At 47.8% G+C, this 132,132-nt stretch overlaps 1 protein-coding gene across 7 annotated transcripts; it reads left to right on the top strand.

Moving 5' to 3' along the window:
* The first annotated feature begins 13,431 nt into the window (after positions 1-13,431).
* Positions 13,432-114,469, top strand: LOC140385743 (xin actin-binding repeat-containing protein 1-like). 7 transcript variants are annotated; one of them, XR_011933436.1, is made up of 4 exons: positions 13,432-13,615; positions 35,064-35,196; positions 109,369-109,563; positions 113,909-114,469. XR_011933436.1 is itself a non-coding variant. In XM_072468202.1 (4 exons), exon 4 carries the CDS (start codon positions 45,166-45,168, stop codon positions 52,993-52,995), a length of 7,830 nt encoding a protein of 2,609 aa, XP_072324303.1. In that variant the 5' UTR covers positions 13,440-13,615; positions 35,064-35,196; positions 40,679-40,735; the 3' UTR covers positions 52,996-53,869. The 7 variants fall into 7 exon arrangements, 4 of the variants coding, with proteins under 4 accessions (XP_072324303.1, XP_072324305.1, XP_072324306.1 ...); XR_011933434.1 differs by lacking the exon at positions 109,369-109,563 and adding an exon at positions 40,679-40,735 and having other exon boundaries at positions 13,438-13,615; XM_072468202.1 differs by lacking the exons at positions 109,369-109,563; positions 113,909-114,469 and adding exons at positions 40,679-40,735; positions 45,166-53,869 and having other exon boundaries at positions 13,440-13,615.
* The last annotated feature ends 17,663 nt before the right edge of the window (positions 114,470-132,132 follow it).

Below are 132,132 nucleotides of genomic sequence, written 5' to 3' on the forward strand. Positions count from 1 at the left end.
GTGATGTTTCTGGTGCTCCCTCTAGTGTCTAGCTAGCCTACATGCATTTACATTGATGCACATCACCACACTCCTAACTTTTGATTACTAGTCCTGATAGCTCTTTACCGGCTTGACGTCTGAGTAGATATCTGTGGAGTGCCATATATTTATCAACATTAATGGTGTGCTATAAACACAAGATGTTCTATCACTGTTGTTGCATCTCAGAGCACCAATTTAATGAACAAAATTGAAGAATGGCTGCTCTCCGCATCAAGCCAGAGTGTCTAAGAATCACCCCCATGCTGCAAATGCAGCAGCAACTTTTAAACATTGGCTGGCATGTTTCAACGGGTACATCAGGATGGCCCCGACTACCCCCATGGAGGAACAGAAAATGCAAGTCCTCCACTCAAGGGTGAACCCAGAAATCTACACGCTTATCGAAGATTCGGACTGTTTCGAGGACACAATGACTTTGTTAAAAGAGCACTACGTCCGCACTGTGAATCAGGAATACGCTCGACATCTTTTAGCTACCAGACGGCAGATCCCAGGGGAATCACTGGATGATTTTTACCGCGCATTGTTAGTGTTAGGTAGAAACTGTAGCTGTCCACAAGTCTCAGCCAATGACCACACCGAACTCTTAATACGGGATGCTTTTGTTGCGGGCATGCTGTCCTCTAAAATCCGCCAGCGACTGCTGGACTATGACACGCTAGGGCTTAAAGAGGCACGGAAACCTGCGCACTCCCTAGATGTAGCCTCTCGCAAAGTTTAACGTTCAAATTCGGCGGCCCCATACCCTCCCTCACTGTCTGCGGCCTCGCGACCCTCAAGGTCGACCCATCTTCCCTGTTTGCAAACCTTACCCCCGATTGCAAACCCGTCGCCACCGGTAAAGTGCCCAGGACCGGACATTCATTAGGTCAGAAGTCCAACGGTTATTAAAGGAAGGCATTATCGAGGCCAGCAACAGCCCCTGGAGAGCTCAGGTGGGGGTTGTAAAGACCGGGGAGAAACATAGGATGGTCATAGACTACAGTCAGACCATCAACAGGTATACGCAGCTCGACGCGTACCCTCTCCCCCGCATATTTGAAATGGTCAACCAGACCAGCTCCCCATTCGCCCGTACGACCGCAAGTACACTACATTCGAAGCAGATGGGCAGCTCTACCACTTTCTAAGGGTTCCCTTTGGTGTCACAAATGGGGTCCCGGTCTTCCAACGGAAGATGGACCGAATGGTTGACCAGTACGGTCTGCGGGCCACGTTCCCGTACCTCGACAATGTCACCATCTGCGGCCACGACGGACAGGGCCATGACACCAACCTCCGCAAATTCCTCCATACTGCAAAAATCCTTAACTTAACCTATAACAAGGACAAATGCGGGTTTAGCACCGATCCCCTAGCCATCCTCGGCTATGTAGTGCATGATGGAGTCATAAACCCAGATCCAGAACGCATGCGCCCCCTAATGGAGTTTCTCCTGCCCCACTGCCCCAATGCCCTGAAACGTTGCCTGGGCTTTTCTTATTATGCCCAGTGAGTCCCCAATTATGCGGACAAGGCCCGCTTACTAATCCAGTCCACGGTTTTTCCCCTATCGGCAGAGGCCCACCAGGCTTTCAGTCGCATCAAAGCAGACATCGCAAGGGCGACGATCCACGCAATCGATGAGACCCTCCCCTTTCAAGTCGAGAGCGACGCATCAGACGTAGCTCTGGCTGTCTCCCTCAATCAGGCGGGCAGACCCGTGGCCTTCTTTTCACGCACCCTCCACGCCTCAGAAATCCACCATTCCTCCGTCGAGAAGGAGGCCCAAGCCATTGTCGAAGCTGTGCGGCATTGGAGGCATTACCTGGCCTGCAGGAGATTCACTCTCCTCACTGACCAACGGTCGGTAGCCTTCACGTTTGACAATGCACAGCGGGACAAAATTAAGAATGATAAGATCTTACGGTGGAGGATCGAGCTCTCCACCTATAATTACGAGATCTTGTATCATCCCGGGAAGCTCAACAATCCTCCTGATGCCCTGTCCCACAGCACTTGTGCCAGTGTACAAGTAGACCGGCTCCGGACCCTCCACGACAACCTGCCACCCGGGGGTCACCCGGTTCTTCCACTTTGTTAAAACCCGCAATCTGCCCTACTCCATCGACGAGATCAGGGCCGTAACCAGAAACTGCCAAATCTGCGCGGAGTGCAAGCCGCACTTCTACGCGCACCTGGTGAAGGCTTCCCGCCCCTTTGAACGCCTCAGCGTGGATTTCACAGGGCTCCTTCACTATACAGACCGCAATACGTATTTCTTAAACGTGATTGATGATTACTCCCGGTTCCCTTTCGCCATCCCCTGCCCCGACATGACGGCTGCCACCGTCATTAAAGCCCTCCACAGCATCTTTACCCTGTTTGGTTTCCCCGCCTACATCCATAGCGAAAGGGGGTCGTCCTTCATGAGTGATGAGCTGCTTCAATTCCTGCTCAGCAAGGGCATTGCCTCCAACAAGACGACCAGTTACAACCCCCGGGGTAACAGGCAGGTAGAGAGGGAGAACAGGACGGTCTGGAAGGCCGTCCTACTGGCCCTACGGTCCAAGAATCTCCCAGTGTCCCGATGGCAGGAGGTCGTCCCCGATGCACTTCACTCCATCCGATCACAATTGTGCACTACTACCAACGAAACATCTCATGAGCATCTCCTTGCCTTCCCTAGGAAGTCCTCCTCGGGGACCTCGCTCCCAACATGGCTGGCAGCCCCCAGACCCGTCGTACTCCGCAAACACATACGGGCCCACAGTCGGACGCACTGGTCGAGAGGGTACATCTCCTCCATGCTAACCCCCAGTACGCCTATGTGGCGCACTCCGACGGCTGATAAGACACAGTCTCCCTCCGGGACCTGGACCCCGCTGGATCCCCCCCCTCACCCCCCCCCCCCACCAACGCCAACCATTTTTTCACTGGCGCACACGACCGCAGCCCCCTTCCCAGGAGGATCCGTCCTCCCACTGGCCCCATCCAGATGCAATGAAGCTGAAGACTACACGTCCCAGAGGCACGGATGCCCGAGCCGACGCCAGCATCACCGCCGAGACTGCGACGATCGCAGAGGACGACCAGGGCTCCCGACCAGCTGATAGTTTCATTGTAAAATGAACTTGTAAATAATTGTCTGTAAATATGTGTATTGCATGTAAAGGCACCGAAGGATACCGCTATAACCTCTACCACTGTAAAAGCAAGGCCACCACCCCCGCCGGACTCTTTTTTTAAACAGGGGGTGAATGTGGTAGGCTATATTAGGGGTATCGCGGTACCTAGGTGGGATGTACCTTATACTGTAGTATGAGTGGTGGAACCTGCCTGATTGTTCCACCCAGCAGGCGGAGCATAAGAGTCTGTGTTTCACCCACATCACAGAGCACCATATTGTTATGTTAAGGGCAGGATAGAATGCAAGAAAATGGTGACATATGAATGGGGAAATCGGAGTAGCAGAACTGATGGGAATAGATTTGATGGGCCTGCTGTGCATTTCTAGAATTATCTGTTATAATTTAGATTGACTGGTTCTAGTTAAGTGAGCTCTGTGTACCACTATTAGCTGCATTTGGCTCAGCCTTGCGCATGGAGAGGTGGAGTTGACACTGTGCAGTGCTTTGCTCCAGAGTCCCCACCCTATTTCAAACCCCAAATCTCCTCTCACTTTTCTCTTGCCTTGTCCAGTTGGGTGTTAGCCCTCCTTAGTAGTCGCCTGCACATGTCGTCGCAATTCCCTTTCCCTAGGATGTCTGTGTCCAGTAGGTCCTCTAACAGCGATTGTTGTGGTGGCCATGGGTATGTCCTCGTTTCCCTACGTAAGAGGTTTCTGACCTGTATTTATCTTAGTTTGTTCCCCCCTCAGCTGGAACTTCTCTGTTAGTTCCTCTAGCGTTGTCAATTTGTTGTCAGTGTAACTGTTAGCGTCCCCCCCCCCCGTCCTGCCTCCACTATTTGAAGGAGGCGTCCATTATCGTGAGGTCAGGGGGTGAACAATGAGGCATGGAACCTAACAATGCCCAGCAAATAGCAAAATATACGGCACCACGCCAACACAACTGGAGCAGGACACAAGAGCAGATGAGGGAAGAAGGCACGTTAGATGGCCAGAGGGGGAGGGGGAGTCAGGAAGAAAAGGGGGAGGGGGTGCAGGGGACCCAGCCAGATCCAAACTGGAAAACGATAAAGAAGAAGTTGTAACCATTGTACATAATGTAAGATGACTGATGTGTATATATTTCTCTTTGTTTTTCTTTTGTTTTCAAATGTATCTCCACGCTTACTCTTGTTCTGTATATTACAAAAACCTCAATAAAAACATTTTATATCAAAAATATAATAATTTAGATTTTCAGCATTCGTATTTTCAATGCTGATTGTCTGCATGAAGTCAGTCTGATCTATTAGTGATGACACAGCCATTTGCTTGATTTTCTTGCCACCAAGTAGGTGATGAGGCTATATTCGGTCAATTAAGCCATTCAATCAGTGCACCAAATTAGACGGGACTCGCTGCATCCAAACATTGCTGCTTCACTCACTCACTGCCGTTCCTTTAGGCTCATTGCTGTTTGATCTTAAGTTCTTCCATAACAAAATGTTCCAGGATTATGTTCTGTGACTATGCAGTCAGATGTCTTAATATTTTGTTTTGTCATCAGTATTCCTGTAATCTTATGTGGGCCTAAAATGTGAGTAAATGGTTGTACGTTCCTACAACATATGTCTGGTCTACTGATTGGTGCAGTTATTTCATAGACTTTAACCTTCTCCACTAACTGACAGCTCTATGGAATATGTGGAAATACAATTTTATCCCTTTCTCACCGTGTTCGTCTCCTCTTTTTTTGAACAGGGTTACAGGGTCATTTGAGACCTCTGGGTGTTTTGCTCTGCCCTTTTGCCAGGTAAGGGTCTCATGTACAAGGTTCTTCTTGAATAATAATAATAACAACATTACTACTAGTGGAACTAACACATTTTCAGTGGTGATATCGAAAGAGCTAGAACTTTAAGGGACAGCAACTGCTTACGGTGGAGGATCCTTCGGGAAAAGGGATTGTGACTCCTTTAAAAACACAAGAGGAAACCATAGAACCATAGAATTCCTGGATTGCAGAAGGAGGCCATTCAGCCCATCGAGTCTGTACAGGCCCACTGAAAGAGCGCCACACTAGGCCCCCCCCCCCCCCCCGCCCTAGCCACGCAACCCCACAACCCGCCTACCCTGCACATCTTTGGACACTAAGGGGCAATTTAGCATGGCCAATCCACCTAGCCTGCACTTCTTTGGACTGTGGGAGGAAACTGGAGCACCCGGAGGAAACCCACACAGACATAAGGAGTAGCAACATACACTCTTGTGTAATTTTTTCCCTAGTCATACTGCCCATTGAAATTGAAAATGAGAAGCAACTGAAGAGGAAATCATGAGACTGTGAGACATGAAGAAATGAGCGGTCAACCTGCCCTTAGTCAGGCCACCACTACTACTTATTCTGATTCTGAAGCCGATTATAAATCTAGCCCCAAATATAGACTACACACAGACACATCGTTCACGTCTGATAAAATGAACCACACCTCGCCCAAGGAAAGCAACAATTAAGAGACATTACCCAGTACCCTTCTACAATATTCCTAATTTTCTGAAAGGAAACTGGAAAAGTTATACGTTTCTAAACCAGATTGCCTAATTCTTTAGCAACAATGGGTGTTACCTCTTTGATTAATTCTTCACCTCAATCATGTTCCTTATTATTCTCTATTATTTAATTGTTAACATGGTTTTATTATCCATTCTGTGGGCCTGTATATGGCCAACATGTTCTAAAATAGGCCCTTAATATCTTTCCTGTTTACCTCAAATTGTTTCAATTTCTATAGAAGTGATTTAAAACTTTTTATAGAATAGATTTTTAAAGTCTGTTTTTTTAATTTGCTGAGGAAAGACTTTCGAATGACTCCTGAATAAATAAGTAGAGACAATACTGTCACAAAAACTTTTAAAGTTCCGTTGAAAATGACTGGAAATCTTTTTCTTTGTGTGAAGAGAACTCGAAAGGCCCTGGTGCTATTTTATGTGCGGCACAGATAAGGGGCTGATTTCTTCGCCGTCGGGATTCTCCATTTTTCCGGCAGCCCCGACGGCGTGGGGCTCTTCCACAATTGGAAACCCCATTGACGAGCAGGAGAAACAGAGAACCCCGATGGCGTGCCGCTCCAGAAATCTGGTGGGGCGCGAGGGAGAAACCCGCCCCACAGCTGTTTTGCGGCCTTTGACACCAAAGCTACCAGCTCGTGTTGCCCATATATATACTTTAAGACATCTGGCTATACTTGAATATGTGTCCATTTTCTCAATCTAAAGTATAATATCCTAAATATGTACAAATTTATTCATATATGACTGATATAAGTCCTTTACAATGCTACCCACCCAAGTTGGCGTACCATTGGTGTTATTGACTCATCCAAGTGGTCATTCTTCATGTGAGTCTCCTGGCCTGTTTAACATTGGGAGAGTATTACCATTGAGCCTAATAAAGTTTTTGCAGCAGTAATCGCTGATGATCAGAAACAAGAATTCACTTCCGGTTGCGGCTATGCCTAGGTAGGTCGCACGTTCGGCAGCTCCCGCCGGGAACGGACTTTTGGGCTCTCTAGAGGGGCCCCAGCGGCAATTGTTCGACGGCTTCCAGTGTGGGAAGGTGACAGCAAGGTCCCCGCGACATTATATGGATTGGACCAGGAGTGGAGCGGTGAAAAAAGTGATCTTGGAGCAGCGAAAAGTGAGAGGGAGAAAAAACAAGATGGCGGCGGGTGGAGACCAAGCAGCATGGGCGCAGTGATCGCAGGAGCAGCAGGGGTTTCTTAGACGCTGCTTCGAGGAGCTGAAAACCGAAATGCTGGCGCCAATGAAGGCAGCGATTGAGAAGCTAGTGGAGACCCAGAAGGCCCAAGGGGCGACGATCCGGGAGGTGTGGCAAAAAGCCTCGGAGAACGAGGACGAGATCTTGGGCCTGGCGGTGAAGGTGGAGGTGCACGAGGCGCTGCACAAGAGCTGGGCGGAAAGATTTGTGGACCTGGAGAATAGGTCGAGCAGGAAGAATCTTTGGATTCTGGGTCTCCCCGAAGGAGTGGAGGGGCCCGATGCTGGGGCATATGTGAGCACGATGCTCAATTCGCTGATGGGCGCGGGAGCCTTCCCGAGGCCGCGGGAGCTAGATGGGAATCACCGGGTCCTAGCAAGGAGACCCAAGGCCAACGAGCCGCCAAGGGCGGTAGTGGTGAGGTTTCACCGCTTTATGGGCAGAGAGTATGTCTTGAGATGGGCCAAGAAAGAGCGGAGCAGCAGGTGGGAGAACACGGAGATCCGAATCTACCAGGACTGGAGTGCAGAGGTGGCTAAGAAGAGAGCTGGTTTCAATCGGGCTAAGGCGGTGCTCCATCGAAAGGGGGTGAAGTTCGGTATGCTGCAGCCAGCGCGATTGTGGGTCACGTTCCAGGATCGGCACCACTACTTTGAAACGCCTGATGAGGCATGGAACTTTATACAAACTGAAAAGCTGGACTCAAACTGAGGGTCTGTTGTGGGGGGATGTTTACTGTGTATATGGTGTTTATTACGTTTAGGGAATGTTCCTCTGGTTTGGGTGCTGGATGGGGATGGGTGAAGGGATTTGATGGGGAGACTGTGGGAGAGTGTGGGCGTCGGTGTTGGAGGGGCAGACCCCCACGAAGGAAGAGGGGGAGTGGAGGCCCGGGGATGGGGAATTGGGGTAAGGCCGCAAAAGGAGCTGCGCCAGAGGGGGCGGGGCCAGCTCAGGAAAGCGCAGGCCTTTTGTCGCGCTGGGGAAGGACAGGGGTGGGGGCCGGGGGGGGGGGGGGGGTTGGGCGGTGCTGGAGAGGAGCGCACACTGACTGCCAGGGAAGGGGAGGGGGGATTCTCACAGTGGAGGGGGTCGATGGAATGGTGGGAGAGGCCGGTGTCAGCAGGAGTCAGCTGACTTACGGGAGTGTTATGGGGGGAGCAAAAGGGCGAGATGTGGATCTAGCGGGGGGAGGGGGGGTGGGAGAGGGGGGGGGTATTGGGTTGCTGCTGCATTGACCAAAGGGGAGCTGGAAGTCGGAGAGATGGTCGGGGCGAGGGTCCGCCGCCTGGGGGACTGGAGGGCGCGGGAGGCGCGGGCACGTGGCTGGCCTAGAAAAGGAGACGGCTAGTCGGGGGGGGCGGCGGGGTTGAGCAGCCCCCCAATCCGGCTGATAACCTGGAATGTGAGGGGCCTGAATGGGCCAGTCAAGAGGGCCCGGGTGTTCGCGCACTTAAAGGGACTGAAGGCGGACGTGGTTATGCTCCAGGAGACACATCTGAAGGTGGCAGATCAGGTTAGGCTGAGAAAGGGATGGGTAGGGCAGGTCTTTCATTCAGGGCTGGATGTGAAGAACAGAGGGGCTGCAATACTGGTGGGGAAGCGGGTGTCGTTTGAGGCAATGAATATTGTAGTGGATAATGGAGGTCGCTATGTGATGGTGAGCGGTAGGTTGCAGGGGGTGCGGGTGGTACTGGTGAACGTATATGCCCCGAACTGGGATGATGCCGGATTTATGAAACGCATTCTGGGTCGGATTCCGGATCTGGAGGTAGGAAGCTTGATAATGGGAGGGGATTTCAACACGGTGCTGGACCCAGCACTGGATCGCTCTAGGTCCAGGACGGGTAAGAGGCCGGCTGCGGCCAAGGTGCTTAGAGGGTTTATGGACCAGATGGGGGTGAGTGGATCCATGGAGGTTTGTCAGGCCCAGGCCAGGGAATTTTCATTCCTTTCCCACGTCCATAGAGCCTACTCCCGGATAGATTTTTAAATTTTGAGTAGGGCGCTAATCCCGAAAGTGGAGGGAACGGAGTATTCGGCCATAGCCATCTCAGACCACACCCCGCACTGGGTGGAGCTGGAGTTAGGAGAGGAAAGGGACCAGCACCCGCTGTGGCATCTAGATGTGGGATTATTGGCGGATGAGGAGATGTGTGGGCGGTTGCGGGGGTGTATCGAAAGATATTTGGAGGCCAATGACAACGGGGAGGTGCAGGTGGGGGTAGCCTGGGAGGCGGTGGTCAGGGGAGAGCTAATCTCCATCAGGGCCCACAGGGAGAAGAGAGAGAGCAGGGAGAGGGAGAGGTTGGTGGGGGAGATCTTAAGGGTGGACAGGAAATATGCAGAGGCCCCCGAGGAGCGACTACTCAGGGAGCGGCGGAACCTCCAGACGGAATTCGACCTGTTGACCACAGGGAAAGCAGAGGCACAGTGGAGGAAAGCGCAGGGGGCGATGTATGAGTATGGGGAGAAGGCGAGTCGGATGCTGGCTCACTAGCTTCGTAAGAGGGAGGCAGCGAGGGAGATTGGTGGAGTTAAGGATAGCGGGGGGGATACGGTGCGGAATGTGGTGAGAATAAACAAGGTATTTAGGGACTTCTATGGGGATCTGTATAGATCTGAGCCCCCAGCGGGGGACGAGGGGATGCGACGATTTTTGGATCAGCTCAGGTTCCCGAGGGTGGAGAAGCAGGAGGTGGCTGGTTTAGGGGCGCCAATTGGGCTGGAGGAGCTGGTTAAAGGATTGGGGAGCATGCAGGCGGGGAAGGCCCCGGGGCCGGATGGGTTCCCTTTCGAGTTTTACAGGAAATACGTGGACCTGCTGGCCCGTTGCTAGTGAGGACTTTAAATAAGGCGAGGGAGGGGGGATCTTGCCCCCGACAATGTCCGGGGCGCTGATCTCTCTGATCCTGAAGCGGGACAAGGACCCACTGCAATGTGGGTCGTATAGACCGATCGCGCTCCTCAATGTGGATGCTAAGTTGCTGGCAAAAGTACTGGCCTCGAGAATTGAGGATTGTGTCCCGGGGGTGATTCATGAGGACCAGACGGGATTTGTAAAGGGCAGGCAACTAAACACTAATGTGCGGAGGCTCCTCAATGTGATTATGATGTCCTTGGTGGAGGGAGAAGCGGAGGTAGTGGTAGCTATGGACGCGGAGAAGGCCTTCGACCGGGTGGAGTGGGAGTATCTTTGGGAAGTGCTGCGGAGGTTCGGGGAGGGGTTCATCAGCTGGGTCAGATTGCTACATAGAGCCCCGGTGGCGAGTGTGGCTACGAATCGGCGGAGGTCGGAGTACTTTCGGCTGTACCGAGGGACGAGGCAGGGGTGCCCCCTGTCCCCCTTGCTGTTTGCATTGGCAATTGAGCCTCTGGCCATGGCACTAAGGGAGTCCAGGAAATGGGGGGAACTGGTCCGAGGGGGAAAGGAACACCGGGTGTCGCTGTATGCGGACGACCTGTTGCTATATGTGGCAGACCCAGTGGAGGGGATGGCGGAGGTCATGCGGATCTTAAGGGAGTTTGGGGACTTCTCGGGGTATAAGCTTAATGTAGGGAAAAGTGAGCTTCCAGGGGACCAGGGAAGGGGGATAGACAACCTGCCGTTGAAGAGGGCGGAAAGGAGCTTTCGGTACTTTGGGATCCAGGTGGCTGGGAGTTGGGGGGCCCTGCATAAACTCAATTTGACGCGGTTGGTGGAGTAGATGGAGGAGGATTTCAAAAGATGGGATGTGCTGCCACTCTCGCGAGCGGACAGGGTGCAGTCGGTTAAAATGATGGTCCTCCCGAGGTTTCTCTTTGTGTTCCAGTGCCTTCCCATTATGATTCCCAAGGCCTTTTTTAAACGGGTAGGTAGGAGTATCATGTATTTTGTGTGGACAAATAAGACCCCGAGGGTAAAGAGGGTGTTTCTGGAGCATATTAGGGACAGGGGAGGGCTGGCTCTGCCGAATTTGTGCGACTATTATTGGGCAGCCAACGTGGCGATGATTCGTAAGTGGGTAATGGAGGGAGAGGGGGTGGCGTGGAAGAGATTGGAGACAGGCACGAGCCTGAGGGCGCTGGCGCCGGCACCACTGCCGCTCTCGTCGACAAGGTACACCACGAGTCCGGAGGTGGCGGCGATGCTGAAGATCTAAGGGGGCAGTGGAGATGACACAGGGGCGAGGTGGGAGCCTCGGTTTGGTCCCCGATTCGGGAGAACCATCGGTTCGTCCCGGGAAGGATAGATGGGGGATTTCAGATCTGGCATCGGGCAGGGATTAGAAGAATGGGGGACCTGTTTATATATGGGACGTTTGCGAGCCTAGTGGCGCTGGAGGAGAGGTTTGGGTTACCCCCGGGAAATGCTTTCAGGTATATGCAAGTGAGAGTGTTTGTGAGGCGGCAGGCGAGGGAATTCCCGCTACTCCCGGCACAGAGGATTCAGGACAGGGTGATTTCGGGTGTATGGGTCGGAGAAGGCAAGGTTTCGGCGATTTACCAGGAGCTGATGGAAGAGGAGGAGGCCTCGATAGAGGAGTTAAAGGGCAAGTGGGAGGAGGAGCTTGGGGAGGAGATAGATGAGGGTCTGTGGGCTGATGCCCTGAGTAGGGTTAATTCTTCCTCCTCTTGCGCCAGGCTCAGCCTAATACAATTCAAGGTTATTCACAGAGCGCATATGACAGGGGCGAGGATGAGTAGGTTCTTTGGGGTGGAGGACAGATGTGGAAGGTGCTCGGGAAGCCCGGCGAATCACGTCCACATGTTCTGGTCGTGCCCGGCACTGGATGGGTTTTGGAGGGGTTCGCGAGGACTATGTCCAAGGTGGTGAAAGTCCAGGTCAAGGCGAGTTGGGGGTTGGCATTATTTGGGGTAACGGACGAGCCATGAGTGCAGGAGGCGAAAGAGGCCGGTATCCTGGCCTTTGCGTCCCTGGTAGCCCGGCGGAGGTTCTTGCTGTTATGGAAGGACGCGAAGCCCCCCAGTGTGGAAGCCTGGATAAATGACATGGCAGGGTTCATCAAGCTGGAGAGGATAAAGTTTGCCTTGCGAGGGTCTGTGCAGGGGTTCTTCAGGCGGTGGCTACCGTTCCTAGACTATCTCGCGGAGCGTTAGGAGGAGGTCAGCAGCAGCAGCAACCCAAGGGTGGGGGAGGAGGGGGGGGTTCTTTCGGGGGGGGAATTCGGGTGGGGGTGGGGGGGGGGGCTTCCCTATGGGTACCTTTGAATGCCATATGGGGGGGTTACTGTATATGGGGAAAACCAATGTAAAAGTTTTGTATAATTCTTGACTGTTGTGTTTGTGTTTCTTTCTTTTTGTACTTGGGGGGGGGGGTTTGAATAATTTGAATAAACATATTTTTAAAAAAAAAGAAACAAGAATTCAAGCTATTGTTTATTCACCCAGCCATTCAGGTGTGTTGGAGAATTTTGTGGGGCTTTTTGGTCAAGAATACAATACAAAATAGCAGACTTCACATCCTTAGTGTGTTCTAGAGCCAATGAATTGGTGTTTAAAGTGACTGTTGTTATGCAGGCAGGTTACAGGCAAAGATGGTAACCAATTTACACAGAGCAAGGGCTCACAGGCTGCAAAGAGATGAATACCAATTAATCTGTTTTATGATGTTCACATGCTGGCATCCTGCAGGGTCTGGTGAAGACAGGTGGGCTGGAGAGAGTTCCATGAGTGTCCTGAGCTGGTATTTAAATATGGCGCCAGGACCTTCGAACCCACCGGCAGAGGACAGGTGGACAAATCAGCTGGCAGCCTGCCAGGAGGGTCAGAGAGGAACCTATCTGTGCACAATCAATGAGGTTCTAAGTGTTGAATCTGGTGCGAAGTCACCAGAGACACCCGCCACTGCACTTAGTTTCAAAATGGAGAATTCCACCCAAAGTTTCTCTCTTAAAATAATGAACAGCTGGAAATAATTACAGGCTGAAATTGGGGCCTCTGATAATTTAGATGTAGGCTAATAGACATCTAGGTTGTACAACTGTAGCTTTAAAATCACCTTAAGGTGTTGAATATGTTGGTTGATGTACCATTAAGTCTTTGAGGTTGGTCTTAGTGGATTTGGACTCCGTTTTCTTGCTGGCACCTTGGCACCATCTGAAAACCAATGCGCTCTCATCTTCAGCATGGTATCATATCCATACTGACAGTTTATAGACTGTGATGTCATTAGCACTTATTTACCAAGTCACTATTAGCATCTGAGGGAAGAGAAGGAAATGGTACAAAATCACGCAATTGAAGTGAAAATGAAAATCGCTTATTGTCACAAGTAGGCTTCAATCAAGTTACTGTGAAAAGCCCCTAGTCGCCACATTCCGGCGCCTGTTCGGGGAGGCTGGTACGGGAATTGATTTGGTCGAACACCTAGGGCTCACCCAGTGAGTAGGTGCCATTGGCATGCACAGCCCGCAGGGATGTCAATGGTGTGAGTCCCCCGATGATTTCTGGAAGCAGTGATTGACTCAGCCCGATGGAGCAGCCTGTCTCCTAATGCCCTATAAATAGAGTCGGCTTACTCTCCCAAACATAGAGCAGCGATAGAATCAGCTGTCGGCATTTTACCTCAGCCTGAAAGAGACACAGACACAGCTGGGAGCAGGACTCCTTCCACCATTAAAACCATTCGGACTCAAGCTTTTCAACTGGGTATCTGGAAAAAAAAGGTAAAGAAGACGACGTTGTAAGGAGACCATTTTTTGGTAAGCAGTGTATCTCTTGCAAGTTATATAGAATTGTTTAAGCCCTATTTGAATTGGATTACATCACTTAGAAAATGAATGGGGGATGAAAGTGGTGCTCGGCGGAATTCTGAAATGTACAATTGCAGATTGATTGTTCGCTTCACACCACACCCAATTGTCGGTAGCATTGCCTTCAATACCAATTTCACCATGAGCCTGATTTGTGCTAAAGACTGACTTCATCCTCCTTATAAGCTTAACCATTAACAGTAAGTGTAGCATTCGATGGGATGCTGCTTGCAGTACACTTCATTTTCCAATCTGAGACTAGCGATTGAAGGAGCAGGAGACTTTTGTTCTTCTGCAGAGCGAGATTAAGCGCAGTCTGAGTAGACTCGATGTATACGCCACCTTCCATTCTTTTTCTGGGAAACTTTTCAGTGTTAACTGGGAAGCAATCGATTTCAGAATTCAAAAGATTCTATACAAATATTTTGAAAGTCCCCTGGAGGTCAAAATGCTAATTGAAAACTGGGATTTGCTTCAGACAGAAGCGATAGTGCAGCTGGTGTTGATGTGAACAGGTATGAGAACCCTTCAGATCCTACCCTGGTATTTTCAAATGATGCTGTCCATTTTTTAATGTACTTATACATGCCCAAAACACCTGATTGCATCTTACAACACAACCACAGATACACATAATTGCCGGTATACGTACTGTACTGGATGTTCGATAATGGGTGGGGCATGAAGATATACTATAAGAAAGGCTGAAGCTCAGGGCATGTAGTCACAAGTCATCTCAGCTACGTGTTGGTCTTCTCACAATAGGGAGGAACTATTATCATGAATGGAGCAACTGATTCCTTCTTTGTACGATGCTGTTAAGATTTATAGTTGGGGAGTCCATGTGGGTTCAGCAAATTTGTTGAAGCCACAATGAAGCAAAACCGCCGGAAGTCAACTGTGATCGTTTAAAAAGAAATTATATCTATGTTGCGGTAACTCAATCTTCAATGCAGGAAGTTAGCTGACAGTTTTCTCTGACCTACAACGGTGTGTATGGAAATGCTGATGAATACAAACCATGTCTAGTTGAGGTCCTGCAGACATCTAGCTTTCTACCAAATTAATTTAGTAAGTGGCAGAGAACACCAAGAATTTGTACTAATGTAGTGCCTTTGCCTATGTAATAGCGACTGCATTTTAAAAAGTAATTCAATAGTTTGCAAAGAATTTGAGGACATCCTGGGGCTGTGATAGATGTTTCATGAATTGTAGGCTTTTCCTGCTTGTAAAAGAATCATAGGAAAGCAGAAAATCTGATAATGAGGAAAACTAGGAGTTCAGGGAGAAGGCCAAAGGTCACAAAGATGGGTTTAGAGGAGCTGAGAAGGTGGGAAATGTGGTAGCAACCGGTTTGTTAAGAGCTTGACAGAGAGCATAGAGTATTGTTGGAGGTCTGGATCAAGGAGGGAAGTCGAACCAAACATAATGGAACAGTGTGTGTTATCTGGGACCTAAGGTTCCAGGAATGTCCAGAGTAACTTCATTGAGGGATTTTGAAAGCACTGCACTGGCAGATATCGAGAGACTTAACAACAACAAAAGCAGGTCTGTTAGGTGAAATGGGCTGCGCACGAGAAGTGTGTGTGCGCGTGTGTGTGTGCAATGGAGTCCGCCTTATAGAATGTGGCTGGTTCTGAACGTACAGGATTGTCAAAAAGCTGCAAGTGAATTGTTTGGACCAGATTACTTCACAGTCCTGGCATTAGCATTCAGAAGTTACTTGCTGATTAAAATAGAAATTACCTCAAAAATCCTTCCAAATCAGCAGCATAACTTGAAGCTTTCTCACTCGCCAAATTTCTCCATTCTCCCCCGATGGCCTAAGCTGAGGCACAGACCCAAAAATACTGATGATTCTCCAGTACCTCACTTGAGTGGTCAATTGTCTGGTGTGAGTGTTGAAGTGAGGCTATGCAGGCCATTTGACTGAATGAGCACCAGAACCAAGCACAGTCCTACATACATACATAGAAGATAGGAGCAGGAGGAGGCCTTTTGGCCCTTCGAGCTGCTCCGCCATTCGTCACAATCATAGCTGATCATACAACTCAATAGCCTAATCCTGCTTTCTCCCCTTAGCCTTTGATCCCATCCTCCCCAAGTGCTATATCTAGCCACCTCCTGAATATATTCAATGTTTTAGCATTAACTACTTCCTGTGGTAATGAATCACAGGCTCACCACTCTTTGGGTGAAGAAATGTCTCCTCATCTCTGTCCGAAATGGTTTAGCCAGAATCCTCAGACTGTGACCCCTGGGTCTGGACACATTCACCATCAGGAACATCCTCTCTGCATTTACACTGACTAGTCCGGTTAGAATTTTATAAGTCTCTATGAGATCCCCCTTCATTCTTCTGAACTCCAGTGAGAACAATCCTAACCTAGTCAATCTCTCCTCATATGACAGTCCTGCCTATCAAGCTAAAGCCATTAGATGGCAATCTGGAATGGAAGCTCAGGCTGATATTTCTGTTCCTAGCACACTTGATGCAAACAGCATCGTTCTGGATAAGAACAGATAACTTGGTGCAAACCAGGGATTGACCCTGGAACAATGCCAACCTGCAGACTACTCCCAGAGCCATTGGGTATTAATATTGGAACACATCATTTACCCATCCTCTTTCCCAGGCCTCCCTCCCACAGTTGTGCCTTCCCACATTCACTCACTCAACTTGCCTGTTCACCATGTTCCCAACCTCCCAGTCGCTGCGAGAGCTCAGACCTACCTGAAGATCTGTGTCCATCATTGAATGCCATCTTTTTGCCCTACCTGTAGAACCAGGAGTGGCCATTGTCCCTGCTGGCACAGGCAATATGCGAAGCTGGCAGCCTCTGATTGGATGGCAGCTCTGTGAGTCTCAGCAGGTCTGACAGCATCTTTGGTGAGAAAAGGGAGCTAACCTTTCGAGTCTGGATGATTTGACAAAGAATCATCCAGACTCAAAGAACAAAGAACAGTACAGCACAGGAACAAGCCCTTTGGCCCTCCAAGCCGACACCGACCATGGTACCTGCTTAAACTAAAACCGTGTGCACTTATGGAGTCCGTATCCTTCCACTCCCACCTTATTCATACATTTGTCTAGATGCCCCTTAAATGATGCTATTGTACCTGCTCCCACCACCTCCCCAGTCAGCGCATTCCATATACTTGAAAAGTTAGCTCCCTTTTCTCTCCACAGATGCTGTCAGGCCTGCTGATATTGTCCAATATTTTCTGTTTGTGATTCAGATTCCAGCATCTGCAGTAATTTGCTTTTAGCTCTAGGAGTCTTCCTGGGAAGAGCCAGAAGTCCCAATTCTTTCTAATTAAAGGGCCTTTGCTCAAAAAATTAACGTGGGGTGAACCAGCTATGCGGAGGTGGGTTCACCTCCAAAATTTTCATTGGGATGGTAGAGAAACTGCCTTAAGGTGTAATCCAGTCTGACATCACCCTCAATGGCTATCTTCAGGCCAAAGTTTAAGAATTGCAAATGAGAGAAAGGCTGGAGTTTTATGCACTGTTACACAGCAATATTGGATTTGGTACTTGGTAATGAACGGGGGCAAGTGATAGATTTGTTAGTGGGGGAGCATTTTGGAGATAGTGACCACAATTCTGTGACTTTCACTTAGTAATGGAGAGGGATAGGTGCGTGCAACAGGGCAAGGTTTACAATTGGGGTAAGGGAAAATACGATGTTGTCAGACAAGAATTGAAGTGCATAAGTTGGGAACATAGGCTGTCAGGGAAGGACACAAGTGAAATGTGGAACTTGTTCAAGGAGCAGGTACTACGTGTCCTTGATATGTATGTCCCTGTCAGGCAGGAAAGAGATGGTCGAGTGAGGGAACCATGATTGACAAGAGAGGTTGACTGTCTTGTTAAGAGGAAAAAGGAGACTTATGTAAGGCTGAGGAAACAAGGTTCAGACAGGGTGTTGAAGGGATACAAGATAGCCAGGAGGGAACTGAAGAAAGGGATTAGGCGAGCTAAGAGAGGGCATGAACAATCTTTGGCGGGTCGGATCAAGGAAAACCCCAAGGCCTTTTACACATACGTGAGAAATATGAGAATGACTAGAGCGAGGGTAGGTCCGATCAAGGACAGTAGCGGGAGATTGTGTATTGAGTCTGAAGAGATAGGAGAGGTCTTGAACGAGTACTTTTCTTCTGTATTTACAAATGAGAGGGGCCATATTGTTGGAGAGGACAGTGTGAAACAGACTGGTAAGCTCGAGGAAATACTTGTTAGGAAGGAAGATGTGTTGGGCATTTTGAAAAACTTGAGGATAGACAAGTCCCCCGGGCCTGACGGGATATATCCAAGGATTCTATGGGAAGCAAGAGATGAAATTGCAGAGCCGTTGGCAATGATCTTTTCGTCCTCACTGTCAACAGGGGTGGTACCAGGGGATTGGAGAGTGGCGAATGTCGTGCCCCTGTTCAAAAAGGGACTAGGGATAACCCTGGGAATTACAAGCCAGTTAGTCTTACTTCGATGGTAGGCCAGGTAATGGAAAGGGTACTGAAGGATAGGATTTCTGAGCATCTGGAAAGACACTGCTTGATTAGGGATAGTCAGCACGGATTTGTGAGGGGTAGGTCTTGCCTTACAAGTCTTATTGAATTCTTTGAGGAGGTGACCAAGCATGTGGATGAAGGTAAAGCAGTGGATGTAGTATACATGGATTTTAGTAAGGCATTTGATAAGGTTCCCATGATAGGCTTCTGCAGAAAGTAAGGAGGCATGGGATAGTGGGAAATTTGGCCAGTTGGATAATGAACTGGCTAACCGATAGAAGTCAGAGAGTGGTGGTGGATGGCAAATATTCAGCCTGGATCCCAATTACCAGTGGCGTACCGCAGGGATCAGTTCTGGGTCCTCTGCTGTTTGTGATTTTCATTAATGACTTGGATGAGGGAGTTGAAGGGTGGGTCAGTAAATTTGCAGACGATACGAATATTGGTAGAGTTGTGGATAGTGAGGAGGGCTGTTGTCGGCTGCAAAGAGACATAGATAGGATGCAGAGCTGCGCTGAGAAGTGGCAGATGGAGTTTAACCCTGAAAAGTGTGAGGTTGTCCATTTGGAAGGACAAATATGAATGCGGAATACAGGGTTAACGGTAGAGTTCTTGGCAATGTGGAGGAGCAGAGAGACCTTGGGGTCTATGTTCATACATCTTTGAAAGTTGCCACTCAAGTGGATAGAGCTGTGAAGAAGGTCTATGGTGTGCTAGCGTTCATTAACAGAGGGATTGAATTTAAGAGCCGTGAGGTGATGATGCAGCTGTACAAAACTTTGGTGAGGCCACATTTGGAGTACTGTGTACAGTTCTGGTCGCCTCATTTTAGGAAGGATGTGGAAGCTTTGGAAAAGGTGCAAAGGAGATTTACCAGGATGTTGCCTGGAATGGAGAGTAGGTCTTACGAGGAAAGGTTGAGGGTGCTAGGCCTTTTCTCATTAGAACGGAGAAGGATGAGGGGGCGACTTGATAGAGGTTTATAAGATGATCAGGGGAATAGATAGAGTAGACAGTCACAAACTTTTTCCCTGGGTGGAACAAACCATTACAAGGGGACATAAATTTAAGGTGAATGGTGGAAGATTTAGAGGGATGTCAGAGGTAGGTTCTTTACCCAGAGAGTAGTGGGGGCATGGAATGCACTGCCTGTGGAAGTAGTTGTGGCCGAAACATTAGGGACCTTCAAGCAGCTATTGGATAGGTACATGGATTCCGGTAAAATGATATAGTGTAGATTTATTTGTTCTTAAGGGCAGCACGGTAGCATTGTGGATAGCACAATCGCTTCACAGCTCCAGGGTCCCAGGTTCGATTCCGGCTTGGGTCACTGTCTGTGCGGAGTCTGCACATCCTCCCCGTGTCTGCGTGGGTTTCCTCCGGGTGCTCCGGTTTCCTCCCACAGTCCAAAGATGAGCAGGTTAGGTGGATTGGCCATGATAAATTGCCCTTAGTGTCCAAGATTGCCCTTAGTGTTGGGTGGAGGTGTTGACTTTCGGTAGGGTGCTCTTTCCAAGAGCCGGTGCGGACTCAGTGGGCCAAATGGCCTCCTTCTGCACTGTAAATTCAATGATTAATCTATGATTAATCTAGGACAAAGGTTCGGCACAACATCGTGGACCGAAGGGCCTGTTCTGTGCTGTATTTTTCTATGTTCTATGTTCTAAAAGGAAATTCTTGGGAATTTGTATCGTGTGAGTGAGTTGATGGGTTACGGAGGCTGGAGCTGTGAGCCTGAAATACTTGGAAGCCAAGTAATTGTTTCATGGGCTGAATCAGTCCAAATTCACCAACTGGCCTCTGTTACTCTTCAGCAGCTGTCACCTCAGGAAATCCTCTTTCAGGTTCCCTTCCAAGAATAGTGACTTCACATTCTTGCAAACCGAGACAATTGTCGGGAGCTTTGATGGACTTTCTGATATGTGGGCTATGATAGCAATTGCCTATCAATGCAATTGTCATGAGCACGATAATTGAGTTTATTATTTTAAAACTGGCAATTTATATGGAGCATCAAGCGTGCAGTCACCGGCCAGAAATGCACTTTGCTGATCTCAGAACTTTGTCTGATTTTCAGCCACAATTATGACGCCCTGCCAAGATCCATAATGTAAGGCCTGGATCTACGATGCAGATGACACAGGGCCAAGATTCATGATACAGGCCCAGGCCTATGAAAGAATGTCAAAGTTCATGGTGCAAAACCTATGATGTTGAATCAAGGCCAAACTAATAGTGCCCAGGGTGCCGGAACAAGGCTAATGTTGCAGGAACAAAGCTCACGGGCATCACCAGATTTTGAAAGAGTAGGTGGTAGGTTGAGATACATCAAAGATTAATTTAGGCACAAGTTTGAGTTATAAAAGCACAGAGATTGTAAGATATTTCACAGTTTTAGGATCTGGGAAAGAAAATCAAATCTGAGGCCTAGATCTTCGTCCCTAGATCGGGAGCGTAGAGTTGGGAGATTTTCCGGTTCCACAATCCCGAATTTTAAAAATGTCCATCTGCAGGTCGGATTTCAGGTCAGTGGAGCAGACTGAAATAGGAGCCAGGGCATGTGACATGTGACTTTGGAATGAATGTGGAGGCTGCCAGGTGCAGAGGCCTGCCTCTATCCGCCGGCAAAGTGTTTAAATAAATAAAATAAAAGGTTAAAGCAAAAAGCAGCCCTCCATTCCTCACCCTGAACCCCCACTACATACCCTCTTATGCCTCTTCCATGCCGACCCATGTACCCTACCTACCTCATGAACCCCCATGTCAACTCATGCACCCCACCCACCAGCATTTGCCTTTGCCACCACCAAGCCAACTCACCTATTATCCTTAGACACTTTCTTGACTGCTTTGCTGACTTTGACAGCTTCTAGATATTACTTTGACTGCTAGGAAGTCCTTTGGTAGTTCCTTGACAGCTGGACAGTTCCTTGACAGCTTAATGGTTCCAAAAAGCATGTGGAGAAAAAGTGAAAAATAATGTTTGATTTTAACAGTCTTAAAGGGTGCTTAACCTCTCCGAAAGAGTGTCTTACCTCTTACAAAGTGTGCCTTACCTCTCCCAAAAGTGTCCCAGGACAAGATCCTAAGGGGTACATTACCTCTCCAAAGGAGTCCCCTGGCTATCAGAATGAATCCTCCAAGTTCAGATCTCCTCTTACCTTTTCTAATCTGTACACTCTGGGACTTGCATTCCTAGACTATCATAAATCCCACTTCAGTGGAGGGAGCTGATGATTTAAATGGCCACAAATGCCTCCACGAATAGTACATGTGTGAACTCAAACCTGACTCCAATATCATCCTTGCAAGGATGGGAAATGTCAAGTTTGGGGCAGGACTTAGACTCTTTGACCTATTGAATATAAATACATAAATGTTCAGGTTTCTTTCGTTTTGTTTCTTTGTCACTTTATCTTCCTATCCGTTACTTTATGTTTCTCTTCACCAATACTCTATCAGCAGTCAGTAAAGTCTTGACAAAGTCTTCAATAATTCTCCCACTGTGTTATGAAAATTCCCCTTGAATTTCTCGCGGCAATTAAACAGCAAAAGGTGATACCTTTAACAGAGCTCAAAATTCTCAGCAGGGACTTGTTTCCCTCTGCTCAGCTGGTCATTGTTGGGAGAAATCGTGAAACAAAGGATTATCCACCAAAACGATAAATTGCCTCTGTAATGAGCACAAAGCAGGTTGTCAAACAGCCCCTTCCCTGGGTGGCCATTTCTAGTGCTGGCTTCAACTCCTTTACCAAGATGCAGTCTTTGCAGCTTAATATTCCACCTTGGTCAAACCTCTTACCCCTTTAGTGCCTAAAATATTCAGTGAAAATTGCCGCTGGGTTTTTTAATGATTAAGTCCAGTGAGATTGGAGATACCTCACATTATGACATAGCAAAACAGTTCTGGCACCTCACCAAGCATTTAGGCCCACAGAGACCACATCAAGTCCTCTTGCTTACTGACAGAGACTGTAATATTACCGCTAAACATTCAATAGCATGTGTGTGCCAAGTTAAATATAAATATTTTATTCCATATCTGGTGGACACAGAGTGGAACCTTACCAAAAAATGGAGAAGTATCAGTTCCAGTGAGAAAAGCTGTGTGCACACATATACACATCACCCCATGGGTTCTCATTAGTGTCTGCCATTGGCACTGCCCTGGCACAGGTCAGCACAGCTAGATTGGCACTGCTGGGTTAGCACTGCCAGGTTGGAACTGCCAACCTGTCAGTGCCAAACTGGCAGGGCCGACCAGGCATGGCCAACCTGGCAATAGCAAAATGGCAGTACCAATCTGGCAGTGCCAATTTGTCAGTGCCAACCTGGCAGTGCCAACAAAGCAGTGCTGACCTGTGCCAGGGTGAAATGCCAGGGGACTTTCTGGGCAGTCCCTCAACTGCCCAGGGGCTATACTTACCTCTGCGCCCCAGACGGTTCCCCTTAACTGCCTCACGCCTGGCCAAACCTGTTGGAAACTACGCTGGCATGACGTCATCTAGGAGCCAGTGAAAATTCTGTGAGTGAGGAAGATCTGGAAAGAGTTGCTTGCTAATGACATGCTAGTGTATGAAAATAAGGTTCCCTGGCTCCTGTGATGCAATTCACACCACTCCACCGGAGAAGAGGGGGGTGAAAATTACAAAACCCAATCACGCGAAGAGAATTGCATTTTTCGATTCTCTCCGAATTTTGAGCTCAGCCCGAGTTTCTCATGGGCAAAGACTTTGGGCTGGAAATTGCCCCCAAAGAGTTATACTGTTAAATAAATGGGCCCGATTGACCAGCCTCATTCCACCCGACCCGGCACGTGACTAGGCCGTTAAATCTCGCAAGAGGCCTCTCATGAGATTTGCGACGCAGGATCTAACGAGATCTCGTGAGGCCTCACAATGGGGATCTCGCCCTCACTGGGTAGGACCCAGATTTGCATGTCAAAATGAGCAGTTGGGCTCACTTAAATAGGTCTGCGCCAAATTCTCCCAACGCCTCCGGACGGCACGGTGGCACAGTGGTTAGAACTGCTGCCTCACAGCTCCAGGATCCCGGGTTCAATTCTGGCCTCAGGTGACTGTCTGTCTGGACTGTTCACCCCGTGACTGTGTGGGTTGCCTCCGGGTGCTCCAAAGATGTGCAGGTTAGGTGGATTGGCCATGCTAAAATTGCCCCTCAGTGTCCAAAAGGTTAAGTGGGGTTACTGGGTTATGGGGATAGGGTGTAGGTGTGGTATAATTAGGGTGCTCAGTGCAGAGTCGATGGACCGAATGGCCTCCTTCAGCACTGTAAATTCTATGAAAGCCTGGGATCGAATGTCCACACCGTGACTTTAAACATGGCGCTGCTTAGCACTGGTCTACACAAACGTGGACCAGGCATAACTGCACGTGGGAGGGGTCTCCCAGGCCATTGGAGGCCCCTGGGTTTTTGCACTCTGGGCAAGGAGGTATCCTGGCACCCCCGCTGGAACCTTGGCACTGCCAGCCTGGCACCTTGACAGGCCTAAAAGAACAGGCTCTGTTCGTCTGCGCAGGAAATGAAGGAAGTGTTGCCTCGGCGGGATATACCTCACCGAGGTCAAAGAAAGACAGAGTCCCGTTTGATAGTGGGGGCGTTCTTGGCACTGCAGGCGCCGAGAAACACCCCATTGAATGTGCCCAAATGGGACTTTGTTTTTTCCAGTAAAATCATGCCCAATGTTTTCTAACCCAGTAGACAAATTAAAAGGATTGTCCATGATTGGTGATGAGATCATAAAAAAGGTTGCTGAGCTACGTCTGATTTAGGCCAAGCCAAATTAATTTTTGAGTACACTTTGAAAATTTCCGAAGAAATTAGCTGGATATGTGTCTTCTTTAAATTAATCATATTTTCCTTCCTTATTTCTGAGGCTCGTGATGTGAAAGTATTAAATAATAAGTGCAGCCTGCAGCATTTAGTAGCGCTGTCACTACTTGGCTGGAAGACTATGGGTTCAAGTACCAACCCTAGAGTTTATAGTCTCAGTATTAGATAATGTATTACTAAGGGAAACCATGCCTGAGTTCCCGATGAGATATTAACAGTAAGGCCTTAATTTTCTGTCAGGAAAATGTCAAAGAATCCCTGGCACCATATGAAGAAAATTAGGGATTTCTTTGTCCAAGCCATCATTCCCCCTCAATCAGTAAGAGACAAAGACAAGTCTAACTAGACAGTTGTCACATTGTCTGGAATCCACTGCCTGGGTTGGTGGTGGAGGTAGAGATCCTGAACTCTTTTAAAAAGTACCTAGATCTGCACCTTAAGTGCTGTAAACCTCAGAGCTATGGGCCGTGTGCAGAAAGATGGGATTAGAAAGGGCACATGGGTGTCTTTGGATCAGCATGGAGAAGGTGGGCTGAATGGCCCCCTTCTATGCTGTATCTTTTCTATGGTTCTGTTATGGGACACCTTATGATTATGATTATGGTGTGTGCTAAATAGCTGCTGTAATTGCCAATAAGAAAATTATAATCACTGCATTTCAATGTTTTTCTTTTGTCCGAATCCAACATTGCACTGCTTCCTATTGGTATCTCATCTTTCTTCCATCGTCTGTCCATTTCTACTGCATCCCTCCACCATTTCTATCCCATGCCCAATTTCACTCTTAACCCCCAGTTCCCACGGCTGAGTGTGATGATCAATCTGGCATTGCAACAGGGAAAGAGTGCATCTATGAAGAGTTTTTGTCTGCAGAAATGAAAAAGCTGCATACAGTGCTTTTCATACCTTCAAGACATCCAAAAGAAATGTTTCTGAAGTATCAGGTAAACGGGCATCAGTCTGGGCTCAGTGAGAGCAGAAGCCACACTCCGGGACAAGCACTTAATTGCCATATAGAAGGATTGTGCTTTGTTTAATATGTCATTCTTGGGATGAGATGTTAAATTAAAGGCCTGCCTGACCTGTCAGATCGCGAACATGGCAAATGTGGTGAAGAGCAAGAAGGGAGGCACCTTGGCTAATAGTCTTTCATCATCAAAGCTGTTGTGGCCGTTCATCCCCTTGTTAGCGTGATCCAGCTCTGTGCAAATTAGCTGCTGTGGTTACACTGCAATATTTATTTTTTTGACATCTGAAGACTTGAAAGAGGCTATATGAATCCAGCTTCTTTCTTTTCTATTAAAGAACCTCTTAGTTGCTTTCTCAGTATTTGGGATTTGGAGACTCTTTGGGAGTGCACCGTTAGTCTGCACACATGTCAGACAGCCAGCAGACTGGACAATAAAAGGTTGGAACTAGCCTCACTCCGTACTGTGACATTTATTAAACAGAGGAGCCTGGTGTGATTGTACAGCAGATCCTGTGATTGTCTATTGTAAGTAACCTAAGGCCCTAAAGCCAGCTGACAGTGATTCCTGCAGGGACGGATCACAATCTCTTCCTGTCCTTGTTCCACACAATGGGTGGGCTGGCATTCCCTTTGCTTGAGGTCGTTGTTTATTCAGCGTTGATAACCCCAGCGACTGACACATTGTTGGCTGACAATTCAGAGCTGTGCCGTGCTGAGTCTGCAGCTCCTTCTGTGCATGCATGCGTGTGCATGTATTATATGGTCAGTAATTAGCTCACTAATGACTGCAACAACCTCTCTCAAAAAGCTCCTAAAGATTGAGAGACACTTGCAGGTGCGTAGTTTGAGTTTAATATTATAGGCCTTTTGTGAATGATTTATTTGGACTGGGTAGAGACATAATAATCAATGATCAATCATCTTTATTATTGTCACATGTATGCTTACATTAACACTGCAATGAAGTTACTGTGAATAAGGCAGCACGGTAGCTTTGTGGATAGCACAATTGCTTCACAGCTCCAGGGTCCCAGGTTCGATTCTGGCTTGGGTCACTGTCTGTGTGGAGTCTGCACATCCTCCCAGTGTGTGCGTGGGTTTCCTCCGGGTGCTCCGGTTTCCTCCCACAGTCCAAAGACGTGCAGGTTAGGTGGATTGGCCATGATAAATTGCCCTTAGTGTCCAAAATTGCCCTTAGTGTTGGGTGGGGTTACTGGGTTATGGGGATAGGGTGGAGGTGTTGACCTTGGGTAGGGTGCTCTTTCCAAGAGCCGGTGCAGACTCGATGGGCCGAATAGCCTCCTTCTGCACTGTAAATTCTATGATAATCTATGATGAAGTACTGAGAAAGAGGGGTGATGAGATTGTTTTTGAGAGAAAATGAATGATCTTTTTTAAGATGCACACATTATATTTATATATATTTTTAAAAAATATATTTATTCACATTTTTCAACAAACCCCCCCCCCCAACAAAAAGAAAGAAACAAGAACACAACAATCAGAAATTATACATTGGATTTCCCCCATATACAATAACCCCCCATATAACATTTAAAAACACAAATCGGGAAACCCCCCCACCTTCACCCAAACGCCACCCCAAAAGAAACCCCCCCTCCCTCCCCGTGGGCTGCTGCTGCTGACCTCCTCCTAACGCTCCGCGAGATAGTCTAGGAACGGTTGCCACCGCCTGAGGAACCCTTGCACATGAACCCTGCCATGTCATTGATCCAAGCTTCCACACTAGGGGGCTTCGCATCCTTCCATAGTAGCAAAGGCCAGAATACCGGCCTCTTTCGCCTCCTGCACTCCTGGCTCTTCCGATACCCCAAATAATGCCAATCCCCAGCTCGGCTTGACCCGGGCGTTCACCACCTTGGACATAGTCCTCGCAAAACACCTCCAAAACCCATCCAGCGCCGGGCACGACCAGAACATATGGACGTGATTTGCTGGGCTCACCGAGCACCTACCACATCTGTCCTCCACCCCAAAGAACCTACTCAACCGCGCCCTTGTCATATGCGCTCTGTGAGTAACTTTGAACTGTATTAGGCTGAGCCTGGCGCAAGAGGAGGAAGAATTAATCCTACTCAGGGCATCAGCCCACAGACCCTCATCTATCTCCTCCCCAAGCTCCTCCTCCCACTTGCCCTTTAACTCCTCCACCGAGGCCTCCTCCTCTTCCTTCAGCTCCTGGTAAATCGCCAAAACCATGCCTTCTCCAACCCATGCACCCGAAATTACCCTGTCCTGAATCCCACGTGCCGGAAGCAGCGGGAATTCCCTCACATGCCGCCTCACAAATGCCCTCACTTGTATGTACCTGAAAGCGTTTCCCGGGGGTAGCCCAAACTTCTCCTCCAGCGCCCTTAGGCTCGCAAACGTCCCATCGATGAACAGGTCCCCCATTCTTCTAATCCCTGCCCGATGCCAGCTCCGAAACCCCCCATCCATCCTTCCCGGGACGAACCAATGGATCTCCTGAATCAGAGACCAAACTGAGGCTCCCACCTCGCCCCTGTGTCGCATCCACTGCCCCCAGATCTTCAGTGTCGCCGCCACCACAGTACTCATGGTGTACCTTGTCGGCGAGAGTGGCAGCGGTGCCGTCACCAGCGCCCTCAGGCTCGTGCCCACACAGGACACCATCTCTAGCCTCTTCCACGGCACCCCGTCTCTCTCCATTACCCACTTACGGATCATCGCCACATTGGCTGCCCAATAATAGCCACACAAATTCGGCAGCGCCAGCCCCCCCTGTCCCTGCTACGCTCCAGAAACACACTCTTCACCCTCGGGGTCTTATTCACCCACACAAATCCCATGATGCTCCTGCTTACCCGTTTGAAAAAGGCCTTGGGGATCATAATGGGAAGGCACTGGAACACAAAGAGAAACCTCGGGAGGACCGTCATTTTGACCGACTGCACCCTACCCGCTAGTGAGAGGGCAGCATATCCCATCTTTTAAAATCCTCCTCCATCTGCTCCACCAACCGCGTCAAATTGAGCTTGTGCAGGGCCCCCCAACTCCTAGCTACTTGGATCCCCAGGTACCGAAAGCTCCTTTCCGCCCTCTTCAGCGGTAGCTCGTCTACCCCTCTTCCCTGGTCCCCTGAATGCACCACAAAGAGCTCACTCTTCCCTACGTTGGGTTTATACCCCGAAAAGTCCCCAAACTCCCTAAGGATCCGCATGACCTCCGCCATCCCCTCCACTGGATCCGCCACATACAACAACAGGTCGTCGGCATACAACGACACCCGGTGTTCCTCTCCCCCCCGGACCAGCCCCTCCATTTCCTGGACTCCCTCAATGCCATGGCCAGCGGCTCAATTGCCAGTGCAAACAGCAAGGGGAATAACGGGGACCCCTGCCTCGTCCCCTGGTACAGCCGAAAGTACTCCGACCTCCGCCGGTTCGTAGCCACACTCGCCACTGGGGCTCTATTTAGCAGCCTGACCCAGCTGATGAACCCCTCCCCGAACCCAAACCTCCGCAACACTTCCCAAAGATACTCCCACTCCACCCGGTCAAAGGCCTTCTCCGCGTCCATAGCTGCCACTACCTCCGCTTCACCCCTCCACCAAGGGTAGCATAATCACATTGAGGAGCCTCCACACATTTGTATTTAGCTGCCTACCCTTCACAAATCCCGTCTGATCCCCATGAATCACCACCGGGACACAGTCCTCAATTCTCGTAGCCAGCACCTTCGCCAGCAACTTAGCGTCAACATTGAGGAGCGAGATCGGTCTATATGACCCACATTGCAATGGATCCTTGTCCCACTTCAAGATCAAAGAAATCAGCGCCCTGGACATTGTCGGGGGCAAGGTCCCCCCCTCCCTCGCCTTATTAAAAGTTCTCACTAGCAACGGGCCCAGCAGGTCCACGTATTTCCTGTAGAATTCAACCAGGAACCCATCCGGCCCCGGGGCCTTCCCCGCCTGCATGCTCCCCAATCCTTTAACCAGCTCCTCCAGCCCAATCGGCGCCCCCAAACAAGCCACCTCCTCCTCCTCCACCCTTGGGAACCTCAGCTGATCTAGGAATCGTCGCATCCCCTCCTCCCCCGCTGGGGGCTCAGACTTGCGCAGATCCCCATACCGGGGCTCAGACCTGTACAAATCCCCATAGAAGTCCCTAAATACCTTGTTTATTCTCACCGCACTCCGCACCGTATTCCCCCCTCTTAGCTCCACCAATCTCCCTCGCTGCCTCCCTCTTACGAAGCTGATGTGCCAGCATCCGACTCGCCTTCTCCCCATACTCATACATCGCCCCCTGCGCTTTCCTCCACTGTGCCTCTGCCTTCCCCGTGGTCAACAGGTCGATTTCCGTCTGGAGGTTCCGTCGCTCCCGAAGTAGCCCCTCCTCGGGGGCCTCTGCATACCTCCTGCCACCCTTAAAATCTCCCCCACCAACCTCTCCCTCTCCCTCCCCTCTCTCTTCTCCCTGTGGGCCCTAATGGAGATTAGCTCTCCCCTGACCACCACCTCTCAGACTACCCCCACCTGCAACTCCCTGTTGTCATTGGCCTCCAAATATCTTTCAATACACCCCTGCACCCGCCCGCACACCCCCTCATCCGCCAACAGTCCCACATCAAGGCACCACAGCGGGTGCTGGTCCCTCTCCTCCCCCAACTCCAGCTCCACCCAATGCGGGGCGTGGTCCGAGGTGGCTATGGCCGAATATTCCGTTCCCTCCACTTTCGGGATTAGCGCCCTACTCAAAATGAAAAAAATCTATCCGGGAGTAGGCTCTACGGACGTGGGAAAAGGAGGAAATTTCCCTGGCCAATGGCCTGGCAAACCTCCATGGATCCACTCCCCCCATCTGGTCCATAAACCCCCTGAGCACCTTGGCCGCAGCCGGCCTCTTACCCGTCCTGGACCTAGACCGGTCCAGTGCTGGGTCCAGCACCGTGTTGAAGACCCCCCCCCATTATCAAGCTTCCTACCTCCAGATCCGGAATCCGACCCAGCATGCGTTTCATAAATCCGGCATCATCCCAATTCGGGGCATATACGTTCACCAGTACTACCTGCACCCCCTGCAACCTACCACTCACCATCACATATCGACCTCCATTATCCACTACAATATTCAGTGCCTCGAACGACACCCGCTTCCCCACCAGTATTGCAACCCCTCTGTTCTTCACATCTAGCCCTCAATGAAGGACCTGCCCTACCCATCCCTTTCTCAGCCTAACCTGTTCTGCCACCTTCAGATGTGTCTCCTGGAGCATAACCACGTCTGCCTTCAGTCCTTTTAAGTGCGCGAACATCCGGGCCCTCTTGACCGGCCCGTTCAGGCCCCTCACATTCCAAGTTATCAGCCGGATCGGAGGGCTACTCGCACCCCCCCCCTGACGACTAGCCATCTCATTTTCTAGGCCAGCCACGTGCCCGCGCCTCCCACACCCTCCAGTCCCCCAGGCGGCGGACCCCCACCCCGACTACCTCTCCTACTTCCAGCTCCCTTTTGGCCAATGCAGCAGCAACCCAGTTCCCCCCTCCCCCCCCCCCTGCTAGATCCTCATTGAGTCCTTTTGCTCCCCCCATGAAACTCTCGTCAGTCAGCTGACTCCTGCTGACCCCGGCCTCTCCCACCATTCCATCGACCCCCCAGTGTGAGAATCCCCCCACCCCTTGGCAGTCAGTGTGCACTTCTCTCTAGCACCGCCCTTCCCCCTGGCCCCGCCCCCATCCTTCACTAACGCGGGGAAAAGCCCGCGCTTTCCTGAGCCGGCCCCGCCCCCTCAGGCACAGCTCCTTTTTGCGGCCTTACCCCAACTCCCCATCCCCGGGCCTCCGCTCCCCCTCTTCCTCCATGGGGGCCTGCCCCTCTAACACCGATGCCCACATTCTCCCACAGCCCCCACATCAAATCCATTCACCCAACCCCACCCAGCAACAAAACAAAAAGAACATTTCCCAAACGCAGTAAACACAGTAAACACCCCCCCACGACAAACCCTCAATTTGAGTCCAACTTTTCAGTCTGTATAAAGCTCCATGCCTCATCAGGCGTTTCAAAATAGTGGTGCCGATCTTGCAACGTAACCCACAATCGCGCTGGCTGCAGCATCCCGAACTTCACCCCCTTCCGATGGAGCACCGCCTTAGCCCGATTGAAACTAGCCCTCTTCTTAGCCACCTCCACTCTCCAGTCCTGATAAATCCGGATCTCCGTGTTCTCCCACCTGCTGCTCCGCTCTTTTTTGGCCCATCTCAGGACACACTCTCTGTCCATAAAGTGGTGGAACCTCACCACTACAGCCCTTGGTGGCTTGTTGGCTTTGGGTCTCCTTGCCAGGACCCGATGAGTCCCATCCAGCTCCAGGGGCCTCGGGAAAGCTCCCGCACCCATCAGCGAATTGAGCATTGTGCTCATATATGCCCTGGCATCGGGCCCCTCCACTCCTTCAGGGAGACCCAGAATCCGAAGATTCTTCCTCCTCGACCTATTCTCCAGGTCCTTGAATTTTTCCGCCCACCTCTTGTGCAGTGCCTCGTGCGCCTCCACCTTCACTGCCAGGCCCAAGATCTCGTCCTCGTTCTCCGAAGCTTTTTGCCGCACCTCCCGGATCGCTGCCCCTTGGGCCTTCTGGGTCTCCACAAGTTTCTCAATCGCCGCCTTCATTGGCGCCAGCATTTCTGTCCTCAGCTCCTCAAAGCAGCGTTTAAGAAACTCCTGCTGCTCCTGCGACCACTGCGCCCAAGCTGCTTGGTCTCCCCCCGCCGCCATCTTGCTTTTCCTCCCTCGCACTTTTCGCTGCACCAGGATCACTTTTTTAACCGCTCCACTCCTGGTCCAATCCATATAAGGTCGGGGAGACCTTGCTGTCACCTTCTCACATTGGAAGCCGTCGAACAATTGCCGTTGGGGCCCCTCTGAAGAGCCCAAAAGTCTGTTCCCGGCGGGAGCTGCCGAACATGCGACCTACCTAGGCATAGCCGCAACCGGAAGTGTCAGATGCATACAATCAGACCCCTTGGTGCGGGGCTGGAGTTCATAGGGCAGGATACCACCAATAATATTTCAAGAGTAAGAGGGAATGCAAGGCAAATGAGGAATTAATGGTTTGGACAGGGATTGCTTGAAATTGTGGAATAAGTTCAGGTCTTCTTAGGATTTCAGCTGATAACAAGCCTGCAATTCACGTTGTCTGCTGGATTCTTAGACATTGTTGACTCAAAATTTGTAAGAAAAAGGGGGCCAAACACAGAGCGGGGTGCCAATAGCATCATGGCATAAATACAGCAAATTGCATTTCTGTACAGTTGCTCACGTGGATTAAAGGGTCAGATTTTTGGTACCAAGACAGGGCGCTTATGCCTGGAAATATCCTGACTTACGAAACCTGCTGTGGTTTAAAGTGCCCAGTCAAACACAATTTTAGCTCCTAGCTAGAGCGGCTTGGAGGGGGAGTGCAGGATGGAGTCAGGTCTGTTGACCCCGGAAGCAGATCCCACGTAGCCAGAGGTACAGGTTGGTTAGAAGGACTGTCTTGGATCTCCACGACTTTATTCCCAGGTGTAATAAAAGCAGTTAGGCCATTTAGACTTCACCCTTCACATCACCTCAGCTTCCCCCTACCCCACTCCATTCCACATGGCCCCTCGTACTCTCAATGCCAACTCATACATAATCTCATTATACATGCTTGGCTGAGAGCCAGAGCATTAAAAGCATTAGTTCATCGGCGAATCTGTGTTGACAAGTGAAGTGAATTGGTGACTTTATGTGATATCTTTAACTGGTTATAATAAGTTGTTATTTCTACGATTTCTTTTGCCAATGTCTCAATGTTTCTTTGAACATGATTAAAAGGTGTGAAGTGTTTGAAGTCTCTGTTATTGATACTTCAAGAGTCTGTCTGGTTTTATAGTGTTGCCTGAATGGCAGCTTTTTCTAAAGGAAAATTTCTGAATGGGTGATTTTTTTTCCCGCAACACATCTACACTTACTACTGTTATTATACTGTTCATTGCTTATGTACACAGTGCACGGGCATGGAAGGGGCATGAGTTGGCTTGGAGGGTATGAGGGAGATGTTGTGGCGTGGATGGGGGCATGGGTAAGACGTTAGGTAAGAAGGGAAGGGCATGGGTAAGAAGGGATTCTATGATTTTGAACATCACTTTCGAAAGGTTCTCATATCCAGCCCATGGTTCCCGACTCTGCTGAGGGGCCAGCAGTCACCAGTCGCGGCTGAACTCCACAAAAATTGCAGGGATCTAGAAGATGCTGAATCGGGTCAGGATACCTTCGTTGCACTCCGGTAAAAGTTTCCAGCACTGGAAATGAGGATGGGAACCCCAGAATTGGGTCCCGTCCATGAAAATTAAGCCCAAAATGTCTCAAAGTGTTGAAAAAGAAAAAGTAACAACGCTAATAAGAGGAGGAATGGGGAAGACAGGAGGGCTATTGAGGGAGGAACATTAGTCAGAAGGGTGGGCTGTATCAGTTGCACGATTGGTGTGAAGGAGAGTTTTGGAAGCAGGAGTAAGATAACAAGGCAGTGTATCCATATAGGTTCAACATGACTAAGGAGAGTAGATTGGCTGAGCAAATTAAACTGGGAGGGAGCACTTCATGACTGAAACTCAATTCTCACCTGCAGTAATGGGAATGTGTCTGGGGGAAGGGAGTTAATCTACAGTTTTAAAGGGTGTTTTCTGAAAGAGAGTGTGTGGCCATGTTGTCGTCCTGCCACCTTCCCCCGAATTCTCTTCCTGAACCCATCTGCCTCGCTCTCATTCCCCTTCTTAAATTCTTCAAAATCTGCATCTTCAAACAGTTTGAACCATTTTAATATTGTTCACATCTATTTTTTTGCTCCATGAAGCGCCTTTGGATGTGATGACACTAAATTAGGAGGCACAGTAGGTTCTGTACTTGGAATCTGTGGGCTGCATAGGTTCATAGCTGGACTAAGCGCAAGAGCAAAGCTGTAGCAGATGCCATTCAATGCGGGAGAGGATGAGGTTTTAGTCCGAGAAGGAATTGAGCCAGCACAGTGGCACAGTGGTTATCACTGCTGCCTCACAGCTCCAGGGACCTGGGTTCAATTCCGGTCTCGGGTGACTGTGTGGAGTTTGCTCTTAATAATAATAATAATAATAATCTGTATTGTCACAAGTAGGCTTACATTAACATTGCAATGAAGTTACTGTGAAAAGTCCCTTGTCGTCACATTCCGTTCGGGTACATGGAGAGAGAATTCAGAATGTTCAAATTACCTAACAGCCCATCTTTCGGGAATTGTGGGAGGAAACCGGAGCACCCGTAGGAAACCCACGCAGACACAGGGAGAATGTGCAGACTCCGCACAGGCAGTGGCCCAAGCCGGGAATCGAACCTGGGACCCTGGTGCTGTGAAGCAGCAGTGCTTACCACTGTGCTACCGTGCCGCCCACTCTCCCCATGTCTGCGTGGGTTTCCTGCCCGTGCTCCGGTTTCCTCCCACACTCCAAAGATGTGCAGGTTAGGTGGATTGGCCATGCTAAATTGTCCCTTAGTGTCCAAAAGGTTAGGTGGGGTGACTGGGTTACGGAGATAGGGTGGATGTGTGGGCTTAAGTATGATGCTCTTTGCAAGGGCCTGTGCAGACTTGATGGGCCGAATGGCCTCCTTCTGCACACTAAATTCTATGATTCTATGATAAATCAGAATATTTCCTTACTGGTGGGAGATTGTGCATTGTGGAGCAATGTAGGTTACCGTGTGGGCAGTCATTAAAAGCTGTTGCACAGGTGCAAAAATGCTAATGGAATGTTGGCCTTTATCTCAAGGGGTTGGAATGTAACCGGGAGGAAGTTATGCCTTAGATTAATCTCCTAATTCCTGGGGACTCCTGGACAATCCACATGGGTTGGCAACCAGTGTCTCAGGCCTCCCTACAGCAACTCGAAACTGGACAGATCAGGATTGTGGCAGCTGGTAATCGGAAACAATTTTTTAAAAAAATGGCATGTGACTTTTTGTGGAGCAATTAAATAAAATCTCCTGAAATTTGACTTAATGAAAACCTTTCCTCTTGCAGACGGGAGGAGATTATTGCATGTGAGGGCATCCAACAACCAGCCACTGGAAGGACAGGAGGTCTCCTCTGTCAGAGAGAGGTCAGCCACATCTATCCGTCTAAAATATCTGCAGCAGACTCCTGAGTGAAGCCTGTGAGTATTCGGCATTCCGTTCATTCTCTCTCATTCTCTTTCAAACCATAGAGGTCAAGAGGACATCATACATAGCAGACCCTGACATTCCTGGACTGCTTACAGAGGCAGAACTGTTCTTAAAGGGGCACCTACATTTAAAAAAAATGCTTGGCAAATCATTCAATTTACTTGTCAGTCACTAACCTGTGACAGTTCTATTATTGGGAAGGTAAATTAGAAAAGTTAAAGATTTGGGGCTGGTTCTCTTTGGAAAAGATACCTGCTGACTATTTCCAGCGTTTTCTATTAATATTTCATGGTTTCTAGTATCTGCAGTATTTTGCTTTTGTAGTAAGTGTCGTGTTGGGTGTTCTGGTCTACAAACAGTCAACACGGCTGGAGATGGTGTAACTCTATTTTATTAACAACTCAACTGTAATAACATACTGTAAGCTTGGGTACGTGCATTACCAGCTTATCTGTGGACCCTGTCCTATCACTATCCAGGTGAGGCACTCAGCACATGGTGAATGTCTGAGAGGCAGGCTGTGAGCTCTGTGCTCTGAGCTGGCTGCTGCTAGAATGAGCGGGAACTCTGGTGTCCCCTGTCTTTATAGTGCGTGTGCTCTCACTGGTGATTGGCTGCGATGTTGTGTATGCTGGTTGGTCCTACTGTATGCCCGTGTGTGTGTCAGTGTGTGTATGATTGCACCATGATATGTTGATGTATATCATGACATCCCCCCTTTTCGCAAAGAATATGTGCCTACATGAGAATAAATAAAGTGTAGTGAGTGTGTCTGATCATGTGATTGGCTGCGATGTTGTGTATGCTGGTTGGTCCTACTGTATGTCCATCAGTATGTCAGTGTGTGTGTGATTGCACCATGATATGCTGATGTATATCATGACATTAAGGTAGTGGTTATGTGAGTTCTCCATGTCATCCAGAGGCCTAGACTAGTAATCCATAACTTCAAATCCAACCACAGTAGGTTAACGACGTAAATTCAGTTTAAAAGTCCTGGAAATATAAACAAATGATGAGCGAATGGGTTGCATTTCACCAGTTGTGGGACAGAATAGGAACAGGATGAGGTCATTCAGCCCCTTGAGCTTTTCCTGTCATCCGATGAGATCATAGCTGATCTGCATACTGACTCTATACGCCCACCTTGGTTTCATATTCCTTAATACCTTTTTCGAGGAATAATCTGTCTCAGATTTAAAATGAATAATCAGAAAATCTACTATTTCCTTTGTGGTAGAGATCGTGTTGTGTGAAAAACTATTTCTGAACTTTCCTCCTGAATGGCCTGGCATTAATTTTAGGGTTATGTCCCTTGCTCTAGTGCTGCCCCACTAGTGGAAACAGCTGCTCTCTTCCACATCAATTGCAAAGACCAAAAAATCTCTCCCAAATCACATGTGAACTTCCGATACTCCAGGGAACACATGGCAAGGTTGTGTAATCACTACTCCTAATTTGCCCCTGAAGCCCTGGTAACATTAAGGTGGATCTGTGCTGATATATCCTTTTTTAAGATTGAGTGCCCAGAACAGTGCACAACACTCCAAAAGCAGCCCTCAAATCTTCCCCATTATAATCTAGCCCTCTAGATATAGAGGCTAATATTCAATTAGCTTTTTTGGTTGTTTTTTTTTAGTATTTGACAACTAGATTTTATTGATCACATGGAACCATAAAATCTCTTTGGACCGCCACAATTCCTAGCTTTTCATCATTAAGAAATATCTGAATCTATCCTTTTCTCCATTACAATAGAAGAGCTCAGGCTTACCTGCGTCGAAATCCATCTGCCACAATTTTGCCCATTCATTTAATCTATCTATATAGAATCATAGAATTTACAGTGCAGAAGGAGGCCATCCAGCCCATTGAGTCTGCACCAGCACTTGGAAAGAGCACCCTATCCAAGCCCCACGCTTCCACCCTATCCCCCTTTATCCACATAACCCAGTAACCCCACCTAACCTTTTTGGAGACTAAGGGCAATTTAGAATGGCCAGTCCACCGAACCTGCACATCTTTGGACTGTGGGAGGAAACCGGAGCACCCGGATGAAATCCACGCACACATGGGGAGAACATGCAGACTCCGCACAGACAGTGACCCAAGCCGGGAATCAAACCTGGGATCCTGGAACTATAAAGCAACTGTGCTACCCACCATGCTGCCCATATCTCTTTGTAATTTTATTCCCTCAACTACATGACTAACAAAACCACTTCTATTTGTGTCATCAGGAAAATGGAATTCAACCAATGACTGCACTTCAAAAATGTTTATCTGGCTGCAAAGTACAAGGTCATGCTTAGGCAGTCAAAGGCATTATATAAATGAAAGTCTTTCTTTGTTACACCATGTATGAGACAACATTGCTTGCACTGCACTGCATATGGAGCAGAATGGTTTATATTCCACCAGACACGGGGTAACACATATTTTTAATGGGACAAATCAACACCTCTGAACGTTGAATTTTTAAAAGTGTCTTGTTTGCCAATCAAGCTAATGGTTAACATGAAAAGTTCCGTCAAGGGGAGATTATAGTCCTTGTAAAGATCTGATTCAGTGGAATTTTTTAAACACAGTGACTGATGCATGTACGTTCATTACATTTGTGCTGAGCTATTTTTATTCCGTTCTGCCTGGTTATTTTTATGGATCTGAAGTGTTTTCCCTGTCTTCCACATGAACCTGCCCAATGTTTCCCCTGCTTGTGGCAGCTCTTTGGCAGCTCATTGAAGAATTAGGCAGTCAAGCAGGCTGCTTCCCACAGCAGTGACCAGCTGCTGCTCGGTTTCATAAATGTGCCCCCTTGACTGAAGGTGCACGATGCTCACATGACACCTTTTGGAAGGAAATTGCTACTGCAGGGCACAGGAAAAAAAGAACAGGTTGGAAAGTCGCCTGGGCCCCCTGCGTACACAGAATTAGCACAGTACGCACCCTCGTCGAAAGGTCTGAGGCGCGAGCCTGAAATTGAGCCTCGGGACTCATCTCAGTAATTTTGGCAAGCTGCTGTCACCTCCCATGCTTCCACAGGCAGCTTGCCCATTTTAGAGAACAAAGGCAGCTTGGTTGATGTTGTGCATAAAGGCGTTCAGAAGACATTTTAATGAGCCATCAAATAGCCTTGTTAGCAAAACTGAACCCCATAGCACTAAAGGGATAGTGGGAGCGTGGACACAAAATTGCTAAAAGACAGAAACCATAGAGTAGTCGGAAACTGTTGTTTCCCACACTGGAGGGATGTATATGGTGCCTCTCAGGGGTGAGCATTAGGACTACAACACTTTGTTATATATAACCTGGACTTAGATACACAGGGCATAATTTCAAAATTTGACAGTGGCATTGCCAGCTTGCTGAAATAAGAGAACACATGAAAGGCGTACTTCTGTAGAAAGGAAGAGGAGAGGTGATATAAACTAAAAGGGGTAGCAAACGTACAGCATTTTTGGAGGTGACAGGGCGAGTTGAGAAGGCTGTTAGAAAAATATATGGGACCCTTGGCTTCATAAGCAGAGGCAAAGAATAGAAAAGCAAGAAAGTCATATTAAACCTTTCTAAAACGTGACCTTAGAAATGATGCAGAGAAGATTTACTGGAATGGTACCAAGAACCTCAGTTAAATAACTGGTCATTGTCCCGCTTAGATCAGGGAAGAGAAGATTTGATCGAGGTGTTCAAAACTGTGAAGGATTTTGATAGAGTAACTAAGGAGGAACTGTTTTAGTGGCAACGGGATCAGTAACTGGAGGACACAGACTAAACGTATTGAGATTGTAATGTTTTTGGTAAAAGAAAATCAGGGAGGTGAGGAGTTTTTTATGCACGGAGTTGTTAGGATTTAGATTGCGCTGCCTTAAAGGGTAGCAGGAACAGATTCAATGCTAACTTTCAGGGCTATGGGAAAGGGCAGAGAAATGTGACAAATTGGATAGTCAAAATGGGCCAAATGGTTTATTTCTATTCGGTAGAAATTCTATGATTTTAGACCACTTTGTTCGACAGCAGCAACCCTCAGCTAAGTGCTAAAGAAGGGAAGGGAGAGCCGGAGGATCCGGATCACAGGCAGCAGCGGCTGTCAGGAGGGTTCTCAAATTGGGATGCATATTCCTGCTCCTCCTGGCTCCACATGAATTAAAGGGAGCTTACCTTTTTTGTGGCAACCACTTGTTAGGCCATATTCACACCGAGCAAACCGCCAAGGAGCAGAACTCATGCCCATGCACAGAAAAGACCCTTCAGCCCATCGCGTCTACAGTGGTCAATTTAAGGAGGTTTTTGATCGTAGGGAATGAGGTAGCAAGCCAAAAGGTTGAGGAAGACAGAACACCAGAATTAGCAAAGCTGTTTTTGTGTGCCCGGCTTCAGCGGTAGAATGAGGCTGCCAAGGGATTTGATAGTAAGGATGATGGTGTTGCAGGCACTACGTCGGAGAACACAAAGTCAGTAATCTGTAATGGCGATAGGTGTGCCTAAGTCATGGCAGAGTACTGTTCCATGGGCATTACCTGCCCTACATTAATTTTGGAGATGGTTATTAAATTGTGGAATATACCAGGACTTCTTTCACCTTGGCCAGCTAGTAGCACATTTAACTCCTAATTTGAAAGGCATGAACACTATTCTATCAGCCTGAAGGTATTATCTTGGCTGACACTAGTTCATAGTACAGGAAGTGTTGAGTAGTCAGAGGTGCTCTCCTGATTTAGGTGCACATTAAAAACAAGCTTTAATTGAAGGATGATAGGTTTGATATTTGAAAGGACAAGATCAAAGGCACAAATGGCCTTCTTTGAACAGCTCATTATCGAACATTGTTTGTACAGAGTCATCATCCAGTTGTTGTTGCCAGACAAGGACAGCAGATACATGGAAACACTACCACCTGCAGGTTCCCCTCCAAACTGCACACTATCCTGATGAGTAAATATATCACCTTTCCTTCACTGTCACTGGTTTAAAATCCTAGAGTTCCTTCCCTAACAGCACAGTCAGTGTACCTACACCACATGGACTGCAGCTTGTTAAAGAAGGCAGCTCACCACCGCCTTCTGAAGGGATGGGCAATACATGCTAGCCGAGTCAGCGAAGCTTGCATCCCTTAAGTGAATTTTTAAAAACATTGGGTCGGGAGAAGTCCAGTCTGATTTCCCTTCTCTCGCCATTCCAGATGGTCTTTTTGCTGCCCCCAGCAGAGGTAACCTGGCAATAAAGAGCGAGGCTGAAACCTAGAAATAGCAGGGCTTTCTAATCTGTATGACTCAGATCAATGTCATTACCAACTGAGGCATCCTGAGGAGGGTTCGATGACAGGCAGGCACATACTGGTTGCAGCAGAGAAGCGATGCTACTCCCATTTAGGTTTGAGTCAACTTCTATTTACATTCCTCTCGTCACTGGGTTTGCAAACAGGTTGGTGCCTGCTGAGGCCTACAGTTATGAATTGATTCCATTTATTTTTAGGTTATTTCTTCTCAAGAAAGTATTCCTCAGTCAGTGAACAACCTTCACCAGTTCAAGGTAGGAGAAATGGGTGTGTTTAATGGCACATGAATCAATTGGTTTTTTTGCAGTGGTCTCAATAGCTGTCATAACATTGGTTCTGTTTTCTACTTCACATTCACACCCTCCCAAGTCCACATTGCATATTTTCACACTGTCATAGTCATAGAGGTTGTGGCAGCACGATGGTGCAGTGGTTAGCACTGCTGCCTCACGGGGCTGAGGACCCGGGTTCGATTCCAGCCCTGAGTCACTGTCCGTGTGCAGTTTTCACATTCTCCCCATGTTTACGTGGGTCTCACCCCCACAACCCAAAGATGTGCTGACGAGGTGGATTGGCCACGCTACATTAATTTGAAAGAATAATCTTCATTGTCACAAGTAGGTGTACATTAACACTGCAATGAGGTTATTGTGAAAAGCCCCTAGTCGCTACATTCCGGCACCTGTACGTGTACACGGTGGGAGAATTCAGAATGTCCAATTCACCTAACAGCACGCCTTTTCGGGACTTGTGGGAGGAAACTGGAGCACCCGGAGGAAACCCACGCAGACACAGGGAGAACGTGCAGACTCCGCACAGACTGTGCCGGGAATCGATCCTGGGACCCCTGGCCTGTGAAGCAACAGTGCTACCCACTGTGCTACCATGCCGACCAAAAGAAAGACCAAAATGAATTGGGTAATAGTCATAGAGGTCTATAGCACTGGAAAGGCCCTTCAGCCCATCGCGTCTACAGCGGTCAAAAACAACTACCTAAGTATTCTAATCCCATTTTCCAGCACTTGGCCATGGCCTTGCATTCCTTGGCCCCACAAGTGCACATCTAAATACTTCTGAAATGTTATGAGGGTCTCTGCCTCCACCACCTTCTCAGGCAGTGAATTCCAGATTCCCACCATGCTCTGGGTGAAAAAACTTTACCTCACATCCCCTCTAAACCTCCTGCCACTTACCTCAAATCTATGCCCTCTCGTCACTGATGATTCCACCAAGCCTTCATAATTTCAATATTTATGCCCCTCATAATTTCACTGATCTCAATCATGTCCCCCCCCCTCAGTCTCCTCTGCTTCAAGGAAAACAGCCCTACTCTATCCAATCTCTCTTCATAGCTAAAACTCTCCAGCCCAGGCAACATCCTGGTAAATCTCCTCTGCACCCTTTCCAGTGATATCACACCCCTCCAATATGTGGATTTCAGAACTATTCAAAGCCAACCATCTGTTAATGATGTTCCAAAGAGGGTCATTAACAGGGTTATATGAGAGCTTCCAAGAGATGACCTTATTGCCTCCTCTCTTAAAGCCTCTCTTCTACATTTTCATTCCCTCTCGTTAGGGATTGCAACACACCTGATTTTGGCTACTTGCCTAATGACAGGAGAGATTTCTGCTGAATTACTTTGTTCCCTTTTCATTTTTAACTTTCAGTCTGGAATTAGAGATTAAGCGACCATGGCCATATATTTAAAGATAAACATTTTGGGATTTGAATGTTTTCAAGTTCCCTCAAAGGTTTGAATTATGAATTGGAATTAGTCCACTCGACTACTTGCCAGTGATTTTGAAGTCACATTTTCACCTCTGGACCTGTGTTTAAAGCTAGCCCACATTAATGGCCTGAAGTTTCCTTTCTCTGCCAGTAGTATGGGCACTTTTGTGAGTACCACGAAGAATCCAGCACGAGTTTCAAGGATATGAAGTGTATTTATTTATACAGGGAGTCTGCTAATGATTTCTCTCTCTCTCTCTCTCTCTCTCTCTCTCTCTCTCTCTCTCTCTCTCTCTCTCTCTCTCTCTCTCTCTCTCTCTCTCTCTCTCTCCATCTTAGCACTAAATTTATATTCATTGCCCATCACAACTCCAACAAAGGATATGTTGGGTGGGATTCTTCATCCTGCCGCACCCGGTTTTTGGTGCGGCGCTCGAGAAAGATCTCTCATAAGGCATTAAATTTGAATAGATTACTTGTGTGATTGCCTTAATTTATCACATCAAATTGGTCTCTCCAAAATGTTAAACTTGTTTCTACCAGTTCTTCACTCTAGTGATGCTCAGTTCAACATTTTTTTCTCCAGACACAATCCAAGTTGAGAAGGACAAAGTCTATGATCTATTTATTCACCATTCAAAATATCACACACCCACTGATATGTTCTTAGTAGCAAAAGTAATCTGTGGTATTTTAATATTGTATAAAATCTGGTACACTTTGACCTGGAAGTACCATCACCATGTGTTTGTTTGTGTGTGAAATTTGCAGTGATTTTGATTAACAAAAATGTCTTAAAGGGGGACCTTGTCATTAAAAGACCAATGTCACTGGCTTTATAATAGCATTCATCAACACTATTGACAAAAACACTATAATAGCACAAAAACATTGCCATCTGCACCTGGCAGCAGTGGGAAGGTGTTGGTATAGTGGTACTGTCACTGAACTAGTAATCCAGAGATGCAGGGTCCTGGGCTCTGCAGTCCTGGGTTCGAATCATAACAGCAAATGGTGAAATTTCAATTCCATAAAAGCTTGGAATTGAAACCATTGCTTTTTGTTGTAAAAAAATAAATATCTGATTCACTGGTGTCCTTCAGGGAAGGAAACCTGCTGTCCTTACCCAGTCTGTCCTACATGTGACTCCAGATCCACATAGCAATGTGGTTCACTCTTAACTGCTCCTCACTGAAATGGCCTAGCAAGCCATTCACTTCAAGGGCAATTAGGGATGGGCAACAAATGTTTGCCCAGCCAGTGACGCTCAGATCCCAAAAACAATTTTTAAAAATGTACGTTTGAGCTCTTTGGGTCTTCCTTCTTCCTAAAATGATGATGGTTTTCCTTTAAGACATCTTTTTTTGCTGTCACTAATATGCAAGCACTCTGGACTAGGAAGGCGTGGGACCTCTGCTGCTTCTCTGATACGGTATTCACCCAATTTACATCAAAGGCACCAAGATCATTCCATAGAAACACAGAAAGGTTATGATGCAGAAAGAGGCTATTCAGCCCAGCGTGTCTGCACCAGATTCGAGCCCAATATCATGTAAGCTTCGGAGGTGGCAGGGGGCGAGTTAGTCATGGGATTCCATAGTTGCAAAAGCAACCATTGTTTTTGTGTTTTAATAACTAATTTACTGAGAAGATATTGTATCCCCTGGTTCCTGTTAACATGAACTGCTATTTATTGCATACTCCGCTGATGTCATCATTTCTGGATTTTATTGTCAAGATACGTAACATAAATATCTACAGTCATTCCATTGACATGCCAGTCCATTTTCAGAGTGGTTTGAGTGTGTGCATCTAACATTTAAGATCAGTTAGGCAACTGGTTAGTTCCAGACTGGACAAGCAGATTCTAATCACACACTTAAGCTCCTTCCAACATACCCTTTTCTGGATTCTAGCTCACTCACTTACTCTCGTTAGGAGAAGTTCTGCATTAATAGTCTCCGATTCCCCTAAATCAGTTAAGCAAACTCCATGCTACTTACCCACACTTACATGTTCCTTCTTCAGACCTAGCCAGTTGACCTCTGTCAATGCCAGGTCCATTATTTTTCCATCTGATCTTTGTCTCCACTTAGGCCTTTAACCTCCAATTTTATCTTGCTCAACCCTTGCTGAATGTGAAATTTTTCATCTTCAGTTCTAGACTCATAGTTTACTCATAACGTTGTTCTTCTTACACAGTCCCAATTAGCCTGCTCGCAGCAGCATTATCTACTTGTGATATCTTAGGCTGCCTTATTCCTTATTTGCATCAATGTAAAGTGGTTTTGGATACCCATCGGTGCAAATGTAGTAGGATACCCAGAGGACTACAGAGCTAAAGGCTACGATCTGACCCCCTTTCTCCAGGAGGCTGTAGCACACACGCTTTGAGCTCTCTAAGTGTCAAGTATATATACTACACCTGAAAATCTTGGATGATGCTCCCTCTTGTGTTCAGAATCGTTTCTCATACTTTAGTTCTGGACGATCCTCGTCACTTTTCTCCAAGCATTTCCAAAGCATCTACGTTCGTTTGACGTTTCGGTCCCTAAAATGCATTCCAAGTGTAACCTCACCCATAGTCTGCACAATGTTTAGATAATTCCAACCTGGTTTAGAGGAAACTTGACATTTTCAGCACTTGTATTTTTTGAAGGAAAACAGATAGCTGGGATAAATTATTGTACTGCTTTCTGTGATGTGAAGAGAACAGGGCTGAGCACTGTTTGCTGTGCATTGATATCCACCTCTCATCAATCCACACTGCATGAGCTGTGTCAACAGCGCTGGAGAAAGCTACAGCAACATTTGCTTCTGCCAATCCTTTTTATTTTAATATTATTCACAATTAACCGTTTGGCTTGAATTTTCATCAATACTAAACCAAATTGCATGATGCAGCACAAGGTACTTTCCATAAATCCTCACATGTAACCTTGTTTTACTAAAGATGGCACAGACCTTGGATGGAATCCAGCAATCAGTTGGGACTCAGAACCTGGAGAACGATTTTTTACCACCACCTCCACCACCGGATATACTCGAGGCTGCTATCAAGCCAAGCATAACAGTGGAAGACCAACCGCAAAATATACCACCTCCTCCGCACCAAACCTTTGTCAAATTTCACCAGCAGCGCCAAATTAATGAATTGAAGAGGCTTTATAAGCACATGCACCCAGAGCTGAGGAAAAACCTACAAGAGGTGGTCAATGAGGACTGGGCTGAGGTGTTGGACGCTGAACAGGCAGCTGCTGCTTTAGCAACTGATGCACGTGGCAGTGGCAACACATTACTGCAGACTGAGGTCCAATCTATGCGCTGGATATTTGATAACTGGCCATTGGACGCTATTGGAGATCGTCAATCAGCTAAGAAGCTGAAGGAGGAAGAGACCATCCTCAGTGGCGACGTGAAAAGCACATCGTGGAAGTTTGAAAACCAAACTATTAATGACATTAGTGCCCAGTATTCAGAATTTTCCGGGATCTCAAGTAATGGAAATGAACAAACAAAGGGTGATGTCCGCACAGCGCTGTGGTTGTTTGAAACTCAGCCTATGGATTCGCTGAATCAAATCTACTCCAAGGAGAATGATCTCCAAGAAGCAGTCCTGAAAGATCCTGTACAGAAAGGGGATGTAAGAGGTGCAAAATTGTTATTTGAGACCCATCCATTGGGTGATTTGGGACGTAGCAATTCAGTGGAAGAAAGCAGCATATTGCAACTGCGCTCAGAAATACAGGAACTGAAAGGGGATGTAAACAAGACAGTGAAGTTATTTGAGACAGAACCATTGTGTGCCATTCGAGATACTGTCGGGAACATCCATCAAATCAAGTCTATCTGCAGGGAGGAGATCCAACAGAGTGGTAATGTCCAAAGTGCTCGCTGGCTTTTTGAAACTCAACCCTTGGGCAGCATTAATAGAGATTTCTCAAGAGTAAAAATTATTCGAGGCATTTCCCTGGAAGAGACTCAACAAGGTGGCGTTGGCAGGAAAAGATGGCTCTTTGAAACACAGGCATTGGATGCCATCAACGAGCAGAACGAGGACTCCAGTTGCGTGGCTAGCGTGAAGGTAATTGAAGGAGGAGATGTGAATAAGAAGTGTTGGCTCTTTGAAACTCAATCTCTTGACTCATTAAAGGAAAACTCGTCAGAAGAGGTTGCTAAAGAACAAATAATTGGAGGCAATGTGCACAGCAGCCTTTGGTTGTTTGAGACACAGCCATTGGAAAGTTTGAAGGACAGCTTTGAAGTTGGCCACTTGAAGAGGGTTGCGACAGAAGAAGAGAAGGGAGATGTGAGGCAAAGAGCTCATATGTTTGAAAGCTGCTCTCTGGATAGTATTAGCAAGGAACAAAGTGAGACCTCCAATATCAGCAAGAAATTAGAGATACAGAATGGAGATGTCAAAATGTATAAATCTCTCTTTGAAACTCTGCCTCTTGATAGCATTAAAAATTCAGATGAAATCACTGCTGAGAGGCAGGTTGGCGTGTTGGCTGGAAATGTAAATGAGAACAGAGTTCTCTTTGAAACCACCCCTCTTTATGCTGTCATGGATGGTGCTGGTCGCTGTCATCAAGTCAAGACAGTAAGCCGTGAACAAGTCCTCAGTGGTGATGTCAAACATTCCAGATGGATGTTTGAAACCCAGCGCTTGGACCAGTTTGACGAAGACATTAAAACCGTGGAACTGGTAAAAGGCATCACCAAAGAGGAGATCAGAGCTGGCAATATGGAGACAACAAGATGGCTATTTGAGACACAGCCTCTTGATGCCATACATGCCAGTGTAAATAAAACAGAAATTCAAAGCTCTGACAACAAAGACTTGATGAAGGGTGATGTGAAGACATGTAGGTGGCTGTTTGAAACCCAGCCAATGGATGCTTTGTATGAAAAATTAGAGGCCAAGCCACAGGATGAAGCTCAACCAAAAGGCGATGTCAAGTCATACACGTGGCTCTTTGAAACACAAGCACTGGACAGCATCAACGAGAATGGAGACCATCACCTGAAGGTCTTCAGTGCAAACCTGGCTGATGTTAAAGGAGTAGATGTGAAGACCACAAAGCATCTTTTTGAAACTGAACAAATTGGCAATGTGGTTGAGGAGATGAATGGGGCAAAGAATATCAGATACACAAGCGAGGTGGATATCCAGTCAGGGAATGTATCAAGAGTGAAAGAAATCTATCAAAGCACCTCACTCAATGAAATAGGTGATGTGATGGAAAATGGAAAGAGCTTCAAATCCACGCAAGTGGATGCCACACAGTCAGGGTCAGGCTGTGTACACAAGTTCACCTGGCTGTTTGAAAATTGCCCAATTGACTCCATTAAAGAAATGACAGAGGAGACCACACCCAAAAACACCATTGCTGATGTAAAGGGAGGTGACGTTGGCAGCAAAAGGTTTGTTTTTGAGACCTGCTCATTGGATCAGATAAAAGATGAAACTGATGTAATTAAACTCAGTTCAAGAAAGGAAGAGTCAGTTGTCACGGGTGATGTGAAATCATGTAACATGCTCTTTGAAACGCAACCCCTTTATGCAATCCGAGATAAAGAAGGTCAATATCATGAAGTTACTACAGCAAAGAAGGAGGAAATCATGAGGGGAGATGTGAGGGGTACTAGGTGGCTCTTTGAAACCAAACCATTGGATACAATCAAGCCACTGGACGAAGTGTTTTTGATCAGAGCTGTCACACAGGAGGATGTGCACCAGGGAGATGTGACAGCGGCTCGGTGGAAATTTGAGACCCAGCCTTTGGATTCAATCAGAGATGAAGCACAACCAGGAATAAAAGTGGTGGATGAGGTCCGAGGAGGAGATGTGCAAGCAAGCAAGCAACTCTTTGAAGAGCAGCAGGTAAACCGCAAGTACGTAAGGATGGTCAGTGTCAGCGATGTTCAGAGTGGAGATGTCAGGACATCAACATGGCTGTTTGAAAATCGCCCGATTGATTCCTTGAAAGGGGAGACTGAAGATGGCACAGGTGCGAACACTGTTCACCGAGAAGATGTACAGAGGGGAGATGTAAAAAGGTGCACTTGGTTGTTTGAATCCCAACCATTGGACAGTTTAAAAGATTCGGATACTTCCATGAACAAAGAAACCAATGAGAAAGTGTCAGATGCTGATGTGAAGTCTACAACATGGTTATTTGAAACAACACCACTGGACACGTTCATTCGTGCTCAATATAGCACAGAGAGTGCCGAGATGACAGAACAAAGTGTCCATACAAGCTTACAGACTCTCTACAACTGCAATGCCATTACATCAAGGGGACTTATCATTGAATCAAGTGAGATAGGCATTCTAAAAATGGCCAAATATCAACTGATGAGTCAGGATGTTCCACATATTCTAAAAGAAGAGGTCATTGGTGGTAATCTACAGATAATTCTGTGGCAGTTGCTTCAAAAGAAGGAATCCCTCCACTCTGAAGGCATTGTGCTGAAGGAAGATGTAAGTGGGAGAATCTCTTCAAACAAAGTTCAGCTGTTCTCCCTGTCTGAAGTTAATTTTAGGAAAGAAGGAGACATTGCTGATGAAATTTCTGGCCTTCTTACACAAGACAATAAAGTCAAAAAAGGAATTTTGATTCAGGAGACTGAAAGAGGAATTGCTCAGATCACTATTTATTGGCTAGTTCGTCATCTCCAAAATGAAGTAGTTGAAAAAGAGGTGATCAAAGGAGATGTAAAATCTACAATCGATAGTCTTCTTGCTTCCACCAAGCAGCAAACAATGTCAACGACAGTAAAACGCGAGGAGAACGAGAGAGGGAATGTCCAACTGTACGCAACATGCATTGAATCAGGGACATTGGACTATCTCCAGGACAGAGAAGAGGAATCTGACGACCCTCCAGTTTCTTCCCAGAAAGAGGAGATTGTACGTGGTGATGTAAAAGGCGCTAAAAGGAATTTGAAAGAGAGTAGAGAACAAATTGAAAGGACGGTAGATGACATTGTACCAGGAGATGTCAAAGGAACCAAGAAATACTTCTTGACTGAAGCTCTAACTGCCCATGATATTGTTCGGAAAGAAGAAATATCAGGTGTTGATATCAATCCTGTTCGTCAGTCCTTGGGTCAGGCTGCAACCCAGTCCATTAATATGGCAAATGAAGAGTTTATTACTGGTGATGTTAAGGTTTCACTACAGCCACCGAAGAATGCAAAGTATCAAAATAGACAGCTGAACAGGGAAAAAGTTGTCTATCACAGTGCGAAAGGCTCTCTGGTTACACCAGATGAATTCACTTGTGATAAGGGAGTGAAAGTTAGAGAGCATTCAGCACCTTCTGTCCATTCACAAGGCGATTCATCTCTTGCAATGTCAGAGGCGAGGGCAGCAAGCGCCACAGGTCAGGATCTTCGAGCAGCAATGGAGAGCCTTAGAGAGGTTACAGCTGAAGCACAGACAATCCAGCACAAATCTAGCACACAGGAACACTTCAAAAGTAGCACACAAGTCTCAGCAGCATCTCCGCAATGTCATCAAACTGTTCAGTACAAGAAGGCAGTGGAAAAGGTGAAGGAAAGTAGCCAAACATCCATCCAGCAGCAAGTCAGCACCATGCCAAGGCATAGAACGAGTGCCCAAGTGACTGTCACTCAGCCGCACCAGCTGAAGGGCCAACAGAACACTCAACAGGTCAGTGCCTATGAGGAACAAGGAGTTATTCAGAGATATTCAGCTTGCTCTAATGAAGGTCAGGAAGGTGAACATTTAACCAAAATAGCTAAAAATGGCAGAGACGAAATAGGAACTGCTTCAGAACACATGCAGACTCCTGGTCAGTACTCGCCTACTAACTTAGAGGAGGAAGATCGGGCAGTGGCAGATCAGATGATAATTATCAAGGGAGACGTAAAATCAACTATAGAGTCTTTTAAGAATTCAGTGACAGAGCAAAAGTCTATCGAGAGAGAGGACATGGTCCGAGGTAATTTGCAGGCAGCTCTCCATTCTCTGGGAAAAGCTAATATGAATGTTTCCAAAGGTGATTTTAAAGCTGCCATGATATATAGAACTGCAGGCCAGTCACAGTCATGCGGCCAAAAGAAAAGTGGTGTTAGAACTGTTTGTAATCAAATTTCGCTATCACAATCTGACACTGAGTTTCCTCCTCCAGTTCCAGTGACAAAGTCCCCTATACCATCGAGAGAGGCTTGCGACCAACCGTCTGTAGAGGGCAGCCCTTTTCCCTGCAACCTGTCTGAGTCTGCTACACCAAAATTCCCAGCTATTTCCCAGTTTCCACCACCTCTTCCGCCCAAGACTCATGAAAGAAACATTTCACCCAAGCCATCTATCGCATCGAAGCCACATGCAGTGCCCTCCAGGCACTTGCCAATGCAGGGGGGTAAACCCATTCCGCCTCCGAAGCCTGAACATTTACAAGCAATCCATTCTGCTTCAAGCCCACCAAGGACCTATGCATCAGCCGTGACAAATTCAAACCCTTCGCCTTCTGCAGCGTGCAACTCACCAAAGTTTAGGCCCCCAGTAAAACCTACCAGAGCATCACTGTGTACGGAAGCTGCCCATCTGTCAGAATGTCAGGGTGCTCAGCTGGAACAGCACGGTGAGCTGTCTCTATCAGAGCAAAAATCTAGGACAGTAGTATCTCCTGCCAAACTAACCAGAACTCCCTTGCAGTTGGCAGAAGAGAAATATAAGCAAAGCAAGGATGGACCCAGTAAGCCAACTGTAATGATAACCAACCCCACGGCAAACATGGTATCACAAGGGGTGAGTCAACAGACAGGAAGGAGCTGCTCTGAAAGCCTAGTCGAGGCCAGTGGCCCATTGAACAGGGATCAAGAGACTGCACCAAACAAATTGACTGCGGCAGAAAAGTTCCAGGGGTTCAAGCAGTCGTCTTCAGAGCAAAGCATGGCGAGTACTGAAATGTCTCAGGGATTTAAAGCTGCTCTTCATCCTTCTGGCACCCAGAACAAACCAAGCTCTCTTCAAATGACCCAAGTCAGCAGTCTGAAAGAGGATGTGACAACAGCAGAGAGTACGCCTGCTTTACCAAACCAAGTTAAAACTATGCCAAAAACCTCGACCATGGATAAGGGACAAAAGAGACACCAACAGCCTCAACCAAGTACAGAGCTGCACCCCCAACAGTCCGTCAGAGTGTCACCCGAACAACCCCAGTCCCAAATTACTCAGTGCCAAAGACGCGTCGATCAGCATGGGTTCAGTAGCCAGGTATCAGCTGCAAATCGCCAAGGGGAACAGTTGTACGCAGAGCAGCAACGCAGCCTGCAGTCAGACACGGTTGTAATGCGAGGAAGCCGGCAGCAGGGGAAAGAGACTGAAGATGATCGCAGGAAAAGATTATCCGTACACAAAGAGGAAATAATGCGAGGGAATGTGAAGGCAGCTATGGAGATATTTGAAAACCTGAGGAAGCGAGAAGAGCTGCAGAATATCTTGTCTCAAGTTAAAGAGTTTGAAGAGGAGACTTTCAAAGTGGATGTGAAAGGACTGAAGTGTTTATTTGAGAATGTGCCTGAGTGGGTGGTCCCTAAGAATAACATGGTTAAGCAAATCAAACCAATTGATCGGCAAAAGAATGCACCGCAGAAGCAGCCAAGGGTAGCCAAGGATGAATTTGAAAGTTTGTCCTCTGTGGAACTTGTTTTTGAAGATCTTGAAAGGGCAAGTGCAGAGATCATCTACCTGAAGGAGCAGACATTGGCGAAGCTGTTGCACATTGAAGAGTCCATTAAAAAGGCTCTCTATTCTGTCTCCAATCTGAAATCAGAGTCTGACATTGCAGGACTCTCTGGCCTTTTCGGAGAATCACTGGGAGCTGCTCCAAGCCCCATTTCTGACAATATCAAGAAAATCAGCTTAGTTTCCAGCAAGTCAAGTGCAGAAAAAGCCAAGGAATGTAAAGAGGGAAAAGAAAGGTTAAACAATTCAGAGAAACAAGCTACACCACTGTTGGATATTCCAACTGTTCCTGCCCGCGTGAATAGTCCATCATCCCCTTCCTACATATCCATCGAATCAGCAGCTAGAAAACCTACAGATTCCTTGAAGAAAGACCTGTCAGTTGAATCAAGGGAGGGTGTATGCATGTCTCCTGCTTCTCACAAGCAGGATGTTCCACCCCGATTTCCAGAAGTGCCAACATGCAATGATCTTGAGGATCCAGTTATTTGCAATGGACGCCAGAGTGTCAGAATGCAGAGTGCTCGAGCTGAGACAGTGAAACAGCAGCCCATGTACAGTAAGAGCTCCATGCTAAGTGACACCAGTGAGTTAATCAAAGCAAAGAAAAGAAATGGAAGCAACATTGCTAGCGCCAGTGACATTGTGTCCACTGGCTGTACCCCTTTAAGTGGATTAAAGGGCAATGCCATTGATAGAACTCAGAGCCCAGTTCCTCAGAGAAGCAAAAGTGTTGTTGAGTTCAAGACGGGGCCTGATGGAGGTGAGATAGTTGGTACGAAGACTGTCATGGAAAAATATGAAGAGATCGATCGATTTGGGAACAAAATTATCAAATCAAAAACCTCAACCACAGTCACAAAGCAGTCAGAGTCCAGAACCTCATCAACATATGAAGTAGTTCAAGCACCACCTAGATATGAAGTTGCTACTTCTCCCCTTCTTAATAGGCACCTGCAGAGCCCAGCGAAGCTAGCAGAAGATTCACATCCAAATGCTAAGGAAAGTGGACTGGTCTTTGTTTCCTATGGCAATCCCAATTCAGCAAGGAGATGTTAAATCTTAGAGTCACACTGGGTTCCTTTAAAGTACAACCTACGACACTGTGGACAAGACACATAGTGCTAGGAAGAAAAAGAAAACATGAAGCTAGAAATCTGAGAATAAACCAAAAAGGTACAGCAAATGCGCAGCGGGTCTGGCCATCCTCTAAAGGGATGGGTTAACATGTCAAGTGTAGGCTCCTCTTGGAGGATCCACACTATAAGTGCCAACCACTCTTAATCTTTCAGAAGAAGAAAAAAAGTGGAGATTTGAAATGAAAATCTAGAAGTTCAAAACAAGTCCGTCAGCGTCTGAAAAGAGAAAAGACAAATTAATATTTGAGGTGTAGATTCTTTCCAGAGTTGAGCTTTGACTAAGGGCTTGCGATCACAATATTGACCATCTATTCTGTTTTCATACGCTGCTGCACCTGGATTCAACACCACCTTTGACATTTGGACTCCACGGGTGGGGTGTGCGGGATAATTTTAACTTTGGGCAATGGTGTAAAATGTGTCTTATCGAATTAACCACTTTTTATAAACCGCTCCCAATTTCTGTGTCGATGGTACAAAAAAAACATGTGTTGGGGGACAATCCAATATTGCCGGTTTCATGCCCTCTCTCAAAGTTAAAATTACCTCCTTGTGTGTCGCATATCTCCAGTGTTTCCTGTTTTTACTGAAGAGTTGTAGTGTTGTGATTGTAATTAGACTACCATATTGAATACCGATTCATATTTTTCAAGTTTCTCTTGTATTTTAACTACATCCATTAGCTTTTCTAGAATCTAGTTTCCTTTTGCCTGTGAACTTGTTCTTCCTGTTTGCTCAACATTTTCTTCTTTTTTTATTCCACAGCCTGCCTTAATAAAATTTTTTTAATATTCTATCAGTTTTGTTGGACTTTTTTTGCACAAACTCTGTTTCAGACTGTGCAATATGAACTATAGGGTTATCTGGATTTCGTTCTTTTATTAATATTTTTGAATTTGATATTTACTGCGTTGATCTTTTAGTGCCACAATTACATTTTTTTTAACATGGCTCCTGTGCCTCCATTTGGAAATGAATTGTCCACTGTGAAACCAAACCTTTCAACTAAGGTTCCAGGGTTCAATTCCTATTCACTGTTCAGTTAATGAATAGCAACAATATCAATGACTGCGAGAGCTCTACAGTTGTCATCTCTGCCACTTATTCCATTAGTGCTCGACCCAAAGGCAGGGGGCGGAATTCTCCGTGGCCCGTGCCAAAATCGGGATTGGCGATCGGGCGGAGAATGGCTTCCGATGCCGGAAGCGGGGCAGACGCCGGTTTGCGATGCTCCGCCTCCTCCAAATCGGCGTCCTCAGGACACGTGCCGCTCGCAGTCACAACCCCGTTGCCGGCCCACCCGCGATGCTCCACCTCCGATGGGCTGAGTTCCCGGTGGCACGGGCCACGTGTGGTCCAAGCGGTCGGGAACCTGTCGTGCCGGCTGCGGACAGTGTCCAGTGCCGACACACTCGTCTGGGATCCGTGCCGCTGGCCGGGGGGCTTCTGCTAGGGCCGAGGTGTGTGGTGGTGGTGGGGGGGAGGGGGGGGGGGGTGGCCAGGGGGGTGGACTGTGGTGTCGGGGTGGGCGGGTTAGGGCTCCAGCACGGCCGGCGCCATGTTTTCTGGCGCGACCGGTGTAGCTCGTCAGCCCAGTGCATTGCGGCCTGGGACCCGGCGATTCTCCGGCTGTTTTCCGCGTGATCCGTGGGTGTTCCATGCAGCGCTGGTGCTAGCCCCTCTACAACTGACCCTTCCCAACACAAGCTCTTGCCTTTATACAGCTGGGACATCCCACATTCAAACAGGAATCGGTGAGGGGTTCGCGCCGATTTTCTCATCATGAACCACCGCAGACTCTCCGTTAGCGCCGGCACTTAGACTCACGAAGGGAGAATTCTGCCCAGGGCCTTTGCTGATTGTCCGCTGCTACTTCAGCCCAAACTGTTTTATTTGGCAGATTGTGACAATGGTGGTTTGTTATTGTTTCTCAGCCAATAGGAGAGGGGAAAACTATTAGCTACGGTTAATCATGGAATTGCAGGAGACCATTCAGCCCATCATGTCAGCACCAGTTCTCTGAATTAGCAATTTACCACCTTCTCCCTGTAACTTTGCATATTGTTCCTCTTCAGATGACAATCTAATTCCCCTCTGGATGCTGCAATTGAACCTGCCTCCACTACACTCTAAGGGCAGTGCATTCAAGACCTTATTCACTCCTTGCATGAAAAAGCTTTTTCTCATGCCACTTTTTCTTCTTTTGACGATTATTTTAAATCTGTGCCCTCTCGTTCTCAATCCTTTCACAGGCAGGAACAGTTTCTCCATATCTGTTCTGTCAAGACCCCTTGTGATTTTGAATACCTCCATAAGATCGCCTCTTAGTCTTTTCTCCAAAGGAAAACAGTCCCAACTTCTCCAATCTGTCTTCATAGTTGAATACCATCATCCCTGGCACATTCCCATCAATCTTTTCTGCACCCTCTCTAATACCTTCACATCCTTCCTAAAGTGTGGCACCCAGAACTGGACACAATATTCAAAATGGGACAGAACTCGGACAAGCTCAACATGACTTCCTTGCTCTTGTATTCTAACCCTATTAGCCAATGATATTGTACACTTTATTAATTGCTCATTCAACCTAACATGCCACATTCAATGATTTATTATTTATGCACAGAAGCACCCATGACCCTGTGCTTTTGTCCCCCTTTTCAGGGTGTACTCTATTATATATGTATATCCGAGCAAAATGAATCATTTCACATTTTCTGCATTGTACCTCATCTGCCACCTGTCTGAATATTCCACCAACTTGTCTCTATCTTTCTGAAGTTCTACACTATCCTCCTCACGGGTGTGTATCATCTGCAAATTTGGAAACTGTGTCATGTACAGCAAGGTCCAAGTCATTAATATATATCAGGAAGAGCAGGGGTTATAACACTGCTCCCAGGGGAGTGTTAGCAGCTGGGGGCTTCTGCTAGGGGCTTCCATAAACCTTCTTCCAGTCTGAAAAACGACCATTAACCACTGTTCTGCTTCCTGTCATTCAGCCAATTCTGTATCCTTGCTGCTATTGTCCCTTTTATTCCATGAGTTTTAACTTTGCTCATTGATTTGTTGTGAGGCACTGTATCAAATGTTTTTGACAGTCCATGTACACCACATTAACAGCATTGCCCTCATCGACCCTCTCTGTTACCGCTTCAAAAAAAACTCCAAAGGTTAGTCAAACATGAATTTCTCTATAAATTCCATGCTGGCTTTCCTTAATTAACCTTGGTGACAATTAATTTTGCCTCTAATTATGGTTTCCAAAAGTTCCTCCGCCACTGAGGTTCAACTGAGTGGCCTGCAGTTGCTGAGCTTATCTTTGCACCCCTTTTTGAATAAAGGTCCCACCACTGAGTCCAAGACAGAATAAAAAATTACGGCCAGTGCCTTTGCAGTTTTCACTCTCATTTCATTCAGATCCTTGGATGAATCCCATCTGGTGCTGGTTCCTTATTAACCTTTAAGTACAAACAGAGTATCCTATACTTAAGCCGTATCAATTCTAAATTGCCTTCCAGTGTCTAAATCACCTTCTCTTTCACATGGCCTGGGTAGCATCTTCTTCCTTGGTAAAGACAGGTGCAAAGTATTCATTGAATACTTCAGCTAAGTCTCCTACCTCCATCCTCTTTTTGGTCCCTAATCGACCCTATCCCTCCTTTTACCACCCTTTTACTATTAATATGTCTGTAGAAGAGTTACCATTTCTCCTGCCAATCTTTGACTCCAATTTATTTGGCCCAGATCCGTTCTTATTCCATTGAAGTTGGTTTTCCCCAGTTAATTATCACCCAGGGATCTCTGATTTTTTTTTGTCCTGCTTTTCTGTTTTGTGGGAAGATACACCTTGTCTGTGCCCAAATTATCTCATCTCTAAATTGTTCAGACACTGTTTGGCCTGCCAACCTTCAATTCGAATTGATCTGGTTCAGATCCATTCTCACCACATTGAAGGTGGTTTTCCCCCAGTTAGTTATTCTTACACTGGATTGCTCCCTGTCCTTTACCATTGCTTACCTGAACTTTATGATGCAATGATCACTGTTCCCCAAATGTTCCTCTACTGACACTTGACATTACCACTTGGCCCACCTCAATCCCTAGAACTAGGGGCGGGATTCTCCGGTATCTGGCAGGCGGGCCATACCGGTGCCAAAGAGTGGCGTGAACCACTCCGGTGTCGGGCCGCCCGGAAGGTGCGGAATCCTCCGCACCTTCGGGGGCTAGGCCCGCACTGGAGTGATTGGCGCCAGGCCAACCAGCACCGAAGGGCCTCCGCCGGCCGGCACGAGTTGGCCCAGGCGCAGGAGCGCCAGCGTGTTCCCAGAACCGCTGCCATGATCCCTGCGCATGCGCAGGTGGTTTCTTCTCTGCGCCGGTCATGGTAGAGCCTTTCAGACGCCGCCGCGGAGGGAAAGAGTGCCCCCACAGCACAGGCCCGCCCACAGATCAGTTGGCCCTGATCACGGGCCAGGCCACCGTAGGGCCCCCCCCTCCCAGGGCTCGATCCCCCCGCGCCCCCCCCCTCCCCCCCCCCCGGAGGACTCTCCTGCTCTGGCCTACATGTGGTTGATTCTTAGTTGGCATCTACGCAAGTTGAGAGAATTCTATCACACTCTTTACTTGTGCCTTGTAGGTGATGTACAGGCTTTGTGGAGTCAGGAGATGAGTTACTTACTGCAGGATTCCTGGCCACTGAGCTGCTCTTGTAGCCATAGTATTTATATGGCTAGTCCAGTTCAGGCTCTGATCAATGGCAACCCCCAGGGGGTTGTTAGTGGGGGGATTCAGTGGTGGCCATGCGATTGAAAGCCAGAGGAGCAATGGTTAGATTCTCTCTTGTTGGAGATGGTCATTGCTTGGCACTTGTGTTGCGTGAATATTACTTGCCACTTGTCAGCTCAAGCCTGGATATTGTCCAAATCTTTCTGCATTTGGACATGGGCTGATTCAGTGTCTGAGGAGTAGCGAATGATGCTGAACATTGTGCAATCGTCCTTATGCTGGAAAGAAGGTCGTTGATGAAGCAGCTGAAGATGGTTGGGCCTCGGACACTACCTGAGGAATTCCTGCAGTGATTTCCTTCAATTGAGATGATGAACCTCCAACCACCACACCACCTTCCTTTGTGCCTGGTATCACTCCAACCAGCAGAGGGTTTTCCCCCGACGCCAGTTTTGCTAAGGCACCTTGATGCCACACTCGGTCAAATGCTGCCTTGATATCAAGGGCAGTCGCTCTCACCTCACCTCTGGAATTCAGCTCTTTAGTCCATGTTAGAAAGAATCTACATTGGGTTTCAGGGGACCTGTAGAGGAAATTCCACCCCCCCCCCCCCCCGCCCCACTTTGCTCAACACCAGGTGATAGTGATAAAACATAGAAAATACAGCACAGAACAGGCCCTTCGGCCCACGATGTTGTGCCGAACCTTTGTCCTAGATTAATCATAGATTATCATTGAATTTACAGTGCAGAAGGAGGCCATTCGGCCCCCTGAGTCTACACCGGCTCTTGGAAAGAGCACCCTACCCAAACTCAACACCTCCACCCAACACCAAGGGCAATTTGGACATTAAGGGCAATTTATCATTGGCCAATTCACCTAACCCGCACATCTTTGGACTGTGGGAGGAAACCGGAGCACCCGGAGGAAACCCACGCACATACGGGGAGGACGTGCAGACTCCGCACAGACAGTGACCCAAGCCGGAATCGAACCTGGGACCCTGGAGCTGTGAAGCAATTGTGCTATCCACAATGCTACCGTGCTGCCCTTAAGAACAAATAAATCTACACTATATCATTTTACCGTAATCCATGTACCTATCCAATAGCTGCTTGAAGGTCCCTAATGTTTCAGCCTCAACTACTGCCACAGGCAGTGCATTCCATGCCCCCACTACTCTCTGGGTAAAGAACCTACCTCTGATATCCCTCCTATATCTTCCACCTTTCACCTTAAATTTATGTCCCCTTGTAATGGTTTGTTCCACCCGGGGAAAAAGTCTCTGACTGTCTACTCTATCTATTCCCCTGATCATCTTATAAACCTATATCAAGTCGCCCCTCATCCTTCTCCGTTCTAATGAGAAAAGGCCTAGCACCCTCAACCTTTCCTCGTAAGACCTACTCTCCATTCCAGGTAACATCCTGGTAAATCTTCTTTGCACCTTTTCCAAAGCTTCCACATCCTTCCTAAAATGAGGTGACCAGAACTGTACACAGTACTCCAAATGTGGCCTTACCAAAGTTTTGTACAGCTGCATCATCACCTCATGGCTCTTAAATTCAATCTCTCTGTTAATGAACGCGAGCACACCATAGGCCTTCTTCACAGCTCTATCTACTTGAGTGGCAACTTTCAAAGATGTATGAACATAGACCCCAAGATCTCTCTGCTCCTCCACATTGCCAAGAACTCTACCGTTAACCCTGTATTCCGCATTCATATTTGTCCTTCCAAAATGGACAACCTCACACTTTTCAGGGTTAAACTCCATCTGCCACTTCTCAGCCCAGCTCTGCATCCTATCTATGTCTCTTTGCAGCCGACAACAGCCCTCCTTACTATCCACAACTCCACCAATCTTCGTATCATCTGCAAATTTACTGACCCACCCTTCAACTCCCTCATCCAAGTCATTAATGAAAATCACAAATAGCAGAGGACCCAGAACTGATCCCTGCGGTACGCCACTGGTAACTGGGATCCAGGCTGAATATTTGCCATCCACCACCGCTCTCTGACTTCTATCGGTTAGCCAGTTCGTTATCCAACTGGCCAAATTTCCCACTATCCCATGCCTCCTTACTTTCTGCAGAAGCCTACCATGGGGAACCTTATCAAATGCCTTACTAAAATCCATGTACACTACATCCACTGCTTTACCTTCATCCACATGCTTGGTCACCTCCTCAAAGAATTCAATAAGATTTGTAAGGCAAGACCTACCCCTCACAAATCCGTGCTGACTATCCCTAATCAAGCAGTGTCTTTCCAGATGCTCAGAAATCCTATCCTTCAGTACCCTTTCCATTACTTTGCCTACCACCGAAGTAAGACTAACTGGCCTGTAATTCCCAGGGTTATCCCTAGTCCCTTTTTTGAACAGGAGCACGACATTCGCCACTCTCCAATCCCCTGGTACCACCCCTGTTGACAGTGAGGACGAAAAGATCATTGCCAACGGCTCTGCAATTTCATCTCTTGCTTCCCATAGAATCCTTGGATATATCCCGTCAGGCCCGGGGGACTTGTCTATCCTCAAGTTTTTCAAAATGCCCAACACATCTTCCTTCCTAACAAGTATTTCCTCGAGCTTACCAGTCTGTTTCACACTGTCCTCTCCAACAATATCGCCCCTCTCATTTGTAAATACAGAAGAAAAGTACTCGTTCAAGACCTCTCCTATCTCTTCAGACTCAATACACAATCTCCCGCTACTGTCCTTGATCGGACCTACCCTCGCTCTAGTCATTCTCATATTTCTCACATATGTGTAAAAGGCCTTGGGGTTTTCCTTGATCCGACCAGCCAAAGATTGTTCATGCCCTCTCTTAGCTCGCCTAATCCCTTTCTTCAGTTCCCTCCTGGCTATCTTGTATCCCTCCAATGCCCTGTCTGAACCTTGCTCCTCAGCCTTACATAAGTCTCCTTTTTCCTCTTAACAAGACAGTCAACCTCTCTTGTCAACCATGGTTCCCTCACTCGACCATCTCTTCCCTGCCTGACAGGGACATACATATCAAGGACACGTAGTACCTGCTCCTTGAACAAGTTCCACATTTCACTTGTGTCCTTCCCTGACAGCCTATGTTCCCAACTTATGCACTTCAATTCTTGTCTGACAACATCGTATTTACCCTTCCCCCAATTGTAAACCTTGCCCTGTTGCACGCACCTATCCCTCTCCATTACTAAAGTGAAAGTTACAGAATTGTGGTCACTATCTCCAAAATGCTCCCCCACTAACAAATCTATCAGTTGCCCTGGTTCATTACCAAGTACTAAATCCAATATTGCCCCTCCTCTGGTCGGACAATCTACATACTGTGTTAGAAAAGCTTCCTGGACACACTGCACAAACACCACCCCATCCAAACTATTTGATCTAAAGAGTTTCCACTCAATATTTGGGAAATTAAAGTCACCCATGACTACTACCCTGTGACTTCTGCACCTTTCCAAAATCTGTTTCCCAATCTGTTCCTCCACATCTCTGCTACTATTGGGGGGCCTATAGAAAACTCCTAACAAGGTGACTGCTCCTTTCCTATTTCTGACTTCAACCCATACTACCTCATTAGGGTGATACTCCTCGAACTGCCTTTCTGCAGCTGTTATACTATCTCTGATTTAAATGCCACCCCCCACCTCTTTTACCACCCTCCCTAATCTTATTGAAACATCTATAACCAGGGACCTCCAACAAACATTTCTGCCCCTCTTCTATTCAAGTTTCCGTAATGGCCACCACATCGTAGTCCCAAGTACCGATCCATGCCTTAGGTTCACCCACCTTATTCCTGATGCTTCTTGCGTTGAAGTATACACACTTCAACCCATCTCCATGCCTGCAAGTGCTCTCCTTTGTCAGTGTTCCCTTCCCCACTGCCTCATTACACGCTTTGGCGTCCTGAATATCGGCTCCCTTAGTTGCTGGACTACAAATCTGGTTCCCATTCCCCTGCCAAATTAGTTTAAACCCTCCCGAAGAGTACTAGAAAACCTCCCTCCCAGGATATTGGTGCCCCTCTGGTTCAGATGCAACCCGTCCTGCTTGTACAGGTCCCACCTTCCCCAGAATGCACTCCAATTATCCAAATACCTGAAGCCCTCCCTCCTACACCATTCCTGCAACCACGTGTTCAGCTGCACTCTCTCCCTATTCCTAGCCTCACTATCACGTGGCACCGGCAACAAACCAGAGATGACAACTCTGTCTGTCCTGGCTTTTAACTTCCAGCCTAACTACCTAAACTTGTTTATTACCTCCACACCCCTTTTCCTACCTATGTCGTTGGTACCAATGTGCACCACGACTTCTGGCTGCTCCCCCTCCCCCTTAAGGATCCTGAAGACACGATCCGAGACATCCCTGACCCTGGCACCCGGGAGGCAACATACCTTCCGGGAGTCTCGCTCGCGACCACAGAATCTCCTATCTATTCCCCTAACCATTGAATCTCCTACAACTATTGCTTTTCAACTATTGATGGTGGGAGCGAGAGAGACACAATGAGACTGGTGGGAGGTTTCCGACACAAATTAATGTGACATCGCAAGAAACCGGGTAATTAATTGATTGGTGAGCATTTTTCTCTTTTGTATAAAAATGTAGATATTAATTTCAAATTAGGAGCTGGAAAGTTAAGAATGCAACTCATATGAGAATTAATAAGGTTATAAGCTCAGAGCAAATCTAGAGGTATTCATTGAAGTTAATAGTTCAAATAAAGAACTAGCTAGACTGTTGAAGAGGAAATAGAAGTATTTTTTTTAACATCATGAATGAGCATTGTGAGACATGTGGCTTGCAGTTCCTGCACCGTGTGGAAACTTCAGGAGATTTTGTGTGTTTTGAGTGACCATGTTCATAGGAAGTGTCTCCAGTTCCTTGAACTCTAGCTCAGGATTTCCAAGCTTGAGGGGCAGCTGGAGTCAGTGCGGAAGATCTGGATTGTACCTTCTCGGAGGTGACTCCACGGAGAGTAAGAGTTCAGGGTAACAGCTGGATGGCATCAGGGGGTTTAGAAGGAGTAAGGAAATACAGGAGTCTTCAGGGTGTGTGCCACTCTCAAACAGGTACTCAGCATTAGAGACTGCTCACAATGAAGGACTGCAGTTCAGAGCACGGCACCAATGTCCAAGAGACTGTACAGGTGGTAGCAGCATTGTAAAAATTAGTTTTTTATAGGAGACAGAGAGGCATTCTGTAACAGTCATTGTGAGTCTACATGGTGCATTGTCTCCCTGGGGCCAGGGTAAAGGACACCACAGAATATCCTGCAGGGGGAAGGGAGTGAGCCAGTAGTTGTGATATACATTGGTATCTATGACATAGCGAGGGCAGACATCCAAAATGTACGGTCATATTTGAAGGAATTAAGGAGGATGTTATAAAGCACAGCTCTAAATTCTCTGGAATACCCGCACTGCCACTTGTTAGCGAGAGTAGAAATGGGAAGATAGGGAGGATCAGTGTGGGACTTGAAGCATGGGGCAGGACTTCAGGTTCTTGGGTATTTGGACCAGTTCTGAGGCAAATGGGACAGGTTATACCTCAGTAGGACTGGGATCAATATCCTCAGAGAAAGGATCACTCATGTGGTTGGGGACAGTTTAAATTAAATTCATGGTGGGTGGGCACCAGCCTATAGAAGTAGAAAAGAGGAAAAAAGTGCAGTGAGTTAGAATACAAGGCAGTGCTGGAGAAGGGATTAAATAGGAATGGATTAAGAGAAAATAGTAAGTTATTATGTGTACTCTGTGTGCGGGAGAAAGCTTTAAAGTCTAAATTAGAGTTACTGTGTATATGTGATGAGTAGAGTGTGGTAGATAACATTGGTGAGTTACGGGTGCAGATTGCCATGTGGAAATATGATATTGCAACTGTAACAGAGACTTGACTTAAAGAAGGGCAGGCCTCAGTATTAAATACATTCTTGGATGCAAGGTGTTCAGGAAAGATAAGAAAGGAAGGAATGTGGGAGAGGTGGCAGTTATTATTAAGGATAACATTGCAATGTTGGAGAGAGAAGATGTCCCAAAGGGGTCAAGGAGAGAATCGATTTGGCTGGAGCCAAGGAACCAAAAAACTGCAATTGTATTACTAGGTGTAGTCTATAGAGCACCAACCAGTAGGAATGATATAGAGGACCAAATCTGCAAGATCTGCAAATCTGCAGAGATGCAAAATTATAGAGTAATTATGGATGACTAATCATTCATGGGGGACTTTAATTATCTGAATATGGCATGGGATACAATTAATGTAGGGGTCAGAGTGGGTCAATGTTTCCTAGGGTGTGTTCATTAAAACTTTCTACAGCTGTATGTTTTCAGTTCAGGGAGAAAGGAAGCATTGCTGGACCTGGTTCTTGGGAATGGGCCAAGTGGATCAAGGGTCAGTAGGAGAACATACAAGATAGTGTGATCATTGTATCACAAGGTTTAGGCTGGCTGATGGAAAGTACAAGGAACAATCCAGAGTACAAATAAGTAATTGAGAGCAAGCCAAGTTCAGTGTGGCAAGAATGGCTCTGAACCAGATCAATTTGAATGAAAGGTTGGCAGGCAAGACGATGGACTTTGTTTAGAGATGAAATAGTTTGGGCACAGACAAAGCATATTCCCGCAAAACGGAAAGGCATAACAAAAACGTTCCGAGTTCCCTGGTTGACAAAAGAGATAAGGCGAGGAAGAAAAAGTGTCCTTATGACAGATGTCAGGGGGAACAATATAACTGAGAACCAGGTTGAATAAAGAAAGTTCAGATGGAAAGTGAAAAAGCTAATAAAAGGAGCAAAGAGAGAGAATGAAACGAGACTAGCAGTTAATGGAACAGGGAATCTAAAGGTTTTCTATGCGCATGTAAATAGTAAAAGGGTGATAAAAGGAGAAGTGGGCTTGAATAGGGACCAAAAAGGCATTTATGTCTGGAGGCAGGGTCATGGCTAAGTTGTTAAGTTAATACGTTGCATCTTTCTTTGCCAAGGAAGGAGGTTCTGTGTAGGTCATGGTAAATTAGAAGATAATTCAAACACTTGACCGGTTCAAAACGGATATGGAGCCGACATCGGATGGTCTTTAAAGTTGATAAGGCAACAGGGCTGGGTTAAATGCATCCAAGGATACTAAGGGAAGTGAGAGTGGAAATTGCAGAGGGCCTGGCTATAATTTTCAAATCTTCCTTGGACTCCGGGTTGGTACCAGCGAACTGGAGAATTGTAAATCTTCCACCCTTGTTCAAAAAGGGTGTTTAGATAAACGCAGCATCTACAGGCCAGTTGATCTAATCATGGTAGTGGGGAAGCTTTGAAAATTATAATTTGAGACAAAATTACTACTCACTTGGACAAATGCTGGCTACTTAAGGAAAGCCAGCACAATTTGTTAAGGGGAAATCGTGTTTAACTAACTTGGACTATTTTGGAGAGGGAACAGACAGGGTGATGAGGGTAATGCTGTTGATTTGGTGGACATGGACCTTCAGAAGGCATTTGATAAAGTGCTGCAAAACAGACTGATGGGCAAAGTTAGAGCTCATGGAATAAAAGGGGCAGTAACAATGTGGATACAAAACTGGCTGAGTGACAGGAAACAGAGTAGTTTTTGGATGTTTTTCAGACTAGGGGAGGTCGGTAGTGGAGTACACAGGGGTTGGTTTTAGGACTTTTTTATTCCTGATATATATTCATTATCCAGACCTTGCTGTACAGGGCAATTTAAAACTTGCAAATGATGTGGAATGTGGAAGCATTCTGAACTGTGAGGAGGAAATGTAGAACTTCAAAGGGACATAGACAGATTGGTGGAATGGGAGGACAAGTGGCAGATTAAATTTTATGTAGAGAAGAGTGAAGTGATTCATTTTGGTAGGTAGAATATAATGAGAATATGAAATAAAAGGTACAATTCTAAAGGAGGTGCAGGAGCAGAGACAGCTGGGTGTAGGTGTGCATGAATCATTGAAGGTGACTGGGCAGGTTGAGAAAGCTAATAAAGCATACAGCAACCTCGGCTTTATTAATAGGTCAAAGAGTATAAAAGCGAGAAAGTTATGTTAAACTTGTATAAAATAGTAGTTTGGTCTCAAATGGAGAATTGCGCCAGTTCTGGGTGCTACACTTTAAGAAAGATGTGAAGCCATTAGAAAGAGTGAAGGAAAGATTCACAGGAATGATTCCAGAGATGAGGAACTTCAGTAATGCAGATATATTGGAGAAGTTGTAACTGTTTTCTTTGGAGAAGAGATTGAGAGGAGATCTGATAAAAGCTTTCAAATCATAAGGAGTCGGTGGATAGTGAGAAACTGTTCCCATTGGTACAAGGATCGAGAACCAGTGGGCAGATATTTCTTTTAATTTTTCCAATTAAGGGGCAATTTAGCGTGGCCAACCCACCTACCCTGCCCATTTTTGGGTTGTGGGCGTGAGACCCACGCAGACACTGGGAGAATGTGCAGACTCCACACAGACAGTGACCTTGAGTAAATTTAAGGAGGGGAAAGATAGATTTTTAATTAGTAAAGGGTTGAAGGGTTATGAAGAACGGGCAGGAAATGGGAGTTGAGGCCGAGAGGAGATCAGCCATGATCATATTGAATGGCGGAGCAGGCTCAAGGGGCTGAATTGCCTACTCTTGCTCCTAGTTATTATGCTCACAAGGGGCTAAAAAGTATACTACCTTTGCTTTGCCCGGCTTAGTGATGCAACAAGGCCGTTAAGTCTCGCGAGAGGCCTCTCGTGAGATTCATGATGCTTGGGACGTCTCGCGAGATTCATTCGATCCTCACGAGACGTCACAATTTGGATCTCACCCTGGCTGGGTGAGATCAGCATATTCAAATGACCATTAAGCTCATTTAAATATGCATGCGCCGGATTCTACCGGCGCCCAGGCCTCTCCAGTGAAGCCTTGGCCAGGCACCATGTACTATTGGTCCACACAAACGTGGACCAGGCGTAACGGCACGTGGGCCTCCCACCAATTGGAGACCCCTGGTGGTTGGTGACAGGGCAGGGTGGCCCCCTGACTCTCCCACTGGCACCTGAGCATGTTGACACTGCCAGACTGGAGACCAGGGCTAAACAGCTCTCGCTTGGGGTCTCCAAGTCGCGGGTGTTGGATCCGGCGCCTCAGGTAATTGACGAGAGCATTTTCAAGTGAGCCTGACTGCAAAATTGAATTGCAAATTTAGGTCGCGGCCATTGTGGATAGGATCCAGATCACGAGATCTCATTAGGCATGAGGAGGTCAGTAAATCCCGTGAAAATCCTCTCGCGAGAGTTACCAGCCTTGTTGTCTCCTGCATCAGGCGCGACAAGGCCTATAGATCGCAGCTTAAGTGTGGGTGAATACCGGTGTGGATCTCACCCAGAACGCCAGCGGGAAATACCCCACCAAACTCACCCAAAGTGAGACTTCGAAATTGTTTGGTTGGATTCTTCTTTAGACATGCAAAGAAGATATGTGCAACTCCAGGAAGGGGCATTAGCACCTGGTTCAAAGTTAACTAGCCTCTGTCAGTTTGTCTGTAGGTTAGAAATTTCTCTGGCGGAACTTCCGTAAGCCATGGAAGGTTAGGTCGCACATTTGATACCTCCCGCCTGTAACGGACGTTTGGACCTTTTTCCCCTGGTTTTGTTTGGATTTTAAGGGATAAATCAGTGAAGAGTGAGACAATAAGGAGAAATCCCCCTCCGATGTATGGAGACTTGGACTCGAAGTGGCCGGGTGAGACGACAAAGTCCTATAAGGGAGAAGCAAGCAGAACTGGTAACACGGGACAACATGGCGGAGGGCAAAGTTCGCAGGGAGGTGGCGCAGTGGTCGACGGAGCAGCTGGTGAAGTTTTTCGAGGATTGCTTTGCCAAGCTGAAGAAGGACACACTGGACCCGATTAAGGCTTCGATTGATCAAGTGGTTCAGAATCAGGAAACCCACGGGAGAGCGATCCAGGAGGTCGAACAAAGGTTGTCCGAGCCTGAGGAGTATATAAGCTGTTGCTAATTGTGTTTCTCTTAATTTGGCTCTGAAGATGGTGGCCAATATGGTCGCCTTCCTTAATTCTAATTACGTTTTGCTCCAGAGTCGCCAGGTATCTTTCGATACCGCCACAAGGTTCAAAACCGAATACTGATCAAAGACTCGATACACCAGTTAGTAAGTTCAAACTCAATGCTTATTTATTTACACACACAGTCAAATATACTCATGCATAAAACTCTACAAACTAAACTATCACTACTGCTAATGCCTATACTTAGCTTCGGGCACGCACTCAGTCAGAGGAACAGTTGCCGTTGTTCAGTTCTGAGGCTGCTGGGGTCGAACTGGTATGGAATAACAGCTAGGAGCGTCTGTCTCCTGGCGCGCGTTGACTTTGGACTTACTTGTTCTGATGTTGCTGTTGGACAAGTCTCTCCTTGGTAAGAGCCGGAGCCACAAGAGAGCGATTCTCTCTTGGGGGATTCTTCTTATACCCAAAAGGGCATGGCGCGCTTTTGGGCGGGCCTTGAACTTGGCCCCAATTAATTGGGCCGTTTCCCAATCGTTCCTATCGATTTCCTCCAATAGAGGGGTGGGTGCCCTGATTGCTGGGCGTGTCCTAGGTGGCCGTTGGCTTGCTTTGTTCTGGTCTCCTCTGGCGCCGGGGTGTCTGCCTTGGTATTGTTTATTTAAATGTTACTCTTTTGTCCCCGGGGATGGCTCATTAGTATGGTAATGGTTTGCAGTATCGGTCTTGGCTGGAAACGCTACCACCCTGACCCCTACCACACAGGCCAATCAACAGACAAACCCTGCACCTGCTTGCTTTCTCAGTATTGTCCATTTTCCTTGCAATCTTTGCAAAGTGTCCATTTTGTAATCGGGAAGTGGCCATCCCAGATGGCTACACTCCCTCCTTGTGATCCTCAGCGTGAAGGATCACATTACTGCTTCGTCTTCATTCTCTGCCCAAGCGGGGCACCCATAAGCAGTTCATGGGCTCTACACTGTCCTATCTTATGAAACGCAATTCTTTACCTAAAATCATTTTACTTACAAACATCAGTATAAAACTCAACAGAGCGCTATGACATTCAGGCATGCATTACAAAATAAAAAACTGGAACCTCTAACTATCCTCAATTAACTATTCTCACTCAAACAATCAAGAATAATCTACAACATTTTCAATGTACAAATAGCAGCAACACAAGTTTCACTGGCCTGGCAGTCAGGCACAGAGGTTTACATTTCTTTATTGAATAAAACACACATAAAGAGAAGCGGATGCACTTTAATTCATGTCTAGGGGTTCGGGGGTTTGGTGAAGTCCGAAAATAGGGGACCTAAACGTGTATACCGGGGTGCGAGAGCAGTAGGCTCTCCTTCGCCATTTTCTGATTCTACGTGTCTGCACGACACTGCAAAGTATCGCCAGTACTAGGAGGGCTTCTACTATGTAGGATAGTGAATACCAGGTGATAAACGTATCACACCAGGTCGGGGTATCGTTAACTGTCTTAGGATTAACTATCTCGGGGTTCTGTGTATGGCAGGGATGGGAATCATTCACAGCCTGTGTGGTCGGGGTCCGGGTGGTAGCGTCCGCTCGCAACTGAAGTGATCCCGCTAAGATCCAGGTGAACATGAAGGTTGTCTTCATATTTCTGTCTTCTTTTTCTTCCTCTGGGGTTCCTGAGGTTCCGGATTTCTATGGACACAAGCATAATATCTGTTATTATCTTGCTTAAGATCTCGTATGTCTGTCTGTCTTTTGTTGCCAATTACCCATTATGATTGATCACCATCTGTGACTCCCTCATTTTGTTTTTTTAAACCAAATATTTGGGACAAGACATCCGAGAAAAATACTGACATAGTGCGAGCTGTCTCGCAGCCTGTGTAATCTACCAACCTAGTGTTTGAGGATGTAAATAGCATACGGAAGCAACCTCTTGGTCGCCAAAAACAAACAAAAGAATTTAGAACTGAAAGTGCCAAAATGGGGTGCGTATGGGCCGCGGCGGGTAAGAAATGGATGGAATCCCCGGGTAGGACAGTGATCAGCGCCTTTTGTGCTCTATCCGAGCGTTGCTGACCAGAGGGGGGTCCTCACGCAGAGCGGGGACCAGTGCCGTTTCTCCACTGCCTGAGCGACTGGCAAGAACAGGTAAGAATGTGGTCGTCGTGGGGGGCTGCCTCTCATGATCGAATCAGGAGAGTAGCTATGAGTGGTGTCTGTTGACAAACTAGTTCCTCTGACAATCATTGGGCGTCAAAAGGGTGGTGGCGTGGGGCCATGAAAAACTTTCAATTTTACAAACAACATGTACATTAAACGAATAAACATACAACAACATGGTGCAGGTTCCATCAGAAAGGACACCGTATCTCTCCATCGGTTCCTTTTTTCCATAATCTGGACACCTCATTGCTCAGTAGCGAACAGAGTCGCAAAGGGATTCGTTTGGTGGGAGTCAGACTCTATGTCATCATTTTCTCCCGGCTGCCATACTATTGACTAGAGTAGTTTGGCTAAAGCTGCTTGAGGTGAGTTGGGGTCCATCTCATCATTCTGGATGAGCCTGAACGAATTGTCGCCATGCCAGAATCGTGTGTCGCGGTTGGAGCTGCTAGGTTATAATTCGTAATCGTCGGGCGGTGGGTCTGGGTCAGAGGCTTTGATGTATGTGACTTCGAAGGGGTCACTGGAATCATGCTCGGATTCGCTGGGAGTGGGGCCTGGTGCAGGGGTATAATCATAACGTGGTGTGCTGTGGCTATCGTCATTGCTGTCGCTACCACTGTCGCTGCTGGTTGAAGGAAGGGAGCTGCGGAGTCGAGCCTCTGGGAGTGGAGTTGAAGATGTGTTTGAGGACGGGCTGGACTGGTTGGGGGGTAAGAATACGTCATCTGTGTTCGTCTGCTGCTGCGAACAAGATGTGGTGTGTTAGTATTTTAGCTGTTGTCTTGGCCATATTCGTTCTCGATGGAAACGCTTCCACCCATTTTGTGTAGGTGTCGATGACCACCAACACATACTTATAACCATTTCTGCAGGGGGGTAGGGTTCCTATGTAGTCTATCTGCAAATTTGACCAGGGGCCATTAACGGGGCGGGTGTGACTAAGCTGAGCCTTTCTTTCATATCTGTCCGGATTGTTCTGGGCACAGATCAAGCAGTTTTCGATGTAGTGAGTAACATCGACTTTTAAATCAGGCCACCAGCAGAGCGGTCTGAGGTGGGCTAGGGTGGGTTCAATGCCTTGGTGTCCATGATTGTCATGGAACTGACAAATAATCTGGTTCCTGTCCTGGCTGGGAACTACATAAATGCCTTCTTTTAAAATCACACCATCGTGTGCGGTATTGAGTTTTTAAACTTGTCATATGGGGCTGAGAAGGATCCTTTTAAAACTTCCCTGAGTTCTTCATCTTCCTTCTGTGCCTTTGCTAGATCCTGAATGTTGGTCTGTGAGACCTGAACCGCGTGTACTGGGGTGCTTTCGGGGGGGGTTTCCAAAAGTAACCATGCCTGGAACCTGCCTTCGCTAGGGCGTCTGCTTTAACGTTACCAGGGGGGGAAGAATGGTGATGACTGTGAATGGAGCTGAGGGTAGGAGCTTTGCGTCTGCAGAAACAAATCCTCTAGTTTCCCACAGGGGTAGGAATTCCATCAAACTATTACAGACATACAAGCTGTCTGAATAGATGTCTGCAGGGGTCGCAAACGAGTCAGGGTGGTCCACAATGTACGCTATGGCTGCCAGTTCTGCTGCCTGCGAGCCTAAGTGTCCTGGCAACTTTAATGAAATCTCATCTAGGGCGCGTCCCTGCGCGTCTGCTACATAAATGCCGCAACCGGTAATTCTATTTCCATTCAAAACTGTGGAGGAGGCGTCCACATAAATTTTCAGGTGTGCGCACGTGTCTGTGGGCTGGGGTCTCTGGGGTGTATTACCTGCTTTCCTGGGAGCTGACTTAGGTATAAATGGGCCTGTGTTGTGCTTTGTGGTGATGATCTCACACTCGCGGGGTACCTGCATATTGCAAATTATCGGCTAGGAAGGTGTGGGTCTTGGTTCTTTTGACTGTAATGTCCTGTCCCTGTAAAAGAAGGGTCCAATGGGCTGCGCGGATTTGGCTGACTGTGCCATCTTTAAGTCGACTGTCTAATAATAGCTGTGTTGGGGTGTGTTCAGTGAGAATGGTGATGGGGTTGAGTCCTGTAATGTAGACGAAGTACTGTACTGCCCAAAAAGCTGCGAGCAGGTGCCTTTCACAGGCAGAAAATCCTTGCTCGACAGGATCTAACACGCGTGAGGCGTATGCCACGCGGCGTAATTGGTCATGGTGTTCCTGGAGGAGTACGGCCTAAAGGGTTCGGTCGGTACTTGCAACTTCAATTGCGTATGGGGAAAGTGGATCTGAGACCTGTAATGCGGGGGCTGTGCTGAGGGTTCTTTTTAAAGCATCCATTGCATCCGTGTGCTGTGGAAGCCATTCCCAAGGTGCCTTTTTCTTGAGAAGGTCAGATAGGGGCTCTGCTTTTGTGGCGAAACCATTGATATGGTTTCTGCAGTAGCCAACCAGTCCTAGAAATGACCGGAGGGCTGAGACATTATGGGGAAGGGGCAATTTGACGATCGAGTCAATTTTCTTTTGCTCGATCTCGCGTTTACCATGTGTGATTACTGTAGCCAAGTAAATCACTTTTTCCTGCAGATTCTGGGCCTTCTTGGGGTTGATTTTACATCCAATTTCTTTTAGGAGTGCTAGGAACTCGACGAGAAGCAAAATGTGCTCTCCCTTTGTGTCTGTCTGTAGTAGCAAGTCATCTACATACTGGACCAGACAATCGGGTAGGAAAATTTTGCTAGTCCATTTGCCAGCTGTCGGTGGAAAATGGAGGGGGAGTTGTGGAAGCCTTGTGGAAGGCACGTCCATGTATATTGTTGTCCCTGGAATGTAAAGGCGAATTTATATTGGCACACTTTATCCAATGGAATGGACCAAAAGCCGTTGCTAATGTCCAAAACCGAAAAAACTTTTGATTGGAGTCCCTGTTTGAGCAGGTCTCGGGACTCGTGGCTATGGTGGGGGCTGCTACTGGGGTTACTTTGTTCAGTTCCCGGTAATCAATGGTCAGTCGCCATGATCCATCAGGTTTCCTGATGGGCCAAATTGGTGCGTTGTTTGTGGAGGCTACTGACCTGAGTATGCCTTGATCCAGCAAGCTCTCTATTACTTTTGAGATTTCGCCCTCTGCCTCCTGGGGAAAACCATACTGCTTTTGAGGTCTGGGGGCGGGACCTGTAATGTTTACCAAGCCAGCTATTTTGCCACAGTCGTGCTTGTGCTGTGCAAATGCTGCTTTGTGTTGCTGCAGGACTTCCCTAACCTGTTTGTCCTGACTAATGGCTCGAGGGTCGAACCAGAAGTCTCCTCCTGAGCTAATCCTGTTTTCAAACTCTCCAACTGTGAGCATGGCGGGGGCTCGTGCTGCCTTTGCCATTCTCCATGCACATTTATTAACTGGATCAAAAGAGAGGGTGTGGGAACTCATAAAATTGATTCCTAGGATGTGTTCAGCTGTCTGGGGTAGATCGACCAAAACTACGGTGTGTTTAGTTGTAATGTTCCCTATTTATATCGCTACAGGGGCTGTGATGTGTCCTTGTTGTAAATGACCTATAATGCCGCTGAGTGTGATGGCGTCTGTTGTGGGCCACGTGTCTCGCTGAAACAGCGTGGAGGAATTGAGTGTGGTGCGGGACCCTCATGTGTCCCAAAGAAATTCTACGGGGTGTCCCCGGACTTTGCCTGCTACGACCGGTCTACTGGACTTGTCCCAAAGGGTGTCGCAGACCCAAGTTGGGGAGCCCGAACACCGTCAGTCGGTGCCGTTCACGTCTATGTTCTCTGAACGGGCGCTAACGCTATGGATTGGCTTTGCCCTATTCTTATTTAGGGTGCCTGTCTGTTGGCTTCTCTGCTGCTTTTGTCCACAGTTGTAACATTCCTGGGGTTTTGGCTGTGGTGGGCTGTTCCTGCCCTCATTTGCCCATGCGGGGTTCTGGTGCGCTTTAACTGGATTCATATCTGCCTGCTCTTCATCTGGTTTTATAAATGCGGTTTTGCCTTGGACTGATTGCTCCCAAGCGCAGGACAATCTCTTCAAAACCCATTTCTTGTTGTGGGCCTTGTCTGAGGGGTCGTAATTTGCGCAAGCTCTCTGTCCTGCGTCTGTGGCGTGAGAGACTAGGATTCGAGTCCATTTGGCCATATTATCTGGGGACAAATGGGCGCGGGCTAACTCTCTGAAAACTGCTGTAAAATGTATCCACAAGCGTCCAGCAAACGCTGTGGGGTGCTCTGTCTTCTTTTGCCTACACTTGTTTAGGCCTTCTACGGGGTCTCCTCTGTTAAAGCAGATCGCATCTAGGATCGCTGTGTGCATCTCTTGGAGTGTGCCTCCTCCTGCATTCTGTGGGTCGGGAAGGGCTGCCACGACTGAAGGGTCGAGGCTTAAAACTGTGAGCTTCACTTGCTCCTTTTCGTCCAGGCCGTACATGGTAGCCTGCTGTTTAACTCTAGCGAAAAACTGGTGGGGGTCTGATGTGGGAAGGAACTGTGTAATTTTTCCACACGCTTCCCGTAATTGGGTCAAGGTTAACGGGGTTGTATACAGGAAATCTGCGTTTCCTTCTGCTGCGGCCCTGCGGTGTGTGGTTACAGGGTTTATGGGGGGGGTGCTCTGCCTGTTAAGTCGGGGGTTGGGGTGCTTTCCTCTTTTGGGGGTTTTCTTGCGTTCATGTCCCATGTACGTATGGGCAGTCTCATTTAACTCCTGCCAATCGGGGCCGTTTTCCTGGTCTAGTTGGGGTCCAAGCATACTTTGAAACCCATTCTGGACAGAAAGCAGAGATTGCAATTCTGCAATTTGCTTCCGGCACTTTGCGTGATCTACTGAGCTCTGCCTTTGTTCTGTCATGGAAGTGTGGAGCGCTCGTAGTGCTGCTTTCAAATCATTGCACTGTTTCTGCAATTTCTCTACCTGTTGCTCGGTTTCTTATCTTACCAAGACCGCATATTGCGTGTCCTGGTAGGCCTTACCGTACTGGGTCTGAAAACTACTCAAATGGGCGAGACAAGACTGGTGTGCCCACTTGGCATCATCCACCTCTCTGTCCCTCGCTGCTAACAGTTCGCTCAAATCTTTATTCTCTTTCTCAAACTCGCTCATATCTCTCTCACTATTTCTGTCTCTCTCCTTTATCTCTTTATGGAGCATCCTAACGACCTCCTCTATGCCTCGCAATTGTGCCAAGCAGGACACGATTGCGATCGGCTTGCGAGCTTTCCCTAAGCTCTTCTTGTGGATCACTGACAGGTTCTCACACCAAGTATGTCCTATACTCCCGGGACCTGTTTCATCATTCGCGCAGAATTCGCTCCTTTCCCTTTGAGGTACTTTCTGATTTCCTCTTCTCATACGGGACACTGTTCTACTCTACTGGTCGCTGCGACCTCAAATTCCTGGGGGTTCATAAGACGTTCCATTGCCTTCATTGCCATTTTCTCTATCTGGGTTCTCTACTGAATTTGTACAGAGGGTGTAAACACGGGTACGGCTTAAGCTATTTTCCGGCCTACAAAACTCCCGACAGTTTTACGCAACAAAATCTCTCAGGTTTACCCAATATCCCTGTTAGTACGCATGCATTAACACACTTCCGGATCTCGGAGGTTTGATAAGTATTGTTCTTAAACTTGTGGTTTTTCTGTTTCTAATTGGATTCCAATTCAAATTTGGGTTCTCTTGGAGTGGTTAGGCCACTTCTAAGTCAAGTCCCATCAGATGTCGCCAGTAAATGTTGCTAATTGTGTTTCTCTTAATTGGCTCTGAAAATGGCGGCCAATATGGTCGCCTTTCTTAATTCTAATTACGTTTTGCTCTAGAGTCGCCAGGTATCATTCGATACCGCCACAAGGTTCAAAACCGAATACTGATCAAAGACTCGATACACCAGTTAGGAAGTTCAAACTCAATGCTCACTTATTTACACACACAGTCAAATATACTCATGCATAAAACTCTACAAACTAAACTATCACTACTGCTAAAGCCTATACTTAGCTTCGTACGCCCACTCAGTCAGAGGAACAATGGCCGTTGTTCAGTTCTGAGGCTGCTGGGGTCGAACTGGTATGGAATAACAGCTAGGAGCGTCTGTCTTGTAGCGTGCGTTGACCTTGGACTTACTTGTTCTGATGTTGCTGTTGGACAAGTCTCTTCTTGGTGAGAGCCGGAGCCGCAAGAGAGCGATTCTCTCTTGGGGGACTCTTCTTATACCCAAAAGGGGCTCCGCTCGCTTTTGAGCGGGCCTTGAACTTGGGCCCAATTAATTGGGCCGTTTCCCAATCGTTCCTATCGATTTCCTCCAATAGAGGGATGGGTGCCCTGATTGCTGGGCGTGTCCTAGCTGGCCGCTGGCCTGCTTTGTTCTGGTCTCCTCTGGCGCCGGTTTGTTTACTGGGGAATGTGATGCTGATAAAATGTCTGCCTTGGTATCGTTTACTTAAATGTTACTTTTTTGTCCCTGCGGATGGCTCATTTGTATGGTAATGGTTTGCAGTATTGGTCTTGTCTGGGAGCTACGTCTCCAATCAACAGACAAACTCAGCACCTGCTTGCTTTCTCAGTATTGTCCATTTTCCCTGCAATCTTTGCAAAGTGTCCATTCTGTAATCGGGACGTGGCCATCCCAGATGGCTGCAAACCATGCTGGAAAGCAAGGTGGGGATGATGAACAACCGCCAGAAAAAATTGGAGGACCTGGAGAATAGGTCCAGGAGGCAGAATCTCAGAATTGTTGGCCTCCCTGAAGGCAGTGAGGGATCGGATGCGAGGGCCTATGTGACGGACATGTTGGAGAAGTTGATGGGGGTTGGGGCATCCCCTCGGCCCCTGGAAGTAGACCTCCACAGAGCCCTCGCGAGGAGGCCCAGAGCGAATGAACTGCCGAGGGCCATGGTGGTACGTTTTCACCGTTTTATGGACAAGGAACACGTTTTGTGGTGGGCCAAGAAAGAACGGAGCAGCAAGTGGGAGAACTGTGAATTGCATATTGATCAGGACCTGGGAGCGGATTTGGGTGAAGTTTGGGATTCTGTACCCAGCCCGTCTGTGGGTCACACTTGAGGAAAGGGACTCTACTTCGAAACACCAGACGAAGTATGGACCTTTATTAAAGAAAAGAAGCTGGAGGCGAATTAAAAGACATTTAAACCTCGGAGAAGTTCTGTGGGCGGCGATTTGTGGTGTTGGATTGTAAAAATTTAAGTAGTTCTGTGTGAAATAATGGACTGTGTCGATGGTTAAAGGATGTTTTGTCTTGCAGAGACCTTGTTTGAGGGGGGATGGGCTTTGAATTTAGTTCAGCTTTTTGGGTGACTATTTTTCTAAAGTGTTTGTTTCTTCACTGTTTTGTTTTCCTGTTGTTTGTTTACTGGGGAATGTGATGCTGTTAAAATGTTTATTCATGTGGGGGGGGGGGAGAGGAGTGGACAATAGGGAGACAGACTGCTTGGTGCCAGGGGCGGGAGCTATCGAGTCAACATGGGCCAGCTGACTCTCGGAAGCGCAGTGGGGGGTGGACAGGTGTTAAGCTGGAGCTTGACTTGGGGGATTGGGTTTTTAGTGTTGTTGCTAGGGGCGGTAGGGTGGGGCGGGGGGAAGCTGCTTTGCTGACAGGGGAGGAACCGTTATTAGGGGACAGATGGGAGGTCGGGAACAGCGACAACCCGAGGGGGGACTCGAGGAAGCAGGGGTCACGAGCTCGAGCTCGAGGCTGGCCTGAAAAGGGTGATGGCTAGTCGGCAGGGGGGTGAGGGGGGTGGAATTTCAGTACATTTATGAAAGTGTCTGCCCATTGGATTTTTAGGCATCCTGTGTCATTCCTCTGCACCTGTTGCTGCAATTTTCCCAAATTTAAATATTAATTTGCTCCATTGGCTAAAGCATTAATTCCTGGGCTGGAATTTTCTGAACATGGCAGGGTTCCTGATGCTGGAGCCAAAAGCAGGGAGTGGCCCCATATTGCCCAGCAGCAGGAGTTGGGGCTGCATTTTTCTGGCAGTGGCCAATTACGTGGCTGCTGCCAGAGCCCATCCTCCAAGAGCTGCCAGCCCAATCAGAGGGCTCAGAAGCACCATTGATTGAGTGGCCTCAGCTGAGACTACATCAGGAGGGTGGGGACACATCGATGGATGTGCACCCTCACCACTAATATAGTTCTGGTCACCCTATTATAGAAAGGATATTGTTAAACTAGAAAGAGTGCAGAAAAGATTTACTAGGGTGTTACCGGGACTTGATGGTTTGAGTTATAAGGAAAGGCTGGATAGACTGGGACTTTTTTCTCTGGAGCGTAGGAGGCTTAGGGGTGATCTTCTAGAGGTCTGTAAAATAATGAGGAGCACAATTAAGGTAGATAGTCAACATCTTTTCCCAAATGTAGGGGAGTCAAAAACTAGAGGGCATAGGTTTACGATGAGAGGGGAGAGATATAAAAGGGCCAGAGGGGCAATTATTTCACACAGCGGGTGGTGAGTGTCTGGAACGAGCTACCAGAGGCAGTTGCAGAGGCGGGCACAATTTTGGCTTTTAAAAAGCATTTAGACAATTATATGGGTAAAATGGGTATAGAGGGATATGGGTCGAATGCGGGCAATTGGGACTAGCTTAGTCCAGGCTGATCACATGGAACGCGAGAGGACTGAATGTGCCGGTCAAGAGGGCTCGCGTGTTCGTGCATTTGAGGGAACTGAAGGTGGACGTGGCAATGATACAAGAGACATACCTAAAGGTTACAGACCAGACGAGATTGAGGAAGGGGTGGGTTAGCCAAGTGTTCCACTCAGGACTGGACTCAAAGACCAGTGTGGTAGCGATCTTGATCAGCAAACGAGTGGCATTTGAGGCTCGGAGAATCGTGTCAGAAAAGTGGGGTAGGTACATAATGGTGAGTGGGAAGCTGGAGGGGGTGCGGGTGGTACTTGTGAACATATATGCTCCAAATTGGGACGATGTGGAATTTATGAGGCGGATGTTAGGTAAGATCCCAGACTTAGAGTCACATAACCTGATCAAAGGAGGGGATTTCAACACAGTCATTGATCCGGAATTGGACCGGTCAATATCCAGGACAGGGAGGAGGCTGGCTGCGGCAAAGAAATTGAAGGGTTTTATGGAACAGATGGGGGAGTAGACCCATGGAGGTTTGCATGGCCGAGGACGAAGGAGTTTTCCTTTTTTTCTCATGTCCACAAGGTATACTCTCGCATCGACTTTTTTGTTCTGAGCAGGGCGCTAATACCGAAGGTAGTGGATACAGAGTATTCGGCTATTGCAGTGTCGGATTATGCCCCGCACTTGGTGTATCTATGGGTTAGTGTGGGAGAGGGCAATGCTGTGGGGTTGCCAGCGGACGAGGCGGTTTGTGGGCGGGTTAACAAGTCCATCCAGAACTACCTGGAAACAAACGATACGGGGGAGGTCTCTGCAGCGACGGTCTGGGAAGCTTTGAAAGCAGTAGTCAGAGGGGAATTAATCTCGATACGGGCCCACAGAGAAAAGGTGGAACGGGCTGAGAGGGATAGATTAGTGGAGGAGATACTCCAGGTGGACAGGAGATACTCGGAGGCCCTGGACACGGGGCTCCTGAGGGAGCGGCGGAGATTACAGGTGGAGTTTGGGTTGTGACCACAGGTAAAGCAGTGGAACAGTTGAGGAAGGCATGGCGGGTGATCTATGAGTACGGGGAAAAGGAAAGCAGAATGTTGGCACACCAGCTCAGGAAAAGAGAGGCGGCCAGGGAGATAGGTAGAGTAAGAGTAGAGGCGGTAATACGGTCCTGGACCCAGCGGGGGTGAACGAGGTGTTTAAAGATTTTTATAGTAAATTGCCTGAGTCGGAACCCCCAGCTGGAGTGGAGGGGGTGAGGCAATTTCTGGATCGGTTGAGGTTCCTGAGGGTGGAGGAGGACCTGGTGGAGCGGCTGGGGGCCCCAATTGAGATTGAGGAAATAATCAAGCGGCTGGAGGGCATGCAGTCGGGCAAGGCAATGGGGCCTGACGGCTACCGGTGGAATTCTATAAGAAGTTTTCAGAAATATTGAGCCCACTGCTGTTGAGGACATTTAACGAAGCAAGACAGAAGGGAGTCCACCCCCCAACAATGTCGCAGGCCTCAATTTTATTGATCCTAAAACGGAAGAAGGATCCGGAGCAATGCGGGTCATACAGGCCGATTTTTCTACTGAATGTGGATGCCAAACTGCTGGCTAAGATACTGGCCACAAGGATAGAGGACTGTGTCCCGGGGCTGATAGGGGAAGATCAGACGGGATTTGTTAAGGGCAGGCAACTTAAGGCCAATGTTCAAAGGCTTCTAAATGTTATTATGATGCCCTCAGAAGGAGGGGAGGTGGTGGTAGCGATGGATGCAGAGAAGGCTTTTGATCGGGTGGAGTGGAATTACCTGTGGAAGGTGCTGGGAAAGTTTGGTTTGGTGATGGCTTTACTGACTGGGTGTGGTTGCTCTATCAGGCACCAGTAGCGAGTGTGCGTACGAACTGGCTGAGGTCGGAGTATTTTAAACTACACCGAGGGACGAGGCAAGGGTGTCCCCTCGCCCCGTTACTGTTTGCTTTGGCCATAGAGCCTTTGGCCAGGGCGTTAAGAGTCTCTGGGAACTGGAAAATGCTGGTTCAGTGGGGGTGGAGCACCGGGTCTCGCTCTACGCAGATGACCTGCTCTTGTACATTTCGGACCTGTTGGAGGGGATGGGGGAAGTAATGCGAATCTTGGGGGAATTTGGCAGTTTTTCGGGGTATAAATTGAACATGGGGAAAAACGAAATGTTTGTGATCCAGGCAAGAGGGCAGGAGAAGATACTGGGAGAGCTGACGCTTAGAATGGTAGGGAAGAGCTTTTGATATTTGGGAATCCAGGTGGCCCGGAAATGGGAGGTACTACACAAGTTAAACCTATCCCGATTGGTAGATCAAATGGAAGGGGACTTTAAGAGATGGGACATGCTCCCGCTATCACTGGCGGGGAGGGTACTGACCGTGAAGATGACGGTCCTCCCCAGATTCCTGTTTGTCTTTCAGTGCCTCCCCATCTTCATCCCTAAGACCTTTTTCAAGCGGGCGAATAAGATTATTTCGGGCTTTGTGTGGGCGAGTAAAACCCCGCGAGTGAAGAAAGTGTTGCGAGAGCGCAGTCGGGGGGAGGGTGGGTTGGCGCTGCCGAACTTCTGCAATTAGTACTGGGCGGCTAATATACCATGATTAGGAAGTGGGTCGTGGGGGAGGGGTCGGCATGGGAGGGGATGGAGGCGGCGTTATGTAAAGACACCAGTCTGGGAGCATTGGTAACGGCACCTCTGCCATTCCCGCCAGCCCGATACTCCACAAGTCCGGTGGTAGTGGCGGCTCTGAGGACAATGGAGGAGATATAAGAGAGTGGAGGGAGCATTGATTTGGACCACAATTTATAATGCCCACAGATTTGTACCGGGTAGGCTATATGGCGGGTTCCGGAGGTGGCAGGGGGCAGGAATCAGTAGGATGGGGGATCTATTTATAGATGGGAGCTTTCCCAGCTTGAAAGCTTTGGAGGATAAATTTAAATTGCCAGCAGTGAATGGTTTTAGGTATTTGAGACTTCCTGAGAAAGCAGCTGCCGGCCTTTCCGCTGCTGCCGCCACGGGGGATACAGGATAGAGTAGTTTCCAGTACCTGGGTGGGGGAGGGCAAGGTATCGGATATTTACCAGGAGCTTTCGGAGGAGGAGCTTAAGGGCAAGTGGGAGGATGGATAGTTACAAGGTAGCGAGGAAGGATCTAAAGAGAGAGCTAAGACGAGCAAGGAGGGGACATGAGAAGTATTTGGCAGGAAGGATCAAGGAAAACCCAAAAGCTTTCTATAGGTATGTCAGGAATAAGCGAATGACTAGGGCCAGAGTAGGACCAGTCAAGGACAGGGATGGGAAGTTGTGTGTAGAGTCTGAAGAGATAGGCGAGATACTAAATGAATATTTTTCGTCAGTATTCACTCAGGAAAAAGATAATGTTGTGGAGGAGAATGCTGAGCTCCAGGTAAATAGATTAGATGGCATTGAGGTACGTAGGGAAGAGGTGTTGGCAATTCTGGACAGGCTGAAAATAGATAAGTCCCCGGGACCTGATGGGATTTATCCTAGGATTCTCTGACAGGCCAGGGAAGAGATTGCTGGACCTTTGGCTTTGATTTTTATGGCATCATTGGATACAGGAATAGTGCCAGAGGACTGGAGGATAGCAAATGTGGTCCCTTTGTTCAAAAAGGGGAGCAGAGACAACCCCGGCAACTATAGACCGGTGAGCCTCACGTCTGTAGGGGGTAAAGTCTTGGAGGGGATTATAAGAGACAAGATTTATAATCATCTAGATAGGAATAATATGATCAGGGATAGTCAGCATGGCTTTGTGAAGGGTAGGTCATGCCTCACAAACCTTATCGAGTTCTTTGAGAAGGTGACTGAACAGGTAGACGAGGGTAGAGCAGTTGATGTGGTGTATATGGATTTCAGCAAAGCGTTTGATAAGGTTCCCCACGGTAGGCTATTGCAGAAAATACGGAGGCTGGGGATTGAGGGTGATTTAGAGATGTGGATCAGAAATTGGCTAGCTGAAAGAAGACAGAGGGTGGTGGTTGATGGGAAATGTTCAGAATGGAGTTCTGTCACAAGTGGAGTACCACAAGGATCTGTTCTGGGGCCGTTGCTGTTTGTCATTTTTATCAATGACCTAGAGGAAGGCGCAGAAGGGTGGGTGAGTACATTTGCAGACGATACTAAAGTCGGTGGTGTTGTCGATAGTGTGGAAGGAAGTAGCAGGTTACAGAGGGATATAGATAAGCTGCAGTGCTGGGCTGAGAGGTGGCAAATGGAGTTTAATGTAGAGAAGTGTGAGGTGATTCACTTTGGAAGGAAAAACAGGAATGTGGAATATTTGGCTAATGGAAAAGTTCTTGAAAGTGTGGATGAGCAGAGGGATCTAGGTGTCCATGTACATAGATCCCTGAAAGTTGCCACCCAGGTTGATAGGGTGGTGAAGAAGGCCTATGGAGTGTTGGCCTTTATTGGTAGAGGGATTGAGTTCCGGAGTCAGGAGGTCATGTTGCAGCTGTACAGAACTCTGGTACGGCCGCATTTGGAGTATTGCGTACAGTTCTGGTCACCGCATTATAGGAAGGACGTGGAGGCTTTGGAACAGGTGCAGAGGAGATTTACCAGGATGTTGCCTGGTATGGAGGGAAAATCTTATGAGGAAAGGCTGATGGACTTGAGGTTGTTTTCGTTAGAGAGAAGAAGGTTAAGAGGAGACTTAATAGAGGCATACAAAATGATCAGAGGGTTAGATAGGGTGGACAGTGAGAGCCTTCTCCCGCGGATGGAAATGGCTAGCACGAGGGGACATAGCCTTAAACTGAGGGGTAATAGATATAGGACAGAGGTCAGAGGTAGGTTCTTTACGCAAAGAGTAGTGAGGCCGTGGAATGCCCTACCTGCTACAGTAGTGAACTCGCCAACATTGAGGGCATTTAAAAGTTTATTGGATAAACATATGGATGATAATGGTATAGTGTAGGTTAGATGGCTTTTGTTTTGGTGCAACATCGTGGGCCGAAGGGCCTGTACTGCGCTGTATTGTTCTATGTTCTATGAGCTAGGAGGAGAGATAGAGGCGGGGCTATGGGCGGACGCCCTAAGTTGGGTTAATACCTCCTCATCGTGCGCCAGGCTTAGCCTGATACAATTTGAGGTAGTCCACCGGGCACACATGACAGTGGCTATGATGAGCACGTTTTTTGGGGTAGAGGATAGGTGTGCGAGGTGCGCAGGAAGCCCAGCAAATCATGTCCATATATTTTGGGCATGCCCGAAGCTTAGAGGGTTTTGGCAGGGTTTTGCTAAGGCAATGCCCACGGTGCTAAAATCACGGGTGGTGCCGAGTCCGGAGGTAGCGATCTTTGGTGCCGTGTCCGGAGGTAGCGATCTTTGGAGTGTCGGAAGATCCGGGAGTTCAGGGGGCGAAAGAGACCGCCGTTCTGGCCTTTGCCTCCCTGGTAGCCCGGAGATGGATCTTGTTAATGTGGAGGGACTCGAAGCCCCCGAGTGTAGAGACCTGGATTAGTGACATGGCTGGGTGTCTCAGTCTTGAGAAAATAAAGTTCGCCTTAAGATGGTCAATGTTAGGGTTCACCCGGAGGTGACAGCCGTTCGTCCACTTTCACGGGAAAAATTAGAATGTCAGCAGATGCAGTATTCCAAGGAGGGTGGGGGGGGGGGGGGGGGGTGGTTGTTGTTGTCTGGTTGAGGTGTGTGAAGATTGGGCTGGGGGGGGGAAATATTCATTTTGCCATGTGGATGTTATTGTTTTTGTTAATGTTCTAAAAATTTTCAAATACCTCAATAAAAATATTTTATAGGAAAAAAAAAAGAAATTTCTCTGGCATGAGCCATGGCTAGTCAGGATAAAGCTGTGTTCATTATTAAAAATAAAATTGATCACTTTACAGAGTAGACAGTTGACGTAGATATGTATTTATATTTTCCTTCTCAACTAGGGCACAAGTGAAACATTTAATTATAAGTCTGACTTTATTTCTGTATCATTTGAAGCAATTAAAAAGAATGCTCTATGCCCAGATGCGTTCCTTTGCTGAACCCACACTGGTATCAAATGATTCGACGAATCAGTATAAAATGGCATGTCTTTAATTTAGGCTCATTACTTCATCCTGAACTGCCACTGCTGCAAGGTAGCCCTGGCCCAACAGCCTAGACATACTTTAAATTGTCATTCCAACCAGACAAGGCTATAGATTAACTTAAATCAATATAATGAGAAATTAATTGTATTATAACAACAGATGGCTTCAGAAAAGCCTGGTTAATTGTTTCCTGCCAAGCACTTTCACTATCTCTCTCGGCAGCCTTTCCACTGATTGACTACTCACTCACTGAAATATTAGGTTGGATTCAATGACTGCAATAATAGGTCCACTATCGACTGAATAGCAAGTGGCAACACCACCGTGACTATTTCTGGCAGCCCCGATGCGATTTAAATCACAATCAGATATTTATCTGCCTGGCCTGGGGCCGTCAAAATGAGGATTCCACCTGCAAGAGCTGCTGGTCAGTCAGAGAATCAGAGCCAACAGCTCTTCAGACCAACAGCACCATCGGACGTGGTGGCGCTTGTGGGGATGCAGGAGGCCTGGTAAGAGGAAAATCATTGGGGCATTACATTCTGCTCTTTGTTTCAGCAGCTTTGTTCTGAATCTGTGCCCTTCAAGTGCAGACCTCTGGTTTTACTGTTATGATGAGGTTATCATGGATGACTTTATCTAATCTCGTCACGAACATCGACCTGCTACTTGAGGAAGAGATTGACTATCTGCAGTACAAATGCAATCAGGGCTGAATGAGACAACACCCTGAGGCTTACAAATTAATTCTCCCTCGTAACTGAAATTTTGATGCCAGTCAAGTAATACTGGGGAATGGTAAAGGATGCATAACACAAACATTCAATGGTTTTACAGCAGCCGGAGTTAAATTGATAAAGAAATTATACATAAGAAATGTAATACTTCCTACAGCTGAATTTATTTGCACACTATCTGTCACAAGGTTAGGGTCTACAGAATTCTGCCTTGCCATACTCCATAGCCTTTTCATTCAAGGGATATATTCTCTAGTCAGCGTATCACCATGAAGTATTGTGTGGAGATCATGGCACAATTACAAATCTTTCTCTCCTACGGGCACAAGACTGTGGAAATGACCGTGGAAATGGAAGGGGCTGGTTTGCACAGGGCTAAATCGCTGGCTTTGAAAGCAGACCAAGGCAGGCCAGCAGCACGGTTCAATTCCCATACCAGCCTCCCCGAACAGGCGCCGGAATGTGGCGACTAGGGGCTTTTCACAGTAACTTCATTTGAAGACTACTTGTGACAATAAGCGATTTTCATTTCAAATCATTATCTACCTCATCTATCCCTTTCTCCCACAATCCAACAGTTTTAAGACCCAAATCTAGCATCATCTTAGCACAGTTTCTTGACATATTGATATGCCATCAATTAACACACGATGAGTGGTGAACGTAACTGAGGCTTCAATAAACTAAACAGAAAGCCTCCTGGCCTCGGATCCCGAACTGAGGCAGCAGCGGAGACTAGCCACCTTTATACCGAGCCCGGGGGAGGCAGAGCCAGCAGGCAGTAGTTTACCACATTACATATATTACATTACATATAATAAAAGAGTAAAAACAACAGGGTTGTGGTGATGGGAGACTTCAACTTCCCCAATATTGACTGGGACTCACTTAGTGCCATGGGCTTAGACGGGGCGGAGTTTGTAAGGAGCATCCAGGAGGGCTTCTTAAAACAATATGTAAACAGTCCAACTAGGGAAGGGGCGGTACTGGACCTGGTATTGGGGAATGAGCCCGGCCAGGTGGGAGATGTTTCAGTAGGGGAGCATTTCGGTAACAGTGACCACAATTCAGTAAGTTTTAAAGTACTGGTGGACAAGGATAAGAGTGGTCCGAGGATGAATGTGCTAAATTGGGGGAAGACTAATTATAACAATATTAGGCGGGAACTGAAGAACATAGATTGGGGGCGGATGTTTGAGGGCAAATCAACATCTGACATGTGGGAGGCTTTCAAGTGTCAGTTGAAAGGAATACAGGACCGTCACGTTCCTGTGAGGAAGAAAGATAAATACGGCAATTTTCGGGAAACTTGGATGACGAGTGATATTGTAGGCCTCATCAAAAAGAAAAAGGAGGCATTGGTCAGGGCTAAGAGGCTGGGAACAGATGAAGCCTGTGTGGCATATAAGGAAAGTAGGAAGGAACTTAAGCAAGGAGTCAGGAGGGCTAGAAGGGGTCACGAAAAGTCATTAGCAAATAGGGTTAAGGAAAATCCCAAGGCTTTTTACACGTACATAAAAAGCAAGAGGGTAGCCAGGGAAAAGGTTGGCCCACTGAAGGATAGGCAAGGGAATCTATGTGTGGAGCCAGAGGAAATGGGCGAGGTACTAAATGAATACTTTGCATCAGTATTCACCAAAGAGAAGGAATTGGTAGATGTTGAGTCTGGAGAAGGGGGTGTAGATAGCCTGGGTCACATTGTGATCCAAAAAGACGAGGTGTTGGGTGTCTTAAAAAATATTAGGGTAGATAAGTCCCCAGGGCCTGATGGGATCTACCCCAGAATACTGAAGGAGGCTGGAGAGGAAATTGCTGAGGCCTTGACAGAAATCTTTGGATCCTCACTGTCTTCAGGGGATGTCCCGGAGGACTGGAGAATAGCCAATGTTGTTCCCCTGTTTAAGAAGGGTAGCAAGGATAATCCCGGGAACTACAGGCCAGTGAGCCTTACTTCAGTGGTAGGGAAATTACTGGAGAGAATTCTTAGAGACAGGATCTACTCCCATTTGGAAGCAAATGGACGTATTAGTGAGAGGCAGCACGGTTTTGTGAAGGGGAGGTCGTGTCTCACTAACTTGATAGAGTTTTTCGAGGAGATCACTAAGATGATTGATGCAGGTAGGGCAGTAGATGTTGTCTATATGGACTTCAGTAAGGCCTTTGACAAGGTCCCTCATGGTAGACTAGTACAAAAGGTGAAGTCACACGGGATCAGGGTGAACTGGCAAGGTGGATACAGAACTGGCTAGGCCATAGAAGGCAGAGGGTAGCAATGGAGGGATGCTTTTCTAATTGGAGGGCTGTGACCAGTGGTGTTCCACAGGGATCAGTGTTGGGACCTTTGCTCTTTGTAGTATATATAAATGATTTGGATGAAAATGTAACTGGTCTGATTAGTAAGTTTGCAGACGACACAAAGGTTGGTGGAATTGCGGATAGCGATGAGGACTGTCTGAGGATACAGCAGGATTTAGATTGTCTGGAGACTTGGGCAGAGAGATGGCAGATGGAGTTTAATCCGGACAAATGTGAGGTAATGCATTTTGGAAGGTCTAATGCAGGTAGGGAATATACAGTGAATGGTAGAACCCTCAAGAGTATTGAAAGTCAAAGAGATCTAGGAGTACAGGTCCACAGGTCATTGAAAGGGGCAACACAGGTGGAGAAGGTAGTCAAGAAGGCATACGGCATGCTTGCCTTCATTGGCCGGAGCATTGAGTATAAGAATTGGCAAGTCATGTTGCAGCTGTATAGAACCTCAGTTAGGCCACACTTGGAGTATAGTGTTCAATTCTGGTCGCCACACTACCAGAAGGATGTGGCGGCTTTAGAGAGGGTGCAGAAGAGATTTACCAGAATGTTGCCTGGTATGGAGGGCATAAGCTATGAGGAGCGATTGAATAAACTCGGTTTGTTTTCACTGGAACGAAGGAGGTTGAGGGGCGACCTGATAGAGGTATACAAAATTATGAGGGGCCTAGACAGAGTGGATAGTCAGAGGCTTTTCCCCAGGGTAGAGGGGTCAATTACTAGGGGGCATAGGTTTAAGGTGAGAGGGGCAAGGTTTAGAGTAGATGTACGAGGCAAGTTTTTTACGCAGAGGGTAGTGGGTACCTGGAACTCGCTACCGGAGGAGGTAGTGGAAGCAGGGACGATAGGGACATTTAAGGGGCATCTTGACAAATATATGAATAGGATGGGAATAGAAGGATACGGACCCAGGAAGTGTAGAAGATTGTAGTTTAGTCGGGCAGTATGGTCGGCACGGGCTTGGAGGGCCGAAGGGCCTGTTCCTGTGCTGTACATTTCTTTGTTCTTTGTTCTTTGTTCAGTGGCAGTTTACAAAATACACATATTATATACTACAGTGGTTCGGACCCAGCAGGGACAAGCCCAGGCATGTAACAGTACAACAATACAATACAATACAGTGGTGTACCACATTCACTCCGTGTTAAAAAAGAGAGTCCAGCGGGGGTGAAGTGGACTTAAAGATCAAGTCTGTCGGGGGCCTTGACCTTCCACCGTGATCGCCTCAGTCCCGGCTGTGGTGTGGGCACCGGTGTCGAGACCTGCGCGTCCGGGAGCGTGTCGTCCTCTTCTTCACCCAGTAGTTGAGTCAGTGGAGGGGGGGGGGCAGTGTGTGGGCGGGGGTTGTGGTGATGACCGCCGGTGGGCCTGCGGGAGCCAGACCTTGAAGTAGCTGGCTAGTGGTGGAGGGAGACGGTGTATGATCGGGAGTGGTGGTGATGGTCGCTGGGGAACCTGCAGGCACCAAATCCTGGAGGGAGACAAAGGACAAAGAACAAAGAAATGTACAGCACAGGAACAGGCCCTTCGGCCCTCCAAGCCCGTGCCGACCATACTGCCCGACTAAACTAAAATCTTTCACACTTCCTGGGTCCGTATCCCTCAATTCCCATCCTATTCATGTATTTGTCAAGATGCCCCTTAAATGTCCCTATCGTCCCTGCTTCCACCACCTCCTCGAGCAGCGAGTTCCAGGCACCCACTACCCTCTGTGTAAAAAAACTTGCATCGTACATCGCCTCTAAACATTGCCCCTCGCACCTTAAACCTATGCCCCCTAGTAATTGACCCCTCTACCCTGGGGAAAAGCCTTTGACTATCCACTCTGTCTATGCCCCTCATAATTTTGTAGACCTCTATCAGGTCGCCCCTCAACCTCCGTCTTTCCAGTGAGAACAAACCGAGTTTATTCAACTGCTGTTCATAGCTAATGCCCTCCATACCAGGCAACATCCTGGTAAATCTCTTCTGCACCCTCTCTAAAGCCTCCACATCCTTCTGGTAGGGTGGCGACCAGAATTCAACACTATACTCCAAATGTGGCCTAAGGTTCTACACAGCTGCAACGTGATTTGCCAATTCTTATACTTAATGCCGCGGCCATTGAAGGCAAGCATGCCATATGCCTTCTTGACTACCTTCTCCACCTGTGTTGCCCCTTTGAGTGGCCTGTGGATCTGTACACCTAGATCTCTCTAACTTTCAATACTCTTGAGGGTTCTGCCATTCACTGTATGTTCCCTACCTGCATTAGACCTTCCAAAATGCATTACCTCACATTTGTTCAGATAAAACTCCAGCTGCCATCGCTCCGCCCAAGTCTCCAAACAATCTAAATCCTGCTGTATCCTCTGACAATCCTCATCGCGATCCGCAATTCCACCAACCTTTGTGTCGTCTGCAAACTTACTAATCAGACCAGTTACATTTTCCTCCAAATCATTTATATATACTACGAACAGCAACGGTCCCAGCACTGATCCCTGCAGAACACCACTAGTCACAGCCCTCCAATTAGAAAAGTACTCTTCCACTGCTACTCTCTGCCTTCTATGACCTAGCCAGTTCTGTATCCACCTCGCCAGCTCACCCCTGATCCCATGTGACTTCATCTTTTGTAGCAGTCTACCATGAGGGACCTTGTCAAAGGTCTTACTGAAGTCCATATAGACAACATCCACTGCCCTACCTGCATCAATCATCTTTGTGACCTCTTCGAAAAACTCTATCAAGTTAGTGAGACACGACCTCCCCTTCACAAAACCATGCTGCCTCTCACAAATACGTCCATTTGCTTCCAAATGGGAGTAGATCCTTTCTCGAAGAATTCTCTCCAGTAATTTCCCTACCACTGACAGAAGGCTCACCAGCCTGTAGTTCCCTGGATTATTCTTGCTACCTTTCTTAAACAAAGGAACAACATTGGCTGTTCTCCAGTACTCCGGGACATCACCTGAAGAGAGGGAGGATCCAAAGATTTCTGTCAAGGCCTCAGCAATTTCCTCTCTAGCCTCCTTCAGTATTCTGGGGTAGATCCCATCAGGCCCTGGGGACTTAGCTACCTTATTATTTTTCAAGACACCCAACACCTCGTCTTTTTGGATTTCAATGTGACCTAGGCTATCTACACACCCTTCTCAGACTCAACATACACCAATTCCTTCTCTTTGGTGAATACTGATGCAAAGTATTCATTTAGTACCTCACCCATTTCCTCTGGCTCCACACATAGATCCCTTTGCCTATCCTTCAGTGGGCCAACCCTTTCCCTGGCTACCCACTTGCTTTTTATGTACGTGTAAAAAGCCTTGGGATTTTCCTGAACCCTATTTGCCAATGACGTTTTGTGACCCCTTCTAGCCCTCCTGACTCCTTGCTTAAGTTCCTTCCTACTTTCCTTATATTCCACATAGGCTTTGTCTGTTCCCAGCCTTCTAGCCCTGAAAAATGCCTCCTTTTTCTTTTTGACGAGGCCTACAATATCTCTCGTTATCCAAGGTTCCTGAAACTTGCCGTATTTATCCTTCTTCCTCACAGGAACATGCCGGTCCTGAATTCCTTTCAACTGATATTTGAAAGCCTCCCACATGTCAGATGTTGGTTTACCCTCAAACATCCGTCCCCAATCTAGGTTCTTCAGTTCCCGCCTAATATTGTTATAATTAGCCTTCCCCCAATTTAGCACATTCACCTGAGGACCACTCTTATCCTTGTCCACCAGCACTTTAAAATTTATTGAATTGTGGTTACTGTTCCCAAAATGCTCCCCTACTGAAACTTCTACCACCTGGCCGGGCTCATTCCCCAATACCAGGTCCAGTACAGCTCCTTCCCTAGTTGGACTGTCTACATATTGTTTTAAGAAGCCCTCCTGGATGCTCCTTACAAACTCTGCCCCGTCTAAGCCCCCAGCACTAAATGAGTCCCAGTCAATATTGGGGAAGTTGAAGTCTCCCATCACAACAATCCTGTTGTTTTTACTCTTTTCCAAAATCTGTCTACCTATCTGCTCCTCTAACTCCCGCTGGCTGCTGAGAGGCCTGTAGTAAACCCCCAACTTTGTGACTGCACCCTTCTTATTCCTGATCTCTACCCATATAGCCTCACTGCCCTCTGAGGTGTCCTCCCATAGTACAGCTGTGATATTCTCCCTAACCAGCAGCGCAACTCCGCTACCCCTTTTACATCCCCCTCTATCCCACCTGAAACATCTAAATTCGGGAACGTTTAGCTGCCAATGTCCTTCCCTCAACCAGGTCTCTGTAATGGCAACAACATCATAGTTCCAAGTACTAATCCAAGCTCTAAGTTCATCTGCCTTACCCGTAATACTTCTTGCATTAAAACACATGCACTTCAGGCCACCAGACTCGCTGTGTTCAGCAACTTCCCCCTGTCTGCTCTGCCTCAGAGTTATACTGACCCTATTCCCTAGTTCGCCCTCAATGCTTTCACCTTCTGACCTATTGCTCTGGTACCCACCCCCCTGCCATACTAGTTTAAACCCTCCCGTGTGACACTAGCAAACCTCACGGCCAGGATATTTATGCCTCTCCAGTTTTGATGCAACCCGTCCTTCTTATACAGGTCACACCTGTCCCGGAAGAGCTCCCAGTGGTCCAGATAACGGAAACACTCCCTCCTACACCAGCTGTTTAGCCACGTGTTTATCTGCTCTATCTTCCTTTTTCTCGCCTCACTGGCCGTGGAACAGGGAATAATCCCGACATTACAACCCTAGAGGTCCTGTCTTTTAACTTTCTGCCTAGCTCCCTGAACTGCTGCTGCAGGACCTCATGCCCCTTACTGCCTATGTCGTCTGTACCAATATGTACAACGACCGCTGCCTGTTTGCCCTCCCCCTTCAGGATGCCCGCTACCCGTTCGGAGACATCCTGGACCCTGGCACCAGGGAGACAACATACCATCCTGCAGTCTCTTTCACGTCCACAGTAGCGCCTATCTGTGCCCCTGACTATAGAGTCCCCTATGACGATTGCTCTTCCGCACTTTGACCCTCCCTGCTGAACATCAGAGCTAGCCGTGGTGCCACTGCTCTGGCTGCTGCGGTTTTCCCCTGATGGGCTATCCCCCCGACAGTATCCAAAGGGGTATACCTGTTCGAGAGGGGGACAACCACAGGGGATTCCTGCACTGACTGCCTGCCCTTCCTGGTGGTCACCCATTTCTCTGCCTGCACCTTTGGTGTGACCCCATTTATATAACTGCTATCTATGATGCTTTCCGCCACCTGCATGCTCCTAAGTGCATCCAACTGCTGCTCCAACTGAACCATGCGGTCTGTGAGGAGCTCCAGTTGGGTGCACTTCCTGCAGATGAAGCCATCCAGACGCTGGAAGCCTCCCGGACCTGCCACATCTCACAGTCAGAGCACTGCATCCCTCTAATTAAGTAATTATGTTTAATTAGTTTAACAATGCTTAATTTTTTTAAATTTAGTGTAGCTTCCCAACCAGCCAATCAGGTCACCGCTTTACTGTGATGTCACTTCAGTTTCCCCCCCCCACCCCACACACAATTTGAAAAGGTAATAAAAATAAATAAAAATCACTTACATTCCCAGGTTCTCAGATACTCTCTGGTTCTCTCCCTGCAGATTAAAAGTTGTAGACCAGAAGAAAGAGAGAGAAAAAAACAGTAGGGAAAAAGCACCTTCTCCCACTCTGCACCAAAATACCTCACTGCACCAAATTACCAAGTTCCAATTCCCACTCTGGATGTGTCTAACTCAGGCTGTGTCTCCTTGACCTGTCGCCCGTCATGATGTGCCACGTAGACATATTTTGGATTGGCATGGAGGAGCATGACCTTCTCGATAGGGGGTCTGATTTATGGCTCCTCCCATGCTTCCGGAGGAGGATGGGCCCTGGGACTATCATCCAGGGTGGGAGCGAGACCCCGGAGGTGGACTTCCTGGGGAAGGCAAACATACGCTCATGAGGGTTCTCGTTGGTGGCAGTACACAAGAGCGACCGGATGGAGTGGAGCGCATTGGAGAGGACCTCCTGACAGCGGGAGACTGGGAGACTTCTAGACTGTAGGGCCAGGAGGACGGCCTTCCAGACCACCGCGTTCTCCCTCTCCACCTGTCCGTTGCCCGGTCGTCCTGCTGGAGGCGATGCCCTTGCTGAGCAGGAACTGAAGCAACTTGTCGCTCATGAAGGAGGAACCCCGATCGCTATGGATATAGGTGGTGTTATTGAAAATATGGAAAGATGTGTCATTTGAAACATGGAAGTCTGGCAATATCTGGTCTGAGAGAAACATGAGAGGATACAGGGACAGATCCCACGGAAAAACATGGATGAGCTTCAGTTGAATTTGGTGACAATTCTAAATGTGAAAATTTGCTAATACCAGGTAAATTAAAGAAATCTGGAGACTATCAGTCTACAAGAAACATAATTCAAAGCCAAAATCAAAGTCAAAATTATCAGCTGAGGACACAATTGGAAAATAAAACTATAGAAATGACAGGAATTAAAAGTAACACCTCTTGAAGTCAAAGCATTTTGAACATCACAAAGGAAACAATGTAATCAGATTTATGAGATGAAGTCATGTCAAAATGAATACTTAGTTGGATTAGAAAGTTTAGATCAAAGATACTTTTTACAATTAAAGTGAAAAATGTTACTTTACAATAACGTCATAAAAACTTAATAACTGTTAGAAAGAGAATATAAACCTAGAGACCAGAGCAGGAACTACCAGAACCAGAACTCAGAGGAAGAGAGAGAGAGGGGAGAAGCAAGCAGAGTCAGATTACAGTCAGCTCGGCCATGGGAAAGAGACATGGCAAAGCAGCCGAGCTAAAATAGCTAATACATCTAAGGAAGACTAGAATTTAAAGAGGAGCCAGAGTCAGCTCAGAGACAGTCAGCAGAGTCAGCTCTCATAGCTCGGTACATGGGAAAGATAGGACACAGCAACCGAGTTAACCAGCGAATACATCTAAAGAAGACCAGATTTAAAGAAGATTGATTGTCAAGTTGGGCCTGAAGATCCCTTCTACCAGAAGGATCCAGCAGCAAGATTGTTTTACCTTTCTGTAAAGACAGTAATTGCAGCTTTTAAAAGAAAAAATATAATAATAAAATAACTTAATCTAACCTGAAACAGTGGTTAGTCCAAAGTCTACTTTACTTACTTAGCAATGCGGGACCCAGGATCGATGCTACTAAGTGGTAAGTAGATTAAATCATCGGTGAAGGTATGGGTTATACCGGGGGATAACTTGATAACATAGTTTGACCTGAATCGCACCCACTGAAGCCTGTATCGGAGTCGGGGAGTGAGAATCCCTGATCACCATTGAGAATGTCGGCCCTTTTTGGTATAGGGGGACTTCTAAGAATAGTGGTGAGTTTTCAAAAACAGTGGGGAACCCGAACAAGGTGAAAACACTGTGCAGGGCCTTGAAACGATGGCAGAGGTCATGTAAGGGCATGGGATGGCAAAGGGGAATCTTGAGTATTCGTCAACAATGTTGAGGAAGTACACGTCACGGTCAGTGGAGGGGAGGGGCCCTTTGAAATCGATGCTGAGGCGCTCAAAGGGGCGAGAGACCTTTACCAGGTGCGCTCTGTCTGGCCGATAGAAGTGCGGTTTGCACTCCGCGCAGACCTGGCAGTCCCTGGTCACGGTCCTGACCTTCTTGATGCAGGTTGCGAGCCTTGATAAAGTGAAAAAAACAGATGACCCCCAGGTGACAGAGGTCATTGTGGACGGCCCGGATTCGGTCTACTTGTGCGCTGGCACATGTACCGTGGGATGGGGCATCTGGGGGCTCATTGAGCTTCCCAGGTCAATACAAGATATCATAGTTGGAGCTGGAGAGCTTGATCCTCCACCTCAGAATCTTGTCGTTCTTGATTTTGCCCCGCTGTGTACTAAACATGGAGGCAATCGACCGTTGGTCAGTGAGGAGAGTGAATCGCCTGCCGGCCAGGTAATGCCTCCTGTGGTAAACTACTGTATTGGATTGTACTGTTGTTCTGTTACATGCCTGGGCTTGTCCCTGCTGGGTCCGAACCACTGTAGTATACAATCTGTGTATTGTGGTAAACTGCCGTTTATAAATAATGTGGTAAACTACTGCCTGCTGGCTCCGGCCTCCCCCAGGCTCGGTATAAAGGTGGCCAGTCTCCGCCGCTGCCTCAGTTCGGGATCCGAGGCCAGGAGGCTTTCTGTTTAGTTTATTAAAGCCTCAGTTACGTTCACCATTCGTCGTGTGTTCATTGATGGCATATCAATTTAATACACTAAACATCTAAGATAAATTCATCACTCAAGCCTGATCGCCTGGAGCTGGACCCACAGGCTGTCGACGCCACTGCAACATTCGAGCACTGGCTAAGCTGCTTCGATGCGTACCTCGGATCTTTCACTGAAGACTACACCTGCTAAAGGGACACTACGTTAAGTATGTAAACGAAGTGTATGCTAGGCACCTTCTTGCCATGAGACGACAATGCCCTGGGGTATCACTAGCAGAATTCCTGCATGCCTTGCGGGTACTCTGCAGGAACTGTGACGGCCAGGTGGTCAGGGACGCGGAGCTGTTGGTCAGGGATGCTTATGTCGCGGGCATGAAATCAAACTACACCCGCCAGCGATTGCTAGAAGGGGGTACACTCGGCCTCCCAGAGACAGTGCAGCTCTCAAACTCACTGGAGATGGCGTTCCAGAACATGGAGGCCTACACCTCCGACCGCGCGTCACCCTTGTGGACCTCATGGGCGCTGCCATCACCCGACTCGAGTGCGGCGCAAGCCTGTGCTGTGCAGAAACCCGCCTTCGCCGGAAGCCCGAAGTGCTACTTTTGCGGCCAGGGTAAGCATCCCCGACAACGCCGCCCTGCACGGAACGCGACTTGCAACGGGTGTGGGAGGAAGGGTCACTTTGCGAAAGCCTGCCAGGCCCGATCTCTCCCGAAAACTCCTAGGCCCAGCAGCGCTGCCTGCTGCCTGTCGGGGCCGCCACCAGCTGCCACGCCATCTGCTATGTGCGACCCGTGGACGGCGCCACCTTCGCCGCCATCTTCGATTTTGCCTGTCACGTGCGATCCATGGGGGCCGCCACCTTTGACGCCATCTTGCACTCCAACCGCCACGCGTGACCCATGGGGGCCGCCATCTTTGACGCCATCCCCGATGCCACCCGCCTCGCGCGACCCATGGGGGCCGCCATCTTGGGATCATTACGCAGCCTCCCGGGAGCCCTGCTCACCCGGTCGTACGCTGGCCGCCGCTAACTCCAACCGGCCTACCCATCACGCTCGACCAGTCTCGGCCTCACCACCTCACAAAATCTACGATGACCGTCTGGATCAATGGGCACGAGACGACATGCCTTTTCGACTCCGGGAGCACAGACAGCTTCATACACCCAGATACGGTAAGGCGCTGCTCCCTCCCAATTTTACCTGTGATCCAGAAACTCTCCCTGGCTTCCTGATCACATTCAGTAGCAATCTGGGGGTACTGTGTTGCGACCCTTACCGTACAAGGGACCCCCGCGTGACAGAGGTCATTGTGGAGGGCCCGGAGTCGGTCTACTTGTGCGATGGCACATGTACCGCGGGATAGGGCATCTGGGGGCTCATTGAGCTTCCCCAGGTCGATACAAGATATAGTAGCTGTAGGTGGAAAGCTCGATCATCCACCTCAGAATCTTGTCATTCTTGATTTTGCCCCGCTGTGTATTGTTAAACATGAAGGCAACCGACCGTTGGTCAGTGAGGAGAGTGAATCACCTGCCGGCCAGGTAATGCCTCCAATATTGCACAGCTTCCATAATGGCTTGGGCCTCCTTTTCGACGGAGGAGTGTCGAATTTCGGAGGCATGGAGGGTGCGGGAAAAGAAAGCCACGGGTCTGCCCGCCTGGTTGAGGGTGGCGGCCAGAGCAAAGTTCCACGCATCGCTCTCCACCTGGAATGGAGTGGACTCGTCCACAGCGTGCATCGCGGTTTTGGCAATATCTGCCTTGATGCGGTTGAAGGCCAGGCGGGCCTCAGCCATCAGGAGAAAAACGGTGGATTTAATAAGTGGACGGGCCTTGTCCGCATAATTAGGGACCCACTGGGCATAGTAAGAGAAGAACCCCAGGCATCTCTTCAGGGCCTTGGGGCAGTGGGGGTGGGGGAGTTCCAGGAGGGGGCGCATGCGGTCGGGGTCGGGCCCTATGACTCCGTTTTCCACAACGTAGCCAAGGATGGCTAGGCAGGTTGTGCGGAAAAAGCATTTTTCCTTATTATAGGTGAGGTTCAGGAGTTTAGCGATGTGGAGGATGTGCCGGAGGTTTTCGTCGTGGTCCTGCTGGTCATGGCAGCAGATGGTGACATTATCTAAGTACGGGAACGTGGCCCACAGCCCGTACTGGTCAACCGTTCGGTCCATTTCTCGTTGGAAGACCGAGACCCCATTGGTGACGCCGAAGGGAACCCTGAGGAAGTGGTAGAGGCGGCCATCTGCCACGAAGGCAGTGTATTGGCGGTCCTCCGGGCGGATAGGGAGCTGGTGGTACGCGGACTTCAAGTCAACCTTGATACTGTGCAATCTGGTTGACCATGTCAGGTATGTGAGGGAGGGGGTACGCATCGAGCTGCGTGTACCGGTTGATGGTCTGACTGTAGTCAATGACTATCCGGTGCTTCTCCCCAGTCTTGACGACCACCACTTGGGCCTCCAGGGGCTGGTACTAGCCTCAATGACCCCCTCTCGCTGGACCTCCAACCTGATAAAGGCCCTGTCCCGGGCACTGTATCGTCTGCTCCTAATAGCGACGGGCTTACAGTCGGAAGTGAAGTTAGCGGAGAGCGAGGGTGGGGCAACCTTAAGGGCCGCAAGGCTGCAGGAGGTGAGGGGGGGCAGGGGTCCACCGAACGTTAAAGTAAGGCTTTGGAGGTGGCACTGGAAGTTAAGCCCCAGTAATAGGGCAGCGCAGAGATGGGGAAGGACGTAGAGTTTAAAGTTAGCGTACCCTACGCCGTGTACGGTAAGGATCGCGACACAGTCCCCCCGGATTGCTACTGAATGTGGTCTGGAGGCCAGGGAGATTTTCTGGGTCGCTGGTAAAATTGGAAGGGAGCAGCGCCTTACCGTGTCTGGGTGAATGAAGCTGTCGGTGCTCCCGGAGTCGAAAAGGCAGGCCGTTTTGTGCCCGTTGATCCGGACGGTCATCGTCGGTTTTGTGAGGTGGTGAGGCCGAGCCTGGTCGAGCGTGATGGAGGCGAGCTCCGGAAGATGATGGGTAGGCCGGTCGGAGCTAGCGGAGGCCAGCGTACGATCGGGTGAGCAGGGCTCCCGGGAGGCTGCGGAGTGGTCCCAAGATGGCAGCCCATTTGGGTCACGCGTCGCGGGTGGAGTACAAGATGGCGTTAAATATGGCGGCCCCAATGGGTCGCACGTGGCGGCCGATATCAAAGATGGCAGCGAAGATGGCGGCACCCACGGTCGCACATGGCTGGTGGCGCGGCAGCTGGGGGCGGCCCCGACAGGCAGCAGGCAGCGCTGCTGGGCCTAGGAGTTTTCGGGAGTGATCGGGCCTGGCAGGCTTTCACAAAGTGGCCCTTCCTCCCACACCCTTGCAAGTCGCGTTCCGTGCAGGGCAGCACTGTCTGGGATGCTTACCCTGGCCGCAAAACAGGCTTGTGCCGCACTCAAGTCGGGTGATGGCGGCGCCCACGAGGTCCACGAGGGTGCCACGCGGTCGGAGGTGTAGGCCTCCATGTTCTGAGAGGCCACCTGCAGTGTGTTTGAGAGCTGCACTGTCTCTGGGAGGCTGAGTGTACCCCCTTCTAGCAATTGCTGGCGTATGTAGTTTGATTTCATGCCTGCGACATAAGCTGACCAACAGCTCCGCGTGTTGGGTAGCCGATACCGCCTGGCAGTCACAGTTCCGGCAGAGTACCCGCAAGGCACACAGGAATTCTGCTAGTGATTCCCCAGGGCATTGTTGTCTCGTGGCAAGAAGGTGCCTAGCATACACTTCGTTCACAGACTTTACATAGTGTCCCTTCAGCAGCATTATCGTCTCCGTATACGAGGGGGCGTCCCTGATGAGAAGAAAGACTTGCGGGCTCACCCGTGCATGGAGGATCTGCTTCTTTTGGAGGTCAGTGAAGTCTTCGGTGAAAGATCCGAGGTACGCTTCGAAGCAGCTTAGCCAGTGCTCGAATGTTGCAGTGGCGTCGACTGCCTGTGGGTCCAGCTCCAGGCGATCAGGCTTGAGTGATGAATTCATCTTAGATGTTTAGTTTATTAAATTGATACACCATCAATGAACACACGACGAGTGATGGTCCCAAGGAAAGGGAATTCATTGAATGTTTACAGCAGGGCTTTTTGGAACAGCTTGTGATGGAGCCCACGAGGGAACAGGCCATTCTGGACTTAGTGTTATGTAATGAGCCAGACTTGATTAAAGATCTTAAAGTAAGGGAACACTTAGGAGGCAGTGATCATAATATGGTAGAATTCAATCTCCAATTTGAAACAAAGAAGGTAGAATCAGAGGTAAAGGTGTTACAGTTAAATAAAAGTAACTACAGGGGCATGAGGGAGGAACTGACGAAAATCGACTGGGAGCAGAGCCTAGTGGGAAAGACAGTAGAACAGCAATGGCAGGAATTTCTGGGAGTAATTGAGGACACCGTACAGAGGTTCATCCCAAAGAAAAGAAAGGTTATCAGAGGGGGGTTTAAGAAGCCATGGCTGACAAAGGAAGTTAGGGAATGCATCAAAGCAAAAGAGAAAGCCTATAATGTGGCAAAGAGTAGTGGGAAGTCAGAAGATTGGGAAGGCTATAAAAACAAACAGAGGATAACAAAGAGAAAAATAAGGAAAGAGAGGATCAATTATGAAGGTAGGCTAGCCAGTAACATTAGGAATGATAGTAAAAGTTTCTTTAAATACATTAAAAACAAACGGGAGGCAAAAGTAGACTTGGGCCGCTCCAAAATGACGCTGGTAATCTAGTGATGGGAGACAAGGAAATAGCTGAGGAACTAAATAAGTACTTTGCGTCAGTCTTCACAGTAGAAGACATGAGTAATCTTCCAACAATTCAGGAGAGTCAGGGGGCAGAGTTGAATATGGTAGCCATCACAAAGGAGAAAGTGCTAGAGAAACTAAGAGGTCTAAAAATTGATGAATCTCTGGGCCCAGATGGGCTACATCCTAGAGTTCTAAAGGAGATAGCTGAAGAAATAGTGGAGGCGTTAGTTATGATCTTTCAAAAGTCACTGGAGTCAGGGAAAGTCCCAGAGGATTGGAAAATCGCTGTTGGAACCCCCCTGTTCATAAGAGGGGCTGTTTAGCACACTGAGCTAAATCGCTGGCTTTGAAAGCAGACCAAGGCAGGCCAGCAGCACAGTTCGATTCCTGTAACAGCCTCCCCGAACAGGCGCCGGAATGTGGCGACTAGGGGCTTTTCACAGTAACTTCATTTGAAGCCTACTTGTGACAATAAGCGATTTTCATTTCATTTTTTTCATTTCATTTGGCAGTCCCTGGTCATAGCTCTGACCTCCTCGGTGGAGTAGGGCAGGTTGCGGGCCTTGATATAATGGACGAGCCGGGTGACCCCCGGGTGGCAGAGGTCATCGTGGATAGCCCGTAGTCGGTCATCTTGCGCGCTGGCACATGTGCTGCAGGACGGAGCATCTGGGGGCTCATTGAGCTTCCCAGGACGATATACTATAACGTGATTATAGGTGGAGAGTTCGATTCTCCACCTAAAGATCTTATCATTCTTGATTTTGCCCCGCTGCGTATTGTCGAACATGAAGGCTACCGATCGTTGGTCGGTGATGAGGGTAAACCTCCTACCAGCGAGGTAGTGCCTCCAGTGCCGCACGGCTTCCACGATGGCTTGGGCTCCTTTTTCAACCGAGGAGTGTCGAATTTCAGAGGTGATGAGGGTGCGCGAAAAGAACGCTACCGGTCTGTCTGGTTGGTTGAGGGTGGCGGCAAGAGCGACCTCTGATGAGTCGCTCTCCGCCTGGAAGGGGACGGACACGTCCACTGCGCGCATCGCAGCTTTGGCGATGTCCGCTTTGATGCAGCTGGAGGCCTGGCGGGCCTCAGTTGCCAGTGGAAAGATGGTGGCCTTGATTAGTGGGCGGGCTTTGTCCGCATAATTGAGGACCCACTGGGTGTAATATGAAAAGAACCCCGAGGCACCTCTTCAGGGCCTTGGGACAATGAGGGAGAGAGAGTTGCAGGAGGGGGCGCATACGGTCAGGATCGGGCCCCAGGACCCCGTTCTCCACGACGCAGCCGAGGATGTCTAGCCTGGTTGTGCGGAAAACGCATTTCTCCTTGTTGTAGGTGAGATTGAGGGTTTGGGCGGTTTGGAGAAATCAGTTGAGGTTGGTGTCGTGGTCCTGCTGATCATGGCCGCAGATGGTGACATTGTCCAAGTACGGAAATGTGGACCGCAGCCCGTACTGGTCCATCATTCGGTCCATTGCTCTTTGGAACACCAAAACCCCATTCGTGACGCCAAAGGGGACCCGGAAGAAATGGAAAAGGCGGCCGTCTGCCTCAAAAGCCGTGTAGCGGCAGTCCTCCGGGCGGATTGGGAGCTGGTGGTATGCAGATGTCAGATCCACCGTGGCGAACACCCGGTAGTGTGCGATCTGGTTTACCATGTCTGCAATCCGGGGAAGGGGATACGCATCGAGTTGCGTATACCGGTTAATGGTTTGGCTGTAATCAACCACCATCCGGAACTTTTCCCGGTCTTGACGACCACCACCTGAGCTCTCCAGGATCTATTGCTGCCCTCCCGCAAGAGACGCTGGACCTCGGACCGAATGAACGTCCTGTCCTGCATGCTATACCGCCTGCTTCTGGTGGCTACTGGTTTGCAGGTGGCGGTGAGGTTTGTGAAGAGAGGGGGAGGGTCGACTTTTAGGGTCGTGAGGCTGCATCTGGTGAGTGGGGGCAGGGGCCCCCCGAACTTCAGGGTTAGGCTCCTGAGGTTACATTGGAAGTCGAGTCCCAATAGGAGAGGAGCGCAGAGGTCTGGGAGTACATCTAATTTAAAGTTAGCGTACTAGGGTTGCAGTAGTGCACCCTTGGATTTGCACCGTGTGCAACCCAGAGGTGAGGGAGATAGTTTGTTGCGCTGGGAAAATTGGGAGCGAGCAGCGTCTTACCATGTCCGGGTGAATGAAGCTCTCTGTGCTCCTGGAGTCGAAGAGGCAAGGCATCTTGTGCCCGTTAACCTGGACGGCCATCATGGAGCTCCGGAGGTGCTTGGGTCACGACTGGTCCAGGGTAACCACGCTGAGCTGCGGGTAGCCGGCGGCGTGGTCGGAGGTGCTGGGGCAGCCCCGCGATGACTGTCCATATTGATCATACGTGTCGAGCGGCGTAGCAGATGGCGGCCAAGATGGCGGCCCCCGTTGGTCGAGCGTGGCAGGCAGTGAGGAAGATGGCGTCCAAGATGGCGGCCCCAGGGATCACACGTGGCCGGCCGCATGGGGGAGGGTGGCCAAGATGGCAGCCCCCGTGAGTCACACGTGCTGTGAGGGCTGGAAGATGGCTGCCTCCACTGATAGCATGAGGCTGAGGCATCTGCAGGAGGCGGAGTCGGCAGACGCGCTGCCACCCTGCGGGCCTGTGAGTCTGAGGATTGGGTCTGTGAGTTAGAGTTCTTAGACCTGGCCAGGCAGACCTTGGCGAAATGTCCTTTTCTCCCACAGCCGCTGGAGTTTGCGTTGCGGGCCGGGCAGTGCTGTCAGGAGTGTTGAGACTGGCCGCAAAAATAGCAGGGTAGCCCCCCATGATGGGTGGGCAGCCGCGCGGCACAGGCCTGGGGTAGTCTTTGGTCGGGGGCCCACGAGGGGGTCGCGTGGTCGGCCGGGAACGCAGTAAGGCTCTGAAGCGCAACCTCCAGAGAGGTGGCTAATTTTCCCGTGTCGTCCAGATCCTGGGCCCCCTTTTCGAGCGGGCGCTGTCTCACATAATTCGACCGGACTCCTGCCACGTAGACGTCTCGGACGGTGAGGTCCATGTGCTGAGTGGCCGTAACAGCCTGGTAATTCCAGTTGCATGCGAGGGCTTTGAGGTCGCGTAGGTAGTTATCTGGCGACTCCCCGGGGCGCTTGCAGTGAGTGGTGAAGATGTGTCGCGTGTATACCTCGTTCACGGGCCGTACGTATAGGCAATCGAGCATCGCGGGCATCTGCATAGGAGGAGGCCTCGTCGAGCTAAACAGAAATGCGATGGCTCACCCATGCGTGGAGGAGACTCAGCTTCTGTTCATCGGTGACGGAAGGCGTGGAAGAGGCAGCGAGATAAGCCTTGAAGCATCGAAGCCAGTGCGAAAAAATTTATTTCGCCTCCGCAGCCTGCGGATCGAGTTCCAGTCGATCAGGTTTGAGGGCTGATTCCATAGTTGTGTTTAAGCTGATTAAATTGATGCGACCGGGAGCACAGAGAGCTTCATTCACCCGGACATGGAAGACGCTGCTCGCTCCCAATTTTCCCGGCACAACGAGTAGATGTAAACCATGGTTTTAATCAGCTTAGAACAGTGCCTGCCTGCGACTAGAACAATACTGTGAACCGCCTACAGGTCAACTGCTCTTTACACTTCCTTTCAAGGGGAGGAGCCATGGGCGGAACCCGTACATGCCCCAACATATCCCCCTGTGGGTGAAGCCACACAATGGCCCATAGGTGGAGCCCACAAGGTCAACAATATAACATAGCTGTAAGACAATGATAGAACATGATACTAATGCACTGGTGAATCACTAGTACCATACATTCACCACAATATGACTTTGTGTTCACAAACAGGCTTCAGCATGAATGTACAGTTCCAAAACTCTAAAGGTTCTGTGATTTACCCCGTTTTAAATTACTAGATTATATATATTAGAATATTTATATGCATGTTACCAAAATCTTGTTTAGCATATGCATTTGTTTTTATCCAAAAACTGTGCTTCCTCTTATCATATTTTGCACTTAAGCTCACTATGTCAACACTCACTTTAAAATCCCATGACCCATTTAATGAAATGAAAATGAAAATTGCTTATTGGCACAAGTAGGCTTCAAATGAAGTTACTGTGAAAAGCCCCTAGTCGCCACATTCCGGTGCCTGTTCGGGGAGGCTGGTACGGGAATTGAACCGTGCTGCTGGCCTGCCTTGGTCTGCTTTCAAAGCCAGTGATTTAGCCCAGTGTGCTAAACCAACGGTTAGAAGGCAACGGTAAAGTCGCCATAGTCCCAGATGACCAAAGGCTACTTTCCCCTTTGAGGGGGAGAATCTGGCGGTGATTTAACCTGAGGAGCACCACACCTCAGGTGAGGGGCAAGGTTGAGAAGGTGGGGCCTTGATGAATAACCTCAGCTGGTATGGGAATTGAACCTTTGCTGCTTGCATTACACTACATCACAAACCAGCTGTCTCGCCAAGTGAGCTAAACCGGCCCCCGACCCATTTAGTAGGATAAGGGCAGCAGATACATGGGAACACCACCAGCTGGAAGTTATCCTCCAAGACACTCACCATCCTGACTTGGAAAAATCGTTGTTTCTTCATTGTCACTGTGTCAAAATCCTAGAACTTCCTCCCTAACAGCATTGTACGCGTACCTGCACCCCATGGAATGCAGCGTTTCAAGAAGGCAACTAGAGATGTGCAAATACTGGCCTAGCCTAGCGAAGCGCAAATCCCTTGAATGAATAAAAAAAACTCACATTATAGCTGAGAAAAACAGGAAATGCAGGAAACCTCACCAAGTCTGATGCAAAATCAGAATTCCCTCCAACTGGACTTTAATTAAATATTGTGGAAAGACGCTGGGACATCTCAAAGACAAAAGTGGCCATCAGACACTCCAATTAAAGAAACTGGTAGACGATCACTGCTGATGGTCCCAAACAACAGCCATTATACAAACAGGCATCAACAACAGCTAAGGAGAAATGGGCGTTTATCACATGTCTATCCTGATGATTAATGGTTTTCTGGGCTGTGGCAGGAACCAGGCTGTAAGAGGTTAAAAGGTGCCAACCATCCAAACAGAGTGTCACCAGGGAATATGCTTTGATAGTCTCAATAAAGTTTTGCAACAGAAAGGCCAAGACCATAGAGTCTGACACTGTTGTCACCAAGGAGAATCTAGAACGGTCAATCTGATTCCCGGATCCACAGCGAGCAACAGAATGACCAACCGTGTGGGGAGGTGTAGGTATCAGCCAGATCCAAGGTGATGTGTTGAGTGTTCTGGATCACAAACAGGTCAACAACACTGGAAGTGGTGCAACTCTATTTTATTATAAGGTTAACTATATTAACATACTTGAACTGTGGGTAAATGCAATACCAGCTTTAACTGTTGACCCTTGCCTAGTCCTAACCAGGTGATGCACTCAGCACATGGTGAATGAATGTGTTGCAGGCTGTAAGCTCTGTGCTCCGAGCTGGCTGCTACTAGAATGAGTGGGAACTCTCCTGTCCCCTGTCTTTATAGTGTGTGTGCTCTCACTGGTGATTGGCTGCGGTCTTGTGTATGCTGATTGGTCCCACTGCATGTCCATCAGTGTGTGTGTGTGTCTGCACCATAATATACTGGTGTGTATTATGACACAAGGGATAGTGGGGCTTGTAGTGCATGTACATAAGGGGTTAATGTGTAATCAGTAGCACCAGATGATCACCAGAGGGCCAGACCAACAGGAGTATAAAAGAAACCACATTGGGTCTCTCTCTCCCTCTTTTGGATGGACTGTTACCAGGACAGGAGTATCAGATTAACTCAGATGGTTAGTGTAGTTACTGTAGTTAGATCTTGTTAACCTTATCACTAGTATCAATATTAAAGTAAAGAACTCACACATTTATTGTTATAGTTACTCAATAAACCTTTTGTTACTACTGGACGAGTTCGGGTCTTCTTCATCGAGATTCAGAAGACCTCATCAGTAACCAAGGTTTGAGTAACACATATTACACTCCGTAGTATATCAAATCACACAGAGAAGTGTAATAAAAGATAATACAGGAGCGTAATAAAAGAGGGCTGTGGTTTAAGGGTAGTTTATGGGAGTTGAGATTGGGCAGAAACATAGAAAATAGAAGCAAGAGGAGGCCATTCAGCCCATCAATCCTGCTCCACCATTCATTATGATCATGGCTGATCATCAAGTTCAATACCCTGGTCCTGACTTTCCCATTTCCCTTCATCCCTTTAGAACATAAGAACTAGGAGCATGAGTAGGCCATCTGGCCCCTTGAGCCTGCTCCACCCAATTACACAACATTTGGCCTCAACTACTTTCTGTGGTAGTGAATTCCACAGATTCACCACTCTCTGGGTAACAAAATTTCTCCTCACCTCAGTCATGAAAGGTTTACCTCTTATCCTCAAACTATGATCCCTAGTTCTTGACACCCCCACCATTGGGAACATTCTTTCTGAATCTACCCTGTCTAATCCTGTTATTATTTGCAAGTTTCTATGAGACCACCTCTGACTTCTAAACTCCAATGAATATAATCCTAACCGATTTAGTCTCTCCTCCTATGACAGTCTTGCCACCCCAGGAATCAGCTTGGCAAACCTTCGCTCCATAGCAAGAACATCCTTCCTCACATAAGGACACCAAAACTGCACACAATGGGCCAGGTGTGGCCTCACCAATGCCCTATACAATTGCAGTACACCATCTCTATTCCTACACTCAAATCCTCTCACCAAGAAGGATTTGGGTTTATTGTCATGTGTACCGAGGTACAGTGAAAAGTATTGTTCCACGTGCAGTCCAGACAGATCGTTTCATACATGAAGAACATAGGACATACATAAATACACAATGTAAATACATAGACACGACACGAGGTGAAAAATGAGGAGTTTAGTACTACTCAGTAGAGAAGATGTGTGGAGAGACCAGTGCAGTCCATAAGAGGGTCATTCAGGATCTTGGTAACAGTGGCAAAGAAGCTGTTTTTGAATCTGTTACCGCGTGTTCTCAGAATTTTGTATCGCCTGCCCGATGGGAGAAGTTGGAAGAGAAAATAACCAGGATGGGAAGAGTCTTTCATTATGCTACCCACTTTCCCAAGGAGGTGTAGGCAGAGTTCATGGGTGGGAGGCGGTTTTGCATGATGGACTGGTCTGTGTTCACGACTCTCTGTAGTTTCTTGCGGTCCTGGGCCGAGCAGTTGCCATACCAGGCTGTGATGCAGCCAGATAGGATGCTTTCTATGGCGCATCTGTAAAAATTGGTAAGAGTCAATGTGGACATGCCGAATTTCCTTAGTTTCATGAGGAAGTGTAGTCTTTGTTGTGCTTTCTTGGTCAAAGTGCTGATGTGGGTGGACCAGGACAGATTGTTGGTGATGTGCACACCTAGGAATTTGAAGCTGTCAACCATCTCCACCTCAGTACCATTGTGCAGACAGGGGTGTGCACGATACTTTGCTTCCTGAAGTCAATGACCAGCTCGTAGTTTTGCTAACATTGAGAGACTGTTGTCTTTACACCACTCTACTAGGTTCTCTCTATCTTCCTCCTGTACTCTGACTCATCGTTGTTCGAGATCCGACCCACTACGGTCGTGTCATGAGCAAACCTGTAGATGGAGTTTGAGCCAAACTTTGCCACGCAGTCGTGTGTGTATAGGGAGTATAGTAGGAGGCCAAGTACGCAGCCTTGCGGGGCCCTGGTATTGAGGACTATCGTGGAGGAGCTGGTGTTGTTTATCCTTACTGTTTGTGGTCCATGGGTCAGGAAGTCGAGTTGCAGAGGGAGGAGCCAAGTCCTAAGTTTTGCAGTTGTGATATAAGCCTGGCTGGGATTGTGATGTTGAAGGTGGAGCTGCAGGCAATGAATAGGCCATTATCTAATTTTTTTTAAAAAATTAACATTTAGAGTACCCAAAAAAATTTTTTCCAATTAAGGGCCAATTTAGTGTGGCCAATCCACCTACCCTGCACATCTTTGTGTTGTGGGGGCGAAACCCACGCAAACACAGGGGGAGTGTGTAAACTCCACACAGACAGTAACCCAGAGCCGGGAACTCAGTATACGGGTAATTGGGGACAGGGCGGGAGAAGTGGGGAACGTGGTTTATTGGTTGTTGTTCTTTTAGGGGGGTATTTTGTGTGTCGACCCGCGCAGTTGTTTTAGAAAAGTCAACATGTTAAATTGTGAAAATTACAAATGCTTCAATAAAATATTTTCTAAAAAACAAAAAAATTGCACAAACCCTGAAAAGCCAAGAGAGGCAGTTACCATCGAGCAGTCTCAGAAAGTGGATAGGTCAGTTTCCAGCCACAAAGCCCAAAGGCCAGGTTTACAGCAAACAAGCTTCTAAATCTTAGAGCCAAGGCTGTGCAGAAAACCTTCATAACAGTAGTTTTAAAATATCTGCGGTGGACCAGGAAAAAGATGGTTCCCAGATTTGAGTATCGTCTTCACGTTATGTGGTAACTGTAGCTGATTATTCAATGGGGGTGTTGTTTGGGGAACAGGGGAAATCTTGCGGAGTTCAGGTATCATAGATATATTTTGTAACAAGGGGTACGTTATACAGAAATTGTGTGTGTCTAATAATTCATCTTAATTAAGTGAGAGGAGAGTAGTCCTGTTTGTGTGCATTTGTCTTTTCTTTACTTTAATAAATGATCTTTAATAATTGTTGCAGGAGGACCAGGCTATTTATTCTCACTGGGGTTTCACTGGTCTCCTCACACTGAAACAAAAATAAAACTACACACCCCCACAAACCGGTCTTCCAAGTTGTGATACCCATGCTTCATGACAGGAGAATTAAAATGATAAAGGGGAGGATAGTGCAAGATAGAAGGAGATGGCAATATGACAAGTAAGGAAGCAAAAGGTAAGTTTAGAGGAGACTTAAAAATAAAGCAGAATCATCACCAAGAGTTGTTGCCCAAAAACTAGAAGTTATGCCTCCCTTTTGTTCTTTTCCCTTTCCTCTTATATCTGCTACTCTGCTTAAATACTGTTATATCTCTATATCTCTAACCATTTCAGTTCCAATGATAGGTCGTAGACCTGAAATATTAACTGTTTTCCTCTTCACAGATGCTGCCAGGCCTGTGGATTTCACAATGACCACTACCCTCTCATGGCATTTTTTTAAATTTCAGATTTCCAGCATCTGCAGTATTTTTGCTATTGTATGTTTTATTAAGTTTTTCTGCCACCACCAGCTTGTGCATATTTTAAAAACACATTCATGAGTCAAGTGAGCAGCACGTACATATGAATATATGTGTCAGAAGCAGGAGTAGACCACTTGGCCCTTCAAGCCTGCTCAGCCATTCAATAACACCATGACTGAGCTGACACTAGCTTTCCACCAACTGGCTTATGAGGGAGTTTCAAAGAATCAGTACCCTCCGAGAAAAGGGTTCTTCTCATCTCTGTCTTAAATAGGTGACCATTTATTTTCAAACAGTGATCCCTGGTTCTAGAATCTCCCACAAGAGGAAACATCCTCTCCACATCCATCGTGTCAAGACCCCTCAGGATCTTATAAGTTCCAATCAAGTCGCCTCTCACTTTTCTAAACTCCAGTGGATACAAGCCTAGACTGTCCAACCTTTCCTCATAAGGCAACCCACCCGTTCTTGGCATTAGTTTAGTACACCGTCTTCAAATTCATTTACAACATTCCTTAAATAAGGAGACCAAAACTGTACACAGTGCTTCAGACGTGGTCTCACCCATGCCCTGTACAACTGAAGCATACCCTTCCTTGGGATGGCCCTAACTTATCTATATCTCTTGTAGCCTCCTTATAGCCTCTTCACAACTTACCTTTCTACTTATCTTTGTATCATAAGTAAATTTAGCAACTATACTTTCTGTCCCTTCACCCAAATAATTTTTCTGAAAGGTTGAGGTCCCAGCACTGATCCCTGTGGCACACCACTCATTACATCCCCACATTAACAGCTACCCTCCATTTCCTGTTAGCTCGACAATCTTCGATCCATGCTTTTAAGGGTCTGGACCAGAACCCCAATTTTGGTTAAGATCCCGAATTAGAACCCAACTACTTGCATTTGGTGTGAGGAAATGTTACTGCATCACCAGGAGTGATAACACTGGCCAGTAGATAGCTTTTATATTAACACAAACTTTAACACAGAATTAAGCACCTTAGCACCAAAGAAATAGATTTACAGTTAACGGGTACGTCTTTAAAAAAAATTTAAAGTACCCAATTTTTTTTTTTCCAGTTAAGGAGCAATTTAGTGTGGCCATTCTACCTACCCTGCACATCCTTGGGTTGTGGGGGTGAGACCCACGCAGACATGGGGAAAATATGCAAACTCCTCACGGACAGTGACCCGGGGCCAGGGTCAAACTGGGGTCCTCAGTGCCATGAGGCAGCAGTGCTAACCATTGCACCACCCATGCTGCCCCTCACAGATACAACATCTTAACCTGCTTTCTGAAACCTGGTTCTATATTCCAATTAAGCAACCCATATATTTCAAATATCACTTATGTGTAAAGTTAATAGCCAAGTTTTGCTTGCTTATATTGATGCAGAGAACTTGGAGAGGGAAACCTTTTTCTCGGACCAAGCTGAAAACCTTCTCAGCTTAGAGTCCTAGAAGCAACTTCAGGCAGACCCGGCACTCCCATTAGCTACACCAGCTGCACTCAAAGCACACAGCATTATTTTGTCTCTTGTTACAAGATGTGCCTTGATTTGTTTAGCCAGGTTCAAACTGTTACAACATTACATTAGCTCTCTATCTACAAACAGGTTAAATTGTCTTTAATATCTATTCACAAAACACTTACCCTTCAAAATCACTGACTACCTCATTTTAAATCATACCTCTAGCAGACATACTCTCTGTAAGCATTTTAACCCAGATGTTAATAATATTCCTGCAAAAATACAAACTATAAAGTATGACAATTTCATCACAATGTCCAATATGCTACCCCCGACATGATGAGCTTTCATTTTCTGTAGTAACCTTTGAAATCACCTAGAAATCAAAATACAGTACATCAACGCCAATAAATTGATTAAATATGATTTCCCTTTCACAAAACCATGTTGACGCTGCCTGATTTCCATAATTCTTTCTAAGTGATATAACACCTATCCCTTTGGTAGATGTTAAGCTAACTGGCCTGTCGTTTCCTTTGCCCCCCCCCCCCCCCCCCCCCCCTCCCCTCCTTGTTTCTGCTATTTTCCAATCTCCTGGCACCTTTCCCGAATCTAGGGAACTTTGTAAAATTAAAATGAATGCATAGACCATCTCACTAGTCTTTTAAGACTCTCGAATGAAATCCATCAGGACCCCGGAACTTGTCAGCCTGAAACTCCACCAGTTTGCTCAGTACCACTTCCCTGTTGATTGTAACTTTCTGGAGTTCCTCCCCCACTTCCAATTCCTGATTTACAACTATTTCTGAGATGTTACTTGCATTCTATTTTGTGAAGACCAATGCAAAATACCAGCTCAGTTCATCTGCCACCTCTGTATTTTCCATTTTGAACGTCCCCAGACTGACTTTCTATAGGGCCAATGCTCACTTTGTTACCTCTTTTTCTACTTAAATATCTATAGGATCATAGAATTTACAGTGCAGAAGGAGGCCATTCGGCCCATCGAGTCTGCACAGGCCCTTGGAAAGAGCACCCTACTTAAGCCCAGACCTCCACCCTATCCCCGTAACCCAGTAACCCCAGCTAACCTTTTTTGGAGACTCAGGGCAATTTATCATGGCCAATCCGCCTAACCTGCACATCTTTGGACTGTGGGAGGAAACTGAAGCACCCGGAGGAAACCCACGCACACACGGGGAGGACGTACAGACTCCGCACAGACAGTGACCCAAGCCGGAATCGAACCTGGGACCCTGGATCAGTGAAGCAATAGTTCCGACCATTGTGCTACCGTGCTGGCTATATAGAAATGCTTAGTCTTTATATTTCTAGCTTCCGTTCTCTCATACTGTAACTGTTCCCTCCTTAGTAATCTTTTAGTCATTCTTTACTTGTTATTTATATTTTGCCCAATCTTCTGACCTGCCATCTGTCTTTGCATAATTATATGCTTTTTCTTTAACTTTGGTGGTATCTTTAACTTTTTTAGCTAACTACCAATGGTGGGTCCTCCCCTTGGAATTTTTCCTCATTGGAATGTATCAATTCTGTGTATTCTGAAATATCCCTTCAAATGTCTGTTGCTGCATCTCTATTGACCTGTCCGCTAACTTCACTGAATCATATTATGATCATTGCTGCCCAGGAATGCCTTCACGAGGAGGTTATTAATTAATCCTATCTCGTTATACAATGCCAGGTCTAGTATAGCCTGCTCTCTTGTTGGCTCCAGAATGTGCTGTTGAAGAAACTATCCCAAAATCATTCTCTGAACTCATCATCTAGGCTATATTTACCCATCTGATTTTTTCAGTCTACATGTAGATTAAAATACCTCACGATTATTGTACTTTTCATTGGTTTTTTTTTAAGAAACATTTTATTGAGGTATTTTTTGGTATTATAACAATACAATAAACAATGTACATGAAACTATAAACATAGTGCAAAAGCCGTCTCCCTCCCATCACAGGTCCCATCTTTATTAACCCCCTACTCTAAGCTAAACAAATCCCCCCACCCCCCCTCTGCTGACGATTAATTTTCTGCAAAGAAGTCGACGAACGGTTGCCACCTCCGGGCGAACCCTAACAGTGCAGCTCTCAAGGCGAATTTGATTTTCTCCAAACAGAGAAAGCTAGCCATGTCCGATAGCCAGGTCTCCGACTTCAGGGGCTTTGAGTCCCTTCAAGCTAATAGTATCCGTCCCCGGGCTACCAGGGAAGCAAAGGCTGGAACGTCTGCCTCTTTCTCCTCCTGGATTCCCGGGTCTTCCGACACCCTGAAAATCGCCACCTCTGGACTCAGCGCCACCCTTGTTTTTAACACCGTGGACATGACATCTGCAAACCCCTGCCAAAATCCCCTAAGCTTCGGACATGCCCAGAACATGTGGACATTGTTTGCTGGTCCTCCCACACATTTTGCACACCTATCTTCCACCCCAAAGAATCTGCTCATCCGGGCCACTATCATGTGAGCCCGATGAACTTAATTGAATCAGGCTGGGCCTAGCACTTGTTGCGGACGCGTTGACTCTACTCAATGCCCATAGACCATCCTCTATCTCTCCTCCCAGCTCCTCCTCTGAAGTGGGAAATGGTTCAGAAGGCCACTTGGCACAGAAGATGGCTGCCTGACACACAAGATGGAGACACAGAGAATAAAGCAGACATAACTGATGCCTGGAGTCCAGCGGGGTGCCAGTAGGACAGATAGGAACAGATCTAGGACAAAAGGAGATTAAGAAATACATAAATGCGGGACACCACTTGAATAAAGCTGACTTCAGCCAAGGTGTACACAATGATATGCTAATACGAATGTCTTGGGCCATTTCCTAAAATAAAGGGACAATTGATACTACTTTCCTGCTGCTGCCTGTAACCTGTAAAACCTCTTTAACTATAACCATGTGTAAATGGCAAAACGCTTACAAATAACGATGTACAATCTATAAAATGTTTAACGATAACAAGGTGATAATTGTTTTGTATCTGGGCTCATTGTGAACCCAAAGTATAAAATGGATGACTGCCATTCAAACCGGGAGAAAGGCTGGCTACTGTACCGCGGAGTACATACGCTTGCTCCTGAAGCTTCGTGTAACAATAAAACTGCATTTATTTGAACACAGCAAGTCTGACTCTTGAAGTGGTTGATTTTTCCCACAACATCCTCCCACTTGCGCTTCAGATCCTCGGTCTGCGTCTGCTCTGACCCCTTGTAAATGTCTGAGATGCTCCCTTCTCCTACCTTCCCTCTGGAAACGACCCTGTCCTGAATTCCCCCTTAACGGTAGGAGTGGGAAGGTTGACACCTGTTTACGTAGGAAATCTCGCACCTGCAGATACCTGAATTTGTTTCCCCTCGCCAACCCAAACTTCTCCTCCAGCATCCTCATACTCGGAAAGCTCCCCTCTATAAACACATCCCCATCCTCTAAATCCCTGCTCTCCGCCATATCCGGAACCCCCCATCCATACTTCCTGGGGTAAAGCGGTGATTATTACAGATTGGGGACCAGACTGATGCTCCCTCTGTTCCCACATGTCTCCTCCATTGCCCCCAGACTCACAGGGCCGCCACCACCACGGGGCTGGTGGAGTACCGTACTGGCGGAAACGGCAGAGGTGCAGTTACCAACGCCCCCAAACTGGTGCCCTTGCATGACGCCACCTCCATACGCTCCCATGCCGACCCCCCACGCCTCCACCAACCACTTCCTGATCATGGCTATATTCGTCGCCCAGTAATAGTTACTAAAATTTGGCAGCACCAGCCCGCCCTCCGTTCAAGCATTACCTTCCTTACCCGCGGGGTCTTGCCTGCCCAAACAAAGCCAGAGATCACTTTGTTGACCCGTTAAAAAAGGACCGCGGAATAAAGATGGGGAGACATTGAAACACGAACAGGTATCTCGGGAGGACCGTCACCTTCACTGTCTGCACCCTCCCAGCTAATGACAATGGGAGTGCGTCCCATCTCCGTAAATCGTCCTTCACTTGGTCCACTAGTCGGGCCAGATTTAATTTATGCAGCCGGTCCCATTCCCGCGCCACTTGAATGCCTAGGTACCTAAAGCTTCCCCCTACCAATCTAAATGGCAGCTCCCCCAATCGCCTCTCCTGTCCCCTCGCCTGGACCGCAAACATCTCACGTTTCCCCATATTTAGCTTATACCCCGAAAACTGGCCAAATTCCCCTAGAATCCTCATGATTTCTTCCAACCCCGATACATACAGAAGCAGGTCGTCTGCATTGAGCGAGACTCTGTGCTCCACCCCCCCCCCCCTCCCCCACCCCCACACCAGCCCCTTCCAGCCCCTTGAGGCTCTCAGAGAAATTACCAACGGCTCTATAGCTAGCGCGAACAACAGTGGGGAGAGGGGGCATCCCTATCTCGTCCCTCGGTGCAGTCTAAAATAGTCCGATGTTGTCCTATTCGTCCTTACACTTGCCACAGGAGCCTGATACAGCAACCTGACCCAGTCAATAAAGTCCCGCCCAAATCCGAACCGTCCCAGTACCTCCCACAGGTAATCCCATTCTCCCTACCTTCCGGGGGCATCATGATCACATTTAACAACATTTTGACATTGGCCACCAACTGCCTACCCTTAACAAACCCTGCCTGGTCCTCATTGAACATCCTCATCAACACCGACCCCAATATCCCAGAGAACTTTTTATAAAACTCCACTGGGTACCTGTCTGGCCCCAGGGTTTTACCCGCCTGCGTGGCCTTCAGACCCTCCACTATCTCTTCCAACCCGATCGGGGCCCCCAGCCCTTCTGCCAGCTCCCCGTCCACCTTTGGGAAATTCAGCCTCCCAAGAAGTGCCTCATCCCCTCCAGCCCCGTAGGTGGTTCCGACCTATACAGCCTGCTGTAGAAATGCCTAAACGCCTTATTCACCCCTGCTCCAACCAGGTTCCCATCTGTGTCATTCACTTTGCCTATCTCCCTGGCTGCCTCCCTCTTTCTAAGCTGCTGTGCAAGCATTCTGCTGGCCGTCTCTTCATTCTCATAGATCGCCCCCTCGTCTTTCTCAGCTGCTCCACCGCCCTCCCTGTGGTTAGCAAGCCAAACTCCGCCTGTCGACTCCGCTGTTCCCTTAAAAGCCCTGCCTCTGGGGTCTCCGCATACCTCCTATCGATCTGTAGTATCTCCTTAACCAATCGGTCTGTCTCCGCCCTGTCCACCTTCTCCCTATGGGCCCGTATCGAGACCAGCTCCCCTCTGACCACAGCCTTCAGTGCTTCCCAGACCATCGCTGCTGAAATTTCCCCCGTGTCGTTGACCTGCTGGTAGTTCTGAATATATTTCCTCAGCCACTCACACACCCCTTCGTCAGCCAAAAGTCCCACATCTAACCTCCAGTGCGGGCGCTGGTTACTGTCTTTACTAACCTGCAGGTCAACCCAGTGCGAAGCATGGTCTGAGATTGTGATCGCCGAGTACCCCGTGTCCACCATCCCTGCCAATAAGGCCCTGCTCAAAATGAAGAAATCGATCCGGGAGTACACTTTATGCACGTGTGAGTAGAAGGAGAACTCCTTCACCCTCGGCTGCCCAAATCTCCATGGATCCACCCCCCACCCCCCGCCCCCCCCCCCCCCCCATCTGCTCCATGAATCCTTTTAGTTCCTCTGCCATTGCTGGCACCCTGCCCGTTTTCGAGCTTGACCGGTCCAAGCCAGGGCCAATAACTGTGTTAAAGTCCCCTCCCATGACCAACCTGTGCGAGTCCAGGTCCAGTACTGTCCCCAGCATCCTCTTTATAAACTCCACATCATCCCAATTTGGCGCATACACATTTACTAATACCATCTGCAGCCCCTCCAGTTTCCCACTGACCATAATGTACCGACCTCCCACATCCGAAACTATTCTACCCGCCTCAAACACCACCCGCTTAGTGATCAGGATCGCGACCCCTCTAGTCTTTGAATCCAGTCCCGAGTGAAAGACCTGACTGACCCAGCCTTTCCTCAATCTAATCTGGTCAGTTACTCTAAGGTGCGTCTCCTGCAACATTACCACGTCAGCCTTCAGTCCCCTAAGATGCGCGAACACATGTGCCCTCTTGACCGGACCATTTACTCCTCGAACATTCCAGGTGATCAGCCTAGTTGGGGGGTCCATTGCCCCGCCCCCCTCGCTGATCAGCCATCCCCTTTTTTGGGCCCGCCTCCAGCCCATGCTCCACGCCTCCATCGGCCAGCCCTCAGGCAGCCTCCGCCCCCAATCTCCTCTCTGTCCCTTGGCCCAAGTCCCTCCCTCGTCAGCAGAACATTTCCCCCCCCTCCTCCCCCTAGTAACAACACCCTGTAACCCAACGCCTTTGATAAACCGAGCAAATGCACACCCCCCACTGCGCTTCCGTGAGCTAGCCTGCCCAGCTAGCTTTGTGGTCCCCATCCCTGGCACCAGATAGTCTCCCACCTATTGTTCCCCCCCCCGCCCCCCCCCCCCCCGCGCCCCCCCACCCCCCCCCCCCCCCCCCCCCCCCGCCCTCCGGGAGCCCAACGATTCTCAAGTTCTGCCGGCGGGACCTATTCTCTAGATCCTCCATCTTCTCCAGGAGTTTCTTCACTGGTCTCTCAGCATCCCCACCTCCAACTCCACCGCAGTTTGATGTTCCTCCAGCTCAGCCAGCGCCTTCTCCACCTTCTGGATCGCACGATCTTGGGCGTCCAAACTAAGCTCCAGCCGCTCAATCGGCTCTTTTATCGGATCCAAGCAGTCCCGTTTCTGCTTAGCAAAGCCTTCCTGAATAACTTGCAACAGCTGCTCCGTTGACCGCTGGGTCGACAAACCATGGTCCTCCGCCATGCTGTCTCCCGCTGCAGCTTCAGCCCAAGCCTTCTCTGTCTTTCTGCTTCTGCCTTTACGAGCACTTCTCGTCCTCCTCTCCATGCACCGATGTGGGAATTCAGCACACAATTGCCTCTGTCTTCAGTTTTACAGTTCAACTCCGGTAGAAAATCGGGGGAAAAGGTCCAAAAGTCTGACCCGAGCGGGAGCCACCAAATATGCGACTTCATAGCCGCCACCGGAAGTGTACTTTTCATTGTTGACACCAATAGGTATTTAGCAGTAATTTGATAAGAACATGTGGAATGAGTTGTCCTCAACTGAGTTTGCAGATTGACACATTCCCAGGGCCAGGATACATGCTGGCGGATGCGCTGAAGCTTGGGGCAGGTGCTCCAGAGGTGTAATGGAGAAAGGTCACTGAGTAATTCCTTTCAGCATAGTGCAGAGAGGGACTGGAAACTGTGTCAAACCCCTCCGGCTGTATACCTGACATGGAACATATATTATAAATGTCAAGAATGTTTCAATTATATTGAGGCACCACAGAATGGAACATGCTGTATGGAGAAAATTCTATTGTACCATCTGTAACTTTGAAATTTTGATTTTGATTTGATTTGATTTATTGTCACATGTACCGAAACAGTGAAAAGTATTTTTCTGTGGCCGAGGGAACGTACACAGTACGTACATAGTAGACAAAAAGAATAATCAATAGAGAGCATTGACAAATGGTACATCGACAAACAGTGATTGGTTACAGTGCGGAACAAGGGGCCAAACAAAGCAAATACATACAAAGAAATCAAAATGTTTTGTTATGTCCTTCTACAAATGTCATGAAAATATACTTTTTAAAATATTTTAAACATGTGGAATGAGGCAAGTTCAGATTGACCCAATCTCACTCACACCACAGCCCAGATCTTCAATTTGATGCCGCTCCATTTAAACTCTTGAGGAAATCAACACCCATAGCTAATGAACAAGAAAACAATTAATATTTCTACCTACTAAAAGCAAATTACTGCGGATGCTGGAATCTGAAATGAAAGAGAGAAAATGCTGGAAAATCTAAGCTTTGACAAAGAGTCATCGGACTCGAAACATTAGCTCTTTTCTCTCCCTACAGATGCTGCCAGACCTGCTGAGACTTTCCAGCATTTTCTCGTTCGTAATATTTCTACCTGAACTTTTAAAAACAAATCAGAGGCTCCAATGTATCAATCGCTATAAAGCACTGGTTACAAGGAGCCATTGAATGTAAAACATCTCCTGTTGTTTGTCCCATTTGCCCATATTCAAAGAGTTTTTCATTTCACGCCAGCAGAGATTCAGCAGATCCACCGACCTGCAAGTAATCTGCTGAGTGAAAAAGCATTTGGTCACAAATAAAAAAGTTTTTAAGTTGCGCGAGAGCTGCCGAATTGCATTGCAAAGATTTGGGGCGGCCCGGTGGCACAGTGGTTAGCTTCCTCACAGCTCCAGGGACCCAGGTTCAATTCCGAACTTGGGTGACTGTGTGGAGTTTGCACTTACTCCCCGTGTGTGCGTGGGTTTTCTCCGGGTGCTCCGGTTTCCTCCCACAGTCCAAAGATGTGCAGGTTAGGCAGATTGGCCATGCTAAATTGCCCCTTAGTGTCCTAAAGGTTAAATGCGGGTACTGGTTTACAGCAGCTAAGTACTACTCACCTTGCCTTGCACCACAACACCTTGAGGCAGATAGCTGCACATGCTAACTGCCCCCCCCATGTGACTTTTGAGTGGGCCACCTGCAAAGGGGCAACACAAGGAGCTTGCCCTTCTCTCCCCATCTCTCGGGACAATAGTCTAATTAAAGGCAGATCTCTTCAAATCTCTGTAACTAATGTTGAAGTATATTGTGAGGTGTCGTATACCCATCCTTAGTCGCATGCTACTGTTGATTGGTTTTGGTGCAAACGTATCCAATCGATAACCTTATCTGGGGTCGGCTTGTACATTTTACACTTCTGGTGAGATCCATTTCTTTCCTCTGGGAGAGTCACGAACAACTGTTCTTCTTTGGCCAGCCCAGCACTGAGGTTTAAGATCCAACTGGTCTGGCAGTAATGTTGGACACTAGCACCAGTGAAAACTTGAGCAGGCAAGTGGAGCCCCATGAAGAAATTGGGCAAACATACTAACAACAGCAAACGTTTTTGGAATGGACCAAATTCTCCCACCGCTTTAAGAATTTCTCCAAAATCATTCATCTTTGTCTCCCACCTTAAACAGTGTCAGTTCTACAGCAGACAACGTGCAAAGTCTGAACTATAAAATCCGCGATTGTATTAATGCTCAATCACATATGTCTACAATTAATCCGAATATCTCATTTTCAGTTCATCTTTGCTACGATGTGTAACAAAATGAAAGGCTGTTAACTTGGGACACATCCATTTGGTACATTTGCCCCGAGTTAAGTGCAAAATCAACATTACACGTTCAATTGTGTTTGCAAAGGACAAGCCACTGCCTATAGTTCAAAATGTACCAGTGATCCTACAGGGCCTCAGTCAAAAAGTAAAACAACTTTTTAATTGAATTGTTTCATGAGATGTGTGGGCATAACAAGCAAGGCAGAATTTATCGCCTATAAATTGCCCCCGAGAAGGTGATGGTAAACCACTTTCTTGAAGTGCTGCAGTCTGTATGGTGGAAGTACCCCGTCCCCCTCCACCCTCTCCCCCACTGTTCATGGGGAAAAAAAGGGTTCTGGGATTTTAACTCAACCAGAGTAATGAAACAGGTTGTATTTCTAAAGCAGGATGGTGCTTGAGTCTTAGAATCATAGAATTTACAGTGCACAAGGAGGCCATTTGGCCCATTGCGTCTGCACAGGCCCTTGGAAAGAGCAGCCTACTTAAACCCACACCTCAACCCTACCCCCGTAACCCAGTAGCCACTTAACCTTTTTTGGACACTGAGGGCAATTTATCATGGCCAATCCATCTAAGCTGCACAGCTTTGGACTGTGGGAGGAAACCCACGCAGACACGGGGAGAACGTGCAGACTCCGCACAGACAGTGACCCAAGCCAGGAATCGAACCTGGGACCCTGGAGCTGTGAAGCAACAGTGCTAACCACTGTGCTGCTGTGCGGCTTGACTTGAAGAACTTGCAGGTGCCGGTGTTTCCATACGCCTGCTGCCTTTGTTCTTCTGGGTGTTAAAGTTGCGAGTTTGGAAGTTGCTGTCCGTGAAATCTTGGCAAGTTGAAATGAAATGAAATGAAAATCGCTTATTGTCACAAGTAGGCTTCAAATTAAGTTACTGTGAAAAGCCCCTAGTCGCCACATTGCGGCGCCTGTTCGGGGAGGCTGATACGGGAGCACCCGGAGGAATTGGAGTTGCCAATTGAACAAAATCTGTGAATGCTAAAAGAAAAAGGTTTGGTAATTAGTGAAGGGAAACAGCCTGGCAGCTCTGGGCAAGTGATTTGTTCCAAACCCCATGAAGAAAATAACCCATTGGGATACAGGCTGGGAAGTCCCAAGCACACCACAACCTAAATTAACATTACTTCATGTTCACCAGTTAATTAATAACCTAACACAAACTCTGTGTTAAAGCAAGGGAGACCAAGCTTTGGATTTAATATGCCATGTCACTTCATACCATGGAACTTCAAGGACCACACATATAAAAATATCCCTATTCTTTTTGGGACTTCCAAGCACATCACATCCGCAGGTTCCAATTTATCCACTGTGTTTGCTACTTCCTCCAGCAACTCTAAATTCAACATGATTTCCCTTTCACGAAAGAATTGGGCTCTTCCCGAATCTAAGGAATTATGGAAGATTATAACCAACACCTCTACTATCATCTCTACAGCCACTTCTCTTAAGAATTAGGAGGCAGACCATCTGTTCCTGTTGTTTGTCAGCCTTTATATAGAATAGTTTTTCCAGTATCCTTTCCCTCTATGGACTGTGGTGACGTTCATTTTCAAGGGCAAGATGGTAATCAGGGAAAGAGTAGGTAGGGCCTATTAGGGACCAAAGTGGCAACCTGTGTGTGGAGCCAAAAGACAAGGTGAGGTATAAAATGAGCATTTTGCATGTGTTCAATATGGAGAAAGATGATGAAAGTATAGAAAGCAGGGAGGGGGACTGTGGTATAATTGAACAGATTAACATTGAGAAGGAGGAGATTTTTGTGATTTCCATGGGCTTATAAGTGGATAAACCACCAGACCCAGATGATATTTATGCTGAGCTGCTGTGTGATACAAGGGAGGAAATTGCAGGGGCTTTGATGCTAATTTTCATTTCCTCTCTGGCCATAGGAGAGGTAATTATAAACCAGTGAGTCAACATCAATAGTAGGGAAATTATTGGAAAACATTCTGAGAGACAGAATTAATCTCAAATTGGAGTGGCAAGGATTAATCAAGAATAGTCAGCATGGCTTTGGTGGGGGGGGGATCATGTCTAATAAATGTCAGTGAATTTTACGAGGAGGTGACTAGATGTGTAGATGAGAGCAGTGCAATTGATGTAAACTACATAGACTTCAGTAAGGCTTTTGACAAGGTGTTGCATGGGTGTCGCATGGGAGATTGATCAAGAAATGAAGAGCCCGTGGGACCCAAGGTAATTTGGCAAATTGGATCCAAAATTAGCTTAGTGGCAGGAGGCAGAGGGTGTTGGTCAAAGGTTGTTTTTGTGTCTGGAAACCTGAGTCCAGTGGTGTACGACAGGGATCAGTGCTGGGTCCCTTGCTGTTTATAGTGTAAATTAATGATCTGGATAGGAATGTGGGTGGTATGATCAGTAACACAAAACTGGTGGTGTGAATAGCGAGGAGGAAAGCCTTAGATTACAGGATGATATAGACAGGCTGGTCAGATGAGCAGAACAGTGGCAAATGGAATTGAACACTGAAAAGTGTGAGGTGATGTGTTTTGGGAGGACTAAAAAGGCTAAGGAATACACAATGAACAGCCGGATGCTAATAAGTAGAGGACCAGAGGCACCTTCGAATGGATGTCCATAGGTCCCTAAAGGTAGCAGGACAGGTAGATAATGTAGTTAGGAAGGCATGTGGGATACTTGCCTTTATTAGCCGAGGCATAGAATACAATAGCAGGGAAGTTATGATGGAGCTGTATAAAATGCTCATTGGTCACAGCTAGAGCACTGCGTGCAGTTCTGGTCCCCCCACTACAGGAAGTATGTGATTGCACTAGAGTTGCTGCAGAGGCGAATCACCAGGATGCTGCCTGGCCTGGAGCATTTCAGCTATGAAGAAAGGCTGCTTAGGCTGGCGGTGTTTCCCTTGGAGCCGAGATGGCTGAGGGGGGACCTGATTTAGGTGTACAAAATTATGTGGGACATAGATAGGGGAGATGGGAAGAATTTTTTCCCCTTATTTGGGGGGTCAATAACCAGGGACCATAAATTTAAGGATTTGAAGAAAAGCTTTTTAACCCAGAGGGTGGTGGGAATCTGTAACTCACTGCCTGAAAGGGTGGTTCAGGTGGGAATCCTTACAACATTTAAGAAGCATTTAGATGAGCATGTTAGTAACTCTCTTATATTTATGAATAATGGACTGTCATTCCTGGGCTTATCTTTACACCCTCTTTTGAACATTTCCAATTCTCCAGCCCTCTGGTACCTCCCCACGAGACTAAGGAAGACTTGGGAATAATGGCCTTCTGTGGCGGGTTAAATCATTGCGAGAATTTTTTTTTAAATTGCAAAACTGACTCTGTTTTCATGTATTTCCTCTTGGGTTTCTCCCTGCCAGAAGAGTGTATGGCATTTTACTCTAAGGGAGCCACCTTGAGCAAGCCTTATTTCTTGCAGCACAGCAATGCCCACATTGAGCCTTGTAAGTTCATTGTCGATCACAGCTGTCTTGCATGCGTCACAAACCTGCAGGACGGCATGGTGGCACAATGGTTAGCACTGATGCCTTAGTGTACCAGGGACCCAGACTCAATTCCGGCCTTGAGTGACTATGTGGAGTTTGCAATTTCTCCCCGTGTCTGTGTCGTTGTGCAGGTTAGGTGGATTAGCTATGTTAAATTGCCTCTTAGTGTCCAAAGGCGTACAGTGGGGTTACAGGGATTGGGCAGGGGAGTAGGGTGTGTTGTGTTTGGTCTTTCTATACCTTGCTAAGGAATCCACCAAACATGTAGACGTGCCTGTTATATTACTGAATCGTAATATAAATATTACTCAATTGTCTTGCTGAATTTGCTGCGAGGCCTTCCACAGTCGAACAGTCTGTATCGGAACTTTTTCTTTTCTTTCCTAATCTTATTACCAGTTGTTCTTCAAGCTTGTTTTTACCTGGTACCATGTTATATTACTGAATTGTAATATAAATATTACTCATTTGTCTTGAACTTGATGATAAACAATCAAAGTCTTCCAGTCGATGTCAAATTATTTATTGAGTACCAAAATAATATACTTGTTGAGTTCTTTCACTTTAATATTTTGACTAGTAAGATAATTAACTAAAATTATATTAAACTAATAATTATGATACTGTACTACACTCTGATCTGGTCATGTATTTATTCTAGCTGCACTACACACACACACTAACCTACAGAAAGTGCGGGAAACTCCTTACATAGTCCTTGTTAGTGTTGCCATCTCGTGATCATCTGTCTGTACTAACTTCACATTAACTAATCATGTATTAACATGTACAGAGATGCCGGGAGTGCAGGAGGCGGAAGAGGCCGTATTCTGGCCTTTGCGTCCCTGGTAGCCCGGCGGAGGATTCTGCTACAGTGGAAGGATGTGAAGGCCCCCAAGCGTAGAAGCCTGGATCAGCGACATGGCAGGTTTCATTAAATTGGAGAGGGTAAAGTTTGCCTTGCGAGGGTTTGTGCAAGGCTTCTTCAGGTGGTGGCAACCATTCCTAGACTTTCTAGCGGAACGTTAGGAGGTGGTCAGCAGCAACAGCAACCCAGGGGGGGATGAGGGGGGGGGGGAAGAGGGGGGATTTCGGGTATGTGTTTATTATTGTTTCATGGGGGGGTTTGTACATTGGGGGAATTTGCGATGTAAGTGTACGATGTTGATCTGAGTGTTTTATGCTTTTCTTTTTTCTGTAAGGGGGGGGGTTTGTTGAAAATTTGCTAAAATTGAATAAAAATATATTTTTAAAAACATGTACAGAGATCACTACAGTGTCTAAACCAGGATCTTTATTGAATCACACGTGGTAAGATATTGGTCTATTACAGAGTAAGTTATCATGGAGTTTCTTTGTACTCCTCTGGAACTGCACCTAGCATGACTATTGAAATGAAAATGAAAATCGCTTATTGTCACAAGTAGGCTTCAATGAAGTTACTGTGAAAAGCCCCTATTCGCCACATTCCGGCGCTGTTTGGGGAGGCTGGTACGGGAATTGAACCGTGCTGCTGGCCTGCCTTGGTCTGCTTTAAAAGTCAGCGATTTAGCCCAGTGTGCTAAACCAGCCCCTCATCCCTGGAGCATCTGTATGTATCCATATTCCTGTATCCATATTCACCTGTATGTCTTACTACCATCTCCTCTATCCCATCTTCCTCTCATGGCTGGATGTGTCTCTACTTATATGGGAGTCCCTGGTCACATGACCACAGTCTGGAGACTGCATGGTGTGTCTGAACCGCCACCTACTGGTTGGAGGTTGCACACCATCCATCTGTGATATTGCTAACAGGTATATCACCACAGGGTGCTCTTTCAGAGGGTCAGTGCAGACTCAATGGGCCAGATGGCCTCCTCATGCACTGTAGTGGTTCTATGGTTCTAATGTTGTCAGTAATGCCAGGACGCATGGTCCTTACATTCCAGCTTGTGGTGCGAAACACTGGTGTCATCTTTGTTGTATTTGTCTTGCCTAATCTATTGATGAGCAACCCGTCTGCTGAGAGATGACTCTCTTGCCTCTCAGCACCCATGGAAGAAAGTAGACTGTGATATGACAGCACAAGACTGGTTGCTGCCCAGCTTATGGCTGCTGGTAGTTATCCAATGAGAAGGTGTCTTTTAAGCTATGGATTTGGATTTATTGTCACGTATACTGAGGTACAGTGAAAAGTATAGTTCTGCGTATATACCAGACCGATCGTCCATACATGAAAACATAGGACATATTATAAATACATAACATAGATATCGGGTGTAACATACGGAGAGTAGTACTACACAGTAGAGAAGATGCATGGAGAGATCAGTTCAGTCCATAAGAGGGTCATTCAGGAGTCTGGTAACAGCTGATAGTGCGTATTCTCAGACTTTTGTATCTCCAGGCTCGATGGAAGAGGTTGGAAGAGAGAATAACCTGGGTGGGAGGGATTTTGGTTATGCTGCCCGCTTTCCCAAGGCAGCAGGAGGTGTAGACAGAGTCAATGCATGGGGGGCAGGTCCGTGTGATGGACTGGGCTGTGTTCACGACTCTCTGAAGTTTCTTAGTCTTGGCCGAGCAATTGCCATACCAGGATGTGATGCAGCCTGATAGATGCTTTCTATTGTGCATCTGTAAAAACTGGTAAGGGTCAATGTGGACACGCCAAATTTCCTTAATTTCCTGAGGAAGTTTAGGCTCTGTTGTGCTTTCTTGGTCGACATGGGTGGGCCAGGACAGATTTTGGTGATGCGCACGCCTAGGGATTGAAGCTGTCAACCATCTCCACCTCAGAACCATTGATACAGACAGGGGTGTATACGATACTTCACTCCCTGAAGTCAATGACCAGCTCCTTAATTTTGCTGACGTTGAGGGGAAAGATACATTCTCCACACCACTATGTTCTCTATCTCCCTCCTTTACATTCATTGCAGTGTTAATGTAAGCCTACTTGTGACAATAAAGGTTATTATTATTATTACTCTGACTAATCATTGTTTGAGATCTGACCCACCACGGTCATGCCATCAGCAAACTTGTGGATCCAGTTGGAGCCAGATTTTGCCACGCAGTCGTGTGTGTATAGGAAGTAAAGTGGGGGCTAAGTATGCAGCCCTGCTGGGCTTAGGTATTGAGGACAATCATGAGGGAGGTGTTGTTTATCCTTACTGATTGTGGTCTATGGGTCAGGAAGTCAAGGATCCAGTTGCAGAGGGAGGAGCCAAGTCCTAGGTTTTGGAGTTTTGAGATGATCTTGGCTGGGATTATGGTGTTGAAGGCGGAGCTGTAGTCAATGACTCAGAATCTGACGTAGGTGTCTTGTTGTCGAGATGCTCCAGGGATGAGTGTAGGGCCAGGGAGATGGTGTCTGCTGTGGATTGATTGCGGTATGCAAATTGCAGTGGATCAAGGCTTTCTGGGAGTATTGAATTGATGTGACTCATGATCAACCTCTCGAAAACACTTCATAATGATAAATGTTAAGGCCACCGGACGGTAGTCATTGTGGCACGTTGCCTGGTTCTTGTTTGGCACCGTATGATGATGGTCTTCTTGAAGCAGGTGGGAACCTCGGAACAGAGTAGGGAAAGGTTAAGTATGTCCGTGAACACACCCGCCAATTGGTCTGCGCAGGATCTGAGTGCACGAACAGGGACTCCGTTGGGACCCATTGCTTTCCAAGGGTTCACTTTCAAGAAGGCCGATCTGACTTTGGAGGCTGTGATGGAAGGTACGTGTGTGTCCAAGGCTGCTGGGACAGTTGACAACGGTTTGTTGGTTTCCTGCTCGAAATGAGCATAGAATACATTGAGTTCATCGGGGAGGGGTGCTCTGTTGATGGAGATTCTACTCGGCTTTGCTTAGTAGCCCGTTATGTTATTTAAGTTTTGCCACAACCGACAAGAGTCTCGTGCTGTTAGTCCGTGACTCTCATCCTTTAGTGAAGCTTCTAATTCATTATCTTTAATAAAAAAAACGAAAGGAAAGTTGTTACTACCTCATTACTAGAGTTTATCTTGTCCTATCCTTTTCAATCAAACACTATTTTGCTTTCTACCTTGATTTTAGAAATGTTATTTTTATTTTTTTTAATGAATTTTTTCCCCTAAATTATGCCTATTTCTTGTTCTCTTAATTCTTTCATGAGATGTGGGTGTCACTGGCAAGAGCAACGGTTACCCTTGCCATGAGTGGCTTGTCATTTCAGTTCAGAGTCAACCAGAATACTGTAGGTCTAGAGTCACAGTCGGCCATAACCGGTAAGGGCAGCAGACTTTCCTTCCTTCAAGGACATTGTTTTTTAAAAATATATTTTATTGAAATTTTTTTTTCCTGAGCAACATTTTTCCGCTTACAAAACAAGCGAATGATAACAATAACAAAACAGAAATTTTAAACTTTTTAACAATAATAATAATAATAATAATATACAAGTAACAAAACCTTGTACTCTATTGACCTATACTCAACTACGCCTCCTCCCCCCCCCTCCCCCCTGGGTTGCTGCTGCTGGTCATCCGTCTTCCCTCTAACGTTCCCCTAGGTAGTCGAGAAATGGCTGCCACCGCCTGGTGAACCCTTGAGCCGATCCTCTCAGGCAAACTTTATCTGCTCCAGTTTAATAAACCCCGCCATATCGTTTACCCAGGCCTCCAGGTCCGGGGGGTTTCGCCTCCTTCCACATGAGTAGGATCCTGCGCCGGGCTACGAGGGACGCAAAGGCCATGACATCGGCCTCTTTCGCCTCCTGCACTGCCGGCTCTTCCGCAACTCCAAATAGAGCTAACCCCCAGCTTGGTTTGACCCGGGCCTTCACCACCTGCGAAATCACTCCCGTCACTCCCTTCCAATGCCGGGCACGCCCAAAACATATGTGCGTGGTTTGCCGGGCTCCCGCCACACCTCCCACATTTGTCCTCCACTCCAAAGAACCTGCTCAATCTTGCCCCCGTTATGTGTGCTCTATGTAGCACCTTAAATTGAATCAGGCTAAGCCTGGCGCATGAGGAAGAGGAATTTACCCTGCTTAGGGCATCAGCCCACATACCCTCCTCTATCTCCTCCCTAATTCTTCTTCCCACTTTCTTTTTAGTTCGCCCACCGACTCCTCCCCCCTCTTCCCTCATCTCTCTATAAATTTCTGACACCTTGCCCTCTCCGACCCACACCCCCTGAAAGCACCCTGTCCTGTATCCCCTGTGTCGGGAGCCGCGGAAATTCCCTCACCTGCATATATCTCAAGAAATTCCCCCGGGGTAACTTATACTTTTCCTCCAGTGCTCCCAAGCTCGCAAAAGTCCCATCTATAAATAAATCTCCCACCTTCCTAATTCCCAACTGGTACCAGCTCTGAAATCCTCCATCCATTCTTCCTGGGGCGAACCTATGGTTGTTCCTGATAGGGGACCCCACCAGGGCTCCCCGCACCCCTCTCTGTCGCCTCCACTGTCCCCATATGTTCAGTGTTGCCGCCACCACCGGGTTCGTGGTGTACTTTTTCGGTGAGAACGGTAGCGGTGCCGTCACCAGCGCCTCTAGACTCGTCCCTTTAGAGGACCTTCTCTCCAGCCTTTTCCACGGCGCTCCCTCACCCTCCATCATCCATCTACGTATCATTGCCACATTGGCGGCCCAATAATAATCTCCCAAGTTCGGTAGTGCCAGTCCCTCCTCTGTCCCTACTGCGCTGCAGGAACCCCCTCCTTACTCTCGGAACTTTCCCTGCCCACACAAAACTCGTAATGCTCCCATCTATTTTATTAAAAAAGGTCCTGGTGATTAAAATAGGGAGACATTGAAATACAAATAAGAACCTCGGGAGGACCATCATCTAATTGCCTGCACCCTGCCCGCCAGCGATAAAGGCTGCATGTCCCACCTCTTGAAGTCCTCCTCCATTTGTTCTACCAGCCGTGTCAGATTAAGTCTGTGCAAGGTTCCCCCAGCTCCTAGCGATCTGAATCCCCAAGTATCGGAAGTTCTTTCCACTTTCCTTAGCGGTAAGCCTTCTATCTCTCTACTCTGGTCCCCCTGGATGTATCACATATAATTCACTCTTCCCCATGTTTAACCTATACCCCGAAAATTCCCCGAACCTCCTCAAGATTCGCATAACCTCTATCATCCCCCCCGCTGGGTCCGACACGTATAGCAATAGGTGATCCGCGTATAACGGAGACTCGGTGTTCTTCTCCCCCTCTAGTCACCCCTCTCCATTTCCTGGAGTCTCTCAGCGCCATGGCCAGAGGTTCAATTGCCAGCGCAAACAACAATGGAGACAGCGGGGCATCCCTGTCTTGTTCCCCTATATAATCGGAAATACTCCGATCTATGCCGACCTGTAACTACGCTTGCAGTTGGTGCCCCATAAAGTAGTCTAACCCAGCGAATAAATCCGTTCCCAAACCCAAACCTCCTCAACACTTCCCATAAATACTCCCACTCCACCCTATCAAATGCCTTCTCTGCGTCCATTGCCGCCACTATCTCTGCCTCCCCCTCCACTGAGGGCATCATTATCACCCCTAATAGCCGTTGCACGTTAACATTCAATTGTCTCCCTTTTACGAACCCTGTCTGGTCTTCGTGCACCACCCCTGGGGACACAGTCCTCTATCCTTGATGCCAGCACCTTTGCTCGCAGTTTGGCGTCCACGTTCAATAGTGAAATAGGGTCTATAGGACCCACACTGCATCGGATCTTTGTCCCTCTTCAAAATTAGCGATATCGTCGCCTCCGACATTGTCGGGGGTAGTGTCCCCCCCTTCCCTGGCCTCATTGAACGTCCTCGCCAACAACGGGGCCCAACAAGTCCACATATTTTCTGTAGAATTCCACCGGGAACCCGTCCGGCCCCGGGGCCTTCCCTGCCTGCATGCTTCCCAGTCCCTTAATAACCTCGTCCACCTCAATCGCGCCCCCAGGCCTGCCACCGCCTGCTCCTCCACTTTCGGGAACCTCAACTGGTCCAGGAACTGCCGCATCCCCTCCTCTCCCTCTGGGGGCTGAGACCTATACAGTTCTTCATAAAAGGGTCTTAAACACCTCATTTATCTTTCCTGCCCTTCGCACAGTGTCTCCCCTTTCATCCCTAATTCCTCCTATCTCCCTCGCTGCTGCCCTCTTTCGCAGTTGGTGCGCCAACAGGCGACTAGCCTTTTCCCCATATTCATGACCTCCTCCCCTGTGCCTTCCTCCACAGTACCTCCGCCTTTCTGGTGGTCAGAAGGTCAAATTCGGTCTGGAGTCGTCTCCTCTCCCTGTACAGCTCCTCCTCCGGGGTCTCTGCAAATTCCCTGTCCACCCTTAAAATCTCCCCCAGTAATCTATCCCTTTCCTTGGCCTCTGTTTTCCTTTTGTGGGCCCCAATAGAAATCAGCTCTCCTCTGACCACCGCTTTTAGTGCTTCCCAAACCACTCCCACAGGGACCTCGCCGTTGTCATTGACCTCCAGGTATCTCTCGATACACCCCCTCACTCTTGCACACACTCCCTCATCCGCCATCAGTCCCACATCTAATCGCCAGAGTGTTCTCTGCTCCCTGTCCTCTCCTACTTCCAGGTCCACCCAATGTGGGGCATGATCCGAAACCGCTATGGCTGAGTATTCAGCTTCTTCCACCCTAGAGATCAACGACCTTCCTAAAACAAAAAAATCTATCCGGGAGTACACTTTATGGACGTGGGAGAAGAAGGAATACTCCCTAGCCCTGGGTCTAAGTAATCGCCATGGATCCACTCCCCCCATTTGGTCCATAACCCCTTAAGTACCTTGGCCGCTGCCGGCCTTCTTCCAGTCCTTGAGCTGGATCTATCTAGCCCCGGGTCCAGCACCGTATTGAAGTCCCCTCCTAAAATCAAATTTCCTGCCTCCAGGTCCGGAATACGCCCCAGCATCCGTCTCATGAACCCCGCATCGTCCCAATTTGGGGCATACACATTAACCAACACGACCTCCATTCCCTCCAGCCTACCACTCACCATTACATATCTACCTCCACTATCTGCTACGATGTTCTTTGCTTCAAATGCTACCCGTTTCCCCACCAAAATGGCCACCCCTCTGTTCTTTGCGTCCAGTCCTGAGTG

Source organism: Scyliorhinus torazame, chromosome 11, assembly GCF_047496885.1.
Source record: "Scyliorhinus torazame isolate Kashiwa2021f chromosome 11, sScyTor2.1, whole genome shotgun sequence".
NCBI classification, from domain to species: Eukaryota; Metazoa; Chordata; class Chondrichthyes; order Carcharhiniformes; family Scyliorhinidae; genus Scyliorhinus; species Scyliorhinus torazame.

Bases quoted from the DNA above. Each gene is read 5' to 3' on its own strand.
- LOC140385743 (XM_072468202.1), top strand. From the start codon at position 45,166: ATGGCACAGACCTTGGATGGAATCCAGCAATCAGTTGGGACTCAGAAC.